Source organism: Magnolia sinica, chromosome 14 (genome assembly GCF_029962835.1).
Source record: "Magnolia sinica isolate HGM2019 chromosome 14, MsV1, whole genome shotgun sequence".
NCBI classification, from domain to species: Eukaryota; Viridiplantae; Streptophyta; class Magnoliopsida; order Magnoliales; family Magnoliaceae; genus Magnolia; species Magnolia sinica.
The window spans coordinates 58,939,281-59,073,392 of record NC_080586.1 but is presented as its reverse complement, the minus strand read 5'-3'; the positions used below and the strand labels follow the sequence as shown (position 1 = coordinate 59,073,392).

The 134,112-nt window shown below is 40.0% G+C and overlaps 2 protein-coding genes and 1 long non-coding RNA gene across 5 annotated transcripts; 2 read left to right on the top strand and 1 right to left on the bottom strand.

Annotated features, from left to right (window-relative positions):
- Positions 1-22,607: 22,607 nt before the first annotated feature.
- Positions 22,608-63,080, top strand: LOC131225845 (serine carboxypeptidase II-3-like). Its single transcript, XM_058221441.1, has 8 exons — positions 22,608-23,036; positions 23,598-23,705; positions 23,812-24,086; positions 53,807-54,067; positions 56,832-56,950; positions 61,649-61,741; positions 61,899-62,004; positions 62,814-63,080. The coding sequence occupies exons 1-8, from the start codon at positions 22,667-22,669 to the stop codon at positions 62,958-62,960; spliced, it is 1,479 nt and encodes a 492-aa protein (XP_058077424.1). The 5' UTR covers positions 22,608-22,666; the 3' UTR covers positions 62,961-63,080.
- A 2,280-nt stretch (positions 63,081-65,360) lies between these two features.
- Positions 65,361-108,774, bottom strand: LOC131225844 (agamous-like MADS-box protein AGL15). Of its 2 annotated transcripts, none has more exons than XM_058221439.1 (8): positions 108,277-108,774; positions 101,435-101,510; positions 98,874-98,938; positions 98,659-98,758; positions 98,448-98,489; positions 67,472-67,513; positions 67,186-67,358; positions 65,361-65,671 (listed from the first exon to the last, which is right to left on the bottom strand). In XM_058221439.1, exons 1-8 carry the CDS (start codon positions 108,456-108,458, stop codon positions 65,602-65,604), a joined length of 750 nt encoding a protein of 249 aa, XP_058077422.1. In that variant the 5' UTR covers positions 108,459-108,774; the 3' UTR covers positions 65,361-65,601. The 2 variants fall into 2 exon arrangements, with proteins under 2 accessions (XP_058077422.1, XP_058077423.1); XM_058221440.1 differs by having other exon boundaries at positions 98,874-98,932.
- A 13,280-nt stretch (positions 108,775-122,054) lies between these two features.
- On the top strand, positions 122,055-125,171 carry LOC131225842 (uncharacterized). 2 transcript variants are annotated; one of them, XR_009161587.1, is made up of 3 exons: positions 122,055-122,260; positions 122,431-124,701; positions 124,794-125,171. It is a non-coding gene; the product is annotated as an uncharacterized LOC131225842 (long non-coding RNA). The 2 variants fall into 2 exon arrangements; XR_009161586.1 differs by having other exon boundaries at positions 122,426-124,701.
- Positions 125,172-134,112: the final 8,941 nt, after the last annotated feature.

Here is a 134,112-nt window from a genome sequence, read left to right as displayed (position 1 = left end):
TAGTTGTAGTTTGATTCCGAAACTCCTCCTATGGCTTAGTATCCCTATTTAAAGGGTTATGAACTCATTTATTTCAATCATCAATCAAATTAAGAATTTTATAAAATTTATTTTCTATTTTCCTTGCTTTTTTTCTTGTGGATTTGAGAAGTCTCCGTGAGAAATTCAGAGAAGTTCCATGGATTCGGAGTAGTTATCCTTGAAGAAGACGGTGATAGACCTCATCACGTTCATCCCTATGTCAGATGCCAACCCATTTCATGGCCTGGGCAACCTGGCCAGTGCTTGCTTAATGCCTTCCTAGTCTTATAACACTTTCAAGGACTCATTTGAAGGTACTTAAGCAAATGGGAGTTTCTGTAAATTTGATTTTTTAAACCTGCTTTTGTAGTTAGATTGGTATTTCGAATGCATAACACTGGCTCAAAATGGGATTTAAGCCTCAACAAGCTAATTTGAAGGGAGTCATTTTATACTTATAACAATGTGTGGTGATTGATATGCAGGCTATCAAAAATTGTACATGTGCAGGCATATATGAGCACACTGTTACTAAGTGTCATTGATATGCAGGTGCTCAGAAACTATACATGTGGCATGAGCCCACTGTCAATAAGCATCACTGTACGTCCAAGTTAACTGATTCTAACCTCTAATAAAATAAGAACATTAAATATAGTTCATTTTTAACCATCCAATGAATGTCCATTGATCCAATAGTTAGACAAGTGTAAATTTTGGCTCATCATCAACCGTCATATGAGTGTAATTTGGGGTGATGCACATCACATCACCATATTTCTAAGTTTCTCCTAGATACCCGTGTATCATCTTTTAGGGCAACGTTTGCAGATTCGACCCACTAACACTTGTCCAAATATGTAATACATGTGAGATCTTTTTGTTGTGGAAAAACTCTCGCATGAGATTAATGTACGCAAGGCCAAAAAAAAATTTTTAAAAATGGCTAAATAAAAAGCTTAAATGGCCAAATAAAAACAAGAGATGAGAGGTACAAACATATTTGTGGTTCGACAACATGCGTACTCTATGAGGCAGCAAAATAGAGCTTCTGTTTTTTACCAGAAACAAGATCAACGAAAAAAAATAAAGCTTACCTCTTTCACACCCATATAAGGAATACCCCATAATATGAGCTAATGGACCAGTGTACCTCTTTCTAACTATAACCTTCTATATATAGACCACGTAAGAGAGGAAAGAGTAATAAGCCAAAATATTAGAGAAATTGAACTTTAACATATATATGTACATATGTATTAAAAGGAAGAAGAAGACATCTCTACGTCAGTAGTTGACGTAACATTCTCCCACTTGAAAACTAGTTTCTCTAATAATATAAAAAATACTCTCAATAACAACTACCCAAATGTCACTAATCGCTAGGTAATAACAAGCCCAAGAGAAGTCAAACAAAATTCTCCATTACCTAGGCTTCGTCAGAATGCCTGCTATGTTGTCGTCAGTATGAATCTTCTACAATGAAATCTAACTATCTTCCACCACATCACAAGCTAAGTGATAATTATATCGATGTGCTTGGTTTAAGCTTGAAATACTGGATTTTTAGCCAAGTATAATGTGCTCTAACTATCACAACAAATTACCACCACTTTTTACTTAAATTTCAATTCTTCTAGTAACCTCCTCAACCAAAGAGTCTTTTTGCATGATTGAGTAGCTGACATGTACTCTGCTTCTACAATAGATACTACAAGAAAAATGACCTATAGCGGCAAATAACATCTTCCACCACAATAAATAACATATAATAGCGGAAAGAACCAGTCTACCATTGTAGGGAATAATCCAGACCAATGGCGGTCGTCACTAGCAGCGGATTATATTTTCCACTTTTATACACCATAATTCTACCACCGAGAAATTTTCAGACATTTATATAATGGCGGATACATAATACACCGTATTCCCTCATTTAAAGCCCGCCAGGTGGCGCGTTTCGATATTTTCTAAGTACTAAGTTCTTTAGTGGAGGATAATTATATCCTCTATTGTAAAAATTACCACCATTTTCCACCATCACCAGCTTCATTCCCACCATTTATTTAGCTAGATAATGGCGGATAGTTTTCATCCGTTGTTATATGATTCCTGCATCGGCAGATGAATATATCTGCCACCATGTCCTTATTCAGGGACTTGTCAGATGGCGCACTCCGAACTTTTTAAAGAAAAAAATGTATGATGGTATGGAACTTCAGCACACTCCATGACTACAGCGTGACTCAACATGTTAAGAGTAGAATGCTCAAAATATTTTCAAGAAAAAGATCAATTGTATACCAACCTACAGGTAAATATGACCTTAGAAAATACCCAAAGATAAAGTACAACATTATGGTTTTTCAAACTTTAACTAATAGCTAATTTTACTAGAAAAATCAAGGGTGTTCAACCAACTAAACCATCTCGGGTCAGCCCGAGATCAGCCTAGGTCAAGTTTTCATCAAATAAAATTCTTTATATCTCATGGACCTTCCCTCACCCCGACCCTGCCTTCGGCCAACCCCAGGTCAACTCAAGTCAAGTTTACAACAATGCATATTTTTTAATTTCTAAAATGTTAAGCTAGTCGAACCCCGTCTCCGACCAGCTAGAGATTTGTTTGGGCTAGCCTAATTTTTAATAAAATCAAATCCCGTGAAATTTGATAGCTGTTGAAACAATATCGTGGAAATCCGGTTAGCAAAAGGGATTCTTAGGTTGACTGAAGATCCAAATTTTTTGCTATAAATAAAGACCATTTCTCATTGTTTAACACACGAAAATCAGAGAGAAATCTTCCACAAACAAAAGAGAGAGTCTCATCTTTTACAAGCTATTTGCTTTTTTTTAACACGCACACACACACACACTGTAAGACCCGTGTCCTGTTCGTACCGTTCCGTTGGCTTCCGCGGTCCTTCCAATCTAATTTCGGCAACCTTCGCACCGTATCCGACGTTTGCGCGCGATCCTAAACCAGGTCCTGCATACCGAAGTCGGTTCAAACTGAAACCTTTATCATAGCGACCACGTCGTTGTCGCGAATCTAACGCCGCGACTCGCACACTGAACCGATACCCAGGCCAGCGTTTGTTTCGAAGAAACGCTGCGCGTTGTGAATATTGAAGGAATCTCTACGATATGTCCCATCAATCAATCAATCAATCAATCAAGTACACTCCATACCTCAAGTACAAGTCAAGTACAACCACCCCACTCCTCCTTTCCCCATAAGTCAAACCTCTCTCTCCCTCACCATCCCTCTTTTACCCATTTTTCAAACCAACCCATACTTTATTAATTACACCCACCACTCCACCCATCCCTTCATCCATTAATTCTTTATTTCCCCTTATTTCTTAAAAACTCTCTCCCAAGCAACAACACTCACACGTCCAAGCTCTCTCCCTCCCAAATGTCAAGTGTGGCCCACTTTCCCTACTCTCTCATCTCAACCGTTGATTCATCATGTACAACCATCAAAAGAGAAGATAAGGAGCCTAAAAGACCAAGGAAGCAAGGAGAAGGCCTAGAGGTGGGTGATCCACTGTTGATTTCAACTTTTGGGCCCACTTGTTGGTGGGACCCATTATGATGTATGTATTGTGTTCATGAGGGGCCCATAATGGCGGGGCCCCCCTCTATCTCACCGTATCTCTCTCTCTCTCTTCCTCTCTCTCTCTTTCTTTGCATAATGGTGATGATGAATGGGTGTGTGACCCATCTGTTATGTGTGTCCCACCATGAAGTTTAAATTTTATCCATTCCATTCACCTTCATGTGGGACCCACCTAACGGATGTGTTGGATCTACACCATCCAGCCCATTAGCGGGCCCGGATGGAAGGGAGAATGCAAGTATCAGGTGATCCAAACCGGTGGGCCACGTACGTGTGGGACCCACCATGATGCCCCGTTTGTCCATGCCGTCCAACGTCTCTGGACGCTGGACGTGCTAAGGGAGTGGCTGCTTGGAGGGCGTGTACTGGCAGGGTGTGTACTTGCAAGCTTTAAAATATATATATATATATACACTTTTGGAGTGGGCTACTCATGCAAGCCCCAGCTTGATGCATGTGCCTAATCCAAGCTGTCCATTTTCTTCCTCAGATCATTTTAGGCATTCGGCCGAAAAATAAATAGAATCTGAGTTCCTAGCGGCCCATAACATTGAGAATAACAATGTTTGCCATTGAAATACACCTCGATGCTTATGGACACCGAAATATACCCAATATTGGGCTTGATAGGTGTGTATGGGGATATGGAGACCAATGGGGGAGGTCCGATTTTCCTGATGCGGGCCCCACCTATGTAAAACCTTAGGAAAACCTCAAATCAAAAAGAAAAAAAATATATATGAGAACGCAGCGCTGACGCTGCTGCTGCAGACGCAGGCAGTGCCTGCGCCTGATGGACAGGCAGTTTGGGCTAACCCTCACAGCCCAGCTGTGGGCCCCTACCATGATCCATTTCGACCATCTACACCATGCATTTGATGGGTCCCCTCGGTCTGGGTGGCTGCCCCAAAAATCAACTGTATACGGAACTCAGGTGGGCCACACCATTTAAAATCATGTGAAGACATGCCTAAACATATAAAAGCACTTGGTGGGGCCTACATGAAATTTAGATGTGGCTGAAACTTTGTCTGAACTCTCAGTTAAGTGGGACACACATAATGGGTGGACTGGATTGGCGAACCACATTACAGTGGACCCCTAACTGTGACCCTATGAACAGTTTAGGTGGCAAATAAGCATCCCAGTGCGCCCCCGTTTTCCCCAGGTCCGCGTGACCTTTTAAACAGGTTGAATGTCAGATAAATATCACGGTGGGCCCCCGTATACGTTGGATGGCAAATACATATCACGGTAGGCCCATGTCCACGTGACCATATGAACAGATTTGATGGAAAATAAATATCACAGTGGGCCCTACCAAGGTCCACGTGACCTTATGAACAGATTGGATGATAATGAACATTAAGGTGGGCCCCCTGGTCCACGTGACCTTACCAATAGGTCAGATGATAAATAAATATTATAGTGGGCCCTAAGCCCATGTGATCTTATGAACAGTTTGGTTGGAAAACAAACATTACAGTGGCCCCAGGGTCTGGGTGACCTTATCCACATATTGGATGGAAAATAAACGTTTATGGTGGGCCCACACGGGACCCACTAATGTGTGTTTTGTATTCACACTGTTCATTTATCTTGTGGGGTCCACCCTATTTATGTGCCCCAAATATGGGCCACCCTAATAAGCCCACCGTGATGAGTGTGTCGGACCTTCTGTCCTTCTAATTTTACCAATCATGGGCTGCCATATGAGGCCCATGTGACTAGGCCTATTTTGATGTATTTATGGGCCGTCCATTGAGGCCCACTTTGATTTGTATAAGGCCATTAGTTGAGGCCCATCTTAATGTATTCATGGTCGCCCACTAAGGCCCACTTTGATATATATGAGACCATGGTTTGAGGCCCATATGATGGGGCTCACCTGCTTGAATCTGTGGCCCATGGGCAAGGCCCATTGTGTTATGTATAAGGCCCATTGTAATATATTTGGAACCCGTGAGCAGAACCCATCTCATATGTCCCACCCTAACCGTTCAGGTCATATAGGGCCAGCCTCGATGTACGTTTTACTCACACTGTCCGTGGGATGTGTGACCCACTAGATGTATGCATTCTATATCCACATTAACCATTTGGTGGGGCCCATCTGCTGCATGTGCAGGGCCTACCTATTGTGCATTTGTGCGGCACATTGATGCAACCCACTTGATGTGCATGAGCCCCAATAGTGCGGCTTATTGATGCAAGGCCCGTTTTGTTATGTTAGAGGCCCACGGTTGAGGCCCATTAGGATGTGTTTATGACCCATTTGGTAAGGCCCCAGAGATGTATTTTCGGCCCATTGTGACGTATTTTTAGCCCGTATGTCGTGTCCCATTATGACATGTTTCCAACCCAGTTATCGAGGCTCGACTTGATGTGTATAAGGCCCATCAGTGCGGCTCACTGATGCGGCCCACTTGTTGGATTGACGCCCATTGATGCGGCCCAATGGTACGACCCACTGTGATATGCATATTAGGCTAATGGTGCGGCCCAATGTATCGACCCACCGTGATGCGTAGGCCCACGTGCTGCATGTGTAAGGCCCACCTGTGATAACTATTTGAGGCCACCTGTTGGATATTTGGGCCCACCTTATGTTTGATTCTATATGGGCCACTACTTGGGAGCAATGTTGGTTAAATGTCCACTTTGATGGGCGATGATGGTTGAATGTCCATATTGTGACCTTCCCATAGGCCATGTTCGACCAATTGACATGGCTGATTACCGATTATGATTGTCATGGCCGATTGACTGATTATCAATCAAGGCTGATTATCGTGGCCGATTGTCGATTATGATTGTCGTGGCCGATTGGCCGATTATCGATCGAGGCCAATCATCGTGGCCGATTGTGGATTTCGATTGTGATTTATATTCTGCCCATGGGTTGAGGCCCATTGCGATATAATTGGGACCCCTGGGTTATGCCCATTGTGATGTATAAAGGCCCATGCGCGTGGCCCATTATGATGTATATGTAGCCCATGTGATGCGTATTAGCCCCATGTGACGCGGCCCATTATAATTGTACGAAACCCATTGTGGTGTATTTGAGGGCTAGGCTATGGAGCCATTGTGGTGTATGTTAGGCCCATGTGAAAGGCCATCGTGATGTGTATTAAGCTCTTGAGAGAGGCCCATGGTGTTATATATTTGTCCCTTGTGTGAGGTCATGGGACCACTATATGTTAGGATCTATATGGGCCATTCCTTGGGGGCAATGTCGGTTAAATGTCCACATTGTCGAGGTCGATTGTCGATACTTATTATTGATACCGGTTATGAGTATGTGATAGCATATGTAAGACCCGTGTCCTAATCCGTACCATTCCGTTGGCTTCCGCGGTCCTTCCGGTCAAATTTCGGCAACCTTCGCACCGAATTCGGTGTTTGCGCACGATCCTAAGCCAGGTCCCGCGCACCGACGTCGGCTCGATCTGAAACTTATGTCTTGACGATCGCGTCGTCGCCGCGGTTCCAACGCCGTGACTTGCGCACCGAACCGATACCCAGGTAAGAAGATGCCGATCAGCGTTTATTCCGAAGAAACACTGCGCGTTGCGGATTTCGAGGGAATCTCTACGCAATAAGTCCCATCAATCATCATTAAATGCAACCTTATCTCAAGTACAACAACCCATACCTCTTTCTTCACAAAGTCAACTCTCTCTCTCTTCACCCATCCCTCCTTTACTCACTTTTCAAACAAACCCATGCTTCATTAATTACACCCATCACTCCATCACCTCATATCACTCCCATCCTCTCATTTTCTCTCTCATTTTCTCAAATCTCTCCAAGCAACCAAGCCTCTCACATCCAACACTCCTCTCCCAAACCACAAGTGTGGTCCACCTTCCATCATCCATCTACACCCTCCCATCTCTCATCCACACCATTAATCCCCCATCATCCACCATCCAAGGTATAGGAAAGGTGCATTTGAAGCCAAGGGAGCAAGGAGGAGGGTTAAAGGTGGGTGATCCACCGTCATTTCTCCTATATTTTTGGGCCACATGTGGTGGGACCCGTTTGATGTATGCATGTATGAAATGGAGGGCCCATAGTGGCGGGGTCCCTCCTCTATCTCACCGTGTAGCTCTCTCTATTTCTCTCTCTTTCCCTCTCTTTCTCTCTTCCTTAGAATGAAGTGGGCCCCACCAATATATTAAATCTACTCCATCCATCAAATAAGGTGGCCCACCTCATTTTAGGAAAGATCCACCCCCCCTATTTAGAGTAAATGATATATTATAATATTTTATTAATATTTATATATATGGTAGGCCATGATCATGTGGGACCTACCTTGATGAACATGGGCCACTCACGCGTGGGACCCACCATGAGGCAGTGTTTACCCAAACCGTCCAGCGTCCAGAGACGCTGGACGTAGGCATGGCTAGCAAAACAAAAAAAAAAAAACAAAAAAAAAAAAAGCAAAGGAAGAAAAGGTTACTTTTTAGTGGACTGCTCATGCAGGCCCCACCTTGATGTATGTATGTGATCCACACCGTCCAATCTATTCTCCAGTCTTCTTTAGGCGTTGAACCAAAATTTTAATGCGATCTGATCATCAGGTGGGCCATACCATCTAAAACTATGTAAAGACATGCCAGATCATAAAAAAGTACTCGGTGGGACTCACCTGAAGTTTGGATGCAGGTGAAACTAGTTCTGGACGGGTAGAACAGTGGGATACACATGATGGGTGGGCTGGATTGTGAATCACATCTCGGTGGGCCCCAAAACAAAAAAAATATATAATAATAAATTTTTTTTTTTTAAAGCAGCAGCGCTGCTGCTGCTGCAGCGACGAGCGGGCGGACGCTGGGGCCTCACGGCTCCAGCTGTGGGCCCCACGTGATGTGTTTCGAACATCAAGGCCATGCATTCGGTGGGTCCCCACGTACCACCCATCCATCTCAAAAATCAGCCGTAAACAGAACTCAGGCGGGCCATACCATCTAGAATCATGTGAAGACATGTCTAAACATATAAAATCGCTTGGTGGGGCCTACCTGAGTTTTGGATGTCGCTGAAACTTGGCATGGACCGTCAGTTAGGTGGGACTCACATAATGGATGGGCTGGATTTGTGAACCACATTTCGGTGGGCCCCACATCTGCCCCAAGGTCCAATGACCTCTTCAACAGGTTGGACATGAAATAAATATTGCAGTGGGCTCGCTGCCCACGTGAACCCCTCAACAGGTTGCATGGAAAATAAGTATTTCAGTGGGCCCTTGGCCCACACAACCCCTCAACACGTTGTATGGAAAATAAATATTTCAGTGGGCCTATCCAGGCCCATATCACCTCATGAATAGTTTGGATGTCAAATGATCCAGGCCCACGTGACCTTATGAATAGATTGGGTGATAAATAAAAAATTGTAGTGGGCCCTACCCGGGTCCACATGACCATATGAACAGTTGGTTGGAAAATAAACATTACGTTGGGCCCTAGGTTGCTTGGAAAAAATAAACATTTCTGTGGGCCCCGGTCTGAATGACCTTAACAATGGGTTGGATGGGAAATAAACATTATGGTAGGCCCCTCATGGGACCCACTGATGTATGTGTTGTAAACCATACCCTCCATTAGACTGGGCTCCATCATGATGCATGTGTTTCATCCAACTGTCCATCCATTTTTGGAGATAATTTAAGGCCCATTTTATGAGGCCCATTGTGATGTATGCAGGCCCATGTGACTAGGCCCACGTGGATGCATTTGTGGCCCGTCATTGAGGCCTACCTTGATATATGCATACGAGACCCATGCATGGGGTCCATTCGATGTATTAGAGGCCCAATGGGATGTACATGAGGCCCATTTCTTGATTTATGTGTTGACCCCTATAGCGATAGTGCCTTGGGAGCAATGTTGGTTTGATGTCCACATTGAACGGATAATGTTGGTTAAATGTCCGCATTATAACTCTCCCTAAGGCCCACTGATAGGCCCAAACTTGTGGTAAGTAGGCCGTCTAGGCCCATCTCCACTATATCTAGAGCCCATCCCTTTATACATGTTTAGTATAGATCCATGATTCATGATCATTCGCACCATATGTATGCCTGATGTGAGGGTGACCAATCATAGCATATATCTTTGGATAGACTATTTATGGGCTCCCTGATAGGCGGAGTTGCCTCGTATAAGTGCATGGTATATACAGGACTGTTGCATGAATGATAGTGTGACTCATGCATTTGCATTTGTGTGATTGTAGTTACTGTATGCCCTAACGACATCAGGGCCATAGCCTCCATAGACACATCGTGGATGGCTGGGTGGATACCGGAAATATTTGGTTCTAGCATACAGGCGCCATGGACGTCCCTGGGTGAAAATCCCTAAACCCGATGGTACCAGAGGATGACTCCAACGTCGAGACCGAGTGGATGTACGAGCGCACGAGGGCCGAATACCAGGAGGCCGCGTCTCCCACTGTGTCGTGGTCGGTTGGAAAGGAGTGTGGCCTTACTCGCCCGAGGGTAGGGGGCAATACTAGGCTGAGTTTGACCAGCTCGCGAATGAGTTCGCTATCGACGTGCCGGATAGGTATTGGCAAACTATTGGCCAGGCGGATAGTGAGGTTTCTTACGTTCACTTGGACTGTGCGGCTAGGAGAGCGACAGTGCCATTTGGAGTGTATTGAACCCCGGTGATTATCCAGAATGAGAACTGTACTGATACATGATGAGGATTGGCATGCTTGAGTTGCATCTTGCATCGCATGGCCGTGTTATGGCCGATAGCATTCATATCTTGCACCGCATAGCCTTGGTACGACTGATTGCATTCATGTGCTCATTACCATGTTTCCGCATCACTCTGACCTTGCATTTTGAGCACGTTTATATTGCGCACACACTTACATCACCCTCTAAGCTTTCCATAAGCTTATGCACGATTGATGCGTGCAGGTGACGCCAGGACGCAGCCGCAGCCATAGTCTCGCTGTAGTTGGAGCGTGCAGCTGAGCTTCTGGAGTTTTGCTTCTTTTGTTACATTGTATTTTCCCTTTCTTTCGCATTGTACTAAAAAGTTTTTGATCATAGTGGATTTTGTAGTGGTGTTCTTGTGCTTATTGTTTGTGGGTTATGCTTTTGTTATGCTCATTATGAATCAGACTAATGATTTGAAACCCTCCTTGTAGTATCCCAGGATCGGAACCTGGTAAATGGGTGTCGGGATCCGAGAATGGGGTTCTACGGAGGCTGTCGGCGCCAGATTCGGCGATCGGGAATTTTGTGAGCCCGGTTTCCGAGTTCGGGGCGTGACAGCATAGCATCATGATACATGCCCATACGCATCATCTGCATGTTTGTTATGAGATGTGGTTGATCATTGCATATGTCATTGAGCATGTTGTTATGAGACTCCCTGATAGGCGGAGGTTATCTCACTTAAGCACGCAGTATACACAGAATTGATGCATGACTGGATTGTATGACTCATGCATCTTGCATTGTGTGCCTTGGCGACATCAGGGTTGTAGCCTCCACAGGCATATCGTGGATGGCCAGACGGGACACCGAAAATCTGTTCTACATGGGGTGCTATAGATATCCCTGGGTGAAAGTCCCTAAACCCTCTTGGTTCCAGAGGTTGCTCCAATGTCTAAATCGAGTGGATGCATGAGCGCATGAGGGCCGTATACCGTTAGGCCGTGTCTCCCATTGTGTCGTGGTCGGTTGGAAGGGGGTACGGCCTTACCTACCCGAGAGGAGGAGGCAATGCTAGGCTGAGTCTGATCAGCTCGAGGAATGGGTCTGCTATCGACGAGTCGGGCCCGATATTGGCAGGCGGATAATGAGGTCTCTTCCACTCACCTTATTGTGCGCGATGGGGCGGCAATCTGGTTTGGAGTGTAATAGACCCCGGTGATTTTTGAAAGAGAAACCGTACTGATATGTGGACTTATTGAGCAGGAATTGCATACTCATTCATTCATTCATTCACTATCCACTCGAGCTGGTGGTGCGTAACTATTTATTACATGTACCTTCGCATGGCCAGGATTTCGGTTGGGCGCGCGACTAACCTGAGATCAGGAGTTTACCACATTAGGTCTGACTATCCAAATTTAGGTATGGGACTAGTTTGGATAGAAGTCTCTTGTGATGGACCCCATAGCTTGCGATACTACGTACTATCATCCCGGCCTCACACTCTAGCATGGTCATTCCATTCTCACCGCATATTGTATTACATCCGCGACATATGGCATTTTGGGTTACTGTGTTTCTGCAATTATATGGTCTAGATACGGCTGATGCTATTCGTGAACTCATTAGGAATTGCATATTGCATCGCATCCTCGGCATCTATATTTGGCTCTTTAGGACTCCTCATTTGCATAGTTGTTTTATATTACGCATTCTGATATTGATTGACTCATGGACTTGTCTGTATTTTCGTTTACTCTATTATCGTATGATTTATGATCTTGTCAGTATTTCTGCTTACTCTGATAATTCATGATCTTGTCAGTATTGCTACTTATTCCGATTATGTATGATTTATGGATTACCAGTATTTCTGGTATTGTATGATGATGGCATTGTATTGAATACTTGGCACTTACCTTGTGCATACACTTACACCACCCTCTAAGCTTTCTATAAGCTTATGCACGATAGATGCGTGCAGGTGATGTTAGGTTGCTGCAATGTTGAGCTTGGAGCGTGCGGCGTCTGCTGGGGCTTGATTTTTTTTTATTTATGTATTTCCTTCCAGCATTGTACTCAACTGATTATACTAGTGGGTATGTGATGATGATGTTGCCTTTGTGAATTGGGTAATCTTGTGGTTATGCTTATTGTGAGTTAAACAAAAAAAATCCTCCTTGTGGGATCCCAGAATCAGAATCTGGCGTATGAACGCTGGGAGCCGAAAATGGGGTACTACGGATGCTGTCGGCACCGGATTCGGCGATCGAAATTCCTGTAAATCCGATTTTCGGGTTTGGGGCGTGACACACACACCCCACAAACTCACGCTATAGTGGAATTTCACCACCTATGGGTACTCGAAACCTTAATCAGGTGTTGAAACTCATAAGAGTCTACCACCGGAGCAAGAGTAAGGACCCTTATAAGTTATTTTCTTAGTCATTCTTATATTTCTTTTATAGCTTATTCAATTCTCTTCTCAAGTAGATTTTAATTCAATTAGATAGTGCACTATACTCAACTTAATATTAGAGAATTGAATCTGCAATTTTTATGGTTTTATTCTTTAAGAAATCATTTATCCCTAGATAATTCTTAGTAGAGCATACATTAATTCATAATCATCGAAGAGAAATGATCGTTGCGTCTATTGAAGCATCTCTACTTCTAAAAGGCTTCATCATTATCTTCGCATCAACATTCGTATATAAAAAGATAAGTGTTTACTTTCAGTATATTTTTTCATTTTGGGTTTGTTGAGATTACCCGAAAATCTCATCGAGTTGTGTAGTGGTTAACCCATGAAAATCACGAGAGGTTTTATTGTGGTAAGCCTGTGAAAATCACAATAATTGTAAGAGGTTATTAAGGTGATCCTATGAAAACCTTGAAAATAAAGGAAAGCCAAAATTACGTAGAGTAGTAATTTTATGAGTGGAATAAGTGTGTGTTAAACACCAAACCACCATAATTCTCTGTGTATTATGGTGATTGATAATTTTATTCTCTATTTTATTATCTTGAAATATTGAATTCAAAGACATCGTGAAATAAGATTGTCCTGCCTAAGATTTTAGGTGAAGGTTGCCCTACAACTCAATTGAAATCAAGATTTTAATATCTATTGGTATTGTCAATTTATTTTCCACAATTGATTATTAAAATTTGGTTTAGTCCTTTTCACCCCCACCCCCCACAGGACATCTGTAACTCAACTTACACAAGTAGCCCTAAGTAGGCAAATAAAGTAAAAAATATATATAGTTAGTAAAATGAAATGCAAACTAGCCTTACTTCAGGGAGCTAACTAACACTAGGTGGGCAAATAGAATAAAATTACAATAAATAAGAATAAGTACCAACTAGCCTTGCTTCGCAGGATTTAAGATCCTGGGTAAGCAAATAAAATAAGAGAAAATGGAAGAAGGAGAATAATGTACAATAAGATAGAACAAAATGCGAATATAATTAATGCACTTAGAATGTGTGGAGTAGAATGTCAATTAAATAAAGGCAGACAAACTCGTAACTTCAATGACTTCTTTAATAGCCTTTTTATCTCATATATCTGGCAGCATGTTGAAATTTTAAAAATCTTTAAGGTACCTCGGGTAACACCTTCGAGTGAACTCCAACCCTCAGACCCTTTCTTTATTTTCCTATATCTCTTTCTGCTCTCTATTTTTTCTCTTTCGCTCTATGTTTCTTTCTCTTTCGCTCTCTTCCTCTCTGTCTCACTTTCCTTCGTTTCGTCTCATTTTCGGTAATGGATTTCTTGTATAAGCGTTAGCCGCCACAATCCGCTAGCAAAGGCCATAACTCCTTAGGTTGTGTTGGGGGTGCCTGCCGTTTAAATCGTAAAATTATATATATATATATATAGGGAAATGGTTTTATACAGTCGAGCTCATGGGAACTTCCCATGAGGTCGAGCTGTGTAGGCCCCATCGTGATGCGTGTCGATCATCTACCCCATTAATCAGATGCACCATTCCATGGTAGGCCTCGGCCTTAAAAATCAAGTCAATCCATGACTTTTGTGGGGCATACCACATACAAAAGTTGAGAGGGGTTACCCTCCCATTAAAACATTCATAATCATTTGTTGGGCCCACCAAGATGTGGTTCACAAATTCAGACCATCCATTATGTGTATCCCACTTGGATGAGGAGTCAGACCAAGTTTCATATGCATCCAAATTTCAGGTGGGCCCCACAAAGGCTTTTATATGTTTTTAGGCATGTCTTCACATGATTTTAGATGGTATGGCCCACCTAAGTTTCATATAGAACTGATTTTTGGGATATCCCATAATTTAAAGGGGACCCATCAAATGCATGATGTTGATGTTTGACACACATCACAGTAGGGCCCACACAGCTCAACCTCATGGGAAGTTCCCATGAGCTCGACCGCATAGAACCATTTTATATATATATATATATATATATATGAAACATAATGATTAGTTTTTGTTTTTTTGTATAAATTATTTGAATGTTTGTATATTGTTCATTGCCCATTCTATTTTAGTGATCTTAGCTAGTCTCGTTGGAAAGATAGTCAAATAAGCTTCTCAATAAAATTAGAATCACTTCAATAGGATCTCATTTAACATATCGAAAGTACAACCGTTTAGTATATGAAATTAGTTGTCTGCAATTTGACCGATTGTCTGTTTTCGATGATCTTAGGCTCATTAGAAATGTCATCTAATAAACTTTTCAATAGAATTTAAATTACTTCAAACGGATCTCGTTTCATTAGTCTATAGTACAGCCAGAGTTTTTATGGCTTTGGCCGCTCCGCAATGCATGATTTTGGTAAATGAGCCAGATCTTCCTCATCATAACCTAAATTGGAGGAAACTTTAAGTTCATTAGGAAGATCATTTGACTGCCTTTCCAATGAACTATAAATTATCTTGATTGGTCAAATTTTACTTTCAATAACACCATGGTCACTTTGTGTATAAGAGATCGTACTTTCTCCAATTTTAAAGATATGAGCTCTTACGCCTCAACACAACATTATTTAGGAAGACTAAGTAGTACAGAGAGTGATCCTTGGGTATAGAGAGTTCATTTTGTCATTTTTCTCATATAAGTTTCTATACGTATAGAGAGTTTCTAAGGTTATGGAGTTCGGATGTATGATCATGACCAAATCGTTATTGGATTTGGCGCTAGCCAATCGTGTCAATTGGTTGTCTCGAAGACGTGCCAATTATGCTCCCAGTTCAACCCGTTTGAATTTTCAATGATTTCTAAGTCATTATGAAATAATTTATTGAAATCAAGATGAAGCTCAAAGAGTGGCTTGTTCTCGTTTTAGGTGGGGTGTCTACAGTGTTTTAAATCCACTTTGTTCGTCCATTTTGTGTGATCATTTTAAGATATGAGCCCAAAAGTACAACCAATCCAAATCTTAAGTGGACCACACCATAGGAAACAGTGGTGATCGAAGGCCCACCATTAAAAAAAATTTGAAGCCACCGGAATGTTTATTTCCCTTCCAACTGGTTGATTAGGTCACAAAGACCTGCATGAAAGGACTACAAAACTATAAGCTTGATCCAAAACTTTTGTGGCTCCAAGAAGACATTAATGGTCAATTACCACTATTTCATGTGGTGTTGTCCACTTTGAGATTTGAATCTGCTGCATTTTTAGGCTCATACTGTTAAAATGATCAAGTAAAACATATGAGTGGCGTGGATATAAGAAACATACATCACGTTGGGCCCCACAATCAAAGATCCACCCAAGCAGCGTCCACTCGAAAGTCGAGTCCCCTTGGTAGTCTTCAAAATTGGAGGACGGGGATTGCGTCCTACTCCTACCAAGACGGACTCGGTCCGGTGAGGGGCTCTATAGGGTATGTGTTTTATCAATGTCATTACATACATTTTAAAAGATTATTTTAAGGCAAATCCAAGGCTAAAGTGGGCCAAACCATAGGAAGTAGCTGTCATGGTTGAAACCTTACTAGGGCCCACCATGATGTTTATTATTTGGATTAAGTGTTTACTTTCAGTATATTATTTTCATTTTAGGTTTGTTGAGATTGCCTGAAAATCTCATCGAGTTGGGTAGTGGTTGGCCCGTGAAAATCACGAGAGGTTTTATTGTGGTAAGCCTGTGAAAATCATAATAATTGTAAGAGGTTATTAAGGTGATCTTATGAAAACCTTGAAATTAATGGAAAGCCAAAATTACATAGAGTAGTAATTTTAGGAGTGGAATAAGTGTGTGTTAAACACCGAACCACCATAATTCTCTATGTATTATGGTGATTGATAATTTTATTCTCTATTTTATTATCTTGAAATATTGAATTCAAAGACGTCGTGAAATAAGATTGTCCTGCCTAAGATTTTAGGTGAAGGTTGTCCTACAACTCAATTGAAATCAAGATTTTAATATCTATTAGTATTGTCAATTTATTTTCTACAATTGATTATCAAAATTTAGTTTAGTCCTTTTCACCCCCACCCCCCACAGGACATCTGTAGCTCAACTTACACAAGTAGCCCTAAGTAGGCAAATAAAGTTTTAAAAAAAAATGTAGTTGGTAAAATGAAATGCAAACTAGCCTTACTTCATGGAGCTAAATAACACTAGGTAGGCAAATAGAATAAAATTACAATAAATAAGAATAAGTACCAACTAGCCTTGCTTCGTAGGACTTAAGATCCTGGGTGAGCAAATAAAATAAGAGAAAATGAAAGAAGGAGAATAATGTACAATGAGATAGAACAAAATGCGAATATAATTAATGCACTTAGAATGTGTGGAGTGGAATGTCAATTAAATAAAGGCAAACAAACTCTTAGCTTCAATGACTTCTTTAATGGCCTTTTTATCTCATATATCAGGCCTTTTTATCTCATATATCAAGCAGCATGTTGAAATTTTAAAAATCTTTAAGGTACCTCGGGCAGCACCTTCGAGTGATCTCCAACCCTCGAACCCTTTCTTTATTTTCCTATATCTCTTTCTGCTCTCTATTTTTTCTCTTTCGCTCTGTGTTTCTTTCTCTTTCGCTCTTTTCCTCTCTGTCTCACTTTCCTTTGTTTCATCTCATTTTCGGTAATGGGTTTCTTGTATAAGCGTTGGCCGCCACAATCTGCTAGCAAAGGCCATAACTCGTTGGGTTGCGTTGGGGGCGCCTGCCGTTTAAATCGTAAAACTATATATATAGGGAAATGGTTTTATGCAATCGAGCTCATGGGACTTCCTATGAGGTCGAGCTGTGTGGGCCCCACCGTGATGCATGTTGATCATCTACCCCATTAATCAGATGCACCATTCCATGGTAGGCCTCGGCCTTAAAAATCAAGTAAATCCGTGACTTTTGTGGGGCACACCACATACAAAAGTTGAGAGGGGTTACCCTCCCATTAAAACATTCATAATCATTTGTTGAGCCCACCAAGATGTGGTTTACAAATTCAGACCATCCATTGCGTGTGTCCCACTTGGATGAGGGGTCAGACCAAGTTTCGTATGCATCCAAATTTCAGGTGGGCCCCACCAAGGCTTTTATATGTTTTTAGGCATGTCTTCACATGATTTTAGATGGTATGGCCCGCCTGAGTTTCGTATACGACTAATTTTTGGGATATCCCATAATTTAAAGGGGACCCATCAAATGCACGATGTTGATGTTCGACACACATCACAGTGGGGCCCACACAGCTCGACCGCATAGAACCATTATATATATATATATATATATATATATATATATATATATATATATATATATATATATATATATATATATATATATATATATATATATATATATGAAACATAATAATTAGTTTTTATTTTTTTGTATAAATTATTTGAATGTTTGTATATTGTTCGTTGCCCATTCTATTTTAGTGATCTTAGTCTCGTTGGAAAGATAATCAAATAAGCTTCTCAATAAGATTAGAATCACTTCAATAGGATCCCATTTAACATATCGAAAGTACAACCGTTTAGTATATGAAATTAGTTGTTTACAATTTGACCAATTGTCTGTTTTTGATAATCTTAGGCTCATTGGAAATGTCATCTGATAAACTTTTCAATAGAATTTATATTACTTCAAACGGATCTCGTTTCATTAGTCTAAAGTACAGCCAAAGTTTTTATGGCTTTGGCCGCTTGGCAATGCATGATTTTGGTAAATGAGCCAGATCTTCCTCATCATAACCTAAATTGGAGGAAACTTTAAGTTCATTAGGAAGATCATTTGACCGCCTTTCCAATTTACAATAAATTATCTTGATTGGTCAAATTTTACTTTCAATAACACCATGGCCACTTTGTGTATAAGAGATCGTATTTTCTTCAATTTTAAAGATATGAGCTCTCACACCTCAACACAACATTATTTGGGAAGACTAAGTAGTACAGAGAGTGATCCTTGGGTATAGAGAGTTCATTTTATCATTTTTCTCATATAAGTTTCTATACATATAGAGAGTTTCTAGGGTTATGGAGTTCGGATGTACGATCATGACCAAATCGTTATTGGATTTAGCGCTAGCCGATCGTGTCCATTGGTTGTCTCCAAGACGTGCCAATTATGCTCCCAGTTCAACCCGTTTGAATTTTCAATGATTTCTAAGTCATTATGAAATAATTTATTGAAATCAAGATGAAGCTCAAAGAGTGGCTTGTTCTCGTTTTACGTGGGGTGTCTACGGCGTTTTAAATTCACTTTGTTCGTCCATTTTGTCTGATCATTTTAAGATATGAGCCCAAAAGTACAACCAATCCAAATCTTAAGTGGACCACACCACAGGAAACAGTGGTGATCGAAGGCCCACCATTAAAAAAATTTTGAGGCCACCGGAATGTTTATTTCCCTTCCAACCGGTTGATTGGAGGACGGGGATTGCGTCCTACTCCTACCAAGACGGACTCGGTACGGTGAGGGGCTCTATAGGGTATGTGTTTTATCAATGCCGTTTCATCCATTTTAAAAGATTATTTTAAGGCAAATCCAAGGCTAAAGTGGGCCAAACCATAGGAAGCAGCTGTCATGGTTGAAACCTTACTAGGGACCACCATGATGTTTATTTTCCATCCAACCTGTTCACAATGTCGTATAGACCTGGATGAAGGGAAAACACAATTACCAGTTTGATCAAAAACTTCTGTGGCCCCCAAGAAGTTGTCAGTGGTAGGCATTCAATCCCCACTGGTTTTTGTGGTGGCCCACTTGAGCCTTGGATTTTCTTCCTTTTTGGGCTCATACTTTAAAATAATATTTTAAAATGGATGGACTGTGTGGATAAAATATATACATCACGGTGGGCTCCATAGAGCCCTTGACATGATCGAATCCGTCCGGAAGGGGTAGGATCACAATCCGCGTCCAAACTTGGAAGGCCCGAGACTCCAGCCCAATGTCCTGCAAAAACAACGGTTAGGGAGACCATTGAATGTGCAAGAGCATTCACAATAGCAGATAATAAAAAATTCTTGGTAGGTTAAAACATATATATACATATGTGATGAATAAGATGAATAGATATAATTATCTTACAATTAATTTACGACCAAAATTCAAACCATAACCTTAAAAATTGCACTCCCTCTAAAAATTCAAGATATTACACATTTGGCTTAGTTTTGAATTTTTTTTATAAAAAAAAAAAAAAAAAAAAATGAGCATTTTATCATCCAAGTGTCAATCATAGCCTAATATATTCATCCAAAACCTGACTAGCAGAGTAGAGGGGAAGACTGAAGAGCGACAGTGAGCCGTCCCGTCCCCCGCCTACGGATTGGTTTCACAGCCGCGAGGATGCGGATCGCCGGTTAACACCATCAGAAGATACTTGTTACGTACAAGACGATTCTCTGTGGGCCCCACCATGATTTATGTGATTTATCCGCACGGTTCATCCATTTTTCCAGATCATTTTAGTACATGAGCCCAAAATTAAGGTTGATCAAAATATCAGATGGACCGTACCACAGGAAACCGTGGTGATTGAACACCCACCCACCGTTAAAAACTTCCTGGGGGCCACAAAAGCTTTTAATGAATCTGATATTTGTTTTTTAACTTCATCTGGACGATTTTGACCTAATCAATAGATTGGATGGCAAATAAACCTTACAGTGGACCTTAAGAAGTTTTCAATGGTAAGCATTCAAATAGCATTATTTTCTATGGAGTGGTCCATTGAGATCTGGGTCCACCTCAGTTTTGGGCTAATGTATTAAAATAATGATCCAAAATGGATGGACGGCATGGATAAAACACATGCATCATTGCGGGGCCACACAGAACCGTTCAATGCCCACCGCAGCACTGAGGTGTTACCCGATAACACCATAGTGGGTGTTATTCTGACAACGCGGGGCCTACCTTAGATGTATTTTTTATATGTCCATGCCGTCCATCTGTTTTTTCATTTCACTTCATGCGGCTATCTCAAACCTTAAGAAGAATCTCAGGTGGACCACACCACTAAAAACAATGGTGAATGATCATTAAAAAATATATATGGGCTACAAAAGTTTTTAGATCAATCTGATCTTTGTATTTTCCCATCAGCAAGATCTTCTTGACATTATCAAGAGGTTGGATGTAAAATAAGCATTACGAAAACCTTACGACAGGTCCTTTGGAAGTTTTTAACGGTAAGGCGTTCAATTACTATTTTTTCCTGTGGTGTGGTCCACCTGAATTTAGATCTGCTTATTTTTGGGACCCTAGCTTAAAATAGGCTGGAGAAACGGATGGACGGCGTGGATATATAACACATCATCAAGGTGGTCACCACGGTAAGGGTTAACACCTAATCCGCTTCCGCAATCGAGGTTCCAGCCCGACCGAGATTCCGCCAACAGGGACGGCAAGAAGGCCAGGTCACCGGGAAGGGACTGGGCTTCGGTGGTTCCCGATCGTGGGGCCGATCTTTATGTATGTGTTTTAAATCCACGCTGTTCATCCATTTCACCAGATCATTTTAAGGATACTAGCCCAAAAATACAGCCAATCTAAATATCAGGTGGACCACACCACAGGAAATAGTGGTGATTGAACGGCCACCATTAAAAACTTATTGGGTCCACCGGAATGTTTATTTCCTATCCAACCGGTTGATAAGGTCACAAAAACCTGCATGAAAGGACTATGAAAATATCAGCTTGATCCAAAACTTTTGTAGCACCAGTAAGATTTTAATGATCAATTATCATTTCCTGTGGTGTTGTCCAGTTTTAATTTGAATCTGCTACATTTTTGGGTTCATACCCTTAAAATGATAAGATAAAACGGATTGACGGCGTGGATATAAGAATCATACATCAAAGTGGGCCCCACAGTCAGGGATCCTCCGAAGCAGCGTTCTCCGGGACGGACTCGGTCTGGTCAGGGGCTCTGCAGGGCCCACCATGATGTATGTATTTTATAAACGCCGTCCATCCATTTTAAAATATTATTATAAGGGATTAGCGCAAAGAGGAGCCCAAATCCAAGGCTCGAGTGGGCCACACCATAGGAAGCAGCGGTGATAATGTTGCCACAGTTGAAACCTTACTAGGGCCCATCGTGATGTTTATTTACCATCTAACCTGTTCATAAGGTCACATAAACATGGATGAAGTGAAAACATGAATATCAGTTTCATTAAAAACTTCTGTGGCCCCTAAGAAGCTTTCAACGGTAGGCATTTAATCCCCATTATTTCTTGTGGTGGCCCACTTGAGCATTGGATCTTCCTACTTTTGGGGCTCATATTTTAAAATAACCTTTTAAAATATATGGACAGTGTGGATAAAATACATACATCACAGTGGGCCCCATGGAGCCCCTAACAGGACCGAGTCCGTCCGGGCGGGGTAGGATCGCAATCCACGTCCAAAATTGGAAGGCCCGAGACTCCAACCCAATGTCCCGCAAAAACAACGGTTAGGGAGACTGCCCATGTTCAAATAAAACAAGTCAAAAGATCAAATGGTCGAAACGTACCAACCTGATAATTTCCCTTTTGGGTGTCCCAATCCATGGCCAGGCCCATCCATTGAACGGTTTGGATCATTAAAAAATGATCCCCATATCCAAACTTGGATCATATTGTATCCAATCACAGCACCACAATCCGGAATCAACGGCACCAATTGTATTAAATTTGGAAACATGCAAACAAATTCCTTACGTGTCCGGATCCCTTATTCCCTCAATTCAAAGATGATCTGAATCACGTTTCCTTTCTCTATGTATATAAATACACGCAGTCTCTCCCTCTCTTCTATCCTTCCACCATCAGCTGACATTTTTGGGTGGAAGGAATAAAAGAAAGATGGTGAAGAAGCCCAGTTCCGTTTTCTTCTTCTTCATCTTCTCTCTCTTACTATGCATTTCTCCATTGAAAATCGATGCCAGACAAAGCGACGCTCTCAAGACGTTCTTGAAGAAGCGTGGGCCCACCAACGACCGCCCTTTCGAGACCGAAGTCGTCGAATCAGATCATCTTCTTATTCCCCAGCAAGGATCAAAGGAGAAAGACAAGATCATAAAGCTACCAGGCCAGCCAGAGAATATAGATTTTGCTCATTATGGAGGTTATGTAACTGTCGATGAGAAGACCGGTAGGGCTCTCTTTTACTACTTTGCTGAGGCTGTGGAATTTCATCATGCCTCCAAACCTCTCCTCTTATGGCTCAATGGAGGTAATTAATCTAGATTATCGTTGTTGCTAATGATAAACAGTGGTAGGTGTTTGATCCTTGTCAATGTGTATATTTGATTAGGATCCACGTCGAATTGAAATAAGAATTTGGTTTAGGCCGTGTTTGGATGTACAAGTGCATTTGATTGCAAAATCCTAGCATTCCAAATGAGGAATTAGCCTTTGAATTGGTAGCCGACTCAGATAATGAAGCCTTAATATTAATAACAAGTACAATTTGGTTGTTTCCATATATTGCACTGACCATTAGGATTTTATTCGATCGTGCATCCAAACGCGCCGTTATCAATATTAATTCTGATTAAGGTTTATGTCTTGTTGAGCAATGGAAGAAATATGATAGTTCTTCCATTGTTTCATGTGAATGCAATTAAGGATAATCTCTCTGATCATCACCTTTTCCTTTATTAAATGCTAAGGAAAATACAATCTAGTTGTTTCCACATATTGTAAAAATTATTTTGATTCAGTTGGATAGTGCATCCAAACATACCCTTAACTATATTAATTGCAATAAACATTTATGTTTATGTCTTCTTAGGGCCTGGTTGTTCTTCACTTGGGTTTGGAGCAATGGAAGAATTAGGACCTTTTCGAGTAATGAGCGACGGTAAAACACTCTATCGGAACAAATACGCATGGAACAAAGGTGGGATTATTCTTATTTTTAATTTTCATTTTTCTTCTCTTGATTTTGGGCTTCTTTTTTTTTTTTACTTTGTCTAATGTGTTGGATTGGAACGGTGCTGTTACAGTAGCGAATGTGTTGTTCTTGGAGTCACCGGCTGGGGTGGGGTTTTCCTACTCAAACACGACGTCAGATTACGATCTGAGCGGTGACAGACAAACAGCAAAGGATGCTTATGTGTTCTTGGTGAACTGGTTGGAGAGATTTCCAGAGTATAAGAATAGAGATTTCTATATAGCAGGTGAGAGCTACGCTGGCCATTACGTTCCACAGCTTGCATATTCCATCATCAAACACAATGAGCTTGCAAACAAGACCAGTATCAATCTCAAAGGAATCACTGTATGAAAACTCTCTCTCTCTCTCTCTCTCTCTCTCTCTCTCTAACGTTTTACCAGATTGCTGTGGGGCCACGGCTGATCCACGCCGTCCACGGTGTTCTTAGACCAATAAATTCACGTGCATGGTGTGACCCACCTGATGAATGGGTTTGACGGTATACACACAATACGGTGGGCCCCACAAAAAGTGAGGAAGGTTTTATCGTTTGGGCGTCCTCTTCCAATTGTTCCTCCTCGTGGTGTGGCCCCCACCTGAGTTTCTATTGCTTGGCCTATGCAAGTTTCCATTCGGGCCCATCTATTGGACGGGTTGCATCTGATGCACAGTTCCCGTAGGTCCCCACAACAGCCCACCTCATCTTTAGATCAGGGCATGGATCGCCTTCTGATGAATGGCCCTGATCTTTCACACGTGTTAAGTCAGTAAGCGTGTCGCGAATTGCGTCCCTGTAGTACTTTTCAATTTATGCGTGGAACATACTTCTGTCCAACGTTATGCAATCATAGACTCTGGAACTATTCCCGAGAGAAGATTGAATATCCCCCAAATCAGGGCACACGTGTGATATATCGATGTGGGGTTCGTAGTCAGTATGACAGGGCGTGGAAAGTAAGCCGGTCCACTCATCTTTAGGCCATGTAGACCGCTTTTTCTTCTTTCAAAGCTTCCATATACAGTAGCATACCTAATGAGTGGATAACCTGATTTTTGAGCCACACAAATGGACGTTGAACCTTTAAACTAAGGCAATGGTTTTTTTTTTTGTCAAATCCATTTCTACCAGATATATATTATCTGGTGGCGAACCTGACTGATGAATGGATGGGCCTCACGTGTATACGTTGAATGATTTTGTCTCTAGTAATAATATGGTGGTGAAGCACGTGATGAGTGGACCATCCTTATTTTCAGCTGTACATCAATGCTGCCTCTGACGAGGATGAACCATGTGCCACCACATGGTGAAAGACGACTCGGATTCCGTAGGTACACGGCCAGTATCCGGTCGGTGCTGGAAAAGCCCTGTGGGCCCACCATGATGTATGTGTTTTAACGACTCTATTCATACTTATTTTTTTTACTCTCTTATTACGCTACGTTCCTAATTATATCGTATCCAAATTTTGGATGGACCACACCACATGAAACTGTGGTGATTGAACTCTCACAGTTAAAAGCTTCCTACGGCCCACTGTAATATATATTTATTTTCTATTTTAATGGTGTGCGTTCAATAACCACTGTTTTCCTATAGTATAGCCACAGATCTACCGCATTTTTAGAATCATGGCGTAATATGAGCTCTTGAATTGGATGGACAGAGTGAATAAAACACATGCATCATGATGATGAAACAACAGCTTTTCCAGCACCCACCAGCATGGAGGTGTAGGTACTGTGCGTGTCACTACCGAATCTGAGTCTCCAACACACTTAGGGAGTGTCACCCTTACCGTGTGGGGCTCACCTTGATTTTTTTTTTCATATCCAAGCCGGCCATCCGTTTATTCAACTTGTTTACGTACGTTGTCCCAAAACTTAAGCAGATCCAAATCTATGGTAGACCACACGACTTTAACAATCATTAAAAGCTTTTTGTAGGCTATAGGAGTTTTGGATCAAGTTAATCTTTTTATTTTCCCTTCATCCAGTTCCCCTTGACCTTAGGATGACAAATAAACATTATGGATCTGCTTACAGTTGGCCTTGGGAAGTTTTTAATGGTGAGCGTTTAATCATAATTGCATATTGTGGTGTGGTTTATTTTAGATTTGGATACGCTTATATTTTTAAAATGTTGTTTCAAAATAGGCTATAAAAACTAATAGAAGGAATGGATACACAACATATTATCAAGGTGGGTCATACGTAAGAGTAACACTCGCTTACCCAAATAACAAGTAATCCGAATGGTACGAGGGATTTGGATTGAGTTTTTTCACCTTTTACCCACAAACTTTTTTGAACGACCGAAACTTTATTTTCTGATTCTAAACTTTCGGGTTTTTATCGGACAAGAATACTACTACAATACAAACCCATCTTCTGAAATCTTCTTTCCTCTTCATAAAAGAATACTCTTATACCAAAAACTCATTTTCTGAAATTTTTTAATCTCTTCCTACGAGAATACCCTTATACCAAAAACCCATTTTCCTTTAATCTTCTCCTCTCTTCCTATTTCTTTTTAAAATTTTATCTTTTTTATTTATAAAGTTTACATTTTTTTTGCATGAGAATACACTTGCTACCACAAACAATTACTTTTTTTTCTTCATTTTCTTATGTAAACAAATGATGAAAATGGTGCCTCCATCGAAGAAGTCACGCATTGTAGGTATATTTGAACAAATTTTTCTAAATCCTAAATCCTAAAATTTTGCAATTGCCCGAGTTCTCGATCAATTTCATCGAGTTCTCAGTCAATTTCACTGAGAAGTCCTCCAAATTGGAAAGTAAAGTTTTGATTTCACCGAAAATTCGGTCAATTTAGAGGATTTCTTAATCAATTTCATCGAGTTCTCGTTTAATTTTTAGCGAGTTCTTGAGCAATTTCATTGAGAACACTCAGGCAATTTGATGGATAACTTGGGTAATTTGATGAAAGACTATATGAAATTGACCAAGAACTCGTGCAAGTGCAAATTTTTAGGGTTTAGGGTCTAGAAAAATTTGTCCAAATATATCTGCAATGTGTGGCTTATTCGATGGAGTCACCATTTTTGTTCTTCGTTGACAAAAGAAAATGAAAAAAAAAAAATAACGGTCTGTAGTAGCAAGTGTATTCTTGTCCGAAAAAATATGTAAACTTTATATATTGAAAAGATAAAATTTTAGAAAGAAATAGAAATAGAAGAAAATATTTAAGGAAGGGTATTCTCGTAGGAAGAGAGGAGAATATTTCAGAAAATGGGTTTTTGGTAGAATGGTATTCTTGTATGAAGATGGGAGGAGATTTCAGAAAATGGGTTTGTATTGTAGGGGTATTCTTGTCCAAAAAAACCCTAAAGTTTAGAATTTGAAAGTAAAGATTCAAAAAAACTAGGTTAAAGGTAAAGTTTACATTGAGAAAAAAAAAATCATTTGGAATCGTAATTCCATTTTTTTTTAATTATTTTATACATCTCCCATTTTTTATCAAATGGCGGGAGTAAATGCACGTTTTCTAATTAAATATTTATTATGAAAATTTATTAAAATTTCCCTAATTAAATTATTTACTTCTATAATTAAAATTTTTTAATTTAAAATCAAAAACAGTAAATCTAGATCCACATCTAGATGTAATATTCACTTATATACGCACCTAGTATTTATGGTAATTTATTAAAATGACCCTTTTTAAATAGAATTAAATATTTAAAATAGAAAGGGTAATTTTATAATGTAAAATATCTTAAAAGGTAGCAAATTAGCTGTTATATTGATGTTCGTCACCATTTTATCCAATAAGTGCTTGAGGAAGGAGGTATGACTTTGGAAAAAATTCACATCAGTGTGAATCCATATTACATGCGTAATCTGAATCAACATGCCCGACTAACTTGTCCTTTATACCTCGAATGTATCAAAGTAGTCATTTCACCACTTACTAGTGTTTGCTGGGGTTTAACATGTATCCGCTCACAACATCAATTGCTTGTGAAATATCTAGTCTCATACAGACCATGGTATACATTAAACTGCCCACAACATTCGAATAAGGCACACAAAACATATCCTGCTTTTCCTTATTTTCTTTAGGACATTGTTCTAAGAAAAGCTTGAAGTGGGTCATATGGGGAACGCTAATTGGCTTTACCTTATTCATCCCATACTTGATCAACACCTTCTCAAGGTATTATAACTGAGATAACCAGAGCATGCTCCTCTTCCTGTCTCTATGAATATTTATACTGAGAACTCTTTTTGCAGCCCTCAGATATTACATCTCTAATGTCCCTGATAACCGAGTCTTTAGTACATTGATTTCAAACATGCTATGACTAGAGATCAACATGTCATCAACATATAATACTAGGATGATGAACTTGTCATTATTTATACATTGATTTCAGATATGCTATGACTGGAGATCAACATGTCATCAACATATAATACTAGGATGATGAACTTGCCACTATTTAGCGTCTTGTAATAGACACAATGATCGTATTCACTCCTAGTAAATTTCTAGCTTAACATGAAATAATTAAATTTTTTATACAACTGCTTAGGCGACCGTTTTAAACCGTACAACAACCTCTTTAACCTGCAAACCTTGTTCTCTACCCCTTGTACGTTATAGCCATTTTGTTACTTCATTTAGATCTGGTCTTCCAATTCCCTGTGCAAGAATGCAATCTTCACATCCATCTATTCTATCTCTAGATCATATTGGGCAACTAGTGCTAATACGAATCTGATATATGCTTATTTTACAATCGATGCCAATATCTCTGTAAAGTTGATTCCTTCTTTATAAGAGTAACTCTTCGCCACCAACCTTGCTTTGTATCTATCATATTTTTTTCTTGAAAATTCACTTGCACCTAATCACTTTTCAGCTCACTAAAAGCTCCACCAGCTCTCGTGTGTTGTTCTTGTACAAAGAGTTCATCTCATCATCTATTGTCGTCTTCCGCTTTTTTACATTAAGCTCATCAAGAGCCTCCTGAAGAGTAGGAAGATCCCCATCATATGTAATGAGGGCATATACGATATTAGAGTCGTCCCTATATCACATCGATAACCTGCGATCTCATGGTGGATTCCTTCTCATAGGTGGCTGCTCCACCTACTCCTGTACATCTGTCTGCGTATCTATCTATGCTTGAGTATTACCTATGTCAACCTAAACATCCATGGACCAAGCTTTTCGGTTCCTTTTGCTCACCCTTCTCACTCTTGCGGAATAGGGACCCTTTGTCGAAGTTGACGTCCCGACTAATGATGATTTTACTTGTAACCTTATCATACAACCTGTAACCCTTCACACCACCATCATAGCCAACAAAGATATACTTTTTAGCTCTTTAATCTAGCTTATCTCTCTCAACTTGACGGTACTTAAGAGTAATCCTCACAACTAAATATACACAAATCCAAGTAGTCAACCTTATGGCCACTCCATACTTCTTCTGGAATCCTGTAATCAATCTTTATAGAAGGAGACCGATTCACCAAATAGTAGGCCTTAGTCCATATGTCTTTGACCAACCCAGCATTACTAAACATGCATTGGTAGGGGTGTACACCGAGTCGAATCGAGTCGAGCTGGCCTCACATTGAGTCGGCTCAGCCACTAGCTAACCTTAACTCAAAATCAACTCAGCTCGGTCCTCGAGCCTAACGAGCCAACTCGACTCGGTTAGGTCAGTAGCTCGGGCGAGTTCGAGCCAAGATCGAACCGAGTTCGCCTGTGCAGCATTTTCACAAACACATGGACTACACTTTCAAAACCTCACTGTATGTAAAACGACAGCAGTGGTTTTACAAGTATTTCATCAAAAACCTTCTAAGCAACATAAAAATCAAGAAAAAAATGGTATTTGTTTCATGTACATACCTTCCTTGCCACCAGCCACACTTTGTTGAGTCATTTCATCAAACACTTGGTGAGCAACATCAATATCAAAGTAACTAAGTCACTGAATTGGTTCGATCCGAGTTCGATTCGAGTTGGGTTCAATCCGAGTCGAATCGAGCTTGGGCAAGCTCGAACTCAGTTCGAAATTTTTTTCAAGCTCAAAAAATCAGCTCAACTCGGCTCGAACTCAACTTCGAACCGAGTCAAATTGATCTTTTTCAAGTTGAGTCAAGTCGAGCGAGTTAACTGAGCTAGCTCAGTTCATGTACACCCCTATGCATCGGGCCCTCTCTAAGAGAGTCTAATTCATCCACTCAAACACACCATTTTGTTCGGGCATGCGGCGCACTATGTTGTGCCTTATGATCCCTTAATCCTTAGAAAATTAATTAAATTCAGTAAAAGTAAATTCACCACCATTATCAGTCCTTAAAACTTTCACTTTTCGCATTGTCTGCTTTTCCACCATGGCCTTCCATTATTTGAAATTAGTGAAAACCTCAAATTTGTGTTTCATTAAATAAACTCAAACTTTTCGAGAGTAGTCATCAAGGAATGTGACAAACCATGACAACCCTCCGACAGAGACCACAGGTGACGGCCCCTATACATCAAAATGCACATAATCAAGCACACCCTTACATATATGTTTTCTAAATTTAAAAAATAGCCTAGATTGTTTACCATATATACAATGCTCACATATATTTAAATCAAAACATTTAAAAGTTGGAATTAAACAACAATCAGAAAGTACATTCATACCCCGCTTGCTCATGTGGCCCAGACATGCATGCCACTTACGTGTAGACGTGGAATCCACTACAGCTGCTGCACATCCACCTATTGACGTACTCCCGATCAACCTGTAAAGATTATCATGTCTCTGTGCTTTCAATCCTATGAGTGCCCCCTTTGAAACTTTAAGGACAACATTGAAACTGGTGAATCTATACCCAATTACCTCAAGTGCAGCAAGAGATATCAAATTTTTCTTCATATTAGTAACGTGCCTCACCTTAGTCAAGGTACACTCCATCTCATCAAACATGTTGATGTGAACATTGCCAATACCAACAACATTATAGGCATTGTCATTGCCCATAAATACATGGCCACCATCATATTCTTTGTAACTGGTGAATCAACTCTGATGAGGAGTCATGTGATGTGATGTTCCTGTATCCAAAATCCATTTGTCCCTACGGTCATCGTGTAGGTGTCCGATCATGGACATAGACAAAACATTTGCTCTGCTCGTTCCTTTATCAAATGTGGCAGTGTTGGCCTCCCTAGAAGAAGCTTTTAAGTTCTTTTTCTTTACTTTAAGATTAGTACAATCCCTCTTCATGTGCCCTGACATCCCATAATTCCAGCAATTTAACTTTCCCTTGCCTTTGCTCTTGGATTTGGAAGTCGATCGAGAAGATCATATATCCCGCTTAGAATTTCGACCCCTCGTAAATAATGCATCAGTAGAAGCTCCCATGCTACCTTTTTCTTTCTCATTGCCTTTCCCTTAAGGGCTGAAATAATGGTATCGATACTAAGGGTTGTGTTATTGGTGCATAAGATGTCTTTAAAATACTCATACGAAGCTGAGAGTGAATTCAACAAGATACACGCCTGATCTTCGTCATTAACTACTACCTCTACATCCAATAATTTGCAGATTATCTTGTTAAAATTGGTATTGTGGGCCTCAACATCCCCTCTTTCTACCATCTTAAAGTTGAACAACTGCAACTTTAAGTGCAGGCGATTTTCAAGGGACCTTTTTGTATAAATGTCCTCTAACTTCGCTCACAAACTTGCCTAAATAGACATCTTGATTGGATGATGATTAGAGTGATCTTAGGGAGAAAGTTATAAGCATCATCCGTTTATGTCTATTGTATGGGGTTATGTATGATGTCCTATATAAGGAATCTCCCATCAAGATGTGGAAAAGTTAGAAGACCTATATATGTCGAACTCCCTAATGAATAAGTTGTTTGTAAAGAAATAACTTTTGGGGCTGAAATTGAAGGAATGATTGGATCTCGCAGAGCACATAAACTTGTTTACAAAGCTATGTAACAAATTGGTAAGGCTCAGAGAGACGATCTTAGAAAAAGACAATAAGGTACTACTACTAACATCGCTTCCCTTGTCATACGACCATCTCATCATTACTCTCTTGTATATGAATAATATAGTGAAGCTTGAAGAAATCATTGTAGTGCTCATTTCCAACGAGATATGGAAGAACTCGAGTGATGAGGACTTAAGTATAAGGGTTAGTCGCGAAATGGGGTCAGCAACATGGGCGATCTGTGGAGCGATCTCAGTCTAACGAGAAGAAAAGTCCATATCGAAATCGAAGGCAAAGGACAGATGCTTTTATTGGGACATAAATGGGCACTTTAAGAGAGATTACCATAAATGAAAGGATAACATAGAAAGTAAAAACAAAGGAAAATGTAACACAACTAAATCAGCGAGTGTAGTAGAAGAGAACTCAAAAGGAGACCTCTCGGTTTCTTCATATGTGAGTCGTCTCTCAGACATTTGGATTCTAGATTCAAGATGTTTATCACATATGTCCAGATATGATTTGGTTCAATTACTAAAAGTCCTATAATGGTGAAAGTGCTCTGATGGGCAATGACGCAGCATGTTAGGCCTCAGAATAGGGACTATCAAGGTAAGGATGTTTAACAGAATCATTCAAACTCTAAGTGATGCCAGTCATGTCCCAGAGCTTTAAGAAAATTTAATATCCTTGAGGGTTTTAGATACGAACGGTTGCACATTCACCGCATCTGCCAGTTTAATGAAGGTCACCAGAGATGCAATGATGTTAATAAAAGGACATAAGTTGGTCGAGAACACATTTATGGGTGAGGTCGCTACTACCTCATACGCAGAATTTGGTAAAAATGGTACAAATATATGTGGCATATGCAGTTAGGTCATATGAGTGACAAGGGCATGACGGAACTCCACAAACGGAAACCCTTAACGGGAGTTAAGGCATGCAAGATGGATTTTTGTGAGCATTTCAATATAGGCAATCAATGTATACACTACAGGAAATTGCACCGACGACATAATTCGTCATTATTTTATCTTTTTTCGTCAGTAATGATTATTACCAATGAAACCTGTCATCAGAAAGATCATTGTGATAAGACCGTGGCTAAAGGCTTTTTCCGACGAAATATGACTTCGTCGACAATGGTAAAACAAATACCGACGACTAAAATCGTCGGCAAAACATGTTGCTTTTGGTAGGAAAAAATAATATATTTCGTTGGTAAACACAGCTTATACCAATGAATATTTTCGTTGGTAAAACTGTGGATTAATAATACCGATGAGTATGTTCATTGGCATAAGCCAGCTATTACAGATGAAAGAATTCGTCAGTATATCTCATATATAAATCATTAGTATTAATTTTTACCTACGAAATATTTCGTTAGTATAAGTCTTCGACTTACTATTACCAACGAAATATTTCGTCGGTAATAGTCCTTTTCTTCCCAGTTTCATTTATTTTCAAAATTCAGGAAAAAATTCCTAATATACACCTGTAAATATACCTGTTATAATAGATTTTCATCATATTCACATCCACATCCATCCAAACATAAACCATATCCATCCATACATAAACAATCCTATCCACATCCACATACAACCCACATTCATCCACACACAAATACATATAAGTTTAACATTTATATATAAAATAAATTATAAATAAAATAAAATAAATCAAAAAAATGAAGGCGGAAGTGGTAGGGCATCGGTGGCAAAGCGTGCAGCGAGAGCCTGAAACATCTCCTGCATCCATCGCTCATGCTCCACTCACATCTCCTCAATTCTCCTCTCCTGCTCCTCCCGTCGCCTCTCCTCCTCTCTCCTCCTTTGCTCCTCCTCCTCCCTACACCTCTGCTCCTCCTCTCTCCGCCTCTACTCCTCCTCCCTACACCTCTGCTCCTCCCTCTACCTCTCCAGCTGCTCCCTAATCTCATCGATGACAACCCATAACTGCTAAACCTCTCTCTGCCATATCAGCTCGGTGTAGAGTGCTCTCCCCAGCGACGGATCGGCTGGAGGCAGCTTTAGCAGGTGTCATAAGCTTAGCACCATGGCCAAGCCCATGCACATATCCAGAACGGGTGCCAAGCACCTCGCTAAGGATATCTGGCTCACTCTGTTGACTACCATCGAGAGTGGGCTGACTGCATATGGTGTCCATCGCCGCCTGTAATAAAAATATATGAATTTTCATAACAAATAACATTATTATAAATCAATGCAATTAAATTTTACAATGTAAGGATTTTTACCCAATTCTCATTGGCTCTAGGATGAACCCAAGATCCCATCACCTGCCGACAGTGAGTCCCTCTGTAGAGGTCCACTAATCCAGGCTCCTGGCCGGTGATGGAATCTCGCTGCTCAATCAAAAGGACAATAGAGTTAATATAAATGCATAAAAAGAATAGATCAACTTAATAATAACTAGTAATTTCTTACCATGTCATAACAATGTCGTACAAATGACTTCGAACCAGTTACATGGTTCACTTGTAACTTTTTCCTGTTCGTAGAATTTATTCTGCTCCTCTTCTGAATACATTATTCATAATACATTGTTATTAATTGTAAATTTAATTGTTACCTTAAGAATTGTAAATATGTAAATATTACCTAAAAAGCCTCAGCTGAAAATCTCTCGCAGAGTATCCGCCAGTTGTTTATAGTCACATGAGGCGGTGTGGACAATACGGCCTCATCGTGAGTCTTGCACCGCTTGTACTGCTGGTATAACACTCCGTGGTACTCCTTGAACTGCTTCCTGACCATGTCATCGACGGCATGGAAAATGTATAGAACACTCAAATCTAAGATAAATTTATCCTGTAGTTTTATAAATAATAGATCAAGGCAATAAACTTATTAAGAAAATAACTTAACTGTAAATGAACTTTCACAAAAAAAAATAATTTACTAAAATTTACGGTAAGGCGCTGACGAATGAGCTGCCATACATCATCTGTCACATCTGCCTAACAGGGGTGATGGTGGGGATCAGAGATCGGCATACGACACCGACCTCCGATATAAACAACCTGAATTGTCTCCAACAGGTCTAAGGCAGTCCTGCGAGAACTCTACCGTCACCCTACCCTCACACATAAGTTACTCTAAAACTAACCCACACGTGGGTCCACGTCCTCGCCAGCTGGTCGACGATGTTATCGCAAAAGAAATATGTAAGTCTAAACATAAACAAAAGTCACTAAAAGAAATATATGTCTAGACTTACATGCAGTGTCTGGTGTATGCGCAACTAAGGGATCAGACGCCTATGATGCAGCATGTGACGTCGATATTGTCTCCCTCACATCACTAGTGAAAGGGGTAGATCCAGTGTATGAACAACCTGATTTCCCACCTGGTGCCATGACTGAATATGTGCAAACTACGAACTTATAAATTTAAACAATGTTAGTATAAGTGTATGAACATCAATATAATAAACACACTAAAATTTACAGTGCAAGTGGAATATACTAAAACATTATACAAGTAGTGTTGATGGTAGAATGAATTTGTGCTTATGCTTAGAGAGATGATTAAAATATGATTAAACCATTACACTATAATGCAAGTAGAATATAATAAAACCGTAAACATTCTAGTAAAATTTAGAAATTCTATTACACATTGTCATTCTATATTAAATACATGTATTTCATTATAATACAAAACAACTTCAGATCAACTATCCAAAATATTCCCTGCGTAAGTTATCGTATGCTGCAGAAGTATATGTCAAGCTATATGAAGCACTCGACATTTTTACAGCCAACATGCTAGTCACAATAGGAGAAATCTGGTCTCTCGGGACTCCATTCAGATATACAAGTGACAAAACCGCATCTTCCATACGAAGTTTCCTATGGTTGTATTCTTCCATCAGGCCCGAAATTTCTTTGAGATTGTATAATCTTTCATCTGAGTCATCATCGATATATTCCTCCCTACACTCATCGACTAGACTGAGTATCTCTTTAGCCCTACTAGAAGAAAATAGGACCGGAAAGTCCATCCGCAACAGTTGATGAAGTATGCTGCATGCATCCGCTACGCTCCATTTTGAAGAGGAAATAATCAGAAATTAACTCAACTACAAATATGGATTATAAACAAGTCAATTAAAGAAATAAATCATGACTTGTAAAACATGTATACATGTAATAATCAAATTATTCAAATTAAAAAATGACATGTAAATCACGTGTACATTTAATAATCGTCGTCTGTATCACTATCGCATAGGACTATTTCTTTTTCACCATTACTATCGTTGATCAGTATTTCCTCTTCATCATCTGCAACATGTATTATTGAGGCATCAACATAATCAGGTGGCATATCATCTCTGTCCAATTACACCACATTAAAATCAACATTTGGATCAATCCATCTATCCCTAGATAGCATGTCTTCTTGATATGTTTGTTTAACCTTAGACGTTTCATTTTTCTCATCCTCGTTATCTTCAATGTCTGGTTTGGGAACATCAAATATGTTCCTAGGCTTTATTTTCTACATCATGTGCTAAGAGCCACCTAACTTGGTGTCAGCGAGGTAAAATACTTGTTCGGCTTGGCTGGCGATGACATATAGGTTGTCCTTAAACCACTTTCGGGATAAATTTATGCTCGTAAAGTATTCGTCAGTCTATATTCCCAACTTATTTCCAATGTCCCACTAATTTACATTTAAATAAGTACACCTGCTTTCTCATATAATAACTCAACTCAATAATATCCGTCAAAACGCCATAAAAGTCAATTTTTACCTCTTCATGCATTCCCTTCACAACCACCCCACTATTTTGTGTGGTCCTATACTTCTCACGCTCTTCAATATAGAACCGAATCTCATTTACAATACAACCTATATATCTAGATACACGTCTATCAGGGCCACACGGCAGTGAGTAGAGTGCATCAGATGCATCCGCAGAGTTGCTAGTGTGCAACGTCTTCATCTATTATCACGTACAAAATATAATTGTTTAGGAATTTTCTTAAGTTTACATATTGTGCAATAGAACAAAATTCTAAGTGTGGGACGATATAAGGTGAAATCTTACACATTTTATGAACCATTCTGAAAACTGATCCTGATGCATTCGATCATAATTTGTCTGGTATTAGGACTTCATCTTCTCGATGTGTTTGCTACACATAATTGGCACGTCATCAGCAAGAAACATTAAGATCATCGTATGTAGAGATACAATTATCGAGGGAAGACTTACTGTAAGTACAACTCTATTTCTTCACAATTACGCAACACATACCACCACGCCTTTGCTTGATTCCCAAGGTCCATATCCTGAAATGTCGGGGATCCTTAAAGGATGGACATTATGTGTGAATACAGATATGAGTCCTTGTTCATGCTCCTACCCTTCATCGGCATTCTGATCTTCTCGGTTGAATCTAGTCTCTATACCACCAAGATACATGGAGCAAAATGTCAGACACTCATTATCAATGTACGCCTCAACAATGAATCCCTCTGGACATGCCTTATTCCTCACAAATTGTTTTAGTGTGTGATGGTATCTATACACAAAATCACTATGTTATACATATGAATATATAGATATATGCAGTTTATGGAATGAATAAAAATTTTAATAGGTTCTATCACCTTTCAATCAGATACATCCAACGATATTGTATTAGGCCTGCAAGTTTTACCTCGTGTGGTAAGTGAATCGCTAGGTGTACCATGACATCGAAAAACGCATGTGAAAATATTATTTTAAGTTTACAAAGAATTATGACAATGTCCCTCTCCAGCCATTTAATAACATCTACATTTAACGATTTCAAACACATATCCTTAAAGAATATCCCCAACTCAATCAGCGATGCACTGATATCCTTGTTTAAGAATCCACGAATCACAACCGGTAGTAGACATTACGGAAGGACGTGATAATCATAACTTTTCATTCTTGTTACCTTACATTCCATAATGTTTACGCGCCAAGATATATTTGACGCATACCCATCGAGAAACTTCACCGATCTCAACCATTAACATAAATGATTTTTTTCTAGTTTTGTCAATGTGTAGCAGGCTGCTGGTATAATATATGAATTTTCATGTAGTTGTAAGTACAACTCTTTCCTTAAACCCATTGCTTGTAGATCCAATTGAGCCTTGAAACTGTCTTTTGTTTTCTTCTCTATGTTCATCAATGTTCCGAAGATATTGTCACATATATTCTTCTCAATATGCATGACATCCAAGTTGTGTCGCAATTTTAGATGACTCCAATAGGGCAACTCAAAAAAATGTTCTTCTTCCTCCAGTTATACTCTAATACTGTACGTTTCCTCTTCTTCAAGTGCGATGCCTTACCAAATCTAAATTCTCCAATGTTACTCAATTGTTGTATCACATCTTTTCCAAATACCTCTTTCGGTGGTAGTCTATGATCTTATTTGCCATCAAAGATCATCGTCTTCCTGCGCCAACTATGATCTTTCGGAAGGAATCGACGATGGCCCATATAACACATTTTTTTATCATGCTTCAATGACAATGAATAAGTCTCAATACTACATGTAGGACAAGCCAACTTTCCCTTCATGCTCCACCCAGACAAATTCTCATATGCGGGGAAGTCATTTATTGTACACAAGACCGCTACAAGCAATCAAATTGTTTGTCCTGCAAATGTATCATATGTCTTTACACTTTGACTCCACAACTCATTTAACTCATCTACTAACAGTCGCAAATACACATCAATATCATTCCCGGGTGACCTGGGTCCAGGAATAAGCAATGACATCATGAAAAATGACTCTTTCATACACAACCAAGGAGGTAAATTGTAGGACATAAGTACCACTGGCCATATCCTATACGAGCTACTTATGTTACCAAATAGATTAAAACCATCACTTGCAAGACCTAGTCGAACATTGCGAGAATTCTCTGCAAACCAGTCTATTGCTTGTCAAAATTTTACCAGGCTTTAGAGTCCGCAGGGTGCCTCAGTGTACTATCATCATGAATGTGTTTCTCCTTATGCCACCTCATATCTTTAGCCGTCTTGCGAAATGTAAACAATCTTTGCAATCTAGGTTTCAATGGGAAGTCCTTAACACCTTTTAGGATTTTCTTACATTTGGCTTCGTCATACTTCCACCTAGACTATCCACATTCTGGATACTGTTCAACATTTTCATGCTCTTTTCAATACAATACACAATCATTTATACATGCACGTATGGGGATGTAACCAAGGCCTAAGTCTCGCATCAAGGATTTTGCCTCGTAATGAGACTTAGGCAATATCTCACAGTCCGGTAATGCTTCTTTCAACAAGTTAAGCAGCATGTCGAATGATTTGTTACTCCAACGATTTATTATCTTCAAATGAAGTAACCTTGTAAGAAAATTTAACTTAGAGAAGTTCTCACACCCTGGATAAAGTAGACATTGCGCATCCCTCAACAACCTACTAAACTTTTCTAATTCGACATCACCCATAGAAGGAATATCCTGGCTACTACTTGTCGCTGTAAATTCAGTATCCGCAATTGTTCCCCTGAACACATCCCTTATGATATCTTACATATCTTCAACGTCTTCATCCTCGTCATCTGGCACAATTGGGTCAGTAAGGACTCCAGTGGCCTCAACTCGTTGGTGAAACTCTTCACCATGATAGATCCACCAAGTGTAACCCTAGCCAATCCCAACTATGAACAAATCGTCTTCTACTTTGTCTAAAGTCTTATGAACCATGTTCTTGTATTTTCGACATGGACACATAATCTTATTGCCTGAATATGCCCGATATTGCACAAATTCCTTAAACTCTTGAACCCCTTGTTTATACTCTAGGCCAAACCTATTCTTAGTTCACATCCAACTCTTATCTATCTCTACAATGAAAAGATTAGAGTCATTTTATGGAAATAGGTTTAAGATTAGGTTAGGGTTATAGGTTTAGGATTAGGTGTAGGTTTAGATTTAGGTTTAAGTTGGAAGTGTCCTGGTTTGTCAATTAGCGTGAGCGTTGAGTCAGCTAGACAGAGGAGCCCCACAGGAAGACTGATTAAGCGTCTGCCTCAACTGTATGTGTGTCCGAACTCGCCACAGGTAAATCTTAGCCTCACATCCTATGTCTCAAAACACCAGGTAATTAAACCCTTAAAATTGAATAGAACACCCTAAGGTTTTTGGTTAGAAAACTTTTTCAAACTTCAGAAAAATCTTTAAGTTTTCTACCTTTGTCGATTTATCGACAAGTGGTTCGATGAAATCAAACCCTGTTGTCAATGTCCTTGAAGCTTACTCGATCTTATCGAAATGAGGACCAAAGATGTCCAGCAACCACAAAGATATCTGGATTGAATTATCGATGGATCGATGGACTCATCGATATCTTCGAAGTTTGAATCTCGAGTCCATTGAGCCGACTCAATAAAATCGACATTTGGTTTGTTGTGTCCAAAGTTCTGTTAAGGCAGATCATGTAATCCTCGATATATCAAAGAGCTCTTCGATATCCTCAGAATTTAAATTTCAATGATATCCGAAGTGCCTCGATGATATCGAATTTGGACACAAATCTATCCAGTAAGTTTTCAGGTTATTTTTCTCTTGGATCGAGGGTCACTCGATAAAATTGATATTCAAATATCGATCATATCGAGGCATGGTTGATGTCAACGAAAGTGGACAAAAACTATCCAGTAAGCTTATAGGAAAAATTCCTTGGAATTTTCGATGAATCGACACTGCCCTCGATATCATCGATATTCAAATTTCGATGATATTGAGTAATGCTCAATCATATCATGTACTTGAAATATTTCAAAGGTAAATACTCACACTTTTTTAAATGTTGAGGAATCGAACCTCATGTCGATAAAATCAGAGTGCAAAATTCAATGACATCGACGCACATTCGATTTCCTCGACTAGTTGGCAAACAGTTTCAAAAGCGTTTGACAGTTGAGTTCGTGTCATCTAGCGGCCAGTCGATGCTATCGAGAGTATACGCTCGATGATATCGACCCTGCTCGATGATATCGAATGTTGAGGGTCAAATATTGCATATCAGACCCAGTTATTGCCTGGATTTATGAACATGGTACCGTTTAATAGCCCATTTTAATCATATTTGTGTTGCAGGGCGTATTTACGAGCCTGGACTGGGAAAAGGTACTGAGAGCATGGATTTAACGGTCTGAAGTAACCAAGGCAAGCGACGGACCCTAAGAGACCAAGATCAACAGATTTGCACGCCAGGGATCCAAGAAAATCAAGAAATTGAAGCTCAAGTGGGCTGAAAAGTGTCCAGAATGCAAGATCATAGGGTTCCCACCATCTGATTAGTTTGAAAATTTATACATGGTTTGAAGACCATAAATTAACCGTACACTTCAAAATTCAGCCTTTGGATCCCTAGGGAAGTGGCCCAACGGATAAATCAGGCCATAAATCTCTGATTCGGGGCCCATTTGATCACTAGATATGCTTCCAACTTGGGCTCGACCCATGAAATTATCTGGAAGAATGGACGGATGGAGTGGATTGCTCGAAACATCACGGTGGGACCCATTTACATGGGATGAGTGTGCATAGCACACGTGCACTGGAGGTGCACTGAACGCAAAGTCGGGTCAAACCGACTTTGACCCACACCACCCGACTCTCCTACACAGAAGGAAAATCTCTATATTTCCTTCGCAGCAGGGCACCCGCTGATGTTGTAGTGGCCCACCATCATCATCCTTTTGGGTGATCCAAGCCGTCCATCGTGTGAAGGCCACGATTTTATCCAAATACTCATTGCTTTGATGTGTCTACGCATGCCTCCAGGCTCACATCTACAAGGAATTCACCACTACGTCGACTGACGGTGTGGCCCATCCGAACCACGGTTTCTCTCCAAACTCGGGATCGTGATCAAGGTCAGATGCAGAGGCTTTTATATTGGATTGTCCTCTCCATATGATCAGTCTAAGTGGACCCCACCATGCATCAGTGCACCTTTGTTACGGACGTCCGTAAAAACCGAACGCCGCCCGGCCTTCTCAGGCTGTTGTGTGAGCTCGATCAGCGTCGGATTGGTAATCCGGACCGTCCATGAGATTCATTTGGTCCCCATCATCACGGCCTAGGTGGAGAAATTTTGCAATCCAATTTGAGATCAGTTTCGAGCGTTTAAACGTCGGACGAACGGCGGCGAGAAAAGTCAGGTGGACCATATCAAAATCACTCCAAAACCAGTCATTCCCACCCGAAATCTCGCCAAGAAGCTAATGGACAGTGGATTTTCTCGCCGACGCTGAACAGGGACCCACCAATCATCACAGCGCACGCCGTTTGCGCACGCCGTGCGTCCGTGATCACCGGACGCGGTTCGACGTTATGGCCCACCAGAATGACCCATTCGACCGATCTAGACCGTCCATATGAAAGCCAAGGAAGAGTCAAGCAACGCCACGATGCCAAAATCCAAGGATATGAGCGGTATGTCCCACAATTTTCATCGAAACACAAGTCAGTTGGCGGGTATTTCTACTGCGAAAGGTGTTGCGCACGCTGCCTGCGTAAACGGGACTTGCGCACTCTCTAGCCACCGTTTGGAGGACTGATAAAAGGAGAGGAAGCTTTGGGCATCAAGGGAGACCGGGAGGGAAACAGAAGAAAAGAAGAAAAGCTGTGGAGATGAGGTTTCCTTTTTCTTTTCCTTTTATTTTATTTCTGTCCTTGGATGTTTTTTTTCTCTTTGGTTCTAGCATGATCATGCTAGGCTAAACCTCTTAGCTAGGGCTAAGAGGTGAAGCTTGTAGCGTGATGGGAGAACTTGATGCATGTACCTTTTGTTTAGATTGAAGAGATCTTTGGTTTAATTTTTATTATGGGAATATTTGTAGTTTTTAATGGTCTGTTGTGACTGACATTACAATGGGTTTGCAATGGCTGTGAGTATTTCTTCTTCCTTATTTTGATTATGGCATTAGGAAGCCCTGTTGTTCACCATCGCCTCCTGGGCATGGTTGGATGGCGGTACCCTTCCTAACCTTCATAATCATCTGATTGGTTGAAAATTAGTATAATTCTGTTGTTGACTTTGTCTCCTGGGCATGGTTTGGTGATGGAATCCATTCTAATTCATATACCTTTCATCTCTTGAAAACTATATCAAAGGAAGTCTAGTTGATTTTCATGATTTTTGAAGCAGGCATAAGATCTCCCTGACCTCTACAAGTGGATCCTCTGAATCCCTAGTTCCCTTTCTCTGAATTATTTAAGTTTAGATTAATATTTCACCATTATTCCTCAAATCACAATTGGTTTAGATTTCATCTTAGCCTAGTTCTAGATCTGGTTATTTTCAGATAACGTACAGGTTTCAGTCCCTGTGGATTCGACCTCGGTCTTACCGAGTTTATTACTACATCACAACCCTGCACTTGGGGTGTGAACATCGAACTCTGTCATAAATGTGACCGTTTTATATTCGTTGGAACCTTTTGCCTATTTAATGAGAGCTTGCCCTTAGTTGTTTGTAGAGAAAATAGAGAGTGCTTTTGTGTATTTAATCCTAGATCATACACCCTAAGCCTTTTCTCTCATGAAAGTTCATCCTTCAATCTACCCTCATCATTGACATTCAATAGAGTGGATTGGGGAATGAACTTCCTCATTATAGGATCCTGCAGCTACTACCTTAATGGCAAATCATTAAGCTGGGATGCCTTAAATACATAGATGATGGGGATCACTCTATCTCCCTTATAGGAAAATATTTAATAGAGTAGGATTCCATCATAACCTTGACCCAACCCGTCGCCATGTATTAGTACATCTTCTAAGTTTTAGTTCAAGGGAGCTGAAGATTCTTCGTCATCAAAGGAGGAGATCTTCATCAATGCGCTGAATGGGACTCATCTACTTATCTATAAGTCATTAGAGTCCGGAGGACCCATGTGATCATTCCTTCTGTAAGATTGGTTCTAAGGTGTTTCTCACTCCTTGCAAGTCCTCATAGGAGACCTCCAGCGGGAGTGTACGTACGGTGATTTGGGTTGACCCTTGCTCTGTGGAGAGCATAAACTCTTAGGTCCTTGTGTAGGTCCTTGACCTGTGTGGTCTAAAACTTGGGTGCTTTGTGTTGACCCTTGCTCATGGGAGTCTAAACTGATGAGGTTCCTTGTGTGGATCCTTGGCCTGTGTGGCCTAAAAGTAGGGTGCTGTGTGTTGACCCTTGCTCATGAGATCATAAACTATGTCGTGTAAACATGCTGTGTCAACTTAGGTGTAGGTTGTACTGGTTAGAGGTGAACCTGATTTAAAATCTTCGGTTTGAGGTGAAACTGTTGTGAAACCTCCTTTAGTGAGATCCGGTACATTCAAGGGTTGAGTGCGTCCGTCGGAAGTGGAGTAGACAAGTAGTCGAACCACTATAAAAATGATTGTGTTTGAGATTTCTATTATCTTCTATTGCTTATGTGATTTTCTTAAATGTTTTCATATTTGATTATCTAAGATCACATCCCACACACAGTCACATCCATCATAAACTGATTTGCATCTTGTTTATCCTTCAAATAGTTTTATGACTGGATCCTCTATTTGGCTTGGAAGCCATTAGAGTTACTTTGAAGTAATCCTGATGCATGCATATTTACGTAGGATAAGATTGATAGGATTTTAAATAATCATAAAAATTAAAAAGTCCTATTCACTCCCCTCTAGGACATATTGGCATATTCCTACTTCAACTAAAGCGGTCATTACCGCAATTTCATAAGTTTAGGTTTAGGGATTCAAGTTCGGTTTCGGGTTCGGGATCGAGTTTAGGATTAGGTTTTCAAGTTTAGGTTTAGGTTTAGGTTAGGGTTATAGGATTATGTGTAGGTTTAGGTTTAGGGATTTGAGAATAGGTTTAGGTTTAGGTTAGGGTTATAGGTTTAGGGATTTGAGATTAGGTTTAAGTTTAGGTTTAGGGATACAAGTTCGGGATAGGGTTTAGGATTAGGTTTTCAAGTTTAGGTTTGGGTTTAGGTTTAGGTTTTGGTTTAGGGATTTGAGAATAGGTTTAGGTTTAGGTTAGGGTTATAGGTTTAGGTCTAGGTTTAGGGATTTGAGATTAGGTTTAGGTTTAGGTTTAGGAATTCGGGTTCGGGTTCGGGATCGGGTTTGGGTTTAGGTTTTCGAGTTTAGGTTTAGGTTAGGGTTAGGGTTATAGGTTTAGGATTAGGTGTAGGTTTAGGTTTAGAGATTTGAGTTTAGGTTTAGGTTTAAATTTAGGTTTAGGGATTCGGGTTTGGTTTCAGGTTCGGGATCAATTTAGGTTTAGGTTTTCAAGTTTAGGTTTAGGTTTAGGTTAGGGGTTATAGGTTTGGGTTTAGGTGTGGGTTTAAATTAAGTGAATTAAGTTTAGGTTTATAGGTTTAGGTTTAGGGATTTGAGAATAGGTTTAGGTTTAGGTTTAGGTTTAGGTTTAGGTTTAGGTTAGGGTTATAGATTTAGGTTTAGGTGTAGGTTTAGGTTTTGGGATTTGAGATTAGGTTTAGGTTTATGTTTAGGAATTTGGGTTTGGGTTCGGGATCGGGATCAGGTTTAGGTTTAGGTTTTCTAGTTTAGGTTTAGGTTTAGGTTATAAGTTTAGATTTAGGTGTCGGTTTAGGTTTAGGGATTTGAGAATAGGTTTAGGTTTAGGTTTAGGCTTAGGGTTTAGGGATTCGGATTCGGGTTCGGGTTTAAGTTTAGGTTTTCAAGTTTAGGTTTAGGTTTAGGTTAGGGAGTTGAGATTAGGATTAGGTTTAGGTTTAGGGATTTGAGTTTCGGTTTAGGTTTAGGTTTAGGAATTTAGGTTCGGGTTCGGAATCGGGTTTAGGTTTAGGTTTTCGAGTTTAGATCTAGGTTTAGGTTAGGGTTATAGGTTTAGGTTTAGGTGTAGGTTTAGGTTTAGAGATTTGAGTTTCGGTTTAGGTTTAGGTTTAGGAACTCAGGATCGAGTTTAGGTTTAGGTTTTCAAGTTTAGGTTTATGTTTAGGTTTGGGTTTAGGTGTAGGTTTAAGTTAAGTGAATTAAGTTTAGGTTTAGGTTAAGGTTAAGGTTATAGGTTTAGGTTTAGGTTTAGGGATTTGAGAATAGGTTTAGGTTTAGGTTTAGGTGTAGGTTTAGGTTTATGGATTTGAGATTAGGTTTAGGTTTAGGTTTAGGAATTCGGGTTCAGGATCGGGTTTAGGTTTAGGTTTTCAAGTTTAGGTTTAGGTTTAGGTGTAGGTTTAGGTTTAGGGATTTGAGAATAGGTTTAGGTTTAGGCTTAGGGTTTAGGGATTCGGATTTGGGTTCGAGTTCGAGATTAGGTTTAGGTTTAGGTTTAGGTTAGGGAGTTGAGATTAAGATTAGGTGTAGGTTTGGGTTAGGGATCTGAGTTTCGGTTTAGGTTTAGGTTTTCCTGTGGTGTGATCCACACTTAATCTTTGGATGTACCTCAATTTGGGACATCCTCTAAAATGAGCCGTTGCAAATGTAGATGGACGACGTAGCTGTACAACACATAGATCGAGTTGGGTCCCACAGTCAAGGCCTAACCCACTAAGCTAGTTACGCTTGAAATTGAATTGCATCCAGAGTTACTTAGTATGCTCAGTTGGGCCCACTGTAAATATATGTAGTTTATCTACACCGTCCATCTGCTTTTCCAGATCATTTAAGGGGTTGAAACCAAAATTGAATCATATCCAAAACTCAGGTTGACCATACCACAAGAAACAGTGGGTATAATGATTTCCATCATTGAAACCTTTCTAGGGCCTGTAGTGATGTTTATTCATCATCCAACCTGTTCACAAGATCACACAGACATTGATGAAGGAAAAAATAAATATCAGTGGTTCTCACCTTCCAAGGACCATCGCTCAATATCGGAATAGCTCCGACGCACATCCGAGTCTACTCCATCAATTTCTAGCTAATACATAAATACGGGCCGTCCAAATATCCAGGCCACCCATATTGTTGTCCATAGGAAATGGATAACTTCATCATGGTCAAAATAGCAGTTCCCACCTTCCAAGGACCCCTGCTCAAATGGGTAACTAATTATCTAACTTACAAGTAACAATTAAATCCTAAATTAGTTATCCATCTAAGGTTGGATAGATTGTAATACTTTTATATTCTCATTTAAACATCCACGCCAAAAATTCGGCAGCATCTCCCCATGCCACTCCAGATAAGTTGATCTTATATTACATTCTGATGTCAAATATCTAAAGCAATGTAAAGATATTTGGTATTGGATACGGAACGGAAGAAACATATCTAAAGAGAAACGAGGAGATGGACTGCGAATTAGGCATGAACATTTAAATAAATTATATGAAAGCATACTATCCATCTAACCTTGAACTGTCTAAAATGGGACAATTTGAGTGATTTCTATGCCACCAAAAACACACCATATATATGTATGGCCACATAGAAATCCTCAAACGGGTAACTAATTATCTTACTTACAAATCACAATCACAAGTCACAACTATAAACTAACAAGTCACAATAAAAATTAAGAAAACAAATGTAATACATATTAAGCATACTGACCAAATTTGTATTTTCCTATTGTGACTCATGTGAGCAATGGATTTGCATAAATTTTGATATGACCTTGCAATATAAGTCAACTCAATAAATATACAAAGCATACATCATATGGTTATTATTATGATAAGTTTCACAAAGCATTTGCCTCACAATATCTTTAATAAAACACTTCATGCAGATTATACATAGAGAAAACGATAGGTGGCATGAGCTACACTTATATCTTATCTATTAGAGCACTCCCAGTTATGGTGCTCTTAGCTGCATCAGGATACTTGGACAGCTCAATCGACCGATCTGGACTCTCCATCATGTCCAGAATACATTTCATGGGCTATGTGGAAAAAGTCATAACGATCCGGTGATGTGATCCGTCAGTAATTAGCATTCTTTTTTTTTCTTTTTTGTTTTTTTGCATTCCACTTTCCAAGTAATGGTTGGGATGGTGAAGATTGTTTGGTGGAAGTGATCCTTTCGAACCATAAGAAATCCATAATTACCCCAATAAATAAATGGCCAAATTGTTAATTTGACCTAATTTAATTAATAAAAACATTCTTAAACATCCATTTTACAGGATGTCACTTGGATGGTTAGGACAGTCCCATCAATGTGACTCTTGCATGTTAGGCAATGGAATGGATGACAGACCTAATGATGGTCCAGATCAGTCGATGGATTGTCCACACGTCCCAATGCAACTAAGAGCATCATAACTTGTAGTGCTCTATTATCAGTGGACATTTCTCAGGTATTTTTACTGGAAAATAGTAAAATAGGTTTTTGTATAGCTAAATGTGTGTAAGGGAGCAGGGTGTATATCCATCTCTACCACCATTAGGGTTGTCAATGAGTAATTGGGTCCCGCAGATATCCGAACTATCGAACTCAATTTCATTCGGCAAGATGCAAATCCTGGGCCTAGTTAACAGTGATTGGGCTCGAATTCATGGTCAGGTTCGGTGCTTGATTTGGTACTCAAAATATGATGTTTTTTTATCATATTTAAATAATAATAATAATAATAATAATAATAATAATAATAATAATAGGCTGAATGTATTTTTGATACTTTTCAAAGACTTATTTTGGAGATTACAGAGGGTGAATATTTCATGAGCTGCGCCGGCAGACCTCGTGCTACCAGGGTTACTTTCCCATGCCAAAAGCGGTAGAGCTTTCATGAGACCCACCCCCATCTGTCTGTCGGGCACACTACCTTGTGTTAACCATTAAACGCCAAAACTCAAGTAGCCACAGCATAGAAACAGTTGGGTAGCACAGCATGCTAAGTCCCTTGATATACATTGATACACCATTCTCTAATCACTCAAGCTTTTAGAGCAAGTGATTATTTAACATAGTATTAGATTGAACGATCTTGTGTAAGATTGACGTAGAGATAGACAGGATATAAACCATTTACAGGCTATCCAAACGCCAGCTTAAAGCCAAACAAACAGGTTGTAAATCATTTATAGCTTAAACCATTTACAAGCATCCAAACGATTTTCAATTTTTAATATCTAATATGCATCCTACAATACTAATTACGAATTGAAATTTGTAAATCCCTAATTAGGGATTCGAATATCCCCAATTACATTCACCATTGCACAACCCTACTTATGGATTCAAAAATTACAAAACAAAAGAAAAAAAATAAAATCCCCAATTATCTTCAACATCAAAGAGATGTGGCTAGATAGAGAGAGATACCTGAGACGATTCGAGAGGGCTAGTCATTGTCGCAACTAGCTAGGGGCGAAGTGGAACCGGCTGCCTCATGGTTGAGGGTCAAGAGATTGAGAGACAGAGAGAGAGAGAGAGAGAGAGAGAGAGAGAGAGAGAGAGCAAATGATAAAGGGTCTAGAGATTGAGAGACAGAGAGAGGCCGCAGTGTGGAGGAAATAACACGGTTGAAAGAGAGGGAGAGAATTGGGCAAAAAAAATTATTTAAAACATAACATTATTCCCAACGAAATTTTTCTTCGGTGATAGTTTTCACAATTCGTCGGTAAAAAAGATTCAAAAATATTTAGGTCCACCTGTGCTCTATCAACCCCATCCACTCCGTATATATGTTTTTAAATATACTTATTGGCTACACCAAAAATAAAAATTATAACTTAACATCCATGATCAACCACACAAAGTGAAATAATATGTCCACCGTTCATTTTGTCCGACGATGTAGCTATTTCATTGGTAAAAATCTCCTTTACCGACAATTGTTTTCATCGGTAAAAAGATCCTTTACCGACGATAATGTATAACGTCGGTAAAAATAGCCTCTACATCATCGGAAAGAACACTAAGGGATCTTTTGCCGATAAACTATTTGGTTCGTCGGGAAAAATTACATTTACCGACGAAATAATCATCGAGAAAATAGTTTTCACTAATGATACATAATTTCATCGGTAAAAGTTTCTAAGTCGTCGATGTAAATGGTGGTGGGAACATATTTGGTCGTGGCGGGAATCTTTTGCCGACAAAATATTATTTCGTTGGGGAAAGTCATGTTTACCAACATAATTTATTTCGTCGGAAATAAGTTCGTCAGTAAAAGGCCAATTTCTTGTAGTGATGGTAAGGTTCAAGACTTTTATACACACTAGCAGCGGGATACTCAACTATATTCATTCTGATGTCTAAAGGTTAGTGACAATACCATTTAAGGGAGGCACGATACTTTATGACCTTCATAGATAACTACACAAGACATGTTTGGGTCTACTTCATAAAGCAGAAGTCTGATGTGTTTGCCATATTCAAGCAATGGAAGGTGAAAGTAAAGAACCAAACTGGGATACAGGTTAAGTGTCTCAAGTCAGATAATGGTACAAAGTACAGAGAAGAGGAATTCATGGAATTCTACAAAGATCAAGGAATCCCACGGAAAAATAGGGCAATAGAGAGAATGAACAAACCTCTGTTGAAGAGGCCGAGAAGTATGTGATTTTATGTGAGGTTGTCTAAAAGCTTCTGGGCTGAAGCGGTGAATATGGCATGCTACATAGTAAATTAGTCATCATCTAATACGCTAGACTTCAAGGTTACAGAGGAAGTCAGGACAAGCAAGGATGTCGATTACTCAGCATTGAGAATCTTTGAGTGTCCAGTATATGTTCACGTACAGAGTGAACAGAGGTCGAAGTTGGATCCAAAGTCTAAAAAGTGTATTTTTTTTATATGAAAAAGGTGTCAAGGATTATAAGCTTCAGGATTCAGTTTCACAGAAGTTAATTATTAGCAAAGATGTCATCTTTGATGAGGTAGCAATGCGGAAGACCAACAAGGACTCTACAGCAAGGCAATCAAATACACGTGGTGAGACCAAGAGATTGTCGGTGCAGGTGAAGCCACTTGAGCTAGTAACAGAATGTGAAAATTAGCAGGATACCTGGGAATATATAACTAGAAACAAGGAGAAAAAAACCATTAGAAACCCGGTTCGGTATGGGTTCGAGGACATGGTGTCTTTTGCATTGCTTACAGGTATTAGAGATCCTTCAACCTTTCAAGAGGCAAAATCTGGAAAGAATGGTGACGTACGGATGTCGACCATGGTGAAGGAAATGGAATCTCTACATAGGAATGAGATATGGGAGTTGGTAGAACTTCCTAAAGGTCAACAAGCTATAAGGTGCATATGGTTATATAGGAAGAAAGAAGCATTAATAGAAAATGAAGGTGAAATTTACAAGACAAGCCTCGCAGTGAATGGGTACTTACAGGGGGAATGAGTAGATTATAGTGAAGTTTTCTCTCCGATTATGAAACATACCTCAAATAGGGTGTTATCGTTGATGGTAGCAAAATCCATTTTGGAATTGGAATTGCTCGATGTGAAGATGGCATTCTTTCATGAGAACTTGGAGGGGAGTCATTTACATAAGCCAACCTGAAGGTTTTGAGAAGCAGGATAAGAAAGGCCATGTGTGTAGGCTAAAGAAGTAGCTTTATGGGCTTAAGCAGTCTCCAAGGCAATAAAATAAACAGTTCGATTCCTACATAGTAAAGATTGGGTATAACAGGTACGATTATGATTGTTGTATATACTATAGGGTACTTAAGTACGAGTATTATATTCTACTGATGCTTTATGTAGATAATATGTTAATTGTTCCAAAGGACAAGATGGAGATACACTTACTTAAGTCTCTATTAAGTAAGGAGTTTGAAATGAAGGATCTAGTTGCTGCGAAGAAGATCCTATGCATGCATATAAGTAGAGATAGAGAGTTTGGAAAATTATGGCTTTCTCAGAAGGGTTATATGCAGAAGGTGCTAGAGAGGTTCCACATGAAAAGTATTAAACCAGTTAGTACACCTTTAGTAGGTCACTTCAAGTTGTCAGCCAAGTCATAACTAAGTATAGAGGAAGAAATTTCAGAAATGACACAGGTGTCATATGCTAGTGCAGTGGGGAGTCTGATGTATGCAATGGTTTACACAAGGTTAGATATCTCATAGGAAATCGGTGTGGTTAGCAAGTATATACTGAATCCAGGGAACAAGCATTAAAATGTTGTTAAGTGGATTCTCCGATGTCTCAGGGGCACATTCGATATTGGGGACACGAAGCTTCAGGTGAAGTTGTAGGCTATGTGGATTTGAATTATGCAAGTGATTTGAACAACAGCAGGTCCACTATAGGATATGTTTTCACATTTTCAGGAAAACCATTATATTGGAGATCTACGCCACAGTCTACGATAGTGTTGTTTACAACTGAATCAGAATACATGGCTACGACAAAGGCGTCAAATAAGGCATTTTAGTTTAAAGGTCTAATGAGAGAACTTGAGTTAAAGTAGGTAGTAATTTGGTTACATTGTAATAGTGAGAGTGTTATCCATCTGGTAATGAATTAGGTGTATCATGCGGGAACCAAGCACATCAACATGAGGTTCCACAAGATACGAGAAATCATTACTTCATGAGAGATTCTATTTTAAAAGATTCATACGAATGTGGATATGTTGACAAAGTCGGTGACCACAAAGAAGATCAAGCACTACTTGGGCTTGATCAATCTCACTGGCCATTGACAAGATTGGGCACCCTTACACAAGGGTGCGAATGGAGTTGCGTTCTAGGTGGAAGGATGCAAGGATTTTTCTATGCTTAATGTGGAGGTTATACGGGAGATCTTCAAGGTAACTTGATAGATTAAAAGTCAAGGTAGAGATTATTATACAGGATACCTTACACTCTCCTACCACAAAGTTTAGGGTCAACCATGGAATTCTAGGGTCAACCGGAACTCACTGTGATGGTCATGGTCGACCGAGGGCTATGGACGGTCAACCGTGACTCTTTGTTGAAAGCCCGGTCGACTGAAGGTGTGACCGTCGGTTTGCTCGGTTTTACGCAAATCAGTGTACTTAAGTCCAATTTAGATTATGGCTTCTAATAATATGAACATTTTCTCTCTAAAGGCAAGGGTTTGTGGGGCGAAAGGGTTTCCAACATTTGTAAAGGCTTTGGAAGGGTTTTCCAAGGTTGCCCAATGCAATGGGAAATCAGGCGATCATGTAATCGAAGAAGATGAGTAGTGTACCATAAGATTTTTATTATAGTTGAGATCTTTGTCACTTTGTGCCCTTTTTTTCCCACATGGGTTTTCCATGCAAAATATCATGCATTCTATGGTTGATTGCTTTTGGTTTAGTTATCTATTTTATTATATTATTCTATCTTTATTTATCGTCCTTTCGCAAAATGCATAGATTAAGAATGGTATTATATTCAAATTTCTAATACCTAGGGTTTAATTTAGGTTTGTTGTGGCTCGGGTTTACATCCTTACGGTGTTATATGGAGCCCGTTTACTCCAACATGGTATGACACAAAACACCCTCCTTGACACACCGTGTTGTACATGTTAAATCCACTCTGTCCATCAGTTTCTGAGGATCACAATACAACAGGAAACAGTGAGAAAAGAAATATCTACTGATGAAGACTTCCTGGAGTCTACCATGATGTTTATATTGCATCTAAACCGTTGATAGGGTTATTACCATTAAGATAAACTATAGGCACAAATATCATCCTAATACAAAACTTCTGTAGCGCCACAAAGTTTCATTTTAGGCATTCAATCTCCACTGTTTCATGTGGTATGGCCATTTTTGGATTCTTGCCCCATTGTGGTCTTGAGAAACTGATGGACGGAGTGGATTTTTCACGGACCAGAGGAGCACAGGCAAGTCTCGTTCCATTATTCCCTGTGGTGTGGGTTACCTGAGTTGTTGATCTAGCTGATTTTTAGCCGGCCCCTAGCTTGTAGAGCATTCCCGTCCACTTAAATAATACAAAATTGTAAGATAAAAATGCTAAATTTTAATAAAATCTTGTTAAATTTTTCAATAAACTTCTGAATTTTTGTTCATATGGCTGAAAATAATCCAGGTTTTGATATTTTCATTAACACTAACTAATTAAGCTGCTTGTATTGCAGATCGGAAATGCAGTGATCCATCGTCCAACGGACAATCTGGGCGCGTATGATTACTTCTGGACCCATGCACTGATATCAGATGAAGCAATCAACAATATCCATAAGTATTGCAATTTCAGCCCAAACGCTACCACCCAACCCCGGCAATGCTACAATGCCAACGAAGAAGTGAACATCGACATCGATCCAATCGACCCCTATAACATCTACGCTCCTCTATGCTTTTCTTCAAAGCTTACAGCCAAACCCAAGAAGGCTTCGGTAAGTATAATGGCTCATTTGAATTTTCTTAAGGGCGTTTGGATGCAAAACAGGAGAAATTATAAAAGGGGACCCATTTGGACAAAAACCGCACGGAAGAGGGTTTTGGCATGGAATTTTAGTAAGATTTGTTTTTGGCAAGTGGGCTTTTTAGCAAACTCAAAAATAAATTGAGATTTAGGTTAAAATAGCATTTTGACCTCAAACACTTCAGTTTATGGTGCATCCAAATGAGCCCTAAGGTTTTATTTTTGACAAGTGGGCTTTTTACCAAACCCAAAAGTAAACGTGGTTTGACTTAAAACAGCCTTCTGATCTCAAAACACAAAGGTGCATCCAAACAAGCCCTAGTGTTTTCACCCTGTAATTTATACAAAATTGGTTTCTAGCAAGTGGGGTTTTTAGCAAACTCAGAAATAAACTGAGGTTTGGGTTAAAATAGCATTTTGACGTCAAACACTCCCATTTAAGTTGCACCCATATGAGCCCTAGGGTTTTCATTTTTAACAAGTGGACTTTTTAGCAAACCCAAAAAATAAACTTGGTTGGGCTTAAAACAACGTTTTGACCAAAAACACTCTTTTTTAAAGGTGCATCCAAACAAGCCCTAATTTTTCACCTTATAATTTTTACAAAATTGATTTTTGGCAAGTGGGTTTTTTAGCAAACTCAAAAATAAACTAGGTTTGGGTTAAAATAGCATTTTGACCTCAAACACTCCCCATTTAAGTTGCATCCAAATGAGCCCTAGAGTTTTCATTTTTAACAAGTGGGCTTTTTAGCAAACCCAAAAAATAAACTTGGTTTGGCTTAAAACAATGTTTCAACCTCAGAACACTCCTTTTAAAGGTGCATCCAAACAAGCCCTAATATTTTTAGAAAATTGATTTTTGGCAAGTGGGCTTTTTAAATAAACTGGGGTTTGAGTTAAAATAACTATTTGACCTCAAACGCCCCAGTTTAAGGTGTATACAAATGAGCCCTAGGGTTTTCATTTTTGACAAGTGGGCTTTTTGGCAAACCCAAAAATAAATTTGGTTTGACTTAGAACATGCGTTTCAAGCTCAAAACACTCCTTTTAAAGGTGCATCCAAACAAACCCTAGTGCTTTTACCCTGCAATTTTTGCAAAATTGGTTTTTGACAAGTGGGTTTTTTAACAAACCCAAACTGAGGTTTTGACTTAAAACAGTGTTTTGACCTCAAACACCCATTCTGAAGGTGTGTCCAAACGGGCCTTAAATGATGTTAGCTAATTAAATTTTGGTTAGCTCATCCTTGCCATCACGGTTTTAAGTCTGAGGACTTGTATTACTCACATGAGTGTACTTAGACCCCAGTCAGCTAAGCTGGGGATCGACTAAGGACCAAAGTAGTATATTCAAGCCACCAAGTCTTTAAAATCTGACATAGGGAAGGACGTGAGGTCGCGCACTGTCTTCCTTAAGAGGATAACTATTCCGAATTCACAGAACTTCTCTTGACTCATCACAAAGACTTCTCCAATCCACAGGGAAAGAAAGCAAGAAAATAGAAATAAATTTTAATAAATTTGAAATTGATTGATGAATGACTAAAAAAATGAGTTCACAACCCTTTAAATATGAATGCTAAGCAATTAAAGAGAAATCACTAAAACTCCTAGAATTCGAGACTTACTATAAATAGTAAACTTACTATTTATAAACAGTCATGAAATCTACTAGTGCGCAAGGTTTTTGGCCAAAAATAGTGTCCTATTTGGCTTCACCAAGTTATTCTCCTAATTTTTCTAAGCTCTTTTTGCGTTGGGCGCAACTCTTAAAGCCCAACGGATGAAGAGTTATAATCAAAACTAAAACGAAATTAAAATAGGGAAACGATCGTTGATCTAACGGTATTTCACAAATCCAGCTTGCGCAATCCGGCACATCGGGGTTGCTTGGCTAAAGTAGCTCGTTCTACCCCAAAATCATATATTTTATATCCAATAACTCATTCCGGATTGCAAGATACACCTGATTTAAGGTCCGACGGTCCGGATCACTTCTGTTGTCGATCGGGCCTTTTCTGATCCATCAAAATCATGATTGATTCTGCATCCAAATGCTCACCTGGTGAATTTTAGTAGTTTTAGATTACTGATGACAAACCATTTTTCTTGGAGACACTTGAACAGTCCAATTGATTGATCTGGACTGTTCAGTCGTTCCCGTGCTCTTTTCATGGACTGATTGGATGATTCTAAATATCAACAGCTGAGCAAATGGACGGTTAGGATTTTTTTATTTTTTATTTTTAGAAGTGGTCTAGTCAACAATTTGAACCATTGATTATTTTTTTTGGGTACATCATGGATCTGCTGTGGTTCTTTTGGATATTAAAGATTCTTGGGTCGTACTGTACGGAATGGGCCGAACATTGTTGATAGGCCCAATGCTCTCACACATGCTTAGTTGTGCTGCCAATCCAGACCATCCAAACTGCTGATTTGATTGTCAATGAAACATAAGAAAATAATCAGAATGATCAAATAATACTAGCCATCTAATTCTGCCTATTTATCCAGACCATTCACTTTCTTTCTTTTTTAATACTTCTAACCAGCCGTTTTGATGGTTAGGATTGCTCGATCATAGTGACTCAAAAGCTACTCAAACCATCTACAATATGGAGGGCGATGATCGCGTACATGTGCCAATAAATGGATTGTGATCGATCATGATCTTGAATTGAATTGATTTCTGCTATGATTTTGATATACTTAATGTGGCGTTTGGATGCAGATAATGAAATACGATCCATGTACGGATTACTACGTGGATGCATATCTGAATACTCCTCAGGTCCAAACAGCACTTCATGCTAATGTCACCAAACTCGATTATCGATGGTCAGCCTGCAGGTAAGAATGAAATACGTGCCAGTTTGGCTCACGTGCATTAGATCCCTGTCATACATTGTGGTGGGATGCAATACAGGCATGCCTGGTCCAAAAATCAGGTGGTCCATACTTGCACAAGAAAATAAACAGAGAAAAAATTACTAAAACAGTCCATATTCAAAGTGCACATATGGCCCACCTGATGGTGTTTCGACTTGCAAGATGAATGGTAGACATCTCGTTCCTTTGCTTGTCTGACCCTACCACACAGGAGACGGATTGGCTACTCCCCCTACCATCAGTCCGGTCGCTGATGGTCGGTGCTCTGTGGGCCCCACCATGATGTATGAGTTTCGTTCATCCATTTTTACAGATCATTTTATGGCTTTATCCAAAAAATGAGAGGGATATAAATATCAGGTGGACCACACCACAGGAAAACAATAGTAATTGGATATCCACCTTTAAAATCATCCTAAGGCCCACTGTACTGTTTATTTGACATCTAATCTGTTGATTAGGTCATACAGACCCAGATGAAGGGAAAAAACAAATATCAGCTTGATCCAAAACTTTTATGGCCCCCAAAATTTTTTTAATAGTTAAAGTGTTGGGATTTTGGCCTGCGAAATCACACAGATCTAGATTTAGGATAGCAATACAATGGCATCAAGCAAACACAAGAGAACACACAGATTTAACATTGAAAACCCTTTAGGGTAAAAATTACGGCACAAAACTACAAAATTCCACTATGAAAGCATCAATTACAAAGAGAGAAGACTTACCCGATTCGAACAACCTCAAATCTCACCCTTGCTACACCCTTAGATAACCCAAGAACCCTTTAGAATACCTTTAGGAAGCCTTAAAATACCTTAGAATAGTCCTAGAGACCCCTATTTATAGTTTAAGAAACTTCACTTACTAGTCTGGAAAAGTCCGAAAACCGCCTCAAATTTATGCAGTCCGCACAGGATCTGCGTAACCTCGACTGATCGAGCCGAGGCGGTCGAGCAGCTCGGACACCCAAAACCTGTGCTCGCTGGACTTCGAGTGGAGATGGCCTCGACTAGCTTAGCGACCCGCTCGACCGGTCGAGCAACCCAGAAGATTTAAGACATCTTCTTTGACAACAATCTCCACCATGTCTTCAATCTTCAAACGTGTAGCTCCTTGACCTCTTCTTTTATCTCTGCATCACATCATAGCTTCTCGTGTACACTTCGTCCTTCTTTTCTGCCATAGCAAAGCCCAGAGAAGTTACACAGAACTTGAACTTCTCTACAAAAACGATCTATGTGAACATGTCTGCCAGATTTGAGTCCATGCGCCCAACCACCTTTGTTCCTGTCTTCTCAAAAAGAAAGACGTAATCTTCTTACCATCTCACCGCTACCCAATATTACTTGCCGGGGTACTTGCTCACAATACTGATAGCCTATGAAATAACTGATTTAATCCAGACCTTGGCATACACTGCCAACCGCATTCGAATAAGGCTCATGAGATATCTTACTGTTCCTCATCTATGTTGGGACATGTCATGAGGAAAACTTGAGAAGAGACGCATAAGGAATGCTCTCCGGCTTTACCAGGCCCATCACATCCTTGATTAATATCTACGCACAAGGTATTCCTCATGTGATTACCAAAGCCTACTCCTCTTTCAGTCTCAACGCCGAGAACCATTTTTGCAGCCCCCAATCCTTCATCTTGAATGCCCTACTTAACCGAGTCTTCAGTACATTGATTTCAGACATGTCATAATTGGCGATCTACATGTCATCAATTCCTGACTCACCATGAAGGAATCAAACCGTGACCTCCTGCAAAGTCTTCTCTCAGCCCCTTTAACTTCGAACTGCTCTGGTTGCTTCATGTAGATCTGCTCTTCACTTTTCCTTACAGAAGTGTAAACTCCACATCCATCTTTCCAGCTCAAGATCACATTGGCCAACTAGCACCAATCATGAATCTAATAGACACCTGCTATACCGTCGGCGCGAATATCTCTGAGAAGCCAACCCTTTTCTCTGAGCATAACCCTTCGCTACCAATCTCACCCTGTATTTATGTTGTATCCTCCAGAAGATCCACCTTCATCCAACCACTCTCCGGCCCACTAAAAGCTCCACCCGCTGTCATATGTCGATCTGGTATAACGAATCTATCACATCGCCCATAGTCACCTTTCACTTCTCAGCACCAGGCACACCTAGAGCCATCTGAATAAAAGATAAATTCTCTGCGATATTGGAGTCATCTATGTACCTCGCCGATATCCTGTGATCATGCCGTGTGATTCTTCTCACGTGTGGTTGCTCCACCTGCTCTGTATCTCTGTCCGCACGTCTCAGCCTTCCTGCCCTGCCCGCTCATGTGGTCATGCCCAACATGTCACACATGTGCAGAGGTGGAATCCGCTACATCCACTGTAGCTCCACCTTTTGAAGTGCTCCTGATCGACCTATACAAGTTACCATATCATTGCGCTTTCATGATTACCCGTGCCTCCTTAGATACCTTAAGAACACCATCAATACATGTGTACTTGCATCCTTTTGCCTCAAGTACACCAAGAGAAATCAGATTCTACTTCAAGTCTGAAACATGCCTGACATCAGTCAAGGTATGCTCCACCTCATCAAACATCTTGATGCGCACCATACCAACAGCTACAACATTACAGGCAAAGCCATTGCCCATAAACACCTGTCCACTATCGCACTCCCTATAGCTGGCGAACCAACTACGATGAGGAGTCATGTGAAAGGATGCCCCTATGTCTAGCATCCACTCGTCCTTACGATCATCATATGGCCGCCTGATAGTAGACACAGACAAAACATCACCATCACATCTACTCGATCCATCTGATGTAGCAGCATTGGCCTCCCAGTACGAAGCCTCAAAATCTTCCCTCTTCAATTTAAGATTTTCACAATCCTTCTTCACATATCCTTCCTTCCCACAATTCCAGCACTTTACCTTTCATTTGCCATTGCCTTTGGATTTGGACCTAGAACCTGAAAAACTTGTACCTTGTTCAGAATTCCTACCTCTTGTAAGCAGTACCTCAGAAGATACCCCCATGTCAACGTTAAGCTTTCTCATAGCCTTTCCTTGAAGGGCTGAGATAACGGTGTCGACACTCAGAATTTTATTCGTACTGCACATAGTATCCTTGAATGACTTATACGACGCCGGGAGAGAATTCAGCAACATACGTGCTTGTTCTTCATCTTTCATCACTTCCTTCATATCCAGCAATTTGCAAACCAATTTATTAAAATTACTGATGTGAGCCTCCAGATCTCCACCTGCCATCTTGAAGTTATACCACTGCCGCTTCAAGTGTAGGCGATTTTTAGAGGATTTTTTCGCATAGACATCCTCTAACGTCGCTTATAACTTAGCCGCAGTTTTCTCCCTCATGACATTGTAGAGCACCTCATCCGTAAGACATAAACGGATCGATGATAAAGTCTTCTTATCAAGAGTATTCCAATCATCATCAGTCATAGTAGACTTCTGCTCCTCAAGAGCACCATCTTTGCCTTGCTTGATTAAGGAACTCATCATCTTGATCTTCCATTACTCAAAATTATTTTTCCCTGAGTACTTCTCAATCTCATATCTAATGCTTCCCATTATTACTAATCCCTTAGATTCAGATCTGTGCCTCAACGATGACTTTGATACCACTTGTTGGGATTTTGGCCTGCGGAAGCACACAGATCTAGATCTAAGATAGCAATACAATGGCACCAAGCAAACACAAGAGAACACACAGATTTAATGTGAAAAACCCTTTTGGGAAAAAACCACGGCACAAAGCGACAGAATTCCACTATGAAAGCATTAATTACAAAAAGAAAGGACTTATCCAATTCGAACAACCTCAAATCTCACCCTTGTTATACCCTTTGATAACCCTAGAAACCTTTAGAATACCTTTAGGAAGCCTTAGAATACTTTAGAATAACCCTATGGACCCCTATTTATAGTTTAGAAAACTCCACTTATGCACCTAGTCCAGAAAAGTCCGAAAACCGCCTCAAATTTACGCAGTCCGCGCAGGATCTGCGTAACCTCTACTGGTCGAGGGACCTCCTCGACCGGTCAAGCCTGAACCTCTACCGGTCAAACAGCTCGGATACCCAAAACCTGTGCTCGCTGGACTTCGAGTCGAGATGGCCTTGACTAGCCTAGCGACCCGCTCGACCAGTCGAGCAACCCAGAAGATTTAAGACATCTTCTCTAACAACACAAAGTTCATTCAACACTATTTCCTGTGATGTGGTCCACTTGAGATTGGGATATACCTCATTTTTTGTCTCATATCATAAAATGATCTAGAAAAATAGATGGACGGTATGGATGAAACACATACATCATGGTAGGGCCCACAGAGAACCGACCATCAGCCATTGGCCGGTGGCAAGGGGAGTAGCCAATCCGTTTCCGCCCAAGCCCAGGCTTGAAAGCTAGTGAAGTACCTGACCATGAGTTGGCAGGTAAGGCCTGAAATCAAAGGATGTTAGAAAAGCCCATTTCCACATATCAAGAATACAATTAGATTATGTGATTTTTTGGGTCATGGTCCATCTAAGATGAGGCCCACCAGATCATTCGTCATCTGATACAATTTGTTTTTCATATTGTTTCCTATAATAAAATTCTCTTCTAACAGAAATTTAAATATAATAACTGCAGTGATGTGATACCCAGTTGGGACGACAGCCCACGGACAATCATACCACTCTTGATGGAGTTCATGGCTAAGGGCATCCGTATTTGGGTGTACAGGTAAGTGTACATGTGTGGCTGAAATAAGTCTCTTGATGGACACTGCCCATTGGCAGTCCTATCTTTGAAATTTGATTTTGTGATTTCCTCCATCTCATAAGCAAGTTTTAAAATCGTGATTTGATTGAATTGGGTTTTGTTGGAATTTGAAATGCAGTGGGGACATAGATTCGGTTGTTCCTGTTACTTCCACTAGATACTCTTTGAACGTGCTCAAACTTCCTGTGAAGACTCCATGGAGGCCTTGGTTCCTCAAAAGGGAGGTAAGCCCAATCACACTTCTTACTTCTCACTGCATATTCTCTTGATTAGAGAATGACGATCCCGATCTAGTACATGTGGGATATGGGGTGGTACGTTGGTTTGATTGTGGATTTTGAATTTTTTGTATGTTGGGCCCACTTATATGGGCTTAATCCATGTTGTGATGATGTTTGGGCCACGCTGCTGCATTTTGTGCTGACTATTCATTTCTAACAAGTGGGTCCTGTGTTTGGTAATTCAGACTGTTGGTTTTCTATGTCCCACAGCAGATGACTACCCCTCAAAAGTATCCTCAATGAGGGACAATCTTAACCTTTTGATTTGTGGCCTTCAAATAGCTGGTCACAACCGTCTGCATCCAACTAGGAAAGGGTCCTAATATTAGCTTGGATTTTTTTGGTATAAGAGGCCATGGTTGATTAAATGGTCTCCCACAGCCGTTGGAGAACTACCCAGAAAGAAATTCCCAACCCATTTCCACGTTGAATGGGAAAAGGCTAAAGATTAGATGGCTAGCATTTTATAATCTCACACACATGATCCCATACATATAGGAATATGGATCTGAATTCCATCTGATGGGTCCCACCATCAATTGGTTACGACCAAAAGTTTCCTGTAATAACACGGTTCCCTTCTTTTTCGAGTTTTTCTTTCCTTGATGATATATGTTTGAGTCGAGTCAACTCAGCCGAGTTGGGCTGAGTCTAAGCGACTCGGCAGAGTTGGGTCTTCTGTTTTTTTTTTAGTAATTAAAAGTGGGGTGTTGTGAAGTGAAAAGGCTGATAGAAAAGTGTAATTGTGTCAGGTTGGTGGATACACAGTGGAGTACAAGGGTGACATAACACTAGTGACAGTGAGAGGGGCAGGTCATGAAGTTCCAAGCTACCAGCCGATTAGAGCTTTGGCTCTCATTCACAACTTCCTTCTTGGGAAGCCCCTCCCTTCTTCATGATTTCTTTCTCAAATCTCTTTTTTAAACTTTATTGGAATAGAAAATCAGTAATGGTTGGTTGATGGTAGTATGCAGGATATATTATAATAAAAAATAATAATAATAATTTCAAAAAAAAAAAAACTGAAATTGGTCAGGCTTATGCTAGTATCTCGCTTCCATTGCTCATCCAATTCATAACCCCTTTCTTTTAATGCAATGAAGAATGGATTTGATTTTTTTCAATGCACTTAATGAAATACAATTTTAGATGGTCTAGGAAAGTGGATATGAGAATGCTTGCTGATTGGAACCAACCAAAGGGCAGGTATTAATGTAGATGGAATGCAGTCTTATGATCAAGACTAGTTTCTGCAGCATATACAGACCAGTGTTTCAAAAACTGGACCAGATGCTAACCCGGTTCATCGGACCAGTGTTTCAAAACTGGACCAGATGCTAACTAGTATGATTGGACCAGTGCTTCAATAACTGGACCAGAGGCCAAACCGTTTCATCGGACCAGTTTTTCAAAACTGGACCAGATGCTAACTCATTTCATTGGACCAGTGTTTCAAAAACTAGACCAGGGGCCAACCCATTTCAACGGCAGTCAGGCAAGTGCAAATTTTGGTTGATTCCCAATCATTTATTATTCCAACAAGTGTAATTTTTGGTTTTAGATAGAGGTCCAAGTGCCTGTGTATCATCTAATACCTGTTCAGGTTACTCATCTAAAATGAGGTCCAAGTGCCTGTGTATCACTATCATCTGATTGCTAATTCCACATGCCAGTAATATGATACTTGTGAGATCTTTTAACCATCAATTAATTTACTTGGAACATTATGGAAAGCTCAGATCTCACAAACATTTCACTTTTGACCTACCTATTTTTTCCAACATTACAGACTGAATGATCCAAAAACCGTTCTTCAGGACAGGAGAATGCCCCAAACTATTTATCTTGGGGACACCCCCCCAAAAAAAAAAAACTCTAAATTTCAAGATTTAAGAATATTCATAGATCATCATCAACACCATCCATATCCAAAGAAAAATATTTCAAGTAATCTAAGTATTGAAATACACATTGAGACTCACCATATAAAAAAACGGTTTGGATCAGTGAGAGATCAAAAGGCTATACTCCTGTAATACAATATGTAGGATGTACTCTAACATGGAGTTATTAAGAGTTGGTACTAAAGATTCCATATACCAAAAAAGATGCCTAAATATTACAATTTAGTTTTTAAAATATTAAAAAATAATGAATTAAATTTAGTTTTTAAAATATTTTTAAAAAAAAATAATGAATATAGCACATCTCACCCAGCTGGGTATGCCAAAACTGCCCCATTTGGACCATTTTAACATTTGGAATGGAAAACCCAAAATGTTCAAAGATAATAAAATGTGGAAATATCTCAACCAGCTAGGTCTGCCAAAAGGTGACTTGGACGATTCAACATTTGTACTGGAAATGGGGATATGGTGGGACCAGCCCATTTTATTGTGCAGACCACTCCAGTGAACTCTATATTGGAGGGTGACAAATTTCGTTCTCTTTCTTGGCGGGTAAATTTCTTGGAAGATTACCAGATTTTGGGGTTTTTATTGGGTTATTTTGAAAATATTTTATTATATTGTAGGAATTTTTACCACAAAATTCATTCAGATTCGAATTTTCTCCAACGCCTCCATGAGCCAGATTATCTGGGTAGTGCTTCTCAGGTGATGAAATTACTAAATTACCCAATCGAGAATTGTAGGGTGTATTATGACATCCAACCCATCCAACATATACACCCCACCATGATGATTAATCCCTCAAACCAAAAATCTGGCTGATAGAATCATCAAACAGGCAACACATGAATTTGGATGCTTTTGGGCAGTTTATATTAATTTGTGGTGTGACCCACTTTCTGATTGGATCCACTAGAATTTTCATTTGTTTAATCTTCATAAGATTCATCTGTTGGACAGGTTGGATGGTGAGCCCCCACAAAAGGCACTCCACCATATCTTGGAGTCTTGTAGGCATTATTACACAAAATTCACATTGCAGAGTAATTTTGTGGTACAATCCCTAATATTTTATAAATAAATTTAAAGTTTTCAAATATATTTTTATATACCAGTTGTTTAACTTTTTACTATTTTCAGGTAAATATCATGATAAAAACACTATTTTAAAACCTGGAAATTTTTTTGAAAATGTTGTGTTGATATATCATTTTATATATTTTTCATGAAATTACCATCACAGCTGATGGGGGATTTTCAACATCTCAGCAGTAATCAACACACTGATGGTGACGAACCTAACCATCCCCGCACATAAGAGTCCGTTGTGCTTCCATTGTGGGTATGCAGCTGGGATTTCGGGTATGTGTGGAAATGGGTTCGAGTCCATGCAAACGCAAACCAGTTGCATCTAGCTATATTTAAAACAACTCCGCCCATTAGGTTTCCTCAACTTAGACTACTGAGTATACATATTGTATGGAAGTGAAAGCTTTAAAGGAAATAATCCTGATAACATACGACTCTATAATTGCAAAACTAGCTCAAAAAGTACTGAAATCAATAAACAGCAGTCTCTCATTGCAAAAGACCAGAAAGTCACCTTGAAAGTGTGTCATCTTGGGAGAGCTTACATCCCCGACTCGTTCGAACAGGATGCATTCTCGGGTGCTCTCCTCTTGCAACCGAAATCAGACAAACTGCAAAACAGTGAATATGATTAAATGTAGAAAATGCAATAGAATCGCAGGATATATTATGGACTTTTAAGGTCTACTTCAGCAGCGAAAAACAGTATTCAGAAGGAAAAAAAAAAGTCTTGGGAGATGATGATTCAAAATTCCAATATCATATGACATATGATTGGTAAATGTTAAAACCAAGGTTTTAAAACTCGCCGAAACCAAGTGGACTCAGTTTCATTGAAGAATAAACCAAGTCACCCCCCTCCATAACATGTATGTGTTCCGGACAAGCTGTTTGACTCATTAGTTTCAGTGAGCTTTTGGACAAAGGTTCCCAGTGGAATTTTCAATACAAGGCCTTCATACAAGCCCATTTTGTTAAGTAAATTTCATTCTTGCACTTGGTCTAATTGATGAGTGATATAATCAATTGACATAAATGCCTTGTTCTCAGTTCTATTTGGTCCATGCATTAAACAGAAGACTTTGCCTGCTTTATGCATCTTCAGGGTCATTTGGCTGCCTGTAAAGACCTTAAGTTGTACAGGGATTACAGGTAATCTGATTACAGGGGCTGTTTGGATGCATGTATTTGCCTGTAAAGGCTTTATAGGCTGTAAACAGATTACTGCTTTTAGCTGTAACCTGAAACCTGGTAAAAAGCCATGTTTCAGATTACAGGTAATGTCTTTACAGCTAAAAGGGCATTATAAATATTAGCACACAATGGTTAATATACACTCATGATATGTGGGGCCCACCATAACATGTATGGTACATCCAATCTATCCATCATGTACTTCCCTTGATGCTCTCATGTGGCCCTAAAAAAACAGCTTGTCCATTATCAAATGGACCACACGAGGGAAGGATGGGACGTCCACCATTAAAAACTTCCAGATTGCATTTGGGGCCCACTGTGATGGGTGGAAGACATCCAATCTGTTTAGTTTGTGCATGCTTTAATGCTCTCTTAGGGCCCTAAGAAAAAATCAAGTCTTTCTTATGTGATTTGCAGATTTTGGAAGGTTCACCGCCCAAGCTCTCCAGTATGAATACCTACTTTATTCATTGTAAACACTTTACAGGCTAGCCAAACACACAATCTGTTTACCTGTAAACAGATTACCACTTAAAAGACAAACGGAATAGCATGTAAACTGATTACACCTGAAACTCTTTTCAGGTGTAATTTGTTTACAACTAAAAAATTTACAGGTATCCAAACGACCCCTTAGATGGGTTTTTTTTTTCCAAATCTGACACCTTATCTTCCAAAGGTTTTCTAGAGCTGGAAGCAGTCTCCACATGCAATCCACACCAAACTGCCATGCGTAGGGATGGAGCTGAGAATCATGTAGGACCTACCATGTAGATTTCAGCCCAACACTAAGACCACTCAATTCATCATGTAGGACAAATTATCACCAAGAACAAAGAGATACACAACAAATGATCTGCCGTTTATAGTAAACAAGTAGCTTGGCGCATGTTTGTTAGATATATTCAAGTGAAGGAATGAGCATTACCCCAAATGCAAGGAAGTGTCTGAATCGTCCTTCTCAAACATGCAGTTATACACCATATTAGGATTCATTGCATTGTTCTTCATGTGGGAACATTTCCTGTCAATGGGATGAAAATCAAGGTATGGAGGTATCGGATGTTCAGCCAATGGCACCAAACCTCGTAGCTCTTCAACCTCCAAAAAAGATTGAAGTTTAAGACATTACAAGAAAGCTGCACATAAAAAAGGAGGAGAAAGAAAAAAATAAAAAATAAAAAAAAGTTCATCAACGAAAAGTTGAGAGTTACCTGTTTGCGCAAATTCTCATTCTCCAATATGGCCCGTTGTTCCTAATAAACAAAGATAAATTAAGCGACTGAAAAATATAAGTCTGCAACCTAAATCTTATTCCCAGAAGCATTCATGGCAACATTTGACAATTATTATTGTATGAACATAAACTAGAGTCAAATGGAGTCAAATCAAGATTGATCACAACAAAACAAATATGCATTCATAAGATACCATATTGACAGGAACAGTGTTCCAAATATTGGAGATATTATCAATAATATCACTGATATTATCAGTATCGCCAGGACAACGATACCGAAAGTATTGGCATTTTTTAAAAAAATCAAATATTGCCGATATTTTCGATAATATCGGCTATATTTGGCAATATCGATTTTTTGAGAAGAATCCATTATAAAAGTTCCCTGGTATCAACAATACCATCAATAATATCCCCAACACCAGGCAAACATCCATAAACAAGCGAAAATCAACAGATATTTGGGAATTTCCAAAAAAACCTCCATTTTCATGGGATTATGTTTTTTAACAATTTTATTCATTAGGTGATTTTGATTACTCTTGGTTTTTATTGAATCTTAGTCTGAATTTAATCTTGACTCATAGCAAAGATGGACCAGAACTCAAAGGCGACAAAAAATCCATCACTCAAGGCTTGGGATTAATTATCAAAAGAGTGCAATTATATTTTTGGATCCTACCAAGCTAAGCCTTGATAAAATACATTATTTACATGGAAGAAGGAGATCTACCCATCAGGTACTTAGGCCTTCCCCTCTTTTCCTTCAGGCTTCGCATTAGGGACTGCCAGTGCTTGATCTAAATGGCAAGCTCGGAGGAATGAAGGCAAACCTTTCCTTTGTTGGTAGACTTTAGCTAATTAATTCGACCCTTTCAAATCTCCACATCTTCTGGTTGCATACTATCCTTCTTCCAAAGGGTTGTACTGACTTACTGGAAAGGAGAATTCGTAAATTCCTTTGAGGGAACTCTAAAGTCCAATTAGTATGTAGGGAAAAAATTTGCAAACCATGAAGTGAGGGAGGTCTTGGAATCTTGCCCCTTCAAACTTTAGTAAAGCATGCCTTGTCAAGCAATTTTGAAAGATTTCAACAAAGGATGATAGCTTTCGAGGGAATCGGGTCCAACTAAAATATTTAGGAAATGAATTTAATTGGCATGTTGTTATCCACTCTTATGCATTATGGGCCTAGCACAATATCCTTACTATTTGAGACAGCTAAAAGGCATATCATATTCTTGATTGGAACTAAAATTTCTAAATCCTTCCCATATGACCCTTGGCTTGGTGACTACGGCTTGTTTGACCACTATGGGAATAAAGCCATTTCAGATCTGGGTATGGGTCTTGATATAAAGGCCTGCACCTTTATCTAGAACTCTGAATGGCAAACTCCCTACCCATCCTTACTGATCCTTATTGAATTTTTTGAGCAAATGAGCCGAATTTCCCTTGTGTCGACTAAGGGTGAGGTCATTTTGACCCTTTCCCCCAAAGGCCAAATCTCCTTCAACTCTATGATCCTTGCCTATCACCACTTGCATGACACTGTTGATTGGGCAGACCTAGTTTGGTTCAAAGGAAACATTATCACTGCTTGGATGGTCTTCCTGAGGCCTAAAACAAAAGATATGTTGATTGCACATAATATTATTAATGAGGGTCAATGCATCTTTTGCCCTTGTCCTTTGGAGACCATTGACGCTGGGTTTGGGAGAGAATTCTTCAAAAACTCTCTTCCATATAACTGCTCTCCCTCTATCCCTATTGCTATCAAAAGCCTTTTAGAGCAATGCATTGACCCCATTTCCATCTTACTAAGCAAGCTCTATTTCCCGGCTATTGCGTGGCACAATCGCCAATCTAATTCAACCCTCCTTCCTAAGGAAGTTCCTCTTACGCGTATTCTCGAGGAGGTGAGGTCACGTACTATATTTGTTTTGAGACCTCCTATTGCAATGATTTCTCCAACAAGCAACTCTGCGGCTTAGAACTTACCAACTACTATTCATCATCCCAACAAAATTCCCACTCTTGGTGTTTCAATCCCCCTTAGGTGACTCAAGCTTTTGATGGTCCATTGCATGTGCTAAGATTAGCAATACGAACGTTAGGCTCCTTTGCATCTCACCTACCTCAAGAATAATTTGCGGAGCCATCTCTGAGGTTGATAATCAAGGGCCAAGGGATAAGAGCCTTCCCATTTCTTTATATGGCCTTCTTAGACTTTCTTCTGCTATGATTTCAGGTATCCTTACTGCAGTTCACAATGAGGACTTTTGTGCAGCAATTCATGACCCTTTTGTTTCTTCTTGTAGTATGCAGCTCTTTGCCCACACCCACATTACATGCTTCCCTCCGCTAGAGGATTAGTGGAGATTGTGAGCAGACGCAGGAGGGCTACTAGCCTACCTCGGATTGATGCCTCATCTGAGTTAGCCTTGTTGATCCCCCACTCTATGTATCCATAGCCCCCTATTTCAAGAAGTTTAGCTTTGCTTGTCTTGCCCCCTTCCCCCCACCCGGGATGTGGACTTACCCTCTTTCTATTCCTTTTCCTTTAATTTTTTTTTTTTTCTTTTCTTCTCTTTTTCTTCTTCCCTGGCTTGGGGTGTGAACCCCCTCTTGTATTTTTTCGGTAGTGTGCTCTTTTGGAAGAAATAAGAGTGTTTTCCTTGCCTTCAAAAGGAAAAAAGCAATCCTTCTCCTGCCAAGGAACAATACCTGAGCAACCCTAAGAACGGCACTCAGATGTTGACTAACCACCTCAAAGGGATTCAATGCCACAAATCATGCCCCACAGGCCAGGACATGCACGTCCGCTCCACGGCCACCTCCCATTTTCTCAAGAAGATCTCCAACAAACGGTAATCAACATGCTCCGCCAAGAGCGTGAGCGCAAGGCATGAAAAAAAAGGTTTCTCTTCAAGGTATCATACCATCCAAAAGTGGATTTGCATGCCTTCCCAACCAACTTTAAGTGCTCGTACTTCCAGAAGTTCAGTGGCATTGGCACTACATTACAGAAGAGCACCCGAAGCACTTCCTGGCAACAATGGGCAATTTATCTTGTGTGCCCCAAATGAATGTGGCATTTAAAAGGGGCAGATTTATGCAAGCATTAACAATAAAAATTCAGATTTATACATCATAAAATAAGAAGGAACTAAGAAAAATTCAGCAATGATCATGGCCACCCATCACAAACGCGTTGTATTGAGCCTTAAAATCTGAATTTAGTCGGATCCGACGAAAGATAAGACTTTTGTCTTGCAATAGGTCCGTCTAACAATCCAAATGAATTTTCTAATCCAGGAAATAGGAATTTTCTAGGTTGGGAAATCTGAAATATTTAGAAAAATTGATGGTTCTTTGATTATAGCTCAAATATAAGGCCTTGGGTGATGGGATTTGAAGAAGATCAAAATATGTATATGTGAGGATCACAATCTTCCAAGATCTAATGATTTGGATTGAAAACAAAATGATCGGCTTCTAGATTTAGAGAATTTAGAAGAAAATGAAGAAAAGATATTTAAAAAAGAGAAACCTTGAGAAAAGAAAGAATGAGAGAATGAGAAGATGGGAAATTACTTCCCTGGGCCTCACGCCCTCTTCTAATCATTAGAAGTCAAAGACGGAATTGTCCAACCTTGAAGAAGCAAAAGCTCTCTTTCTTTTCATAAACATAGCATAGCATTCTCTTGAGGTTTAGGGCAAAACACCCTTATAAATTCGGAATTACATTAAATGACCAAAATACCCTACCAAAAAAAGTTTCAAAAAAAAAAAATTCACACAAAAAATTGTGCACGAACTATCTCAAAACTCAAATAAATAAAATATTCATAAAATAAACTCAAATCTAAGATGCCCAATGGGCCCCAATGATAGCTCAATGAAGGTGGGCCGTGACAATCCAATGGTCCGATCACACTATCATCGCAGTCCAACAGTCCAAATATCTCATTCAAGTAACTTACACATGTCACGAACATATGTGTAAGGTCTTCAACCTCTAGATACCCGACCCGTACCCGTCATCTAACCAAATTGACACGGGTAACACACGCCTCCTGCGTTGATATACTTTAAATGGCCTGGTGTCTGCATCAACTCCCCTCAGTTGAGAAGAGTTCGACTCCGGCGAGATAAAACTCTTGTGCATTTCTAACAAATCTAGATCTAGCCTCTGTAACTCCGCTTCTGTCAACCATGTATAGTCAGATGATGGTATATTCTTCCACTTCATCAAGTACCTCTGAAATCCACCGTCTCAAGTGGAAACAATTTGCTCATCCACAATTTCTTCTCTTTTCTCTGGTATAGTAGGCATAGGTGATGTAGGTTAGGAAGAAAATTCAAAAATCGGCCAATGGTTTGGAACAAAATTAGGGTCTATGAGATGGCTTGAACAAGGCATTAGATCCTCCACATTGAATGTTGAACTAATCCCCATGCGAGGTGGAAGATCTATCACATACGCATTGGATCCAATCTTTTTCAAAATATTAAATGGTCCAACACTGCGTGCTTGTAACTTCTTAATGGTACCTTGTGAGAACCATTCTAGCCTCATCCTAACCATTATATAATCACCATCATTAAACTCTTGAATTCTACAATGTAAATCAGGTGAAAATTTGTATTGTTCATTACTAGCATTTATCCACCTAATCTCCGCATGCAACTCATGAATTTGATGGGCAAATGCAACGGCTGACTCTGAGGGCCTCTGGGTGACTGACATAGGTAACAAATCTATGGGCAGTCTAGGTTTATAACCACTAACAATCTCGAATGGGCTCATACCTGTAGACCTATTAACTGAACTGTTATATGCAAACTCAGCGACAGGCAAGACTAAATCCTAAGTTTTAATATGTTCACCCATTAAACATCATAATAAATTTCCGAGACTTCGATTCACAACCTCAATTTAAGGATGGCAGGCATATGAGAACTGGAGTCTCATGCCCATCATGTGCCATAATGTCTTCCAAAAATAACTAGTAAACCGGACATCCCTGTTAGACACTATGGTCTTAGGCAAACCATGTAATCGAACCACCCCCTCAAAGAAAATCTTGGCTATGTTGGACGCATATGAGGTTTTTGAACATAGGAGAAAGTAGGCCATATTGGAGAAACGGTCCACAACCATAAAAATGGAATCATGCTTTTTTATTTTCTTAGGAAGCCCAAGCACGAAATCCATATTAATGTCTTGCTACAGTGCATGTGGCACTGGCAATGGTGTGTACAATCTAGTATTCTGCTTCTTTTGTTTTGTCAGTTGACATGTTCGACATCGCTCTAAAATTTTGGCTATGTCTAACTTGAGACTTGGCCAATAAAATCTATCCTCCACTAGGGTGATGATCTTATCTCAACAAAAATGGCCAGCTATACCTCCAGCATGAAACTCCCAAACAAGGAAATCCCGGAGGGAAGTACGGGGAATACAAAGTTGGCCTCCTTGCATCTTTGAGCACAAACTCACCCGAACGGTGATGGTCACCTAAGAGTGACACGTAGGGATGTACACGAACCAAGTTAGCTCCGTTAGCTCGCTCGACTCGACTCAAAAAAGCTCGATTCGACTCGGTTCGAAACTGAGTTCGAGCAAAGTCAAGCTGATTTTTTTAGCTCGAAAAAATTTCAAACCAAGTTCAAGCTTGCCCAAGGTCGACTCGACTCGGATCGAACCCCAACTCAAATCGAACTCAGATCGAACCAATTCAGTGACCGCTTACTTTGATATTGGTGTTACTCACCAATTGTTTGATGAAATGACTCAACTAAGTGTCGGCTGGTGGCAAGGAAGGTATGTATATGAAACAAATACATTTTTTTCTTGATTTTGATGTTGCCTACAAGGTGTTTGCTGAAATACCTGTAAAACTGTTGTTGTTGTTTTATATACAGTGAGAATTTGAAGGTGCAGTCCATGTGTTTGTGAAAATGTTACACAATCGAACTCGGCTCAATCTTGGCTCGAACTCAGCTCGAACTGGCCCGAGTTGTTGACCGAACCGAGCCGAGTTGGCCAGTAAGGCTCGAGGAACGAGCCGAGCCAAGTTCAAGCTGGGGTCAGCTAGTGGCCGAGCCGAGTCGAGCTGTGTCAAGCTCGACTTGTGTACACCTCTAGTGACACATATGTTCCCCCAAAATATGGACACATGAGATACTCGTCTTTCAATTGCTCAAACCCAACAGCCTCTACACTTAAGGAGTTGAGCAATGTCACTCTCCTACTAAAGGCATCAGATGGTTTGTTCTCGATCCCGGCTTTATATTTCAGGACAAATGAATATTCCTAAAGAAACACTACCCACTTAGCATGCCTTGGGTTAAGCTTCTTTTGGGAATTTAAATACCTCAAAGCCTCGTGATCAGAAAACAAGACAAATTCTTGCGGTAGAAGATAATAACGCCAATGACGTAGCGACTGCACTACCGCATAAAACTCTTTGTCATAGGTGGAATACATTTGTTTCGCCTCATTTAGTTTCTCACTGAAATAAGCTCCTGGATGACCCTCTTGGCTCAGTACTCCTATACATACTCTTGAAGCATCACACGCTACTTCAAAGACTTTTAAAAAAATCTGGAAGAAGCATGACGGGAGCCTCTATTATCTTGCCCTTAACATCTTTGAACGCCTTAGATGCGTGCGGCCTTAGACCATATGAACTCTCCCTTTTTAATGCAATCAGTAATGGGAGCCATAATAGTGGTAAATCCTCAAATGAACTGATGATAAAATGTGGCTAAGCCATGAAAGCTTCTCACACCATGTATGTTCTACGATTCAGGTCAATCAACTATGGCCTTAACTTTTCTGGATCTGCTCGCATCCCTATGGATGACACTACGAACCCTATGAAGACAAACCTATCGGACATGAACGAATATTTCTTAACGTTCGATGAACGAACATTTCTTAACGTTCGCACATAACCTCTCCGCCCTAAGGACACTACAGACATGCCTCAAGTGGTTGAGATGCAGCTCTTTAGTGGTACTATATATGAGTATATCATCAAAATAAATCACTAAGAACTTCCCCATAAATGGTCTCAAAACCTAGGTCATCACACTCATAAAAGTATTGGGTGCATTAGTCATGCCAAAGGGCATGACCAACCACTCGTACAACCCATCCTTCGTCTTGAAGGTTGTCTTCCACTCATCTCCTAGGCGTTTGCGTATCTGGTGATATCCGCTCTTAAGGTCTATCTTAAAAAAAATGGTGGACCTGGCCATCATGTCTAACATATCATCATGCCACGGTATCGAAAATCAATACTTGACCGTGATCTTATTAATGGCCCTACTGTTCACACACATCCGCCATGTACCATCTTTCTTAGGCATTAATAGCGCTGATACAGCACACGGACTCATGCTCTCCCGGATGAAACCCTTTCGCAAGAGCTCATCTACCTGCCTCTTCAACTCTACATGCTCTACAGGGTTCATCCTGTAATGAGGAAGGTTCGGTAAAGTAGACCGCGGGATGAGATCAATGGTATGTTAAATGTCTCGCATAGGCAGAAGCTCACCCAGTAAATCCTCAGGTAATACATCATTGTACTCCTCTAGAACCGGGGTCACCTCAGGGGGTAACTCTACATGAACCTCGGGTGTAACTTCTCTAGCCATTAGGGTGTACACCGTCAAATCATCCTCAGTCTCTTTCTCAAACTCTTTTTGCATTTATGATATGCAGAGACTTTGGATTGGATTTTCTCTCTTCTTTACTTTACTCACTCGTTTTCACATCCATAGCCTTGTCTGTGGGGCTCTTGGGTGGCAACGGATTAATTTTGATTTTATTGCCTTCATGTGTAAATGTACACACATTCGAGCGACCAAAAATCATGACGTATCTATCATATAACCATGACCTCCCTAGAATGATGTGGCCTACATGCATAGGCAAAACATCACACCACGACATGTCTTTATATGAACCGATCGGAACGGGAACTAAACATTGTTGGGACACGGGCATAGAAGACGTGTCAACCCAAGAAATCTTGTAGGGTTGAGGATGTGAGACGGGCTTCAAACCCAAACGAGTGACTGCGCTAGCTGAGACCACGTTGGTGGAACTACCACCATCCATGGTGACTTTGCAATTTTTGTCACCGCTCTTGATAAACATGTAGAAAATTGTGCTTCTGCGCCAATCATCACTCTCATTGGCTTGCGCTAACATCTAACAATGGCTAGTGGTACAGCCTCTAATTATTCTTCTTTATAATCAGTAGCACCTATCTCTGGGTGATATTCTTCAACTTCATAATCACCCACATCATCCGCATTTTCATTTAACTAGCCTATGACTAAGGCTTTGCCATGCACTAGTATGCAAAATGGCATGTACCTCCGCACTCATAACATCTCAAGTGACTACCACTACTAAGATTGGCACCAAGGACACCTTTGCCCTTATCATCCTTAGGCTTAAGCGGTGCATTAGCCTGCACCCTAGGCTGACTTCCAACGTTAGGTTTGGTTCCCTGAAAACCAGATCTAACATTAGAGTCTTGGGACTCAAAGCGTCTCATGACATGAGACTTTAGGTAATGCTCTAACTCCTATACAACTTGGTATGCCTGATCCAAGTCACCCATTGCACAGGTCATAAGCTCACTTTGCAAATCCATGCGAAGACTCACCTTGAAACATGCCAGCGTCACTAAGGAATCCTCCTGAATATCACACCGCATCATGTACTCCTCAAATTTTGCGATGTAATCTGCAACCGACATAGATTCTTGGCGTAATACTTGCACTGATTTAAGAGCTTTGGACGGTAAGAGAGAGGAAGATATTTTTCCTTCAATAGCTCCATCTCTACCAAATGCGCGATTGGGACACCTCCTGATCTCTCAATCCTACGCTCCGTATTTGTCCAAAACAATTTAGCTTGACCCACAAGCTTCATCTTTACAAACTGCTTTGGTCAGTTCTCAGACATCTCATACCATTTGAAATAATGGTCCATGTCTGCTAAGCAATCAAGGAATGCCTTTGGGTCAAGGCGCCCATCAAAACTAGGAGCATCTACTTTGACACTCTTTAAGATCCTCTCATCGGCATCATAACAGTCTTGATACTTGACTGTGAGATGCGGATTTCGTGCCCCTCCACAACCTACCCCTCCCTTGGCCACGTGCTCCACAACCTCTACCACGATTTCCTACTCGTTCCTTGACTACTCCCCCTACTTGAGACTGATCATCCCCTCTAATGTCGGAGAATTCTCTTAAGGACACTTCTATCTGATCCATATGGGTATTCGTGTTCCTAGACTAAGCCTCAATGGAGGTCAACCGTTAGTTGATCGTGTTCATCATCTCAGTTAATTGCTCCATGTTCAAGATCGGGTGTAGATAGAGGTGTACACGAGTCGAATCGAGGCGAGCTTGGCACAACTCAACTAGGCTCGGCCACTAGCTGACCCCAGCTCGAACTCGGCTCGGCTCAATCCTTGAGCCTGACCTGCCAGCTCGACTCGGTTCAATCAATAGCTCGGGCCAGTTTGAGCCAAGATCAAGCCGAGTTCACCTGTGCAGCATTTTCACAAACACATGGACTGCACCTTCAAAATCTCACTATACGTAAAACAGTAGTAGCGGTTTTACAAGTATTTCATCAAACACCTTGTAGGCAACATCAAAATCAAGAAAAAAATGTATTTATTTCATGTACATACCTTCCTTGCCACCAACCCACACTTCGTTGAGTCATTTCATCAAACACTTGGTGAGTAACATCAATATCGAAGTAACCGAGTCACCGAACTGGTTCGATTTGAGTTCGATTCAAGTTGGGTTTGATCCAAGTCGAGTCGAGTAGAGCTTGGGCAAGCTCGAACTCGGTTCGAAATTTTTTCAAGCTCAAAAAATCTGCTCAACTCGGCTCGAACTCAGTTTCAAACCGAGTCGAATCGGGCTTTTTTGAGTAGAGGCGAGCGAGCTAACTGAGCCAACTCAGTTCGTGTACGGCCCTAGGTGTAGACCAAACCCTCTACCAGTTCAAGTGGGCATACACTATAAGACCCAACTTAGGTTTCCTAAAAAACGACTCTAGGAAACTATTTTGACACAAGGCTATGGACACCGATGATCCTAACCTTTAGAATTATGCAAATGTGGAAATTTTCAGATCTAGACTTTTAGTATGATGCAAATCTGAAATTTTTAGATCTAAACTCTAAATATGATGCAAATATGAAAATTTTATATCTAGATATATATGTTATGCATGAAATCCTAGAAAAATAAAAATCTAGACCCTTAATAACTCGATCTAAGACGACCCAATGCAAGATCCTAGGCTTTGATACCAAAAATTGGTGTAGGACGGCCTAATCCAACCCTAAATGAATGTTGTATTCAAAAGGGGCAAATTTATGCAAAAATGAATGCAGTATTTAAAAGGGGCAGATTTATGCAAGCATTAACAATAAAAATTCAGCTTTATACATCATAAAATAAGAAGGAACTAAGAAAAATTCAGCAATGATCATGGTCAACCGTCACAAACGCGTTGTATTGAGCCTTAAAATCTGAATTTAGTTTGATTAAAGATAAGACTTTCGTCTTGCAATAGGTCCGTCTAACAATCCAAGTGAATTTTCTAATCCAGGAAATAGGAATTTTCTAGGTTGGGAAATCTGAAATATTTAGAAAAATTGATGGTTCTTTGATTATAGCTCAAATATAAGGCCTTGGGTGATGGGATTTGAAAAAGATCAAAATATGTATATGTGAGGACCACAATCTTCTAAGATCTAATGATTTGGATTGAAAACAAAATGATCAGCTTCTAGATTTAGAGAAATTGGAAGAAAATGAAGAAAAGATATTTAAAAAAGAGAATACCTTGAGAAAAGAAAGAATGAGAGAATGAGAAGATGGGAAATTACTTCCATGGGCCTCACGCCCTCTTCTAATCACTGGAAGTCTAAGACGGAATCGTCTGGCCTTAAAGAAGCAAAAGCTCTCTTTCTTTTCATAAACATAGCATAGCATTATCTTGAGTTCAGGGCAAAACACCCTTATAAATTCAAAATTACATTAAATGATCAAAATACCCCTACTAAAAAAAGTTTCAAAAAAAAATTCGCACAAAAAATTGTGCGCGCACTATCTCAAGATTCAAATAAATAAAATATTCATAAAATAAACTCAAATCCAAGATACCCAATGGGCCCCAATGATAGTGCAATGAAGGTGGGCCGCGACAATCCAACGGTCCGATCACACCATCATCGCAGTCCAACGGTCCAAATATCTCCTTCAAGCAACTTACACATGTTACAAACATATGTGTAAGGTCTTCAACCTCTAGAGACCCGACTTGTACCCACCATCTAACCACATTGACACAAGTAACGCACAAATCCTACGTTGATATACTTTGAATGGTTTGGTGTCCGCATCACATCTTCCCAAGCAACTTCTCATCACAGTGAGATGTTAGTCTGGCCGATATTGTGACAACTAAGCAGCGGAAGAATGAGTCGGTACATCAGTCGTTGCTCAATGGATAGGTCTCAACTGCGCATGTCAACACCTCCCTTATGAGTCTCAACAAGTCAAGTTGTGCTAGTACAACATGTACAAGGACATAACTTATGCACTGGCCAGCTCAACCATACTAACTTTCCAAGAGCTAGCTACACGAGCATACAACATTGAACAAACCCCATCTCAACAAGTGGCGGCCTAGCCAGTGCCCACTTCGAACGTCATCGATAAAGGCAAAAAGCCTATTAAGGTCAATGCCAAGACGAAGACTAATGCCTGGAAGGAAGGTAGGAATGGCAATGCCAACAAACAATAGAGGCGTGACAAACCTCAGAAGGAATACACTTTCCCACTAGCAGATCTCATTCTTATTTTCAAGCAATTGGTATCCAAGGGCACTATCACGTTGCCCAAATCTCTTTAACCTAATGAGGCCAACAAAACAAAAGATCCCGGCACTCCCTGCACCACTATACCATGGGCCACAAGACCAAGGACTGTTATATCCTTAAAAACTTAATCCAGAAAATGGTTGATGACAGTGACATTACTCTCAGAAAAGAGTAAGTGAAGAAAAAGCCATTCAATGCCAACCTTGTCTCCTATTGGTATCAGAGCATAGCTTTAGCGTAGATCAAGCTATTGTCAGTCCGTCTTTGTGGTGAAATTTTTCTACAAAAACCCTTTACCCAAATTTTAAAAATCGTTTAGGTTTTATTTTGTTGAGTTTAATTAGACCTTTTTCCTAGGTTTTATTGAGTCCTCATATATATCTAGGCCATATAGGGTAATTATATTGCATTGGTATCATCATTTTTACCCTTTCTCGCACATAGATCTAGGACCATTTACTTGTCATTCTTGATGTATGCCCACACACTCTGTTCGTGGATTCGGTCTCCATTACACCATGGACTCCGATCAATTTGACAAAGCTATGAAGGGCCTAACTAAGAAAATGGATCAACAATTTCGAACCTTAAGGGATGATACCGCGAAGCAGTTTGCACATCAAGATGGTATGTTCACGCGTCTAGAGGAGAGAGTTGTGCGTCTAGAGGTTGGTATTCCAACCGCCACTGTAGATGGAGCCCAGGCGACCCCTAACACTGGGGTTGTCGATCAGTTCCAAGTTGTGAGTCCTAAACCACCTATGGATGGTTTGGGCATAGGTCAGGCCTGTGGGCCAGGCAACAGACACGATGGGGTATATACATAGCCACCCACACACAATTGTGATCCTGTTCCTCCCACCCAATGGGAGGGCCATGATGGGATGCGTCATCAGCACCCCCAAAGATATCATGAGTACGAGGACCCTGTTTCTAGGGTCATGAAGGGTATCAAGGTTGACGCCCCTAGTTTTGATGGGAGATTGTACCCCAAAGTTTTTTTCCAACTGGTTAGCAAACATGGACCACTTCTTTGAGTGGCACGGTCTGCCAGACCCACGACAAGTCGAGTTCGCCAAGATAAAATTGTGGGCCAAGCAAAACTATATTGGGGAAATGTGGAGCCTCCCCGTAAGCGATCTGGAGAGGGGCCGGTTCTCTTTTGGATTGAGATGAAAGAATTGTTGCGAGAGAAGAATGTCCCCTTTCTTACAGGCAAAGGTTGTTGGATCAATGGCACATTTTGCGCCAAGGATCCATGATGGTGACGAAATACATCGCCAAGTTTGATGAATATATGATGAGGTGCGATGTGGATGAGGACCTTGCTATGGTTCTCTCCCGTTTCTGTATGGGCCTTAGGCCTGAGCTTCAACGAGAGCTCACGCTTCACATGGTCACCAGTCTAGAACATGCTTGCCAGGTGGTGCAGGAACTGGAGCACTATGTGTTAAGGGTCAAATATTGCATATTAGGCCCCAATTATTGCATGGTTTTACGAACATGATACTGTTTAAGGGCCTATTTTAACCGTGTTTGTGATGCAGGGTGTATTAAGGAGCCTGGACTGAAAAAGGGTACTAAAAGCGTGGATTTGACGCTCTGAAGTCACCAAGGCAAGGGACGGATCCCATGGGACTGAGATCAAAGAATTTACACACCAGAGATCCGAGAAAATCACGCCACTCACGTTAAACGGGTCTGAAGTCAGCCAGAATGCAAGATTACAGGGTTCCCACCATCCGTTCGGCTCGAAACTTCATATATGGCCTGAGGACCATAAATTAACCATACACGTCAAATTACAGCCATTGGATCTTTGTTAAAGTGGCCCAACGAACAGATCAGCCCTTAAAATCCTGATTTGGGGCCTGCCTGACATCTGGATATGCTTCAAATTCAGTCTCAACCCCTTAAACAAGGTGACAGAATGGATGGACAGAGCAGATTTCACACATGCACCACCTTGGGATCCACACATGCAACGCGTGTATACAGTGTGTATATGGCTAGACGCGCGTCATACCTCAAGGAATCGGTCAACGTGTGTTGACCGATATATCTTTAAAGAAATTTCCAAATTCCACAGCTCCTTCACTGTCGATTGCCGTTTTTGGCTAGTAGGGCCCACCCCGCATACATCTCGATGATCTGGACCGTCCATTCGATCCAGAGGGGGGGTGTGACCCTCGCCTAGGTGGCCGTTTGGCCCCGTGCACACACGCACATGTGGATCGTCGAAAAATGCAAGATGAACGGTAAGTTGATTTTATACAGTGGATTAAACCAAAACTCGACCAAAACTACACCTTTCCGACTGAAATTTCGCCAGGAATCCAATGAACGGGTCGGATTTCTCTGAAAACACCAATGTGGGGCCCACCGAGCATCACAGCGTAATAAAATTCGCACCGTACGCACGTCCGGATTTTCTGAACATTATGGGGTGTTGTGGGCCACCGATTGTGATCGGTTTGACGATCTGAACCATCCAGAAGTTCCAGAAGGGGGCCACAACCTCAACCATGAAGCCAAACTCCAAGGACAGGTTGTCAATCATCCAAAATTTCAATCCAAACGTGAAACTGCTTGCGTTTTCTACTGCCTAACGCCTATTACTGCGTAAATCCGACCCCCTCTCCTTGCACACGTTCTCCACCAACCCTCCACCTTGCTCTATATAAAGGATAGGAGAAAAGAAGGAAGAAGCATCCAGTGCTTAGACGTCTGAGAAGAGAGAGAGAGAGAGAGTGTTTAGAATTGCTTGTTTTTTTTATTGTTTTTCTGAAGCTTGTGGTGTGATGGGAAGGATTCTATGGTCTTGATTCATGTTATAAAGTAATTTGATTATAGTTTGATTAATAGGAATGCTTTCAGTTTTTAATGGTTTGTTGTGACTGACATTACAATAGATCTGCGATGGCTTTGAGTATTTCCTTTTCATTATTTTGATTGTGAAGTTAGGAAGCCCTATTGTTCACCATTGCCCCTTGGACATGGTTGGATGATGGAATCCTTCCTAACATTCATAAATCTTTCAGATTGGTTGTGGATTGGTTTAATTCTGTTGTTTACTTTGTCTCATGGGCATGGTTTTGTGATGGAATCAACTCTAATTCTTATACATTTCGTCTCTTTGAAAACTAAATCAAAGGAAGTTCAGATTGAGTTTTAGTGATATATCTTCTAACTGGATGAAGATGGGACTAGAAGTCCAGTTGAGTTCATAAATCAAGCGTAGATCTCCCTGATCTCTACAAGTGGATTCTCTGAATCCTTAGTTTCTCACCTTTGAATTCTACAAGTTTTAGATTAATATTTCACCATTATTCCCTCATATTCACTTGATTTAGATTTCATCTTCGCCTAGTTCTCATTCAAGTTACTTTTAGATTACGTACAAAGTTCAGTCCATGTGGATTGGACCTCGGTCTTACCGAGATTTTTACTACATCGCAACCCTATACTTGGGGTGTGAACAAGTTTTTGGCACCGTTGCCGGGGAGTAACGGTTACATTTTTCTGAAATTGACTAGTTTTAGAATTAGGTTAAAATTAGGGTTTTCTAACTTTAGGTTTAAGTTTTTCTGATTTTTAGAAACTAACCTAACTTTCCTGTTTTGTAGGATTCTGAGATAGAAACTTCTAATTTGGTAATCTCTTTCTAATTTCTTTACTTTTCTATTTTTAGAACTAGGGTTTTATTTTTAGAAATTTTCTAATTCTTGAATTTCTTTTAATTTAGAAACTAACTTACTTTCTAATTTAGGTTTAGAACTTTCCTAATTTGTTTTTAGAAACTTTCTATTTTACTTTTTAGAAATTTTTCTTTTTTTAAAAACTAGTTTACTTTCTATTTTAAGTTTTAGGAACTTCCTATTTTTAGAAATTGACTTGTTTTGTTTTGTTTTACAGAGTTTTTAACTTAGCAACCTCCAATCTGGTAACTTCTTTCTAACTTCTCCTCTATCTAGATCTCTTATTTCTATAGGATTTTTTTTTTCTTTTAGGATTAGATTTAGAGTTAAGGCTTCACCATGCAAGAGTGGGAACGTGTGTATGCTAAGATAGCTAAGAAATCTTAGGAAAGGATGTATGATGATTATGATTGGAAACAGCGTATGCCTCAAATATTTTCTGAAACCTACTTCAACTAATCTAAATATGATGCTCCACTGATTAAGAAGTCCTTCAATGATTATCTGTGGGAGAATAATTACACTCCACCAGTTAAGAAAACAATACGTGATTATTGGAATGATGACGCATATCAACTCCCGACCTATGACCCGTATGACTATAACCAGTGGAAACATCAAAATTGGAGAGATGAACCGCCAATTGATTTTAATGACTACTCCCTTGGATTCCCTATTTATGAGACTCAACCGGAAATAATCCAAGAGTCGTCAATTCAAAAATACATAGGTGCTCAAGAACAATTCAACGAATATGTCACACAAGCAATCGCAGATATGACAAAATCATTAGAGGTGATTGAAACCACCATTCAAGAGCGTCAGTCGCATCTTAATGAGGAAGAGGCTGGTTCATACCAGCTTCAACCCAATCTAGAAGCACAATGTGAAGAAAGTGATCATAACTCACTTGTGGAAGAAACTAAAATTACGAATGAGGAGTTGGATTCCATTAATAAGCATATGATTCAATTTTTCGATGAGTCGATCTCGATGACTGTCAAACGAATGATCAAGAGACGTGGGTGTCTTTCAAATATAATGATAGTGACACATTTCACTCACATGACACACATGATTTCAATGATGAGGTAGAGGTTAGTTTATTCGAACCTTAACCCAATTTAGGAATAGAATGTGAGGAAAGCGATCCCATCCCAAGTGTGTACTGCACAGAATTAGACGATGATGAGTATTGGGATGACGATCATGAATGTGCAGCCCAAATTCCCCTGGAATCAATCTCAAGTATGGTCCAGGTCAATGATCAAGAAATACACGAAGTGATCGGTCATAAGGATCTACTCCACTCATCTGACATGCCTAATTTAAATGTGGAGGAACAGCCCTTTACAACCGACTCTTCTAACTCTTGTGAGACATACTTGGACCACTTCCCTTAATTGAATGATGATATGATTCAGGAGAGGGACGAGTCGCTCGATATGACTCTGGAATTTGAAACCACCCAGTTAAGGCCACCATCTGAGCTGTACACTTTTGATGATTCAGTGCCTCTACTGAGTAACTTCAATGAACAGAGTCCTCACATCAATACTTCGTCTACTGAACCTCAATCCGTCTATGCAGGGCAGGAGCAAGAGGGCGTACCTCCATCTACTTTTAAAGACGATGGAGTCCTTGAGCGTCTCATTATAGATTTCAATGTGGAATTTTCCAACTCTTTGGACGATTGCTTGGTGTACTTTCCAGATTCAAACGATCCCATGATTAAAGAAATAGTGGATGCCTCACAAGAGAATATCTCGGTAGTTGTTACTAACCGAAGGAACCCTTACTCTGAAGCCTCTTCTCCCCAAATCCTGACTGTTTACCATTAAGGGAGGAAGAGCTGAAAATTGAACCGAAGTCTGAAACTTCGGAATGTGTCGAGACTACATCACTTTCTGAGAAGCTTTCTGAGTTTTATTTACTTGTAGTCTCTGATTCACCATGGGATACTAATTTTGAAACTTTTTCTGTCACAGGTAAATCATATATACTTTGGATACCTCAGGCAAATCAACGACAAATTTTTGATGAGGTCCATAAATTTCGATGGACATTCATGCTCCAGGGTATCCAAGCCTATTGCAAAGGGCTTTTGGATGATCCTACTGAGAAATTTATCAAGATATTGGACGGAGAGGAACCTTGCGGCATGACTAAGTAGTTTTTCCCTTGTTTTCATAAGACTAGGGTAGTTTGCTTTATGAAGTTCTAGGATAGTCGGCTTTATGCCGTAAGGTTAGTTTACTTCCCAGTTGTTTTAGGATAGTTTGCTTTTGTTAGTTTCACTCTTGTGCTGACCTGCTCTCACACTAATATCTTTGGAAAAGCCTCTCAATTTCTTCGTCCAGGTACTATCTTTCCATCACTCTCCTTTACCTTCGTTGTCTCATGTGCATTGCATGCTTATTTCTTTTACATTGAGGACAATGTAGATTTTAGGTTGGTGGTGGGAGATTAGGTTGACTAATCAGTATTTTCTTAGTTCTGAGTAAAAATTGTGAAAATTTTTAAAATTTTTCTGGAAATTTCTTGTGAATTCGAAGTGATTTTGAAGGATAGTCGTGATTTGAGAAGTATTAGATACGGAATGTTGGTGATTTACGACTCTTGGATTCAGTTATCTGTTAGATTTCACAGTTAAGTTCGAGTTATTAATCCACGATTAGAAGTTGTAAACATTGATTGAGTCATGATTTCACATGCCACATCTCGCTTACACATTGAGGTTTCAGTTCGATATTAAAGGATTAACTTAGTAATCACTAAGTATGAAAAGAACCAGCCTCAGAAATTTTACCATCATGCTTATAAAGAAGAATTGAAAGGGTTGGGCGAATGGTCTTCACCATAAGTTTGCTCCCTATAAGTGAAGGTTCGATTCCCCAAGGTTGACATTCAGAAAGGGTTGGGCGAATGGTCTTCACCATAGGTTTACTCCCTATAGGTGAGGATTTGATTCCCCTCCTTGGCATTATTTTTAATGGAAAAATAAAAGGTTGGTAGAATGAAAGGATGATCTGTGAGGCAAGTTTTAGTTCAGGTTTTGCGTCTCCTAAATGCTCTTGTTGGTTACCAATGATATCATGAAATAAAGAATTGAATCTTAATGTTGATAAGTCGAGATTTCACTATATACCCATGGAACTCAATGTTTAGAATTTTTCTAATTGATGAATTAATACTTTGAACTTGATTATGAAGTTTACCGTGCGCTTGAGTCTAGGAGAAGTAATACCCAACATTTATGAATCTTAGAATTCTAGTATCTGGATTGATTTTCAAAAATCACTCGAGTTTATAGAAATTGTCTTGTAATTCTCAACTTACTTTTCGCATACTTTGCTCGGGGCTAGCAAAATGTTGGTTGGGAGTTGTGTTGAGGGTCAAATATTGCATATTAGACCCCAATTATTGCATGGTTTTATGAACATGATACCGTTTAACGGCCTATTTTAACCGTGTTTGTGATGTAGGGTGTAATAAGGAGCCTGGACTGAAAAAGGGTACTAAAAGTGTGGATTTGACGCTCTGAAGTCAACAAGGCAAGGGACGGACCCCATGGGACCGAGATCAAAGAATTTACACACCAGAGATCCGAGAAAATCACGCCACTCACGTTAAACGGGTCTGAAAGTCAACCAGAATGCAAGATTATAGGGTTCCCACCATCCGTTCGGCTCGTAACTTCATATATGGCCTGAGGACCATAAATTAACCGTACACGTCAAATTCTAGCCATTGGATCTTTGTTGAAGTAGCCCAATGAACAGAGCAGCCCTTCAAATCCTGATTTAGGGCCCGCCTGACATCTAGATATGCTTCGAATTCGGTCTCAACCCCTTAAACAAGGTGACAGAATGGATGGATGGAGCAGATTTCACACAAGCACCACCTTGGGATCCACACACGCGACACATGTATACGGTGTGTATATGGCTGGACGCATCATACCTCAAGGAATCGGTCAGCGTGCGTTGACCGATATATCTTTAAAGAAATTTCCAAATTCCACAGCGCCTTCACCGCCGATTGCCGTTTTTGGCTAGTGGGGCCCACCCCTCATACATCTTGATGATCTGGACCATCCATTCGATCCAGAGAGGGGGCGTGACCCTCGCCTAGGTGGCCATTTGGCCCCATGCACACACGCACATGTGGATCGTCGAAAAACACAAGATGAACGGCGAGTTGATTTTATACAGTGGACTGTACCAAAACTCGACCAAAACTACTCCTTTCTGACTGAAATTTCCCCAGGAATCCAATGAACGGGTCGAATTTCTCCGAAAACGCCAATGTGGGGCCCACCGAGCATCCAACGTAATAAAATTTGCACCGTACACACGTCCGGATTTTTCAAACGTTGCGGGGTGTTGTGGGCCACCGATTGTGATCGATTTGATGATCTGAACCATCCAGAAGTTCCAGAAGGGGGCCATAACCTCAACCATGAAGCCAAACTCCAAGGACAGGTTGTCGATCGTCCAAAATTTCAGTCCAAACGTGAAACTGCTTGCGTTTTCTACTGCCTAACGCCTGTTACTGCGTAAATCCAACCACCTCTCCTTGCACACGTTCTCCACCAACCCTCCACCTTGCTCTATATAAAGGAGAGGAGAAGAGAAGGAAGAAGCATCCAGTGCTTGGACGTCTAAGAAGAGAGAGAAAGAGAGAGAGTTTAGAATTGCTTGTTTTTTTATTGTTTTTCTGATGATTTTTGAGAAATCTAGCCCAATCATGTCAGGCTAAACCTCTTAGCTAGGGCTAAGAGGTGAAGCTTGTGGTGTGATGGGAAGGATTCTATGGTCTTGATTCATGTTATGAACTAATTTGATTATAGTTTGATTAATAGGAATGCTTTCAGTTTTTAATGGTTTGTTGTTACTGAAATTACAATAAATCTGTGATGGCTTTGAGTATTTCCTTTTCATTATTTTGATTGTGAAGTTAGGAAGCCCTATTGTTCACCATTGCCCCTTGGACATGGTTGGATGATGGAATCCTTCCTAACATTCATACATCTTTCAGATTGGTTGTGGATTGGTTTAATTCTGTTGTTTACTTTGTCTCATGGGCATGGTTTTGTGATGGAATCAACTCTAATTCTCATACCTTTCATCTCTTTGAAAACTAGATCAAAGGAAGTTCAGATTGAGTTTTAGTGATATATCTTCCAACTGGATGAAGATGGGACTCGAAGTCCAGTTGAGTTCATGAATCAAGCGTAGATCTCTCTGACCTCTACAAGTAGATCCTCTGAATCCTTACTTTCCCACCTTTGAATTCTACAAGTTTTAGATTAATATTTCACCATTATTCCCTCATATTCACTTGATTTAGATTTCATCTTCGCCTAGTTCTAATTCAAGTTACTTTTAGATTACGTACAAAGTTCAGTCCCTGTGGATTCGACCTCAGTCTTACCGAGATTATTACCTCATCGCAACCCTATACTTGGGGTGTGAACACTGTGTGCGCCAATCCAATGTGGGGGGGATTGATTTTTGACCTACTATGCCTAGAGTAGCTCCGCAAGGAGCGAGACCCCAAGTCGGAATTCAACCCAGAACTCAACCTAGTAACCAGTCAGTTAACAGAAATTGAAATAATAATATGATTGAACCAAGTATTGGGCCCGCGATGCCAGGGCAATGATACTACTGTGGTGGCATGGGTCACATCGCTGTCGAGTGTTCGAATAAGGGTGGGCAGATTACCTTTGTTTCCAAACACCCCACAGAAAAAGAAGTGGCAGATAAAATTGATGGTAACCAGGATAATGAGGAGATCATTCTCCCCTCCCTTGACCCGGCTAGTGATGCCGAGGATGATACTATGGAGACTATCCCTCTTGCAGTGATGAGGTGCGCCTTGACGCAGATGAAGAAAAGCGAAGATTGGCGTAGGACCAGCATTTTTCACACTTACGCAAAGTGCAGAGAAAAGAACTGCAAAGTGATCATAGACAGTGGGAGCTGTGAGAATGTAGTTTCCCCAGTTACTTTGAGTCGCTTTGGGTTAAAGCTAGTCCCTCACCCCAACCCATACAGAGTTTCTTGGGTGGATGTGACATCCCTCCCTGTGACCCAGCGATGCCTTGTTCCAATTGAGTTTGGACCATACAAGAACAAGTTGTGGTGTGTTGTGGTCACTACGGATGTTGGTCGTATCATCTTGGGAAGGTCATGGCTCTATGACAAAGATGTCACAATATTCGGGCATACGAATAACTGTGTATTTAAGCATGAAGGAAAGAAACTTGTCTTGAGCCCGCTCCCTCCCAAATTGTCAACAGGAGCAAAAGATGTTGCCTCCCCATGTGGTCCAAAGAGTCAAAGGGCGCTTCAATCGAAGTCTCTCCACATCATAGATGCCAAGGAGTTTGAGAGAGAGACCAAGGTAAGGACTATGGTGTACAGCCTACTGGCTAGGGAGAGTACACCGGAGGTTGCTATGGGTATACCCCAAGAGGCTCATCCAATCCAAGAGGAGCTTCAGGATGTCTTCCCTGAGGACCTTCCAAGCGAGCTTCCACCGATGCGAGACATTCAGCATGCGATAAATCTCGTCTCCGAGGCGACCCTACCAAACCTCCCTCACAATAGAATGAACCCCACCGAGCATGCCGAGTTAAAGAGTCAGGTGGATGAATTGCTTAAAAAGGGATTCATTTGTGAGAGTTTGAGCCCGTGTGCCGTGCCCGCGCTTCTTGCACCTAAGAAAGACAGCACGTGGCGCATATGTATTGATAGTAGAGCCATAAACAAGATCACTGTCAAGTATCGGTTTCCAATCCCAAGGCTTGATGACATGTTTGACATAATGGCCACCTCTACTATCTTTTCGAAAATTGACCTCAAGAGTGGCTATCACCAAATTCGTGTTCGCCTGGGATATGAATGGAAAATTGCCTTCAAGACGAATGACGGCTATACGAGTGGCTGGTTATGCCCTTCGGGTTAACCAATGCCCCAAGTATGTTTATAAGGGCGATGACCCAAGTGTTGCGACCCTTTATGGGCAAGCTTTTAGTTGTGTACTTTGATGATATCCTCATCTATGGTATGTCCCCTAGCCATCACATCGAGCACTTGAGGCAGGTCTGCAATGCCTTGGCGCAGAAAAGCTCTATGCAAACCTCAAGAAGTGTTCCTTCTTAACCTCGCGTGTTATCTTCCTGGGGTTCGTTGTATCGTCAGAGGGTATGTCTGCAGACCCTGAGAAAGTCAAGGCCATTGTCAATTGGCTTAAGCCCCATACTATACACGACGTGCGAAGCTTTCACGGCCTAGCTACATTCTACAGCGGCTCATCCGTGGATTTAGCTCGATTATGGATCCCATCACAATTGCATACGAAAAGGGGAGTTTCAATGGACTAAAGCCGCGACACGAGCTTTCTCGAAAATTAAAAAGAAGATGACGGAAGCGCTAGTCATGCATCTACCTGACTTTACCAAAGCCTTTGAGGTAGCGTGTGACGCTTCAAGAATTGCCATAGGCGGAGTGTTAAGCCAAGAGGGACATCCTGTGGCCTTTTTCAATGAGAAGTTGAATGAGGCTAAACAATGCTACTCCACTTATGACAAAGAGTTCTATGCGGTTGTGCAATCATTGCGCCATTGGCGGCATTATTTATTACCGCAAGAATCCGTCATGTTCTTTGATCATGAGGCCTTGAAATATTTGAGCTCTCAAAGGAAGTTGAGCCCTAAGCATGCCAAGTGGGCACAATTTCTTCAAGAGTACACGTTTGTGCTTAAGCACAAGGCCAGAAAAGAGAATAAGGTTACTGACGCACTTAGTTGTCGTATCATGACGCTGCGGTCCATGAGTATTGAAGTTACAAGCTTTGAGCAATTCAAGGTGAGTACTCAAACTGTCCGGATTTTGGGATCATTTATGCGTCATTGTCTAGTGACCCACCCTCAAGGAGTGCGGAGTTTGTCCTTCCAGATGGATATCTTTTTAGATGGGACAAGTTCAGTATCCCACGAACATCCCTCCGTGATTTTCTAGTTTGGGAGCTACATGCTGGAGGGATGACAGGTCACTTTGATCGAGCTAAAACAGTTGCCCTTGTGTTTGATCGTTTCTATTGGCGTAATCTCCAGCGAGATGTGGTTAAGATTGTAAGGCAATGTCGGACATGTCAACTGGCAAAGCAAAGGAAGCAAAATACAAGTTCATATACTCCTTTGCCAGTTCCACATACCCCGTGGCAAGATGTCAGTATGGACTTGATGCTTGAGCTTCCCAAGACTATTCGTAAGCATGACTCCATACTCGTGGTTGTTGATCGATTTTCTAAGATGGCCCCTTTCCTACCCTGTTATAAGACCTCATATGCCTCCCTTGTTGCTAAGTTATTCTTTCAGCAGGTTGCGCGACTCCACAGAGTACCTAGATCCATCGTGTTGAACAGAGATACTAGGTTCACTACTTATTTTTGGAAGACTCTTTGGCATCTTTTGGGTACAAGGCTCTAGTTTTCTTCAGTATATCATCCCCAATCAGATGGTCAAACAAAGGTAGTAAACCGTAGCCTAGGGAATTTGTTAAGATGTCTGGTTGGAGACCACCACATGACCTGGGACATTGTTCTTCCCACAATAGAGTTCGCGTATAATTCTTCAGTGAACAGGTCCACAAGAATGAGCCTGTTTGAAATTGTTTCAGGTCTTAGACCCCGAACCCCCATAGATTTGATCCCCATGGCTACCCCACAACATCCTTCAGAGTTAGGAGAGTCCTCGCCCAGCATATACATGCATTACCATAGTGAGATCAGGAGGAAGCTTAATTCAAGTAATGAACATTATAAACTTTTTGCTGACACTCACAAGAGATTTAGGGATTTTCAACTTGGAGATGACGTCATGATTCGTATTAGGTCTGATCGGTTTCCACCTGGATCCGTGAAGAAACTTCATGCCCATAGCATAGGCCTGCATAAAATTGTGAAAAGGTTAAGGTCTAATGCTTATGTTGTTAATATCCCTGCTACCATGAGCATTAGTTCCACATTTAATATGGAAGATTTAAGTCCCTTTCACGAACCATTACCTTTATCCACTGGTCTCCCTGTTTCTTCCTAGACCCCCCCTATATATGGACCTTGGCCACAACCTGATCTTCCTGTACCCATCTTACATTCTCTTCCACATGCACCAAGAAGAGACGAGATAGAGGAAATTTTGGACTCCAAGGCAGTTTTCACTCGCTCCGGAGGTTTCCGAAAATTCCTAGTCAAATTGAGGAACAGGCCCATTACAGATAACTCTTGGATCACATAGACAGAGCTGCAACACATCGACCCCCATTTGCTCAAGAGATACAAGAATTCACTTTCGCCATGGCAAATTCTTCCTACCCGGGGAGAATTGATGCGGACATCAGTGGTGCACCCTTTAGAGTGTACCAAAGGAGGAGGCGTTGCCGACAAAGTACCGGAGCGAAGGAGTTGATGAACCCATTTTCTGACGCGCTACAAGTGCAGGAGTGGCATGATCGCACCCTGACCATAGATCCATGGGTTGGATTTCACACCCTACCACATAGGTGTTTTAGTTTTAGGCGTTTTTATTCTTTTTTCTTGTTTCAAGGTTTTATTGTACTTTCTTTGTTTTTTTATCTTTTTGTTATTTTTCTTGTTTTCAGGGGCTTTAGTGCACTTTTACTTTTTCCATAGCTTATATATACGTTATGAGAAACCCTATTTTCATTATTATTGAATGAGTAGAAATTTGTCTCTTTTCTTCCTCTTTATTTAAGAAATTAGGGTTTCAGGATTGGCCCTTGGGTGTTGAAGATTCTACCCCGATTTCAGGTTTCCTTCTTTCTAGATCTTCGAGGTGCAGGAAAATGTAAGAATCATCATCTTTCTTTTCTTTTGACAACAAAAAGGACCTGTACTTTCTTCATCTCGAACCCTTCATTCTTCACCCCTTTCATTCCTCTCTGGATATCCCTTTTCTAGTTTGAACGGAAAAGAGGGATGGTTAGTCAGTAGAATCAGATCCAAACTTGACCATGGACTGACTTATGCTAGATCTGGGATATCCCCATATCCCTAGGTCCTCCACTTTTACTGTTTACATGATCTTATGCTAAGGGGCATGATCCTGACGGAATAACCTTATCTTTGTATTGAGATTTACCTAATCCCTTTGATTGGAAACAATTAGTTAATTGGTGTATTTATTTGAACATTCTTTAACCTGATTATACATGCATCTAGGGTTAGGTCATCACATGTCCCTACATCACCTATGCACCTGTATATTGCTTAGTGATTCTCCTGCCACCCCTCCTCTTCCTCCCTACCACCTCCCTCTGGAAACCCTAAAACTGAAGGAGGACAATGCAAATGATGAAAACAACGTTGTATGTCAAATTCCTACATTATATTAATTTATAATCTCTTCATCATTGTATCCTGTTAGAACCATGTCATAGATACAAACTACGAAACTGTGAGACTGTCGGTAGGACAAATGAGGATGTAGATCCTAGAAATTTTCCTTTAGATGCCATCTTTTTCTACATTGTAGTTTCTCTTTTTCGACGCTAGTCATCTAAACTTTGGTCTGCCCTTTTCGAGGGCCACTAGGTCAATTGCTTTGGAAGTTGAAACAATAGCATACCTCTCATTTACTGATGTGATTCGTCCAATCATGTTTTCTCTTCTACTTCTCCTCAAATGTAATGATATACAGATTCGGGGTTGATAGAGATTCTTGTATCCTTTTAACTAAAAGTCTTGCCAAAAAATAAAAATGCTAAGTTTTTGTTTGGTTTCTTAATATCTTCAGGAAAGTGAGCGAGGTATTGTGGTCATCCAATTCTTTAAACTCATGTTTCATCGAAGAAAAATATTCTTCTACTGACATTTCAGCCTGCTGCATGTTTAGTTATTTCACAATGCAACTGAGACACATGCCATTGCCATGTCATCATTGTGAGAATATGCTGATGGGGACATCACGCGCACACGCACGCCCCCCCTACGCACATACGCAAGGAGGAAGAGGACCCCACCATCAATCTGAATCGATGATGACGTCAAGGGAGGGCCTCTAGTTAGAGTGTTGTGTTTGGGTTCGTTTAAGTGGACCCGATAATCATGTGAATCCCACCATGGGTTCTCATGATCATGGCCCACTATCCTAGTTAATCTAGTACTTTGGGTTTTGCTTATTATTGTTATTAGAAATATCATGGACAGCTTAGATTGCTTTGATTAGTTATTATTTTTTATTACTTCGTCTCCAAGTAATAGGTTGCGTACATGGCACGAGTTTTACGGTATAGGGTTTTCTTATAAATATGCACCCCTTGTAGTCTTTTTCTCAGTAAAGATTAATAAAATTTCTGCATTTTTCTACTCCTCTAAATTTCTAATTTGTGGAGATTCAATTGAGTGTGAAACCCTCCCTTCCTCGAAGAGCTGACTACCATGGTGCGAAGCCACACCTATCCCGATTCGCCCCCACCTTCTATCATCCATATTTTTCTTCTCCTACAATCATCTATGCTTCAAATTCATCCTCTATTGCAGCCGTTTTTCTCCCTACAGCAGATTTCCAGAATCTGGCCCTGCAGGAGGGCTGAAACTTCAGCGGAACACTACGTACAAACCGTGCATCGAATCAGGCTGAAATTTGGAGGTTTTGTGGCCCACCCCTGGCCAACCAAGGCCAAGCTAGCAATTTCCTGATTTGTGGGCCCCACACACGTGTGGGACACCTCCAGCGCACGTCCATTTGGTCCTTCACCGTTGTCCACACATGTGATGCTTCTTTGGTTCATCTCTCTCCTCTCTTTCACCTCTCTTTTACCCCAAATCCCTAACCCTAACCCTAAATTACTCAAATCCCTAATTTTATACCCTTTCTTCAACCTTAGGGTTCCCCAAATTGAAATCTGTGAACCCCTTGGATTGGGGAATTATTTTTGTGCATGTGTGGATGAATTTACCCCCCTCTGATTATTATTTGGTCTATAATTTTGATTGATCCAGCCCTAGCTTACATAGGCCTGGGCCTGCATAGATTCCCCTTGATTGAATGCTTGAACTTTTGTATGGGATATGGAATTTTGTGTAATTGTTTTTGAACTAACGTGATCTAATGCTTGAAAATCTTGCACATCATATTTGAATTTCATGTCCTGGGGTGTCCAATATCTCCTTTGCATCCCTCAAAAAAGACCAATCCACAACGAATGTTTGGTTGCATAGAATGAAGGAGCTGTGACATCACTATCAAATTGTCACTTTCCCACTCCTCATGGGATGGATCAACTACAATAGGCTCCTGTGTTCCCAGTTATCTATCCCAATTTTCTTCTGCTAAAAGTATAAGTGGTTGAGGCCATTCCAGATAATTTGTAGATCAAGTTTAACCATGGTAACTTGTAGCCCAGGATGTTCATAACTACTTCCCACTTGAATATAGTTTTGTTTTCTGACATTCTCAAGCATGGTAACTTGTAGCCCGGGATGTTCATAACTACCTCCCACTTGAATTTAGTTGTTTTCTGCCATTCTCAACAGATAAAACACAGAGGGAATAAATGAACAGAAAGCACCTGTTGATGGACAGATGGGCCAGAAAGACATGGTCATGCCGATGGCCCTTGCTGGATATTGACGGTGGGCCCTTGTGGGCCTGCTGATCAAATTGGTGGGCCCCTATAAGTTTATCGGTCAGATCGGTAGGCCCCAGCCGCTGAACTCACTGTTGGGCTCTTAGCGGCCAGCAGATCAAATCTGTGGGGCCCTGCTTGTCAGGAAATCAGATTGGTGGGCCTCTGCTTGCCAGTAAACCAGTTCAAAAGGCCCCTACTTGCTTGTCAATTAGATTGATGAGCCACATGGCTCTATTTGATCAAATCCTGTCGGCAGTTTTGTCATCAATGTGATCTTTATGGTCTATCGATGATGACAGTGAGGCCCGGGAGCCCTGTGATCTTTTTGGCCCAGTTGGGGTTATTGGTGTTGGCAGGAGGGCCTGAGTGCTTTGCTACTGCCAACGGTGGATCTTAAAGGAACTGCTGGTGATGGCAGTTGGGCATGAGTGCCCCATTGTCATCATTGGTTGAACTTATTGGGGTGGTTGTGATGGACCGATGGTTGCTGGGCCTGAGTTCCCTGCTATCGCCTGCGTCCTCCGTTGATAGGCCATATGAGGCCCATTGGCTGAATTGAATGGCTCTATAGAGACATCTAATGGCCAGGTTGGCCCTAAATGGGCAGACAAGAAAACAAAAAAGACAAGAAAGAGAAAAAGGAGAAGGAAACCAGGAGGAAGGGGAAAATGGTACTCTTAAGCATGATTTGTTACAAGAGATGAGAAAGATACATGGTATGAGGAAAGCTACAAAAGAGTGATAACTATGACTCTATGAGAGCACTGCATACCTGTCACACTCAATAGATCCAAATAGCATCTTCAAGATACGTACACATCATCATAACCACCTCAGTCCAAATAAAAAAATGAGGCAATAAAAAACTCTTGCAGAGTCCTATTACCATGAGTCATGTTCGCTAATTCCAATTCAAGTGGGTAAGGGTACAACCTAGAATGATTGAAACCATGCCGTATTTGATGTTATGGACCTTACAGTTGCATCCACAAAATTCAGGATCCAAGTGAAAATACACACATTATAATCATCCAAGAGGTGGTTCCTCTTACATCATGCCATTTCAAATTAAGAAATCAACATGAGCCTGAGGATCAAAGGCATAATTAAAATTACAGGTGGGAAAGACTGTCCACATAGTTTTCTTTCTTTTTTTCTCATATAACCTTTAAAAAAATCTATAATTTGAATCAATTGACATGCGAGCCCCTAGTGACACAATCAACCACAACACAAACACTACTAGAAATCCGAAAGATAGACTAAGCCAAAAAAGATGAAGAAAATGACAGAACTATTAAGTTAATTAACAGAGAAGAAATCTAAAAGACCTATCGATCTTTTTAAAGATGTAGAAAATGACAGAATAGTCGAGATTTTTTTATGTAGTGACAGCAGCAAAACACAAGGACAATAGTGCACTCCATGAGAATTGCTGTATAGTTGAAAAGGCAGAAAAAAGAGATTCAGAAACTAAAAGAGTGAGGTCTTGACAGAAACCAGAAGAATGATATAGCAGGAATCTTCTATAATACGAATCCTGCTCCTAGTCAGCAGTTAACAACCAGCAAGGAAGGGTACTAGGATAACATCTATAGACAATATCTAGCAACTAAAATAATTAAAAAGGAGCCAACCTGTTACAAGCCTGACAGTGACTGGCCTAGAAAGGATATATTGAAGAATAAACCTTAGTTGCACGAAGTGTGAGGAGAAGCCAAGGAAATTTGGATGCTGGATCAAGTGTCCCTTTCAAATTTTTAGCAAGTGTAGAACTTCAGGAAGTAGGAGTGCAAGCTTGAGTCTAAAGCATGACTTTGAACTAAGAGCAACACCTTGGTAGAAGGTTCATGCAACTAATGCATAAACTGGCATCAATTATTTATAAATCCGGACATTGTTTCCCTTACTCATCATTTTAACTCAAATTGGAGTACGAGAAATGCAAAATCCCACTTGCCTTGATGGAATCATAATACCAAACAATGAATGAAAATATATATATATATATACACACACACACACACATACATACATACATATATATATAGATATATAAAATCTAATTTGCAGTTATTTATGAGAGCCAATCTGCATATGTGGCACTGCAAAGACGTAATGGACTTGGACTAACACTTACAACACCATATGTTTCAGTAGATAACCCAGTTACAAGGAAACTTTGACAGACTTAGGTGGCTTAGAAAACCAGTCAACTCAAACAAGTCATATTGGCTTAGATGATTTTCTGATTGGCTCCAAAAGTTTTGATGGCGAGAGGAGTCATTATATGGCATTAAAATAAAAGGCAACAACAGTAATCCAGTGTACCTGTAATCTTGATTTCTCGAGATGCTCCAACCATAACCGCTCAAAATCTAATTTCAATTATTTATGAAAGCCAATCTGCATATGTGGCACCGCAAAGACGCAATGGACTTGGACTAACACTTACGACGCCATGTGTTTCAGTAGATAACCCAGTTACAAGGAAACTTTGACAGACTTAGGTGGCTTAGAAAACCAGTCAACTCAAACAAGTCATATTGGCTTAGATGTTTTTCTGATTGGCTCCAAAAGTTTTGATGGCAAGAGGAGTCATTATATGGCATTAAAATAAAAGGCAACAACAGTAATCCAGTGTACCTGTAATCTTGATTTCTCGAGATGCTCCAACCATAACTGCTCCTGAAGCAATACAATTTCAATACAGAAATGATGAAAAGGTCCAAGAAAATACTTGTAAAATGATGCAACACTGGACCAACAGATTGTCCTCCACAGTTTTGCATCGTATAGACAAAGTTTCAAGGCAAGCTGACAAGTCATGGAATTGAAGTCTTAGATTTCTTCCTACCTTCCTTTCCTTCACGGACAATAACCCTTCACTTAACTGATGTTCTAGGTGTTGCAATTCATTCAAACTCAATCCTGTTAGTTCTTTACCCATCATCTGCCTATAGGAAGAATAGAAACTATGGTGATGGGTTGTGCAATATGTAATAAAAGAATAAAGAAAGAAATAAAGAACAAGTAAAAAACTACAATGTATCACAAATTTACAAGACATACATGTGTGCCATTCGTAGCTTCACAATTTCATCTTTCAGAATGTTCATCTCCCTAGCTTGCTGCTTCTTTTCAAGCAGAAGAAGAAAAGGTTAAAGAGGGGACCTCCAATCTAAAATAGACAAATATAATTAATCATGATGTGTGGAAAAATACAAACAAGGATCTCCACACAGAATTGATTGCCGAAGAAAGCCGATTGACTTGTCCCAAAAAGCATAAATTATTCTCTTTGACAAGTTTATGATGTCAGATAAATTAAATAACATTTTGGGCATATGATTTTTTTTCAGAATTCATACGAACAAACACAGAAAACCAAAATTCACATCTGCTGATGTCTGTTCTCACAACAACGAGCTTGAAAAGAATATTTCTATGAATCATCATCCAAAGTCCCATTATCAAAAGAAGTATAAGGAAGACGAGAATAACTGACTGCAGCATTGCATGTCCTCAAAGTGTTAGAACATTTACAAGTAACTAGAATTAATTTGTACATAAAACTAAATAGTTTCTAGAACATTCACTACATGTATATGCATTTATTAATTTGTCATTATTAGTTAATAACTTCTAACTAACACTCACAGCAAAAAAAAAAACCAGTAATGGTTGAGAATAGGACATCAAAAAAATTGATGCAATTTTCATGACAATCAATTCCTAGTTTCCTACCTTGTAATAGAGGCACATTTGAATCAAATCATAAATTGGATTATCAACCATAAGATTTCTTCATACACATCCATGATTTTTTTTTTAAACAACTCCGCATGATGGCAATTCACCAGCTGGTTCCTAAGCCACGCAAAGGAGAAGTACTGGTGTCAAGTTGGCAGCCAGTCATTGAACTTCTGCCAAGCAATCATGAGAATTCATGTTCCAAATCTTTGATTGGTTAAACAAGATCAGTAACAGTGGAAAGTTGTGAGGGAGAGAGAGAGGGAGGGAGGGAGAAGAGAGAAGAGAGGAGAGGAAAAGAAAGGGAGAAAGAGGTTTAGGGCAAAGAAAGAGTGTTTGTGTTAGCCCTAACACACACACACACACACAAAGTTGAGGGAAAAAGTAAGAGGTTTAGGGCAAAAAGAAAGAGTGGTTGTGTTAACCCTAACACACACACACACACACACAAAGTTGGGAGAAAAAGTAAACTACTCCTGAAGAGTCCAAAGAAATATACACCCACACACCCAAAACAATTACATATATTCTCTTAATCTCTTCAAGTTGGAGAAAATATATTAATCATGCCTAACTTCTAAAAAATACAATGGAGTCCCGACTAAGAGATTTAGTGAAAATATCAGCCAACTGCTCCCCTGAGTGAACAAAAGGGGCTTCAATCTCCTTATTAAAAACCTTCAGGTCGCTAAACGTACTATTCGTTACATTAAAGTAGCACAAAGCACAGGATTCTATTTTCACACCAAGGACACTAATGGATCACAGCTTATTCAGATGCAGATTGGGCAAGAAGTCCAGATGAAAGATGATCAACTTTTGGATATTATACTTTTGTTGGCCGTAATAAAGTCACCTGGAAATGTAATGAAAAAAAAAAAAAAAAAAGATGGTTGTGACCAAGTCCAATGCGGAAGCAGAATACCGAGCAATGGCCCACACTACATGTCAGTTACTCTAGCTTAAGAAGTTACTGAAGGAATTAGGATTCCCTATTTGGGATCCTATGGGGTGTGACAAGCAAGCCACAATACATATCTCCACAAACCTTGCCTTCCATGAGCAGACTAAGCACATAGAAGTCGGTTGTCACTTCATCAGAGAAAAGTTTGTTGCAAAAGAAATCATTGCTCCTTCTATCAGCACCAAAGAGCATTTAGCATATGTGTTTACAAAATCTCTCCCTAAGGATTGGTCACTTCTATTACAAGCAAGTTGGGCATGATCGATATCTAAGCTCCAGCTTGAGGGAGAGTGTTGGAGGAGGTTATCTCGTGCATATTCTTGTGGAGTACTATATAGATTTGGACTTTCTTTTGTACTATCAATGTACTGTAGTGTATTTAGATTTTTCCTTATCTTGTATTAATTAGTCCTTATCATGTATTATCTATGGATAGAAATCCTCTCTATAAGATGTACATTTTCCTAAGAAATACATTATAATAATCAAATCTTCTTTATTTGTTTTTCTGTCAGATTTACATCTAAATCACACGGATCCTAACAAACAAAATGGAAGTCATAGTTCCTATCTCAAAAGAAACATAAAGTGGAAAGGGAAAACAAAATAAATAGGATGAAGAGATAATAAAATCTTTCTAGAAATGTTCCTATTTACTTCAAAAATGACATAATGAGAATTTTTTAAATGCATTCAGAAATTTTCTTGAGTTAATCTAAACAAGGCCATCATAAAAAGATACCTACTTAATTATGTGAAACAAATGATTTCGGATTCATTAAAAATGAACTATTGTAGTGACCCTCAACCTATCTTGAGAAACAAATCATAATCTGCCACAGTGCTACTGTAAAACAATTTAGATGCTATAACAAAACAATATGAAACTACAACTAAACAATATGAAACAACATACCTCTGCATCATACTCAACCAAAGAAGACCCAGAAAAATCCAAACACTTGTTGTATCTTGAAAGCGTTTTGTTCATGCTTCACAAATGATAGAACAACAAACAAAAGTCAGTATACCTTGCAAACTTTTCATATAAAATTAGGACCAATAATTATTAATGCACGCCTATTGTGCTAAAATTAAGATGATCTTTGAATGCTTCATTTCCACATTACTTAAAACATAATATAATGTTTCACCAAAATATGAACCACTACCAAGTTTTAAAAAATACGAACTTTGAACACAAATTGTAGTGGCAATTAGACTAATTAAAAAAAAATCAAGCACATTCTACCAAATAAAATGAACATTGTTAGTATCTACATTGTGCAATTACACAAGGATGCATGACTAGTAAAGGCTTGTTGATGCAAATCTAAGGGTGGATTCCCATGATCCATATAGTTAATGAAAGGCGCAATCATCCATCCATTCAATGGATCAAATAATTCCATAATTTAATCTTTCAAAGGGGGACCTCATGATAAGAATGCTCAATCTTTTGCAGGCCCACAATCTGACTAATTGTTTTATGGATACATATGGTCCACACGTGTTGATGTCCTATTTCAATCAGTATTTCAATAGCTTTTTGTCTTAATCAGCATGTAATAGACCTTTCTTACCCAATTTAGTTACTTGGCGCATAAATTAGTTATTTTCATTGCTTCATTTGTGGGCTACTTTTTAGGTGCCAGACAACATCGAAAGACACGAAATAGGTCCATTACAAGTGGATTTAATCATCTTTCAAGGAAGCCCAAGATCACGCGATTGTGAAATGAACTGAGTGATGAAATGCTTGTATGTTTGTTAAGGGATTTAGGAATATTTTATTGGTTAGGATTAGAAGTAATGCATGGTTATTATTATATTACAGTTGTTATGATCTGGGATCATTGCATATACATTCAAAGGATTCTTTCATGAAAAGTAAAATGAAATCGAAGTTTCTATACACAAATTTTCTTGATTTGGGGAATAATTCCTCAAATTGCATTTGGTGTGATGATCAATACAAGTCTTCCTATACCAAGCTTGGTACCAAAGCTTCAATATGTTGCCTTGCATCATTGTTTCCCTTTGATGCTCATAATAAAGGCATTAGATTAGTTCTTAAGAATTTTAATAGAGCATAACTCAATGATCTACTTCACGGAATTAGTGTGTTGGGGCTCCAATCTTCAAGAAATCCATGACTTAATGAAGCTATCATGTGTAGCTTTTCCACTTGAGCATGCAGGCTACAATTAGTTTATTTTAATCTTGGTCACACCAAATTGGTATCAGAGCATGTAGAATCTTACGATTTTCTTTTCTCTTGTTTATTTTTCCCCTGATGTTCCTCAATCCCAAAATCTGATTTTTCTCAAATTTTCCCAAAAGTCCCAATCTCCCTAACCCTACAACCCTAGTTTCTTAAATCCCCAATCTTTGTAACCTCAAAACACCTTGATTTCCCAAATTTCCCCAACTTATCCCATTCCTTTAGCCCTAAACCAAATCTTTTTATGCCCTTAAACCTTAAATTAAACACTAATTCTGTTCTTGTTCCCAGATGATGCAAAACCCAAAATACCCTACACCGGTGGAATGGTTGGCCCAATTCAAGCCCCTAATTAAGCCCAGCAAACTATCCATTAGCAATCCATGTATCTCCACAACCCAAGTCTTCAAAGATTGCCTGTTTAAAGATTGAAATAATGGCGTGTTTGAAAAGAGTGCAGCGATCCAATTGGCTATCAAAAGGACCTACATATGAATATGTAAGAATGGTTATAAAAAAGCATGTTATCCTCTTATCAGATTTAATATAGTCTGTTGCTTTTCACCATGGGAATATCTTGCTCTTTCCAATCGCATTACTTGAGAGGGTTTATGCACATGTGTTGCGTGATTGTCATGGACTCTATGGATATCATCACTAGTGGAAATTTGGTTTTGGACAATGGTATATGAATTTCAGATTTAATGCTATTGGTTGACTTTGATCCTAGTTGCAACGCATTGCAAGGCAGATCATTTGTGATATATTGTTATTGGCTCTAATCAAGGACAACTTCTTTCGAAGATGGGGTGAATTGATGCATCTAATACACACATTATGTGAGTCATAGACACGTGTTGGCAGATTTGGCCTAAAGAGGACTTAGGTGGACTGAATCACCAAATCTTACCAGATTGGGTTTAGTTGCCCTTATGTGTCATCATCATCATCTAGGCCTTATCCCAATTAATTGGAGTCAACTACATGAACCCAGTTCCACCATTCCACCCTATCAAGGGTCAGACCTTCATTTAGACCATAGGTCATCAAGTCTTTTCTTACCACTGCCATCCACAACCTTTTGAGCCTTCCCTTGCCCTTTTAGAGCCTTCAACTTAAAACAACTCACACCTAAACAATGCAGTTCTTGGTCTCTATTGAACATGACCAAACCATATATGTCTACTTTCCTCATCTTATTACATATCGGTACCACAACAATCACACAAAACTTCAAAGGCATATCCCGCTTGAATTCAATGAGCAACATCCTTTTAAAACTCTCCACTCTCATGAAGTATTGACCCAAGATATCGAAAGTGGTCATTTTGTGATACTTTTGGTCAACAATCTTAACTAATTCCTCATTTTAACTCTTATTATTACTAAAAATGCTCTCCATGTACTTTGTTTTAGTCCAACTAATTTTAAATCCTTTAGATTCTAGAGCATCCTCCATAAATATAGCTTTTTGTTTATGTGCTCCCTTGTCTTGTCAATCAAAACCATGTCATCTGCAAACAACATACACCATGTGATCTCTTCCTGAAAATGTCTTGGTAACTCATCCATAACCCACGCAAAAAGGTATGGGCTCAATTTTGACCATTGGTGTCTCCATGGATATAAATATCGGTATCGTATCGGCTGATACGGCCGTATCGTATCCGTATCGGCTCGAGGTCGTATCTGTCCAATATGAAAAAATTGACCCATATCGGTCCATATCGGCCCATATCGACCGATACGCCTATAAAAGCCCAATTTTGGATATATTTTTTTCAAATTTTTACATGTCTTCTCTTCTTTTTTTCATTTAAACCATGGAAGAAGCTTAAAAACTTATTTTGGGATCAAAACAAATTACTTAAATGGGATTCGACAAATCAAAGCAAAGTGAACCATTATGGTTAAAATCAGAAAGAAGGGTAAACCTTCACTTTCATTTTTATATTCTCATCTTCTTTTTGTTGTATTTCAATGTAATGGGCCATTGTTCACCAAATCATGCTTAATTTGTGTTTAATTAGGGCCCATTTAGTTGACCTTCAACAAGTCAAGTCGACATACAAAATTCTCATCAAAGAATGGTCCAATACAACATTGAATACATGGTCAAAATACCAAAAAAAAAAAACAAAAAACAAAAAAAAAAAAAAGAAGGGTAGATTCTTGGATATCTCCTTTTTTTTTCTATTTTTCTAATATTTTCATATTATTTTTCTTTTAAAAAAATCTAGCTTATACAGGCCGATATGGCCTCGATACCGATACACAACACCATATCGTATCATTTTTCCACCGAGCCAATATGCCAACTGATACCGACATTCAGAACCATGCTTGTCTCTCCACTAGTGGTCCTCACATTTGTTACTACTCCCTCATACATATCCTAAACACTATAAATATATCCTCTTGAGACTTTCATCTAGCATTTTCTTCAATCTTACATTCTTGTTGGACAACTTTGTTAACCAAACTAACCTAGTATCTCCCATACATTTCCAAGCCTCTATTGATAAAACATCTTGTCCAAGGGCCTTTCCAGTTTTCATCGTTTTCAAAGCTTCTTTCACTTTAGATATACTAATCCTATGAAAGCATCTATGGTATCTGACGTCATTTGCGTTTATGGTTCTTTCTATCCCTATGCTCTCAAAGTGGTTGTCATTTCACAAGTTTTGAAAATAGCTTATCCAAGTTTCATTGACCACATTGTCTTTTACTACTACCCTCTGGTTATCGCTCTTAATGCATCTAATATGATCGAGGTCCCTACCCTTCCTCTCATTTTTTCAAGTTTGAAGACATCTTTCTCACCTTCTCTTGTCCCTATATGTCTTAAGTATAAAACATTCAACATGAGTATACAATTGTTCAACTGCATTAACAATACAATTGCGTATACTCATTATGAGATGAATGGATAGGGTATTATACGCTTCTTCATAACAGCCGATTGCAAATTCTTGCATTTGTATAGCTACTACACTCCATGCGGATAAAGACAGCTACAAACAGGACAGTTGCTGAGTTTGGAATCCTAAATGCAAACATAAAGATTAAAAGAGGGATATGGATCAACTATAGAGCCCTAGGGTCTATAGACTCTATCCACATGATCTATAGAGTATTTAGGAAGTTGAACTCCTTTTAGTTCTGTAAAGTTTTATTAAGAAAGTACCCAAGAGTGCTCTTAACTTGCCTACTTTATCTATTATGTAACCAATAAGGTGTCTATTTAGATTTCTAGCACTTAATCAGTAAACAATATGCACTCTTTGGCTATAAGAAACCATATAAATGGGATTGTATAGACGTGGTTATGAATAAATAAAAAAATACTTCATGGGTAGTTAGCATATATTGCTCTTTCCATCGCATTATTTACAGGGTTTATTCTCATGTTTGTGTTATCTATCAGATTTGGGCTAAATTTATCAATGTTGGTGGAGAACCTTTCTTGTCTAATCATCAAAGATTTGGCATGTATTATTTTTAAATGAGGTGATGCTATCACTGAGTTTTATGACTCAGTCAATGTATTGACAAAAACCATGCTTGGAAACAAAACCATGCTCAGAAATTGCTTTCTTATCCTTCTAATTCTGCAAGTTTCCCACCAATCGTTCCATGAATTAGAAGTCATTATGTTCCTTGCATCATAGGTTTCTCAGGCACTTGATTGAGAATTATTAGCTTTTCATATATGCATGTTATTAGCTCACTTTGAATCTATAATTGTTGAATTCGGATACAACTATGCAACAAAAACATGCTGGGTAAAAGGGAACCGGGAAAGAAAGAGGAAGCAACACAAAAATGCCGGGTATAAAGGAACTGTGAAAGAAGAAGGAATTATATGCTACCCTATAGTGGTGAAAAGCATATTGTAGTCAAGCACAGCCATCCGCTATGTGCATGCATGTGGTCAAAATCTGGACCTTCCAGACGATGGGACCACAGTTTGATTGGACAGCCACAAATCCACTGATTGGACCGTCTCATGAGTCACAATTAAATGGCTTAAAAAGGCACATGACCCCAGCCCAAATTTCAACAGGAAAATGCTATTGATTCAGCAGTCAATCAGTGTGATTACCAGGCTCTGTCTTCATCCACAGTTGACCCACGGTCTGAGTAGTCAGGATCAAGTACATGCACGACACATTATACAGTATATAGGTGTTAGGTTTGAGGCGGAAAGATAGAAAATTCTCTTTTATAAATTAAAAATTCTTTTCCTTCTTATTTTGAAAAAAAACCCAACAATAAGTATACAAGCACAATCCACCATAGACTGCCAAGATATCATATAACAAGCAATTTTCTACCATACTGTAGTGGTCAGGGAATCCAAACCATCATGTCCAGGATACTGCGCTATATGGGCCACTGAAAATTTTACACATTCAGGGATTGATTCTGGGCATCAACATATGTAGAAGAACATTGAACAAAGAAAGGAAATTTTCCAACAACTCATATTCAACTCAAAAAAAAAAAAAAAAATTTAAAACAATAAAATAATAAAATAAAATATCAGGATCATCCTTCAAGTATGATTATCAGACTACAGCTAATTTGCCAGCAGTCCCAATCATCAGACCATAAAGCATGCTACACTATAGGGCCATCATAGAAAACTTATGCACAGATTGTTTCTGAGCATCACTACATGCAGATGAGCACACAACATTGTAAGGAAAATTTCCAACAGCTCATATTCAACCTAAAAAGAAATAATAATAATAATAATAATAAATCAAAGACCAGGATCATCCTTGAAGCATGACTATTAGACCACAGCTAATTTGTGGGTGGCCCCAATCATCAGACCACCATAAAGCATGGTACATCATATGGTTCAATGATCGATTCTGAGAATCACTACATGCAGATGAATATAGACCATCGAAAGGAAATTTTCCGACAGGTCATATTCAACTTAAAACATCATCCTTGAAGAATGATTATCAGACCACAGCTCATTTGCAGGCAGTCCCAATCATCAAACCACCATTAAACATGCTACACTATTCGGGCTGCTGTAGAAGATTTATGCTCGAATATTGATTCTGAGCATCACTACATTCAAATGAACATAGAACAACGAAAGGAACATTTCCAACAGCTCATATTCAACTTTAAAAAATAAAAATAAAAATAAAAAATCAAAGATCAGGACCATCCTCGAAGCATGATTACAGACCACGCCTAATTTGTGGGCAGTCCCGATCACAGGCCATCGTAAAGCATGCAATGTTTTATGGGCATATGGGGCCACCATTGAAAATTAATGCTCGATGATTGATTCGAAGCAACAGTACATGCAGATGAACAAACGTAGAAAGGAAATTTTCAAACAGTTGATATTCAACATTAAAAATAATAATAATAATAAATCAAGATTATTCATCCTCAAATCATGATAATCAGCAGGCAGCTAATCTGTGGGGCCCCGCAAGGAGACACATTGTAACATGCACACATGCACATGCATGAAAGGATTGACGGAATGGGCAATTTACCCAGAGTTGGAGAATTCGAAGAGCTTGCCAGTGCTGGAGAAGATGATGAGGGCAACCTCAGCATCACAGAGGATGGCGAGTTCCTGGGCTTTCTTAAGAAGACCGACACGGCGTTTAGAGAAGGTGACCTGACGGCTTGTGGCATTCTCGATCCTCTTGATTTCAATCTTCCCTCTCCCCATTTGTTATCGGTATCTGTCTCTCTTTCTCTCTGTTTCTCTATTAGGCCTTCCTTCCCAGCATGGAAAGAAAGAAAGGAGAAGAGGGTCTATATATAGAGAGAGAGAAATGCCGAAAATGGAAAAGAAGGGGAAAAAGAGGTGGGTTTGCATTATCTGGAAAGCAGGGGGAAGAGTGCCACATTTAGATTGTTGGGAAGAGAGAGGATTCATTACTAACGTGCGTTTTCCTTCGTATATAAGGTTCTTCTTCTTCCACCTACTCTATTTTTAGTAAACCCTGCCTCTCCGAATCTCTTCCCCATTTTTAGATAAGCAGCTGTTTTCAAGAGAGAGAGAGAGAGAGAGAGAGAGAGAGAGAGATTTGGATTTTGGAGGGAAACTGAGATATGAGGAGAGATGTGACAAATATCGCCGAGATATTGAAAACATCGCTATTATATTGTCGTATTGTTAGTGCGAGATTTTGTTACAATATCTCGTGAGATTGTGTACAATCGCTGAGGGATATTTGTTTTTTAATTTTCCATGCAAATGCATGAAAATAAATACCCATGTAATTTCTAGACTTTTTTTCTATGCTTATAGTATAAAACTTGCTTTTTACATAAAGATTGAGAAAAGTATTAATTTCATGAATTATGTGACTTATCCTTGCGTGCGGTTCATTTATTTTGCAAGATAATTTTAAGACGTGAATCTAAAATTGAGGTAGATCCAAAGTTCAAGTAAGCCACGTCATATAAAAGGGTGGGTTGATTTGTAAAAACCTGCTGCGAATATGTTCCTATTGTGTGGGCCACTTGATGTTTGGATGTCTCGTTTTTTAGTTAATATATTAAAATGTTCATGTAAAATGAATGGACAATAGTGTTTTTTAATAAATATCTTGGTGAAATTTTTTACATGAGAAGATAGGGGGGGAGAGAAAATTATACCTTAGAGCAAAAATAGGCACTGTGATACAAAAAATAGACAACCTAGATCAAACATATGCATACTAATTATTATTATTTACAAGTATTTACAAATAACCCAACACCCTAAAGATATTATCATAATGTTTCAAAATCTCAAAAGAACTTTAAATATCGTGTATTTTTCATGAATAATCTTATTTGGAAAAATAGTATAAACATTAAGATTCTTTTTATATATATAAAACATGTAATGAATATTTTAAATATGTTTAATTTTTGCGAGATTTTTTCATTAATATTTTGAGAAAACTTTAAAATTTTAATATTCTCCTAGGAAATTTCCAAGTCGAGAAATCGAGGAATACGATATTTGTCACCACAAAGATGCGGAGTGAAGCGGCCTTGGACGCACAACTTTGCCCTCTTTATAGCAATGTACCCATTTGGGAGATTGTATGGTAAATCCAGGTCTATGATCATGTTTTGATTTTGATACATTCATCTTTTTAAGTCTATGTGTTAATCAAAAGAGTTGATCTAGACCATAGTGTATGAAAACATAGATAAACTAAATTTATACAATTCACTCAATGGGATTGTCATACCTCATTTCTGTAAGTTCTTGTGAGATCTAATTAAAAAGAGACATGTAATTTCATAAGAGTTACATAGTATATTTAAAATATATGGAGATACCTTTAGAGAATTTTGCGAGTATATAGTTAGTGTCTATCAAGTGATGCCATATTATCCATAAAGTAATAGTGGGCAAGAAGCTTGGAGTGATTATCTATATAGGTAAAAAGCTAAAAAGGAAAGGCTCCAAAAGGTTAATAGCAAAGGAATTCAGTATAAGAAGTTGTCTCATACTAACTAGATTAATTAAATGTATCTTTCAATTATTTGTCATTTACACAGTTGTGATTTTTTTTTGTCATTTATATTCTTTAGTGTAATCTATAATTATTAACTTTAGTTGTAATTCAAATTTGCGCTCATACATTGGATTCAATTCGAGCATCAAGCAAAGTTCTCCATCGAGAGATGCTTTCTACGGTTGTTCTCTATGGCCAACTGTAAATAATAATAATAAAAAAAATAAAAATTATCTATATTGAAGAGAAAAAGTATTTTTGTATAGAAAACAGAGGTGTAACCCATTTTAAAATGACGAACCATACCTTATGATAATTGCATAATTATCTTAAGCAACGTTATGCAAGTAGCTAAATAGGCGACAGATCTCATTAAATATTAGTCACATATGGTTGATTTCCAACATATCTAATATCTCAGTGCTTGAGGTCTTAGTTGTTAGGTTTGACATTCAATTATAGCAGCCTGCGCTAATCATGGGACATACATTCATATAACAACAAAAACGATATAAACTTACATCATACGTATAAGATTAATATACTTCAGACATACGGTTATAAGAAAAGGCATTTAACATATGATTTTTACGGTTGAAGGTGGCTCTATTTTCTTTCTTAAAGCTTTCTTTTTTCCTCCGGTTATTTTGAGATGGTTACAGGTGCAGCGGCCAAAAGAAACTTCCTACATGCAGAAGCCACATGGGGCCTACAGGACTTTTGTGAGAAATCCACCCTATACATCCTTTCTCCAACTAAAAGCTATTGAAACTTTCAAAGGTCTACAGTATGTTTACATGCCGTCCAAACCATTCGTAAAGACATCTATGGCCCAAGAATGATTCAACGGTGGCGTTCAATCTCCACTCTTTCCTGTAATGTGGCCCACTTGAGCTTTGGATTCTTAAATTATTTGAAAAATCGGATGAAAGAGATGAATTTGTCACGAACGTGGGCAGTGGGCCACTTAGCTTCCGCATGCAGGAACTTCTGTTCGCCGGGTCCGATAGTAACGGACGCGGATTTCCTGGCCAGCCTTAAGCGGAAGCTCATGTGCGCTGTGAACCTAAATCGGGCCCACCGTGATGTTTGTGAGAAATCCACCCGTCCATCCGTTTTGTGAGCCCGTTTTAGAAAACAAGGCCAAAAATGAGCTGGGTTCAATACTCAAGTGGGCCGAAAACGTCACGTAAACATCACTGTCAACCCCATACAGGTTTCAACGATAGAAATTTCCCTACTCACCTTTTACTTTGGTGCGGCCCACTTGAGTTTTGTATACCACTCACTTTTAGTCATAAAATGATCTCCAAAAACAGATGGACGGGTGGATTTCTCACGAACATCACGGTGGGGCCCACCTAGATTTCCAGCGCTGGAACTTGCTGGGAAAGGCTTTCACAGGAAATGCGCGTCCGACAGTAACGCGCTGCCCCTCCTTGGATGGACATCGAATCGAAACTCTTACCATTAGACAATCCTAACCTTTCGATGCGTGGCCTACGATGAACGGTTAAGAAAAAACATATACAAAGACAGTCCACCTTCAATTTGAAAGGGTCCTGGTAGTAGTTAAAAGAAGTACTCTGATTTTGGAAATTTACGGACGTGATCCATCCTTCAACAGATCAATGGTCTAGATTAGTGAACCATGGGCCAAAACACTTGCGAGAATCAAAACGCGTGTCTACTGATGGCACGAGGGGGAACACGAATTTATGAGCTCTGCCAAGCCTGCACGGCGTACAACGTAGCTCATGTACGTGCTGCCGAAATTAGATTGCGTACTGAGTAAACTCTGTTGGGCCCACCGTAAACGTTTGTGGTTTATCCACGCCGTCCATCCATTTTTTCATCTCATTTTAGGGGTTTAGCCTAAAATCGAAGCATACCCAAAGTTCAAGTGGACCATATCACAGGAAACAGTGCAGACGGTGGAAACTATATCACAGGAAACAGTGCAAACAGTGATTTCCACCGTCGAAACCCTCCTAAGGCCCACAGTGATGTTTATTTGTCATCCAAACTGTTCATAAGATCAAAAATACATGGATGAATGGAAAAAATAAATATCATCTTGATACAAAACTTCTGTAGCCCCCAAGATTTTTTCAACGGTAGACGTCCAGTTCACGCTTTTCCTGTTGTGTGGTCTACTTCATATTTGTATATTCTTCATTTTTGGAATTAAGCCATAATATTATCTGGTAAAATGGATGGACGGAGTGGATAAAATATATAAATCACGGTGGGTCCTACAGAGTTTACTCGGTACGCAATCTGCTTCCTGTGCTGCCACATGTATCTAAATGTCATATATTTACAAGATCCAATACATACATCAAAGAGATCCTACTATTTGGATGCAATGATCAGAGAATCAGCTCCATCCATTAGTCAGGTCGGCCATAGTTTTCAATTCTATTGTATGGCTGGAAAAGCTTGGTTAAATCTTTCTAAGCCTTTACCTGTTTCTAACATACAAGGGCGACTGATCAGCTCGGGTTTTGGTTGAGAACATCTATACAATCGGTCCACCGGAAGTCCCATAGAGCCCCTGCCAGGACCGTCCGTCTCTAGCCAGGTACTCATCGGGTATTACCCAATCAGCTTTCCTTGGGGACGCGGATTGCGTCCTACCACCGCCCGTCTCTAGCCACGAACGGATAGTTACGTGGGCAGGCCCGCCTTGATTTATCATTATATCCACACCATCCATACCTTTTCACATATCATTTTTAAGGGATGTACACAAAATGAGGCAGATCCAACGCTCAAATGGACCACACCAAATAATAAACTTAGTTGCATTAAATATATAAAGCACTAAATGCAATAGTCATCCTTTGTGTGGTCCACTTGAGCTTTGGATCTACCTCATTTTTACAAAAATATTTTAAAATAACATAATAAAAGGGATGAACGGTGTGGATATATGGATAAATCACAGTGGGCCCGCCCACAGAACTGCCCGTTCGTGGCCAGAGACGGGCGGGGTTAGGACACAATCCGCGTCCCCCGACGCGGGCTCAGCAAAACTTCCTGTCATCACGCGAAAAACTATCAACACCGCAGCTGTATTTTAAGTTATGATACGGTCTTTATTCACGCCAACCTCTCATGCATGCAGAATATCCTATCCGTTAAAAAAGGTGGGCCATCTGATCTCATGTTATAAAAATAAGCCAAACAACTAATGGTTTGGCTTATAGTCCACACTAGGAAACCATCTCATACAACGGCTGTCGACTGTTATTGAAGTCATTTCCCGCTGCATGTTTGGATTGGCCTGATTTTCATATCATATTATCATCACGGTGTGGTCCACCTCTTCAACGGATAGATACGTCACATACTATTCTATCTATGCTATTGTGGACCACAAAATGGACGGTTTTGATGACATGTTGTCAACGGTCGAATTCAATTAACAATTGTCCGGTATCGAAGAGTAAAGATTGTCCAATCCATATAGGAATAAAGCCCCATCTACGGTGGCCATAAGATTGGATGGTTTGGAACTTTGGATTGATGCTCAAATTCCCAATACCATCTGTACATGCATATTGATGTCTATGATACGTACAAAGTACCAATGCAGAGAAAATCTCCTGGATTTATAGTGAGGTGGTACGGCCATACTCTGGCCATTGATCAACCGTTCCCTACAGAGGGTGGTGGACCCATCAAATGGGTAACTATGCATCAGCAGAATCAACATTTGGAGAAAAACATTATTGGCCATTTATATTCAACTAATTCTTGCGGTCCACTTTATTGGTGGCCAGCCTGAATTTTTTAAGCAAGGCAGGAGGGATGTGGATTAGGTAGTACTGAGTAAATTCTGTGAGACTGACATTTATGTATATGCCTTATCCTCACCGTCCATTCGTCTTAGTAACTCATTTCAGGGCATAAATCTTAAATTGAAGCGTGTCAAAGCTCAACAGCACAAGAAATAATGGTGATAATTACACGGTTGAAACCTTGTTAAGGTTCATGTTTATTTTTCATCTAATCTGTTCATATGTTCACACAGAAATAGGAGAAAGGAAATTACAAATATCAGCTTCATCTAAAATATCTGAGCCCTCAGAAAGTTTTCAACTATAGGCTTTCAATTGCCACTGCTTCCTATGGTGTGGCTCACTGGTGCTTTGGATATACTTCAATTTTGGGCTCATGCTCTAAAGAGATCTATTAAAACAAATGGACAGAATGAATAAGACACACATATCACGGTGGGCCCCACATAGGTTACTAAGTACCTCAGTATACAAACGGCGTCCAGGCAGGAGAAGGCGAAATCGGATTGCGTACTGAGTTACTCAGTAAGCTTTTATCGTACTGAGTAAATTTGGTTGGGCCTACTGTGAATGTGTGTGGATTATCTACGCCGTTCATCCGTTTTTCCAGATCATTTTAGTGGTTGAGCCGAAAATTGAAACATACTCAAAGCTCAAGTGGACCACACCATAGGAAACAGTGGGAATAATGAATTCCACTGTTGAAACCTTGGTGGGGCTCACAGTGATGTTTATTTGTCATCCAACCTGTTCATAAGATTAAAAAGACATATGGGTTAAGGGAAAACAGAAATAAGATTAATACAAAACTTCTTTGACCCTAAGAAAGTTTCGACGGTAGAATTTCAATTCACAATGTTTCCTGTAGTGAGTTCCACTTGAGATTTGGATATACTTCATTTTTGAGCTAGAGACCTAAAGTTATCTCTCAAAATGAATGTACGGAGTGGATAAAATATGTAAATTATAGTAGACCTCGCGTAGTTTACCCGGTACGCTAAGCGTTCAGTTACTCAGTACGCAATCCGCGTCCCGTGCGGAGAAGGCTACGAGATCCCTGGCCGGGATACGCGCATGCGTGAATCGCCTGGACGGGGTTTCGCTACTGACACTGTCAGCAACGGAAGTGTCAGTGGGAAAGCCGCTACTGGACGGCGCTTTGTCGGCCCACCATGATGTATGAGTTTATCCACGCCGTTCATCCTTTTTTTTTTTTTTTTTTTTCTGGGTCATTTTAGGACATTAGTTTCAAAAGAGTAAGATCAAAAAATTAGGTGGACTACACCTGATATTAGGTGATTAAATGCCTGCCTTAAAAAAAATAATTTGGGAGCCACTTAAGTTTTGAATCAAACTGATATTTATATTTTCCTTCATCCAAGACTTCCTGGCCTATCAGGATTATATGACAAATAAATTTTCATGTGATATGGTCTATCTAAGATATGATCAACCTCATTTTTTGGCTTAAATCCTAAAATAATAACAAAAAATTAATGGACGCATAGATAAAACATATATAGCATTGTGGGTCTACATAGTGCCTTCCAATAGCCACATTGTTATTAACGGTGTCAGTACACAATCCTCGTTGGAATCGCCTTAGCCACTTTTTTTAAGAGATTTTTACAAAAATGGCTCGAAGGCTTCACACGAAAGTAGAAATGGCTTCTCTTCTCATTTAATGTCACTAAAACTTGCATTCAGGTTTAACTTATCAGCAAATGGGCTCAATCATAGTTTAATGAGACTCGCTTTACACTTCTATAAAAAGGTCCTTATAACTTCTTGTGCACTCAATTACCTTACCATTACAGCTTGCACCGAAGACATTTTCATCCCTACAAAATCCTAAATTAGTCTGGGCCTAAGAAAAGGTAATGGGAAGGAAACCATTTTCTAGCATCAGTGGAACCATGGAGCCATTTTGGTAAAAAACTATTTTTCTAAACTAAATCCACTGGCATGTGGGAAGATTTTTTTTTTCTTCTTCTAATATGAGGAGATATTTACATATTGACCATCTAAGGCTAGGCCCACTTTTCACCCATTCTGATTACTAAACCATATGCCCAATGTTTACAAGCTACGATGGACCATATAAACTAAGACCATGTGTGAGATGGAGAACCATGCACTGGCGACAATAGGACGACACCCATGGATTTTGGTCCAATCATTAGGGTGGAAAAACCACATTCGACTCATAAATTTAAGTTTTCCACCCATCAAGCAAGCCACATTGATTTGGAAAGTGCAGCAGAGTAGGGATGTTTATACCTAGGTCTATGACTCCTTCACAAGAGGAAGACCAGGTTAGGTGCCCACAACCTAAAAAGATGTTCTAATCTATTAACTCAAAATAAAGAAAATAAAAAATTTCAGTGGACCAACTTCATTTGCATATATCTTGTTGAAGATTGTGACCACTTTGTGCACTGATGAAGACATCTCCACACACTCACCTAGCTGACACTCGCTTCTCATGAAAAGATTGGTTCATCAAATCAATGGTCTGAATCCTTGAATAATTGTGGCTTGCTTGGAGAAATTGGGTGCATCATGAGATGTCCTCTTGTGCCCCCACCAGAAGTTTAGCGGATAAGATACGAGTTTAAGTGAATGGGGAGCATTCACCATTTTTCTATTTAGGGGTTGTATAATAGAGATGTTTGGGTGTGAATTGATATGAATTGGAATTTAATTACCACTCAAATGATGCCTTTGAAATCACTCTCAAATGTTGTGTCTCCGACCTGGCCCCCACAAGTAACAACAACGTACTCCAGAATCTTCTACCACAACATCAAGTAGGTCCAACATGACAGAGACTCCTACTGTCAATGTCATCTATGGAGATTTTGCATCCAATGTCTACCAAACAAATGCCGTCCTAAGTTACAACCAAGAATTCTCTCCGCTCCTCCTACAAGGAGCATCGTCCTCCCCATCTCTAATCCTTAAGGCACATGAACCTGCCCATAGCCTAATACCTCAAAAACATTATGTAACGTCCCAGATTTTCAATATTTTGGATTTTCTAAAATACTTAATTTTTTTTCATTATAGTTAACTTACGTTGTTATTTACTGACCATTGACACTCGATGCTAGCTTATGCACGAGTGATACCAATAAAAAACAACACAAATCTAATTAATTAACCATAAGAAGCCAACGAATTTGACTGATTACTTAAACATCGAGTTTAACTACATGATTTGCTCACACCGAGCCTAAATCTAGCCAACCTATCACTAACTAATCAAGATAACCACAACTAAATAAAAACCTACTAAAATCTAAGATAACTAGTGGTCAGACCTTAATTAACAAACTAAACTGACCTACTTATCCTTTTAGCCTAAAAATCAATGATTTATAGTGATTATAACCGAATCGTCATTTCTGCTAGTCACGAATAGGTCACGCTATGAACTTATCTAATCTAAACCTTAATTATTGCGCAAAAGAAATATCGTTACCCAATTCAGTATAGAAATGCCATGATTATCCAAACAAGCTTTATACTGCTCATTAGTGGCCTACTAAACTCGAGGTTATAGAAATAAGTTCGTCTTAGTGGACTTGACGTCTATTACAGGATGTCGAGCTGAGATCATGTCTCGAATCGTTCAACTTGGACTCACAAGGTGAGTGCTTGAGTTGTGTGAATACTTTATATGAAAATTTGGAACTTAAGTGAAATTAGTCTCTGTTCTTCACAAAGTTGTAACTTCCAGACCGTCAATTCATGACCAAATTCGGGGTACTAACTAAATACATTTCTCCACACATATACATATAGCCATGACTCCTATTGATCATCAGCGACCGTCGATTTAAGTTAGGGCCTTTCCGGTTGATCGGCACGCTCGATCATCGTATATTTATGTTTAAACAAAGATCACATTGTTGGACACTTATTTCATGGTTTAGATTGACCCACATGCCTTTTTTTGGGTCCCTTTAGTGGGAAACAACCTCTCTTAGGGTTAAAATAATGAACAAAGTGCCATTGGGGCCATTTTGTACACTTTTTGATACTATATAAAGCCCTCATTTGGACAACCCCTCTCCCTATACAAATTTTACCTTAAAAAAGAATTAGAAAAAAGGGAGAAAGGGAGAAGAAAAAGAGGAGAAAGGAGTAGGCTTTAGTTATCTCATAAGGAGTACCTTGAGAAGGTATTTGAGAAGTATGGGATGGACAGAGCAAAGCCGCTCAACGTTCCTCATGCGGTTTATTTTAAACTTTCTTCTGGATGATGTCCTAAAATCAATGAAGAAAAGTAGGAGATGTCCCATGTGCCTTATTCGAATGCAGTGGGTAGTTTGATGTATGCCATGGTTTGTACTAGACCAGACATTTCACATACAGTTAGTGTTGTTTACAGATACGTGTCTAACCCTGGAAAGCAATATTGGAAATAAGTGAAATGACTACTTCGATACATTCGAGGTACGTAGGATTGCGTCTTATCTTTTTAGAAATCAAGGCTAAGTTAGTAGGATATGTGGATTCTAATTACGTGGGCAGTGTGGATTCTTAAAAGTCGACTTCATGTTACTTGTTTGTGCTAGCGGGTAGAGCGATCAGTTGGATGTTAAAGCTTTAGTTTATGGTGGCTCTTTCTACAACCGAGGATGAGTATATGACAATGAGGGAGACATTTAAGGAAGATGTTTGGGATAAAAATGATAAATTAGTTGAGGCTTTAGTAGGAGGTCATGCCGATTAATTGTGATAATGAAAGCATAATCAATTTGGTTAAAATTTTGGTTTATCGCTCACGTATTAAGCATATTAATGTTCGTCATCATTTTATCCGACAAGTGCTTGAGAAAGGAGGTGTGACTCTGGAGAAGATTCACACGAGCGTGAATCTGATGGACATGCTTACTAAGGTGCTTCCCACAGAGAAGTTCAAGTTCTGTGCATCTTCTTTAGGCTCGGTGAATGCGTAAAGGAAGACGGAGGATGCACGAGAAGTGTTGGTAGATCTATGATGTGAGGTAGAATTAGAGATGGAGAAAAATAAGCTATAAAGAATGTTGATTGAAGACATGGTGGAGATCGTTGATTGATGTTTTAAATCTATAAATCAACATGCATGTTAATGATAATTCGATGTCATCGAGTAGACTTCGATGCCATTAAAGTCCAGCTTGATGCCATGAAAAATCTAGAATTTATCAAATTGGTTGTTGGACACTTTAGGTGTCTTGTTCGATGTCATAAAAGGTTGTTCAATGCTATCAAAGGTTGTTCAATGACATCGAAGGCATGATCGATGCCATCAGTAAAATCTGAGAGATTATTATTTAATCGTTGGAATATTTGATCTTTAGTTCGATGTTATTGAAGTGGTTGTAATGCCATCGATGGTTTATTGATTCCATCAAAGGCCCATCAATCGATCACGCAAAAAATACGCAGAATTGCGTTAAGTGATGGACTTATTTCCTATTTCGATTGTGAATTGTGTAAAGGCTATATATATGGGTGTAATCAGAATTAGGGGGTATCTTAGGTCTTTCTAATTCATTCATAGGGTTTCTAAGGGCTTGTAAGGGGAGAATCGATGTTTGTTCGAATCGGGTATTCTCTCTATCTCTTGTAATTTCTGCTTTCATAGTAATATATGTCACTTTGTGCCATTTTTTTTTCTTATAAGGGTTTTTCCATGTTAAATTTGGAGTCTTTGTGATTGTGTTTGATTGTGAGATTTTAATACGTTGCTTGATTCATCTCTGTGTGCTTCTACGGTCCCCTTATAGGAGGCCCATACCACAACTAATTTCCAATGGAAACTATTACTCACATGTTGGCCACGCACCCCTTAAGAGCTAAATGTATTTTGACTCAAGTTGAACACCAAATCTTGAAATTCCAACTTAAGTATTAAGACATCGCCAAGCTGGTCGAAGTGCAAGAGAAGGTAGATAAGACAAGATTGCAATACAGGCAACCCCCAATAGACATACTAAAGGAGCTTAACCCTAAGAGGAGGTGGATGGAGCCAAATGAGGAGCATTCCTCATCCCTCACTCCAGTCAAAATTTGTAGTGTCAAAAACATCCACCTAGATGAGAATCTAGACCTTGATCCCTCTAATCATAGTCACAACCATGCTAGCAAGGATATGCCTAAGAAACATGTGGGCTAGGGGCAAAATGTACCCCACATCGATTGAACATCCGTATAGATCCCAATTGAACTACAGTAACTTGAGAAACTCCAGAACCTCAGAGATGAAGAAGAAGTCGTAGCATTTGACATCGATTCTGAGCCCGACCCTCGTTTTATCATGACAGTTAGACAGGAAACCATAAAAACCACCCACTGCCACTTTAAGCCTTACTTCCTGAGGGGAGGGAACACCGGACACCAATTGGTTCACTGTTCCCCTAACATTGGAATCATTCGGCTTGTCACCAAGTAAGGCCAATATAAAAAAAAAATGCCGATGTAAATAAGATTCAATGCCCCAAGCCAAACCAAGGGGCAACCTTGGTTTGAAATGTCATCCTTCTCGGGCACCAACAATTCTAAAAAAAAATCAAGAAAATTTTTAAATCCAAAAGAACAAAAAATTTTCAAAAGCCAAAAACATTTGGAAACCATCAAAATCCAAAAATAATAAAAAAATTCTTAAAACCACCAAAAATAGATTTTTTTTTTTTTCAAAACCTAAAAGATCAAAAAACATTTCAAAAATACTATGCAATAAGATACCCAACTTGTCTAATGGGATGCATAAATTCAAAGTCAACATTTACAATTTTGATATAGAATTAGATTTTGAACTTATGGGCTTGGAAAAGGTCAAGGGCAAGAGAAATGATGACCCGACTCCCGAACTTGAGGATGTCCTAAAAAAGTTTGATTAAAAAACCAATGTTGTATAGGGCAATTTTGAAATGGTTGATCTCGAAACCCCCAAGAATCCTTAAGAAGTGAATATCGGAAAGAATCTACTTATCAAAGACAGACGAAGAATGATTGAATTTCCAAAGCTGTGGTTATTTAACTTTCCTATGACAACATGCTAGGGCTCGACAAAGATCTCATGGCACACTGTCTACCCACTAAACCTAAAATCAATCTATCGAACAAAAGTACGAAGAATTGACTGGAATGGATTTTAAAAAATAGCAAAAATATTATCAAGCAATACAACATGGGCCTCTTGGTAGTATCCAACAATTGCCAAAAAAGCTGCTTGGTGGTGTCCCCGACGGCTGATACCGACGGCTAAAAGCCGTCGCTGAATTCCGTCGGCATAATCATAACCATTTTTAACGATGACCCAATCACTAGTATTTTCTATGCTGTGGTCCACCTGATATTTAGATCTAACTCATTTTTTAAATAAATTCCTAAAATGTCTTAAGAAATAGATAGACGGCATGGATAAAACACATACATCATGATGGAGCCCACATTGCACGAGGCACTGTCACCCAAATTAGATTGTATACGAAGTTGCTCAGTAGGCCCTTATTGTACTGAGTAAACTCACTTGGGTTAAGTGTTAATGCATATGGTCTATCCACATGGTTCATCCGTTTTTCCCCCTACTTTTAGGGGTTGAGCCCAAAATTGAAGCTTATCCAAATCTCAAGTGGGCCATACCATAGAAAACAGTGAAAAATGATGATCTCCACCGTTGAAACCTTCCTATGGCCCACGGTGATGTTTATTTATCATCCAACTTGCTCATAAGATCACAAAGACCTGGATGAAGAGAAAACACAAATATCAGATTGATCCAAAACTTCAGTGGCTTCTAAGAAATTTTCAATGGTAGAGGTTCAATTCACATTGTTTTCTGTGGCATGGTCTACTTGAGATTTTGATATGTTTCATTTTTGGTCTCAAGCCCTAGAATTATCGGTTAAAATGGATGGACGGAGTGGATAAAATAAATAAATAATAGTAGGCCCCACAGACTTTACTCAGTACTCGGTACGTAATCCGCTTCTACTCCTCGTCGAAACCGTTTCCCTCGAACCCTTTCCCTCAGTTCGCAATCTCTCTCTCGAAACCCTTTCCCTCGAACCATTTAAAACCCCTTTCCTCTCTCTCACTCTCCCAATCCCAAGCCCGGTCTCTCCCTCTCGCTCACTCTCGCGCTTTGCCTCCTCTCCCCGTCTCTCTCCACCAATCGAAGAATCTCCCGATCTTCAAGATCTGTCAATGTGAGTTCCGGAAGTCCTAATCCCAATTTTGATTTTGTAGATTGTGCTTTCGTCTGGATTCGTCTATTGGATAATTCGGATTTTTGTGCCGTTTGTAGCTCAGTTGTACGGTTTATTGTTCGAATCTGATGAAATTAGGGTTCTTTGGTTTCTATATTGGATTAGGACAGAGGATTTGTCCCTTTCCCCCTTTTTTAGGCTGTAGATATTGATGGGGTTGCAATGGTGAAAAGAGTGGCCGTCACAAGCATATGGTTGTCTCTTTTGAAAGAAGAAACATAACTACAGCAGAGCACATCAATAAGCAGGCAAGATTTCTGCAATTACTCACCCCCTCAGACAACTCCTTTATCTCTGTCTCAAACAAATCAAGATATCCCAAGTGCTTCAATTTCCCTACTGATGGAGGCAATTTCTGAATGCTACTGTAACTCAAGTCCAATGCCAAATGATGAAATGCATTGTTTGGCACCCTGGATATTGTTGAGTTGCATAGCAACGTCCGCAACTTGTGTGCCTTATACAAGGTGGCCCAAATGGAAGCCACTTGATCACCAGCTTCATCACTGTCAATTAAAAAAGAATGGCCTACATTGCTTAGGTTCAGCAAGGCTTGCTCTCTGATATCCACCAGTGAACAGTCACTTCCTGTAGGAAAATAGAAGTAGTTAAAGGAGTCTACTCAAATTTATTATGTAAGGATAGCGTGTCTATTTATATTTTCCAGTCAAAATGATCTAATTCTGTCCTCGTAGATTTTGTTGTTTAGGTAAAAATGAGATAGGGAGAAGATATGAGATCGGGAAAAATGAGATACAGATTGAAAGTCAGGCATGCCCATTTTCCATTTAACGCAGTTTCCTTCCATTATGAAGTTCAGAGAGTTCAGTATTCATATCTTTTTTATGCATCCAACAAATTCTTTCATTTTTAATATTCAATCCTCGACTATCATATGAAGTTTCCAAATTTCAGTTTTTACACATGCATCCATGCTAGTTTGAAACATATTAATGGTGGACATTTAGTCACTACTGTTTCCATTACACTTTTTACTATGAAGTTTTAAAAAAAAGAAAAAAAGAAGAAGAAGAAAAAGAAACTCAAAAAAAAAGGAGCCAATTTTTCAAGTAGACTCGTCAAGTGTTCACATTGATCTGACCAAAAATAGAACCTTCTAACCGGGACAATATAGTATGGTCCACCTCAATGATGTTGGCTATTTCGAACTCATGTGGGGCACTTAGCTATCCAAATTCAAAGCCAATGAACATATGTGGAGGTACAATGCTCACAAATGAACGTCCAAACTCACTTAATGCCAGGTCTCCTAAAAGATATGAAGCCAGCTATACCATTGAAAAATAGCTAGTAATTGGAAATCTGAAATTCACATCCTGTCTTGCCCGACAAATAGAAGTGACCCTTCATTTACATGCATGCATTTGGGAGGTTTTATTGCAATATATCCTTTTGAAATCAAAGTCTTGCCTTTATTGGAAAGTTGATTCAAAGTCAATGGAGAAAATATGGGACCACCTAACAAAGGTGCAAAGGATGGTGTCTTGTTTTGTTCTTGCTATATTACTTGCCACCTTTATTTGGTTCCTTGGTTGAGGTTTGGTGATCACACTTGTCTAGACCATCAATACAACAGTGATCTGATATCTGATTATTATGTTTGTGTACATGTACATGTACACATCATAAATAAAGAGGTCGTATCCAATGGACCCCAGGGAGTGGATTACTCTACATTACCCGGACCCACATTTTATAGATGGTATGATGAACTTTGTGAAGTTCACAAAAGAACACTTTCTTGGTAGAGAAACCATTCATTGTCCATGTATCAAATGCAGATGTCTACGTTTACCCTGCCCAATTGAAGATGTGATAATAGATTTGATTAAAAATGGATTTAATCCAACATGTAGGGTGTGGAACATGCATGGTGAGCATGCATCACCCAAGTGTACCAAACGTGCACCAACTTCTCACCACTACCATAGTGTGGCAAACTTAAACAACATTGTCAATGCGGTTGTTGAAGACCTCGGTGCTAATAACCTGGACAAAGTTATTCAAAGTGATGCCCTTACACATGCATTCTTGACCTTCAAATACCCGAGTTAATTAGTAAATATTTATTCTCTGATAAATCGACTTCCAATTTTGTCTACAATCGATTGGGAGTGACGGTAGAGGGTGCATGCGGGGTATAGGTGGAAACGTTTGCATTAAAGAAGACAATCCCGATTGTAGGTAAGCTCAACATGGTGACGCAGGAGCGAGATAGTTTGACGCAGGAAATAGGTCAATTAAAGAAAAGCCTAGAAGAACTCATTCAGAAGGTTAACTACATTGTAGATCGACAAGCAGAACAGGGGGTTGTGGGTCCACTGACAGCACCTTCATTTAAATCTAGTCAGGCCTCGTCGGTATGTACGTATTTCTCTAATACTATCTTGAGCTTATGATTACATGTATAAACTTTAAAAATACTAATGACGTGTTATATGTGTACATGTAGCCTGATTGGACACTTGTGGGCAAGAGATGCGATATTTGCGATTGGAGGAAACGGGTAATTGCTCGTGGTGAGGTGCACGCAGTTAATCCAAGTGCACATGTCCATGGAGTAGAGCTGGGCGAAGGAAATTTAAGTGTTGTCCTGACCGAGATTATAGCCGCGCAAGCAGAGTTGTGGAAGGAAGATGATTATCATCATACACTTGGAGATGTCAGTGTAGGAGAATTTGTTGCTTGGCCTCGGCAATTTCTAACCATCTATCCATGATGTTTATGACTAGACATTATCCTTATTGACAATATTTACTTTTGTTTTTAAACTATACAATAACATGGCCACATATATGCATATTATGGAATGGAATGGATTTAACACCCACATCAGATTACACCCATATGTATGGAATGGAATGGATTTAACACCCACATTTATGAATTGATGTATTTGGTTGGCATTTCAACCTCCATTTGAGGACTGATATATGGCTGTAGCTGTCATGATTGATTCCCATGATTAGGATAGTGTACTAATGGCCTTGATCCTGGTAAAGTTGGTGAGCTGCATGAGGTGAGGATGGAGAAATGTTTGTGCCTATCCACTAATAGGTTACAACCTGCCAAGTGCATGCGACCCATGTGAAGCAGGTACAATCTAATTTCTAGGCCTGAAAATCACACTGGTTGAAGTATGTGTACCATAGAAACAAGTGATTCCTAGTCCCCCAAAATAGACAAGCAAGATTGCTCTGCTTGTTTGCTAGTATCCATTCCATACATGATGAAAGAATGGCCTGCTTGTGAATTTCGAGCCATGTTTCATCCATGTAAATGTGTACAATGCAGTTATGATCAGTCAATTTTATGTTTTATTTTTTTTTGTATTTTTTTATTTTTTTATGGTGGTGTACAGGGATATATTAGTAATTTAGCTTATCGTTTTGCTATTACATCATATCGGCTTGTTATCCTTACTCAAATGAGGGCATGAGGGCTTTCTTGTAATTTAATTGATTATCATAAGTAATAATTCCCACTTGTTGGGCAAAAAAAGGGGTTGGGCCTGGGCTTCTCTTCCCACTTCTTTCTTCCTCAGCCCATGGTGCTTATTTTCAAAATTTTGTCAAGCGGTCAGGATGCGTATACAAGAGGAAAGATTTTAAGAGATCTACCTGATTTGATTAAGTAGATCCTTCAAATACCAAAGCTTCGATTGTGTGTGTATATATATATATTTCTGTTTTTTCAAGCTTCTTGTTACTTTCAACTTTAGCATTTAAAAAAAATAAAAAATAAAATAAATCATAGCTAGCAAATATAATTTTGAACAACAGGCAAATGAGCTCAACATCAACAGGTCGCTCTCGACATTGGGGTTATTTCTCAAAATTTCGCACCTTTATATTGTTTAAAGTTGTCTATTTATTATTTTGAATATTAAATTATTTATTGTTTCTTAAGAACTTGTAAGTTTTTCTTGTTCTTTTTAGGTGCAAATAATTCATTCATTTATTTTTTGAATTTTGCAGACTTGTTATCATGAATCTTGTAAATATTTCCAATGGAAAATCACAGCACATTCCTTATCGTGATTCAAAGCTGACATTTCTACATCAGGTAGAGACCTCCGTTTCCAGTTGTGGTGTTACAAATTGGTGTTTGATTTTCTAGTGGATATAGTTTGATATTATTTTCAGCAAAAACAACAAATTTCATGTGTATTCAAAAGTTGCAAACAATTAGGAAAGACATCAGGAGCTAACAAAAATAAGTGTGAAGACTCCAGAGGAAAACTATTGAGTTCTTTGTGCTGGATCAAAATACTAATGTTTCATGAAATAACAAAATACTAATGGTTTATTTGAAAATCCAGGTCAGGATGTGCTATTGAGTGAAATCTATATGAAAATAGCTCAACAACTTACAAGACCACCTTGCATATGACAACTTTGCTGTCTCTAGTTTTTTCAATCAAATATCAAAATATGGCACTTCTTGTGTTGTATGGAGAAAGGAGCCATTTTTTATGGAAAAGACAGTTATTGATGCTGGTGGAATTATTACCAAATTTTCTCACATGCTGCTCATTCATCTGCTTAGAAGAACTATCTGCACACTTCTTTTTTTTTTTTTTTCTGAGTTTGCTATGCCCACATGGCCACAACTATTTTGATGATAATCATTTATTTATCTTGTTGAGGTCAAAATCTGGTCCACCCTCCACTCAATGCAACAGAACCTTCGACGAACCTTGGTCCTGCACAAAAGAGTGAGCAAAGGAGACCTTGGCTAAACCGGGGGACCCTCCGATGCCTAAGTCAGGCTAGGGAATCTTGGTTTAGGTCGAGTGTAGAGAGAGGATGCGAGATATTGTATACCTGTAGCAATGAGGTCCCCTGGTATTTATACTTGTGGGTTGGACGATCCACGTCCGTTAATCTTGGCGTGATTCACTCAATCAACAAGATATTATGATTGTGAAGATATTATCCGTAATCTTTGGATCGCGTGACGTATCATGCCTTAATGGCGTGTATCTTTGGGCGAGATCGTTGGTCATGTCCGTATCTAGGTCAATCTCCAGACTCGGCTTGCGAAGTATCATCACGGGCTCGTCCTTAGCCTCGGTACGCGATATATCCATGCCTGGACTCGGTTTCAGCCTTTGTGCACGACACATACATGCCCTGACCCGGCCTCAGCCTCGGCATATGGAATATCTGTACTCTGACTTGGCCTCGGGTCATACAGACGTGAAGCCGAGTACTAATAGTCAGAGTCTGTCGATAGATCACTGAGGTCGGAGTTCTCTGATCAAAGCTGAGAACGAAGATCAGGACTCGTCTCAACCATTCTCATTCGGATGAGGACGAGGGTTCAGGTCAGCCAATTAGGATTGTAGTTCCGAGTCATGACTTAGGAGTTGGCCCCTAACGTTGTATCTTTCTTCTGAAGCCTCGCTATCTGATTCATGTAGCTCATGCTGACCTCGATTGTCCTTGTACAGATTTTTCCATGACAGAAGTCCCCTACTCTCTTGGTCCGAGTTCGGACTTGGAGAGTAAATACTTGGGGAAATGAAATGACGTCTCCCCTCCCTTGCTAATGATGGTGATTGGGATAATCGGGGCGTAATTAATGCGATTTGTACACCTCAAATCCCACGTGCTGTGCAATGGCTGCAACCCTTCGATTTCTATCCCTTAGCGAGGGACGAGTAGCGACAGTTACGATTCGCAAATGGCGTGGTGAAGGAAGCAGCGCCACATGTATGCAGAGGGACGAGGAGGCACCTGCATCATTAATGACATTAAATGCTGAGAAGATCCCGACCTCGAAGCATGGGTTCGGACGTATATCACTCTTCCACGTGTCCCTTGGCGCTAGTGCCTAGTCGCTTGCAATGATGGCGCCGAGCGATGAGGCGGTTATATAAACCCCCCATCCTCGCTCTCACACTTCTCGCGTTCTCATTTTCTCTATTCCTTCCTTTCGAATCGCCTTCCGCCGGAAATCGCCTTCTGCCGAAAATTGTGCTTCACCGAAAATCACCTTCTGTCGGAAAAATGGTTTTTACCGCTGGATAAAGGATTCCCGACCATTGGAGAAGGGATTCAGCTCAGCGGAAGCCATCAGAGTTGGGAAAACTACTGGAGGAGATTGCCTACAACGCTATGAGTCTTCCCACACTTGAACGCCTTTTTCCTTCATGTCAAGCAACTCTGACGAAATAGAAGAGGTCCGAGGAGTTGATTCGGAGTTTGAACCAGAGACCATTACCTCGAGACCTGAAGAATCTGAAGGCCCTTTTGAGGCTGTACCCCTTAACACTTCGGTCTCGGCTCAAAGAACTGCAAGTCAGAGGAGCAAATGTCGAGGCAAGAGGCCAAAGAGGATTCTCAGAGATCCCGCTGGGCGATCAAAGGCGGGTCCCTCGGGAGGAAGGTCAAAACCATTAGTTCCCAAGGGCTCGATCCTGGTCGAGTCTCAGATGGCATAGCTTCGTGAAGACTATTAAATCCCTGACTCGGTTCATATCAGAGCCCTTGCCCCCACAGACCAAGCGGGCTCTCTAGCTAAGGGGGAAATCGTCATCTTTATCTGCGCCCTACAGTGCGGGCTCCAATTTCCCATCCATCCCTTCTTATGCTAGCTAACAGTGCAACTAAGAATCGTGCTGGGGCAGCTGGTTTCGAACTATTGGAGAATCCTTGCCACCACTTTTGTCCTCTAACATCGGGCGAGGAATCAGAGGCTGATGCCAGAGGAGTTCTTGTTTTTGTACATGGCCAAGTTCGACAGATCGGATAAGGCCTGGTGGTACTTCTCGGTCAGGCCCCTATGCATTCCAGGTCTGGTAACCCAACTTCCTTCTTCTAACAAGGACTGGAAGGGGAAGTGGTTTTGGCCCTCGGGGGAATGGGAGGCCCCTGCCTTTGAATTGGACAGACTGCGGTTTCGAGTCCCCACCAAGTTTGCCAACCGAGGTTGGGCACTTCTTTTGGCCGTACTGCGTCCTTGATTCATCATTCCATGTTTTAACACATACTTTGTTTTTGTTTGCAGCTCAGTCGAAGGAGCCCCTCGACCTCTCAGCCTTTTATAAGCAGTAGGTCGACCGAGTCCGGGTGCTTCCTGTGGACCAGCGTGCCTGGTTTAACCTTATCAGCCAGGAGAATTTAGTGTTGTCTGGCTTCTGTAGAGTTCGACCCACTCTCTTTGCCTTGGGTAAGCGGAGTTAGGGCTTTCAGAGATTAGTTTGTCGACCTTCAGCCATTCAGTGGATCTCACTTTGCTGATTTTCCTTTTTTAAATAGGAATGGAGGTGGGTGGCTTAAAGAGGAGAAGGCCGCCTCGCCCTCCGATGGACGTTGTCCTCTCCTCCGAGCCTCGGATGAAGGTGTCGCCGAGAAAGAGGAAGGCCTATGAGGCTGAGGCCGAGGCTGAGGCTGCTCCAGCTGTAGCCATTACTTCAGCTGAAGCCGCGCCCGTTGTGGCCCCAGCCGGAACCGTGCCTACCGCAGTCCACCCCAAGGCCGTTCCTACCGTTGTTCCGACCCCTGCTCTTGAGGTGTGAGCTTCTTAGGCCCCTGCCAGAGTCGAGCCTATCACCATCTCGTCACCTTCTGCGGAGGAGCAAGCCCTTAAGGCTCCGCCTTCAGCGGTTGTGGGTCCCTCTGGGGCAGGGAGAGAGGTAGTAAGGGAGACTCCTAATATGGTTGTCGCTGCACGATTTGTAGCCGCCCCGCTGTTGCTGAGACCGAGCCCTTAGTCGGTCGAACCGACGCCCTCGTCGGGTATGCGATGATGCTTGAGGCGGTTGCCCAAGCCTCCACGACCAGTGGGGTTAGAGGAGCCTCCGAGCCCTCTCCAGCCATTCTGCCTCCTGGTTATCACATGACTTTGCTGAACTCATGGGTAGCTAAGCATGTACTAGAGACACGGATAGCCGACAAGTTCTCCCGTCGTCACGTCAGCTTCATGAATGATTACACAGCTGTCTGCTACCAGTCGCTGCCAATGATGGTGGAGGTGAGGAGAGGTTGAAGGAGATGGAATGGTTCGAAGTGGAGTGGGCCAAGTTTGTTGTCACGCCCCAAACTCGGAAATTGAATTCACAGGAATCCCGATTGCCGAATCCAGTGCTGACAGCCTCCGTAGTACCCCATTCTCGGCTCCTAGCGTCCATACGCCAGATTCCGATCCTGGGGTCCTACAAGGAGGTTTTTTTTTTTTTTTTTTTTTATATACATTTAACTTGTAATAAGCATAACCACAAGATTACCCAATTTACAAATGCAACATCATCATCACATATCCACTAATATAATCATTTGAGTACAATGCTGAAAGGAAATACATAAATAAAAAAAACCAAGCTCCAGAAGACCGCTGCACGTTCCAAGCTCAACACTGCTGCAATCTAACACACCTGCACGCATCTATCGTGCATAAGCTTATAGAAAGCTTAGAAGGTGGTGTAAGTGTGTGTATAGGGTAAGTGTCAAGTATTCAACATAATGACATCATCATATAAGACCAGAAATACCGGTAATCCATAAATCATACAATATCGGAATGAGCAGAAATATTGATAAGATCATAAATTATTAGAGTAAGCAGGAATACTAACAAGATCATACGATAACAGAGTAAGCGAAAATACGGACAAGTCCATGAATCAATCAATGTCAGAATACGCAATGTAGAACTACTATGCAAATGAGGAATTATAGATAGCCAAATATCAGATGCAGAGGATGCAATACAATATACATTCCTGATGAGCAACACAAATAGCGTCAGCCGTACCTAAACCATATAAATGCAGAGACACAGTAGCCCAAAAATGCCGTATACCGCGAATGTTATGCAATATGCGGTGCAAATGGAATGACCATACTGGAGTGTGAAGTCGGGATGATAGTACGTAGTATCGCAGGCTATGGGGTCCATCACAAGGGACTTCTATCCAAACCAGTCCCATACCTAAATTTGGATAGTTAGACTCAATGTGGTAAACTCCTATCTCAGGTTAGTCGCGCGCCCTAACCGAAATCCTGGCCATTGCGAAAGCACACGTAACAAATAGTTGCGCACCACCAACCCGAGTGGATAGTGAATGAATGAATGCGTGAATGAGTATGAAACTCCTACTTACTAAATCCACATATCAGTACAGTTTATCTTTAGGATCATCACCGGGGTTTAGTACACTCCAAATGACACTGTCGCTCTCCCAGCCGCACAGTCCAAGTGAGCGTAAGAAACCTCACTACCCGCCTTGCCAATAGTCTGCCAATACCTATCCGGCACGTCGATAGCGGACCCATTCACGAGCTGGTCAAACTCAGCCTAGTATTGCCCCCTACCCTCGGGCGAGTAAGGCCACACCCCCTCCCAACCGACCACGACACAGTGGGAGACGCGGCCTCCTGGTATTCGGCACTCGGGCGCTCATGTATCCACTCGGTCTCGACGTTGGGGCGTCTCCTGGCCACGGAGGTTTAGGGATTTTCACCCAGGGACATCTATGGCGCCCGTATGCTAGAATCAAACATTTCCGGTGTCCTATTTGGCCATCCACGACATGCTTGTGGAGGCTACGGCCCTAATGTCGTTAGGGCATACAGAATCATAATGCGAGATGCATGAGTCATACAATCCAGTCATGCATCAGTCCCGCACATACCGCGTGCTCATGTGAGATAACCTCCACCTATCAGGGAGACTCATAACACAACATGCTCAATGACATATGCAATGATCAACCACCTCTCATAACAAACATGCAGATGATGCGTATGGGCATGTATCATGATGCTATGCTGTCACATACTCATAACTGGTATCCACAACCGGCATCGACAATCGACCTCGACAATGTGGACATTTAACCAACATTGCCCCCAAGGAATGACCCACATAGAGCCAAACATATAATGGGTCCACGGTCTCACACAAAGGCCGATATACAACACAGTGGGCCTTACTCAAGGGACATATACACAACAGGCGAGCCCTGCTCATGGGCCTCACATACATCACATCGAGCTCCATACAAGGGCCTCGAATGTATCACAATGGGCCACGCCCACGGAGCTCGAATACATTACAATGGGCCTTGCCCATGAGCCTCAAATACATCACAATGGGCCTAAACTACGGGTCGCATATGCATCATGTAGGCATTAACAATAGGCCTTGACAATCGAAATTGGCCTTGGCAATCAGGTTCGACACTCGGAACCGGCCTCGATACTCGGCCTCGGTAATCAGAATCGGCCAATACAATTGGCCTCAGCAAATCGGAATCGATCAATAATCAAAATCGGCAAATCGGTCACAACAACCGAGGTTGAACGATAGTCAGAATCAGCAAATCGGTCATGTCAATCTCCAATCAGTCACGACAATAGAAATCGATCGATAATCAGAATTGGCAAAATTGGTCACGATAATCGGGATCGATCGATAATCAGAATCAGCAAATCGGTCATGACAATCGAATCGATCAATAATCAGAATCGGCAAATCGGATCGATCAATAATCAAAATCGGCAAATCGGTCACGACAATCGGAATCGATCGATAATCAAAGTCGGTAAATCGGTCACGACAATCGGATAGATCGATAATCAGATCGGCAAATCGATCACGACAATCGGAATCGATCGATAATCAAAGTCGGTAAATCGGTCACGACAATCGGATAGATCGATAATCAGATCGGCAAATCGATCACGACAATCGGAATCGATCGATAATCTGAGTCGACAAATCGGTCACGACAACCGGATCGATCAATAATCAAAATCGGCAAATCGGTCACGATAATCGGATCGATCGATAATCAAAATCGGCAAATCGTCACGATAATCGGAATCGATCGATAATCAGAGTCGGCAAATCGGTCACAACAATCGAATCGATCGATAATCAGAGTCGGCAAATCGGTCACAAAAATCGAATCGATCAAATCGGCAAATCGGTCACGACAATCGGAATCAATCGATAATCAGAGTCGGCAATTCGGTCACGACAATCGAATCGATCGATAATCAAATCGGCAATTCGGTCTCGACAATCGGAATCAATCGATAATCAGAGTCGGCAGTTCAGTCACGACAATCGAATCGATCGATAATCAAATCGGCAAATCGGTCACGACAATCGGAATCGATCGATAATCAGAGTCGGCAATTCAGTCACGACAATCGAATCGATCGATAATCAAATCGGCAAATCGGTCACGACAATCGAATCGATCGATAATCAAATCGGCAATTCGGTCTCGACAATCGGAATCAATCGATAATCAGAGTCGGCAATTCAGTCACGACAATCGAATCGATCGATAATCAAATCGGCAAATCGGTCACGACAATCGGAATCGGGAATCGGTCATGACAACGTGGACATTAGACCATCATTGCCCAATAATGTGGCCATTTAACCAACATTGCTCCCAAGGAGTGGCCCACATAGAGCCAAACATATAATGGACCCACGGCCTCACACAAAGGTCTAATATACAACACAATGAGTCTTACTCAAGGGTCACATATACACAACAGGTGGGCCCCACGCATAGGCCTCAGATACATCATACATGTCACAACTCATGGGCCTCAAATACAAGTGGGCCGCATCAATGGGCCTCATCATAAGCCACAGGTGGGCCCTGCACATGGGCCTCGAATACAAGCAGATGGGCCCCATCATACGGGTCATGAATACATCACACTAGGCCTCATATATGGGCCTCGAATGCATCTCATTGGGCCCCAAACATGGCTGTATATACATCATAATGGGCTGTA

What these genes read in the sequence shown, in the direction of transcription:
- LOC131225844 (XM_058221439.1), bottom strand. Translation starts at nt 108,458, where the DNA reads ATGGGGAGAGGGAAGATTGAAATCAAGAGGATCGAGAATGCCACAAGC. An exon ending in TGTCCGTGAAGGAAAGGAAG is followed by an intron (nt 98,490 to 98,658) that starts GTAGGAAGAAAT and finishes GTATTGCTTCAG; the next exon opens with GAGCAGTTATGGTTGGAGCA. An exon ending in GACACTTCCTTGCATTTGGG is followed by an intron (nt 65,672 to 67,185) that starts GTAATGCTCATT and finishes ACTGTTTTGCAG; the next exon opens with TTTGTCTGATTTCGGTTGCA.
- LOC131225845 (XM_058221441.1), top strand. Translation starts at nt 22,667, where the DNA reads ATGGTGAAGAAGCCCAGTTCCGTTTTCTTCTTCTTCATCTTCTCTCTC. An exon ending in CAAATACGCATGGAACAAAG is followed by an intron (nt 23,706 to 23,811) that starts GTGGGATTATTC and finishes GTGCTGTTACAG; the next exon opens with TAGCGAATGTGTTGTTCTTG. An exon ending in CTTGGTTCCTCAAAAGGGAG is followed by an intron (nt 62,005 to 62,813) that starts GTAAGCCCAATC and finishes TAATTGTGTCAG; the next exon opens with GTTGGTGGATACACAGTGGA.